This window comes from Molossus molossus, unplaced genomic scaffold (assembly GCF_014108415.1).
Source record: "Molossus molossus isolate mMolMol1 unplaced genomic scaffold, mMolMol1.p scaffold_m16_p_12, whole genome shotgun sequence".
Lineage (NCBI taxonomy): Eukaryota > Metazoa > Chordata > Mammalia > Chiroptera > Molossidae > Molossus > Molossus molossus.
Genome location: NW_023425347.1, coordinates 39939833 through 40084011, shown reverse-complemented (window position 1 = coordinate 40084011; position 144179 = coordinate 39939833). Strand labels below are relative to the sequence as shown.

At 38.5% G+C, this 144179-nt stretch overlaps 1 protein-coding gene across 1 annotated transcript; it reads right to left on the bottom strand.

The window, feature by feature from the left end:
- Window positions 1-40897: 40897 nt before the first annotated feature.
- LOC118626734 (macrophage-capping protein-like) lies at window positions 40898-118204 on the bottom strand. The gene is made up of 3 exons (XM_036256778.1): window positions 118032-118204; window positions 107921-108023; window positions 40898-41402 (listed from the first exon to the last, which is right to left on the bottom strand). Exons 1-3 carry the CDS (start codon window positions 118202-118204, stop codon window positions 40971-40973), a joined length of 708 nt encoding a protein of 235 aa, XP_036112671.1. The 3' UTR covers window positions 40898-40970.
- Window positions 118205-144179: the final 25975 nt, after the last annotated feature.

Genomic DNA, 144179 nt, shown 5'->3' with positions numbered 1-144179 from the left:
AAATGGTTGAGGGAAAAAAATTGCATTTTGTTCTTTTCCAACACTGTTTGCAATTATGAATTTGGTTAATGTCTATTTCTTTACTAAAATATATACCCTTCATGAGTGCATTTCTTTTTGCTTATCACAATACTACCCTTTCTTTTTGTTATGTACCAGCTCTCAAACAAGTTTTAATAAATAAATAAATAAATAAATAAATAAATAAATAAATAAATAAATAAATAAATGTATAAAATAAGTCAGGAAATATACCTGGCAGACTACGGGAGCTAAATAAATGTTGGTGCCCTCTGTCATCTCCCTTCTATTGTGGATTGAAGAAGAAAAGTGTTTGGTAGATATCAACAACATAAAAAAATTTACCCCCCTTTTAACCGATCTGTATGCTTCATTATAGTTCTGGGAAAATAAGAATAAATGTTAAAAGATCAAAACAAGATGTACTAGGCCTTCAAAACATTTTGCTTGGTATTAATTAGATTTGATTTTGAGACCAAGCTCTTCATAGTGTAACAGAGACAGTTTGAGTTCTATTGTAATTAATGACATAGTGACAATTACTTATCTCAAAGATTAACATGAGGAAAGAGACAACATTTTGCCACTGTGGCAGAGGTTCACAAAGTGTGGCTGGAACTCCAAGGTCTTGTGAGCTCAGTCAAGAAATTGTATCACTAATACTTTATTTTTTTAAAATATTTTTTCCTGTATTGATTTTAGAGAGGAAAGGAGAGAGAGAGAGAGAGAGGGATAGAAACATCAATGATCAATGAGAGAGAACATTGGTTGGCTGCCTCCAGAACCCCCCCCCCCCACTGGGGATGGGGCCCAAAACCTGGGTGTGTGCCCTGATCGGGAATCAAACTCGCGACCTCCTGGTGCATGGGTCCATGCTCAACCTCTGAGCCACACTGGCTGGGTGGTATCACTAATATTTTAGAAGGCTTATAGTTTTCCCCAAATTCAAACTATATAAGCCCTTACCAAAAAAAAAAAACACAAAGGCAAAACACAATAGAAAAACTAACAACACACACACACTAGTATAATTTAAATATTTTTTTCTCTCAAAAGCTTTTTTCTTACATTTTTGTTGCTTTTTATTACTTATATATAAATTCTAGTATGGTAAATACTGGATCCTAAAATAATATACCTAGTTTAATAAATATTGATGTCTCACTCTATAATGTAACAACATCAATGCTTTTCTTGGTCTTCTCCCACCTGACCTAGTTGAGAATGTGCTGCTCTATCCAAAATGAACCATGTTTGTAATAGCAGTGACTAACATCCTTTATTTTTATTATACAGCTAGCTGGAATATTCAGGGAGAAACTTCAGGAAGATTATCACCAGGTTAAAGAGACGACCGATATACACAGACAAACAACAAATAGTACAAGCAGTGATATTAAATGTGAGTGAAAAGCAGAGAATTTTAAAGGATTTGACCCACTATCTTAAATCATCAGGAATCTTTTTAGCCTCTGTCTTTCCCAGGCTTGTGTCCTATTTATACCAGATATCCTAGTTTTTGATATATAGGGATTTTCCTTCTATTGCTGTATATTGCAAGTTCCGTGAAAGCAGTGGAGATTGTGTGTTTTGTTTTGTTTTAATTTATTCGCTCTTCTTACAGTTAACGCCATACCTCAAAACAGTAATCCACTGATAAATCTTGAATAGTATGGAGCTAAAACTCAGGATTTAAAAGTGAAGATTATTGGTTAGAGTTCTTCTTTTGCTCTTTTCCTGGGTAAGTTTGGGTAAATTATTTAACCCCTTTGAGCCTCACTTGTATCAGTAAAATGAGGAAAGTAGAACCAACCTCCTAAAGTTATCATGCAAAGTAGACGCAATGATGTTTATAAAGTGCTCAGTGTTTAACACAGTCTGGTATGAGGTAGGTTTTGTTTTGTTTTTTATTATTAAGTGAAACTGTAAGTGAGTGAGTGAACACATAAATGATAAAGCATCTAAAAGTTAATAATGAGGAGAATGACTTACACAGGTCAACGAGGCAGATAAAAAAACAACAACAACAACAGCATGACTTCTGGTCAATTTATTTACTATCGTTTTATAAAATAATGTTATCTGAGAAAAATATGGGAGGGAAATGTTGCCGACCTTTGGGGAGAAGGAGGAAAGCACATCAGGAAATATTTAGCAAGGCAGTAGAATATACAAAATGGTAGCGTGTCGCTCAGGAGGGTTTTCAATCACCCCTGGACAGGAATAATAACAGAATTGCAAAAACAAAGTACATGTTGCTAGAGGTAATATGGAGCTGCTTTTTCCATACATTTATGGAGCAGACAGTAAGTTCAGAGGCTATTTTGGAGTGAGTTCTAAGAATCAAATCAACCATGATGAATTAGACTAAATTGGGCAAGTAGCTATCAATTGTTGAAATCACCTGGAGCCAGAGAAGGCAGGCTTTAAGAAAGAATTTAGATTTTTAAAGCCAGACCTTGAAGAGATATAGAAGACCAAAATATGACTGAAATAAGTATCTGTCAACAAAACTCAACACTGGAAATGTGTGAAGTTTTTAAGGATGACTGGAAAGGTTTATATCAATGTACTCTCTTAACAACCCTCTCTCCTTCTTGCATTTTGGTTTAAATTAAATGGAAGTTACGCAATAGGGAATCAATAGTTTGTTGTTCCAAACATTGCTTTCACCTTGGGGGCACAGTAGTCATGTAATTCTAGTGAGAGATTCTTTTGAAGAGAAGCTGAGAATGGATTTCTAAGTGGAAGTAAAAAAATTTGAAAAACAGGGACCCTTATTGAAGCTGACATGGTATGGCTTTAGTTTATATCTTAGACCTGAGAGACTTTCTGCCTGAGAGCCGTAAATGAACACGAGTTTTGTAAGACTGAAACATTTGAAAGGAGAGGTGTACTCTGTTTTAGGTAGCAGTTCCAGGTATCACTCCAGTTCAGTGACTCCTTCCTCTCCAACACCCCAGCATGTGCCTCACCACCAGGTTGCCCATGGGCACTCATGGAAGACCAGGATATGGAGAGAAAAATTAGTGTTTTTAGTTTTGGAAATAGTAACCGAGTCCAGGGGTATGTACCATTTTCAAATTGTTAAGGAAATTTCATTAAGATGTTCTATTTCAAAATAGCTCTCATTCATTTGTTTATCTTTACATGTGTGGTTGGCAGTCAAACAGACTTGAGCAGAGCAGAGCCATGAGGCCAGGCATAGAAGGTCACCAAGGTGGAAAGCCCTGGTTGCCTAACAATGGGCAAAGCTGGGAGAACAAGGACCTTGCCCTCAGGGTAACCTTTTCTCCCCTAGGATATTGTTGGCCATGCTGTTTAGACACCCTGACATTTCATATGGCTGGTCGTGAGGTTTGGAACCTCCTGACCTTTCCTCCCCTGGCATGTCACTAGTCATGTGGTAGACCCCTTTGGAGGAGGAACAAGGGCCAAAGAGTGGCCTCATGAAACTCCCATGTGAGCTCTTGCACAACTACTCCCTTATGCATTAACCCCTAGAGATAACATCTAGGCCTCAGTTACCTTTCAGCTCCAGGCCCAGAAAAGCAGCAAAATCAGATAAACAATACCATGGCTGACATCAGGTCCAGCTGCATTGACTAATGACCTCGTGCCCTGGAACCAACCCATCAGTGGAAACCATGACCTTGAAAGGACACATCTGAAAAGCTGATATATATTCTATTGAGATCTTCTCCTGGGGCCTCCCCTAAAGTCTCCATCCTTACAAGCCCTTAGGGTGACGACCCAGTATGCTCTCCCTTCCCCTCCAGGCTGTTCACCTTTGTTCTTGTCTCCTGAGCCTATTTCTTCTGTGACTCACTTTTCTCTTATAATTTGAATCTTGACTCTGAATTCTTTCTCAGCCAAAACTTAAGTACTGAGTTTGCTGAACTGAGATCCAATTGCCAGTAACATTCTGGTGCCATCCGTGCTGCCAACACATGTATTCAATCAATCAACAATTCTTTCTTGAGTGATTTCTATAGTCTGGATACTTTTATTGCTCCCATCAGATTATACCCTGAACTCCACTGCTTTGAATCCTGTTTAATTTTCAATAATCCTCCCTTAAAATAAAATATCTATGAAAAGGCATCTTATTAGTAGATGCTTATTTTTCATAATAGCTAGTTCTGAGTGAATGGGTGAAGAAGCACATTTTTTCTTAAAGTGTCTATACTCAATCATAACTGCAGTGGGTGGATTTCTGGATTCAGACATGATGATTAGCTGGTTGAATAGCAAGAAGATTGCTAAATGTTATTATTTGCTCAAGGGTGCTGAGATTCACGATTACTTGTGGGCTGGCTCAAGTCTTATATTTACAAAAAGTGAAACAAACAAATGAGAAGCCCAATTCTCATGATTAGCTAGACAAAGAATGTACACAAAGAGACAGAGAGAAGATGAAACAGTAGGGGACAGAAAAATAGGAGCAAGAATGCCAAATACAACATTGCTCACTTTAACATTTGACCAAGAGTTTGCTCCTGTCAAGATCCTTAATAATGAAAACTTGTAGGAAGACAAGATTAACCAAAATACTTCCTATATGTCATTTAATTTAGATCCCATAACATTTCTGGGGTTGGTGCCAATATCAGGTCCATGGAAACTTTAGTTGTGAAGACTTGAGTCCCAAGTCCTTAAAATTTGATCCAGCACCAACTTTTCATGTATTACTTGGGTTACAAAGGCTTTACAGGCAACATTTACTGCACACAAAGACACACATTTTATTTATAGCTCAAGTCTGTGCCCCATATCTAGGCTTGACATACTGTCTAATGAGGCTAAGATTCATAAAGTTTTTGAGGAGCTTACTCCCCTCTTAATAGCCTGGTTTTGATGCCTTGAGAATTTTGCTCCATGTATTCTTTTTTTTTTTTAAATCCTCACCTGAGAATATTTTTTCATTGATTTTTAGATATAATGGAAGGAAGAGAGGGAGAGAGAAACATCAACTCGAGAGAGACACATTGACTGGCTGCCTCCTTCATGACCCAGACTTGGGTAGGGAAATGTTGTATTTGGCAACCAAGGTACGTGTCCTTGATCAGGAATCAAACTCATGACCCTTTGGTCCTAGGGCCGACACGCTAACTGCTGAGCCAAACCAGCCAGAGCTGCTCCATGTATTCTTTTTTTTTGAGAATTTTTGTTGTTGAAAGTATTACAAATGTCCTCTTTTTTCCCTAGTGACCCCCTTCTATCAACTCTCACCCCCCTCCTATCTTCCCCAGCCTAGCATTCATGTCAGTTGGTTGTGTATATATGCATATAAGTTTTTTGGCTTATGTATTCTTTATTTGGTTTCAGTCTAGTTTCTCTAGTTTTTGAAGTACGGGTGGGGAGTGATCTAAAACCATTACTGCTGACCTAGCCACCATAGTAAATGTAAATGTAGAAAGAAAAAGATGTTGTCTAGATCTATTATGATGGGTCTAATTATCTAAAAAACATTCCTCATCAGTATCATAATACATGTGTTGAAAATTCCATTTGATCCTTGCTTTCTTATCAAGGTTCTTTCTTAACAGGCTGGTGACAGTAATGACATTAGACTGCCAAGGAAGTCTGACCTCCCCAGTAGAATGTGTAATCTCTCAGAGATGTGAAATAGCTCAGCCAAGTCATGAAACTGACCAGTTATTAGTCCCTGGGACTCTGGTCTGACGAGTCCAAGGCCTGTACTCTTTGTACTATAATACTTGATAGGAAGGGCATTGAGAGTATTTTTTGTGAATTTTAAAGGTGAGTTTCTAATGTCTTTCAAGGGAAGCATGAGATTATCCCATAAAAGATGTTTATTTATAACATTGCTCATCATTCTAGAATGTAGAGAATCTTAATAGTTTGTAATCTGTATAACTTCCGTGTTTATTGTACTCATCTGGTGTACCATCCACTGACGTAACAACTTTACATGGGTCACTTCATTTTATTCCTGGAGGGTAAGTACCATCACCTCCACCTGTTTTATAGATAGAATTGAAGTTTGGAGAGAAAGCAGACGTAGTGTGTCCAAGGTCATGCAGATCAGGACTGACTCCCATTTGGGAGCTCTCCTATATTTAGTAGGTTTTTTTTTTTTTTTTTTTGATAGCTTGCCGTACCTTACTAGTTGCCCAGCAGCATATGACAGTGATAAGGCTGTCAAAATCCCACTAAATTAAGACCAAAGATCTAAATCAATAAAACTTCATCAAATTTTCTCTGAATTAATCTACAAACGTAGTAGTAAAAGCAAGAGGAGAAAATCTAATAATCAGATTTACAAATATATACACAAAGCTCATTTCAAGGTAAATGTAAGAGTGACCTTCAATCCGTATTTTACTACTTGCCAGTGGAATAACAGTATGCTATGCTATGAGAGAAACAATGGTGAACAAAGTTCACAATTTCACAAAGTTTTCTGAGAAATAGTCACTAAAATTCAATACACATATTTGAAAGACATGAAAATTATGTGATAAGTGATAATAATTAAAAATAATGAGATATATCTATAACTATCAACATAGATATATTTAAAAAAACATGTTTACAACAAAATAGTGTATTTCTGTAAATTTACAATGTATATAGTGCAGTAGTATATTATTGTTAATAAAGTTTTGTGTGTATGCGTGTGTAAGAATTGGGAGTGGATTTGAAATATGTAAACCAAACTCATGATAGTTGTTAGCTCAGGGCCAGAGGCCAATGGTCTAGGTATAGAGATCAACATGGACTCCACACAGAAGGAAAGACTAGAAGAAAATTAAATTAAATGTTAACCAATGATCAGTTGTAGATCAATTTGTTATAGTCTTCCTCACCCTTCTGTGAGTATGTAAGAATAAATTTTTCTAACAGTCTTGGTTTGTTTAGAAATTTCTCCCTCTCTTATACCCCAGATTAGGCTTAGAGATTGAAAGAACGAGAGAAGAGTGGCAGCAGGGACTTGTGGGAAATTGACTGAATCCATAGGAAAACTATTCAGTGGTTTAAGAGGCCCAAGATTGCTTGTTCTTGGCCACACTCACTACAAAGGCTGAACACGGGGTCTCTCTGCTGGGTGTTGCAGGCATGAACAGCACCTGTGAATAAGAGTGAAGGTTTGGGCTGTGCTCCAGCTGATATTAACACTAGACTATTTTCCCTACTGTCAGATTGAGTCTAGCAATATGTGAAGAAATGTTTCTTTTGTACATAAATACAATTCTGCCAATACACAGGCAAAAGGGCATGTACTTTAAGATACACTTGTTTTCTTTTTTTCTTTTTAAATTCATTGTAAACATCCTCTCCTCCATAGACAAATTGTGAAAATCGATATAACTCTACACTAGACCCTGACACTTCTTTGACAAAATAATAAGTTTGAGTGGTAGCTGCCTGGGGTTACAGATTTAGTTTTTGACCTTAGAGCAGATCCAAGCTCTCTGGCCCACCTCTGGTGCCAACACTATCATGTTATAATTCAAGTTTTTCACAGAACTTGAATCATCCGAGAATGCTTGCTAACATTTTGAGAAGTGGTTCGTAAAAGAGGTTGGTATTCAAGTGTTTTGTAAAATTACTGATTTAAGAACATTCTAACAGCTATAGAGATATTGAGAATTAAGAAAACAGTTTTATAGAGTTAATACAATAACTTGAAATCATTTTCAAAGAGAACAAAGATAGGTTCATTGGTACTTTCCCCTGGTCTAAACTAGTAAAATACTTTCTAATAAGGTTCAACCCCCATCTTCTTTATATAGAATGTATTGTATAACTATCCAGGAAATTTTGGATTGGGATCAAAGGCAGACTTCCAGGAACAAGCCAAATTTAAACTAAAAGCAAAGATTTCTGCACTTTAAAATACCTTAGAAATACTCGAGAATGTTTATTAGCCAGTGGTTCCAGAATGTCATTTAGTGCAGAGTTAAAGGTAAACTGCCCTATTTGTCTTTATACACTCTCAACACTTCTGAAACAGAAGTGTAGGTTCTTCCACCCCAAGCAATTCTTCAAATCTCCGTGGACACAAACAATGTATCCTACAATTTAACCCTATTCTGGCACTATCTATAGAGAGTTACTGTAGATCCTACAGATTAAGGGCTCAATCCCACAAAGCTGCCCCTAATTTCAAATGCCAATCATAAATCTCAGGCTGTCACCTGCAATTCTGACCAACAGGTTATAAATTGGGGTGCCCACAACCACCAACTTGGATTTGATAATTTTCTAGAATGGCTAGACAATTTATGACAACAGTTTACTTACCAAATTATCAGTTTATTATAAACGAATATGACTCAGGGACAGCCAGATGGAAGAGATGCACAGTGCAAAGTATGAGGGAGGGAGTGTGGAGCTTCCAAGCTCTCTAGATGCACCAATGCTCTGCCCCCCAGCACTGCCCTGGATTTAGCAACTGAAAGCTCTCTGAACTCCATGGTCTAGACTTTTTATGGAAGTTTCATTACATAGACATGATTGATTAAATAATTGGTCTTTGTGATTGAACTTTTTCTCCTGACCCTCTGCCCTTCCTGGAGGTCTGGCCCTAGAGCTGAAAGTTCCAACCCTTGAATCATGGGGTTAATCCTCTGCAAACCAGTCCGAATTCTCCAAGAGTTACCTCATTAGCATAAACTCAGGTATGGTTGAAAGGCACTTATTATGAACAAGAAAAGATGCTCCTATTGCCTCTATACTTAGAAAGTCCAAGGATTTTAGGAGTTTTGTGCCAGGGACCAGGGAAGAAAGCCAAATATGTATTTCTTATTAGGTCACAATATCACTGGAGTTTAAAGAACAGTAAGCTCTTTCAACACATACTATTATGTAAAGGGAACATTGAAAGATGGGAGTTAGCCAAAAAAAAAAAAAAAAAAAAATGTATCTCTGGACTTTTTATCTATAATAACTTAAAACCTCATAACATTGAGTCAGTGCAGCTTCTTCACTTCACAGCTGTTCATTTCTTCCCAGGGACAGTCATGTGTCTTGCCAGAAAGTGTTTTGTATGAATGTTGCTGCTGAGAGATCAGAAGTTCATACCATTTTTTCCTGTTATGGTTCAAAATTTTAAGATAACCAGACAAAGGGTAAGAATTATATTCTTCAGCCTTATATTTTCCTAGGTTAAATATTTTTTATCGTAATTTCACTAATTTCTAATTTAAACATTGAAATATTAAAGATATCTAAATCACCTTATAGGATCTGTTTCTTGAGCCTCTAGAAGAAAATGTTTTTCTATCTGCTGAGAGTTGGTAGAGAAAGTGGCTCAACTAAGGACTGTGGAGCCAGGATGGTGAGACTTTAATCCTGCTTCTGTTCCTTAGTGGCTATGTGGCTTTGGGTAAGTTACCTGACCTCTCAGTCTTAATTCTTTATGTGCAAAATTAGAATCATAAAAATAATAGTATCTCCTCTCCATAGTTATGATAATTAGTTACTGTTTGCAAAGTACTTAAAATACCCAGAAAGTATTAATAGAAGTATTTAATGTATAACCTTATCTTGGATATTGCTTAGATATCTGCATACATCTATATATCTGTATATTTAATGTCTACCTCATTATGTTCCTTTCAAATTGGTCTTCCTCCTGCCTTACCTATGCCACTAAATGACAACTAGACCCTTTAATCTATTTTTTTCTTTTAAAAATTATTTTTATAAATTTTAAAGAAAAAGGAAGGGAGGTAGAGATAGAAACATCGATGAGAGAGAAACATCATCGATCAGCTGCCTCCAGCACACCCCCTACTGAGTATAGAACCCACAAACCCGGGCATGTGGCCTGAGCTGGAACCCAAGCAGTGACCTCTTGGTGCATGGGATAAATCCCAACCAACTGAGCCACACTGGCTGGGCTAATCTAGTTGATTAAGTAATACCTTCAATGCCTTGATGTCCCCCAAATTTCCACCTACAGGCCTTTTAAAGTGTAATTTTGTATTCATCCATCAAGAGGTTGAGTCTATTTCCCTTTCCTGAATCTTGGCAGGTTCTGCAACTTGCTTTGATGAAAAGAATGTGACAGAAATGACACTGTGTAACCTCTCAGTTTAGACCTTAAAAGGGCTCATATCTTCCAATTTTACTTTCTTTGAAACATGTCACCATCTAGAGAGGCTTGGACTGCATTACTGAGTGATCAGTGACTGTGCACAGAGAGAGAGAGGTCACAGGATGGAAAACCAAAGTGCTCAGCAGACAGCCAGCACCAAGTCCTCAGACATGTGAGTGCGGGCACCATGGACTTTCTGCCCTTTGTCATCCCATCTCAGCTGACACCAGGTGAAGCAAAAATGGGCAGTTTCTTCTTCACCGTGGGTGAATTCCTCGCACAGAAACATTTGAGCAATAGAAATATTTTTACTGTTGTTTTAAACGAGTAAAGTTTTTGGGACAGTTTGTTTTACAGATAATTAAAATTATCACCAAGGGGTACCCATTATAATGTTTGATAGTCTATCAAATTTATTCATCTCTTTTATCTCTGCTACGTTCCAAGTTCATGTCATTATCTCCGTCAAATATGATGGCAGAATATCTTAACTGGCATTCTCATTTCTTATTCCAGCCTGCCCTGGTTTGTGCTTTATTGCATAATAAAGTGGTTTTTAAAAGCATACAAATACAATTATGTTATTACTCTTAAAATCCTTATGTGGGCTTCATACTCCCAAGTGTAGCTTATAAAATCCTTCAAAAATTAGCCCCTCTTTTTTTTCTTCTTTGTGTCTTTTTCGAACTCTCTGCTTTAACTAGAAGAAAGTTCCCGAAAACCTTGGAGCCCGTCCTTCCCTAAATGACAACTTACCCATCATTTAGCTCCTGGCGTGGAAGTGTGTGTCAGTCTTCCTGTTTCTTCCTGTTCTGACGGCTTCTCTAGGAAAGGGTTCCTCTTCCTGAAGACCGCACTGGGGGCCCCTCTGCTTTACCCCTGGTCACTCACCCGAGTGACACCCTCTCCTATAATGAAACTTTCTGGTTATTTGCCAACTCTTACTGAATCCAAATAGTTGAGAGCAGTTGCTATTTTATTCATGGTTGTATCTCCAGTGACAACCTTAGTATTTGACAACCAGTAAAGTTCAATAAACATTTATTAAATGAGTGGATGCTATTGTACCACCTTTCAGAAATGTAATAATTGTTCTGCAAGACCCAAGAAAAACGGTCATCAAACAATTTTTAGAATCTGAGGGTCTGTGCATGTGTTTGTAAGGGGCGGGGGAAGGATAGGGATAGCCCCAGTTCAGGTCTGTCAGTCTGCGGCCCTCCTCAGCCTTTGACAGAGGAGATGTGCCAGTCTGGGGATGTCCAGATTCCGCACTGTTCTATCGGTGCAGTACACCTGACATCTCCTGTGGTCATGGTAGAATATGTAGATATTGCAAGTTCAGATCAGAGTGTCAGCAAGACCGTGTTCCTTTTTGGTGGACTCCAGTGAAGAGTTCATTTTCTTGCCTTTTTCAGCTTCCCACGTGCTTAGATTTTATTTTATTTTTAAATAAGAGAATGTTTATTTAGAAAGTTATGTAGAAAGTCACAAAGGGAGAAGATGTGAGCCATAGAATAAATGGGGTCAGGAGAAAGACAGAGGCCAAGAAATGTGTCTGGGGGGAGGGGTTGGGAAAAGACAGAGTGTGCTCCATAGAGGGAGCCATTCAATTGTATGTTAATTTAAGAATGTACTTGTGTATTACTGATATAATAAAATTATATTGTGGGGAAATGTTGGAAAAAACATCAAAGCAAATCATCTATAAGCCAACATAAGCACTATACTGGCTGTGTCATGCATTTGTACACCAGAGCATTTAAAGTTTTTACAGAAACATGAAAGTCTTCTTTAACATTTTCTATAACACTTTTATTAACAGCAAAGTGAAATACATTCAGAAGTATAAAGATATAGATGTCTTCAAAAAACACTTGAAATAAGTTTCTAAGGAGTCAACTTGAATTGCTCCAAAGAGATTCATAGTTTGCCTTCAGTGAAAATGTAGTATTTTCTCCAGATCATGTATTAAACCCATAGTTCAATAATTCACCCTGACATAAGCTACTTGTACTTACGGATTTACTATACATTATGCAGGGCAAAAGGGCAGAAGAGTAGGAAACTACACACGTCTTGAATTATGTGTGAATACAGGCTGATAAATTTTTTAAAACTCCATCGGCAACATGAATTATATTTAGATCAATAGAGTTTGAAAACCTGAAGGATAATGCTTAAAATCCACTTGTTTAAAGCAAAAAATAGAGTGGATCTAGGGAAAATTGAAATAGAAAAATATAAATCTATCAAATGACACATAGAAGGAGTTGTGTGTTCTAACTGACATTTATACATCTGTCTTTAGTAGAATAAGGTTATCAGGGAAGTGTATATATAAATATTAGTAGAAAATTAGACCTAACTAAAGAAAAAACGATTGCTTTCTATAAAATGAAATTGAAAGCTAAACATTGCAATATCCCTTTTAACGAGTGTGTGAGGACAGAAGACATATGCCACGTGCAAATGACAAAGTTAATTATCTTAAAGGTTCACTCCAGACATATATACAATATTACCCAGAAAAAAAAAAAATGAGTACAACAGTAAGGAATTTGCAATTATTTCTACAAATTTGTTTAATGTCAGAGATCCTTGAAATGAGGAAGAGGTTAACATAACAAAACAATGTCTTAACTACCTAGAGACAGGAAAAAAAATTAAACTAAAACACTTGCACTAGCCAATTCTTTATAAAACTCGAAGAAAGTTCTGGAATATTGAATATATGAAATAGAAAATGGTTAACAGAAAAGTGGGAGAGGGTAGGCATCAGGAGTAGGTGCTGATGAAGAAGGGGAAAGACCATCACTTTTAAGCATTTCTATGGAAGATTTTTACCACATACGCCAGAGAAATTGAGTAGTATTTTATTTTATTTTTAGCATTTTGAGAGAGTTGGCTTTGGGGAAAACTGACAAGCCTATTTTTATATTTATTTCTAGTCTCTGTATTTGTTGTGCTCTTAGGGTGACACATATACATTTATACAGGCAATTCAAAGTTGATGATTTTTAATTGAAATATATTGCTTGTCACAGTTAAAATTTAAAACTGTGCAAGGATGAATTCTTCTGAGACCTAAAATGGAATATTATGATTACATTTTAAAATATTTAAAAATTCCAGATTGTGTTGGTGTTAATTGAGAGGTTTGAGGTAGCCCCTTACTTCTATTCAATAGATCTGTCTTTGCTGGACTAGAGGGCACAGTAGTATGTTAGCTTTCCACATATGAACAACACTCCTCTTTGACAAGCAGAGTAACTCAGAGCTCCCTACATGTGTGAGGATGGGAGTCAATGGGCAGGACCTAATGAAACGTGGGGAAAATTATTATTGGGTTCCATGGGCTAAAAGAGCCGAACAGCGGCTCTCTACTCTTGCTCAGAAATCGTTTCTTTCCTGTGTCTCCTGCTCATGCTTGTCTGCTCTCCAATCATCCAAATGGCCCTGTTCGTGTCATGTCCCTCGGCTGGGCTCCTTAAAGACACATTCTGGCTGCAAGGAGAGAAATGAGCCCTGGCCGGTTTGGCGCAGTGGTTGGAGCGTTGCCCTGTGGACCAAAGAGTCATGAGTTCGATTCCAGTCAAGGGCATGTACCTCAGTTGTGGTTCGGTGCCCAGCCCCAGTTGGGGTTGTGGATGACGCAACCAGTAGATCTGTCTCTCTCACATCCATGTCTCTCTCTCTGTCTCTCTCTCTCACCCTATCTGAAGATAAATGGAAAAATATCCTCAGGTGAGGATTTAAGAAAAACAAAGAAGAAGAAGAAGAGCGATGAATACATGAGTCCAATGCTTTCCCACATGCACTCGGGCTAAGGATGGGCTAGTTTGTAAATTGTGGAGAGACACTTCCAGGCTCCTTAGAGAAATGATATAATCATATTGCTCTTATGGGCCACACAACTTGAAAAGTGGGTTTGGTTGGCCTAGGACCAGAGTGGGGCCAGAGATATTTTTTCTCCAGGTGTGCGGAGACATTATCCTGATGGCCACACTCCTGCACCTTCTTTGAGAGCACGTGTAAGATAACAAACACACTCTATACTTAAAGAAACAGAACACCCAAGTCTTGTGAAAGCAGGGGTTGGGGCAACTTCGGGGACTTCAAGGATTTAAACCACTCAGGGTTCTTATCGTTCTTCCACTCTCCATGCTTCTCTTCTTGTTTTGTGCTGGATTCATCCTCTCAAAATAGCTTCCTACTGGATGCTGAACTATGGCCATTTAACGCTCCAGACCTCAACTTCCCAGCTTGGCTTCTTCTTTGAAAAAATTTTTTCTGCTAGTTGTATTCAGAAAAAATGGACATACATCAATGTATAATTTCAGGTGTACCGTATAATGGTTTGATTTACATATGCTGTGAAGCATCTATCATGTCATATAGATACAATACGAAGAAAAAGAAAAACCACTGTAATGAGAGCTCCTAGGATCTACTCTCTTAATAATTTCCTATATGTCATAACGCAGTGTTAACTATAGTCATCATGCTGTATATTACATTTCTCACACTTACTTATACCTGGAAGTTTGTACCTTTCAACCATCTTGCTTCAGTTCCCCCAACTTTGAAAAACACAAAGCTGTTTGTTTGTTTGTTTTTCTATGAGTATGGTGTTTCTTTTTTTTTTCTTTTTTCTTATTAGATTTCACAAGTGAGATTATATGATATTTGCCTTTCTCTGTCTGACTTATTTTACGTAGAATAATGCCTTTAAGGTCCATTCATGTTGTCATGAATGGTAAAATTTTCTCATTTTTTACGGCTGAATAATATTCCATTGTATATATAGTATACATATATATATTATATACCATAACTTCTTTATCCATTCATCTGTCGATGGACACTTATGATGCTTTCATATTGGCTTCTTGTGAGGAAAAACTCCTCTTCTATTAATTCTAATGTGGAAAAGTTTAGAAAAAGTTTGTGATTGACCTGACCCAAGACCAAGCACTGTGGCTTGGGAGGAGAGTATATAAGAATTCTCATTTCCACACATGATGTCACAGGGTGGAATCTAAGGAGCAGTTCAGATCCCATTCGATGGACGGATAGACAGAATAATAAACGCCCACTTCAGTATCATCGTGTCCCGACAGCAGAAGAGCAAGGAGACTGGCACCCTCTCATCTTCATTTTCTAATGAAACGAATTCTTGCCGAATGCTTCACAATTCTTAAAGCATTGTTTTTTTGAGTAAGTGTCCCTTGAATTCTCAAATAACCCTGTTATGTTATTATCCTTATTTTCCAAATGTGTAAACTTTGCAAGTACAGTTATGCAAGATGTAGCGTCATTTCCCCACAACAAACGGAAGTATTTATATCTCAGTCTTTTAAGCTCTAACTGCAAGCTTCTTTGACAACTAATGTGAGCTAAGGAGTGCATATTGCTAGCAACCCCCTAGATGCTAATGGGTGATCAGATATTTTTATTGCTGTATGCAGAATAACCACTTCTTGCATACAGAATAACCACTAAAATACTAACAACAGTTTTTGCCAACCATCAAGGCCGAAGAAGAAACAGAAAAAGAAAGAGAAGAAGGAAAAGTAGTAGGAGGAGAATTCAAAGATAAAACAACCAGCTTAGACTTTCTAATGATGATCACAATACTCTGTCTGGAGAGGTTGCACCACTATTTCACACACGTTGCTGTATTAAATGCCACAACAGCATAGAGAAGAAGAAAATAATGCCTATTCCCATTTTGCAGATGAGGTTTAGGAAAGTTAAGAAATATTTTCATATAAACAGCAAATGGTGAGGTTGTATCTAAAATGTCAGATCATCAACTTCTGCTCTTCCTCTGACTTTTAAAACGTTTACATTAGAAACTTGAGTAGGTGAAAATCTCAAACAAGGTTAATGGCAGCACCTTAGGGAAGTAACCTAAGGATCACTTAAAATGTGATATAATTTTTTAAAAATATTTTTATTGATTTTAGAGAGAAAGTTAGGGGAGACGGAGAGAGAGATAGAAACATCAATAAGAGAGAACATCAGCTGGCCGCCTCCTGCATGCCCTCAGCCAGGGATCGGGCCCACAACCTGGGCATGTGCCCTGACCAGGAATTGAACCGGGACCTCTTGGTGCATGGGTCGATGCTCAACCACTGAGCCACACCAGCCAGGCTGATGTAATTTTTTGTATGTGATGTTCTTGGGGTAAAAGTTTTAACTTTCACCAGGTCATTCAAAACTGCAATATACACCACACCAAAAAGCTTAAGGACCAGTTTCCTGTGGTTGTACATTCAGTTGTGACCAAGCCAGATATGTATGGTCTGACTGAGGGCTCACTGTGCCAGCATGGTCCTTGAGAGCCCAGGTCACTGGGAGCTGCAGTCCCTGTCTTCAATGATCTTGGCCAAGGAGAACGCAACACAAGATCATTCCCTGTTTCTTTTCTAACTTGAGCCATACTTGTTGCTGCTGTTCACATCTGTATCTTCGCATTCTGCTCCTAGACCAGTCTTATTTACAAATTCTCTGAACTGCAGCTAAAACGCCACCGCCTCAGTGCCCAGTGAGCACGCGTGTGAGCTGACTCTTCAGCATGTTCCCAGAACACAAATGGCTTTGAAGAGGTGAGTGGCCTCCCAATAGCTCCTTCTAGAATGTTCACTTTAGATTTAGTGCCCATGAGGATCCACAAATATCGTGCATGAGGATTTCAAGTGGGCATCGAGAGCAAGGGTGGGCAGAGCAGGTCCGTGAGAAGAAGAACGGACACCATGCCGTGCGCACGCTGATTGCTGCAGAGCAGAAGCCGCGGGCATTGCTGGAGAGAGTCGCAAGAAAGCTTCCAGCTGCGCCTTACCTCTCAGGATGTCAGGGGGGGGGCACTCTGGGTATTAAGGATGACAGAAGTTGTAGAAATGTACAAAGAAACCAGGGTGGTGGTGGGGTCTGGCAATGGCTGGGTGCTGCTATCATAGCAGCTTGAAGTCTGATTCAAGTGCAAATGACAAGTGAAGAATTTCTTCAAAAGAACAGCACAGTAATAGCAATATATCGTAGTTGTTTGGGCTATTCATTTTCAAAATACAGCCGGTTACACAGTGAAAAATAGGGCAACCTGATGGAATAGGCAGAGGGCCTTTTCAGACAGAAAATATCAATAGATAAGATCATAGCTGTAAGTAAAAAAGGGCAAAGGGATTCTGAGCAGCGACTATTTTAAAAATACTGGTCCAGCCCCTTCTTCTATAGTTCCATATTGCACCACCACATTCAATAGAAAATTCAGTACAATATTAGATTTCAAAGTCTGGCCATATTGAAGTCACCTAAAAGGCAAGGAAGCAGAGTCTTTCATCACCCTCATTGTGAATGTGACAGACTTTCAAAGGAAGACTGCCTCCTTTTTCTGATAGTTCATTCTCATTTTACAAAGATGTGGCAGGATCAGCCCGTGCCTCTGCCCTCAGACCCACTGTGCCCACCAATGGAATGCACTTACTTTCTGGCTTTTGCATGCAGGCTTGAGTCTGGACTTCCTGGGGACAGGGATGCCTTGGTAGAAAATGTATTAAGATGCTTCTCAGCTGAGGCAGATGGCTTGTTTATACCAGGGGTTTCTGCTTGTTGCCTCATGCCTCTTTCTCTACTTAATAGTTTGGTCTCTTAATCCCAAGATAAATAAGAAAGTCAGAATAATAAAGTAGAAAGAGGTGGAATTTAGGGCTAGGAAGACAAAATGCTAAATCTGGCTTTTTTTACTATTAGCCAGATGAGTCTGGCCAAGTTACGTAGCCTCTTAGAGCTCCAGTTTTTTCTTTTTTACAATAATATTAATTTATACTTCATTTTCTCCTGAGGTGTAGATGAGATTTGTATGTAAAACACTTAGCCTGCAGCCTGCTATGCAATGGTTTGGGCTCACACTGACAAGACTTCATTTTCTGCTTCCCTTTCAGTCCAACATGCTGCCTCATTCGTGTTGACCTGCTTGCTCTTGTCTTCTGTGTGCTCTCCCGGTCTCTCTGGCCTGGTCCCTGCTGTCGTCCAAACCTAGAGCTCTGGCTTCTAGTGATAGGCTGGACAGCACTTTCGGTGCTGACGTGATTACTGCTTTAGTGTGTGTGATGGCCACGCAATAGAAGCTGCTCAGGTGTGCTGTGGAGAGCATGACCGACGGATGGGCCAGCTGCTGTCCCCCACGTCCATCCCCTACCGTGTCCACACCGAATGCACGCCTAGGCCTCACTTCCCATGAGCTGTTCACCAGCAATGACTGAGCATGACAGCTATACTCAGATGGTCGATTTTACGTGTCAACATAAGCAGATTGGTCAAACATTCATAGATGTTTCTGTGAAGGTATTTTTCAGGGGACAGTAACATTTAAATCAGTGTACATTGTGGAAAGCAGGTTATGTTTCAAAGTGTGAGTCAAATCCTTACCAGATATAAGACGGACTTCCCTGGAGGAGGAGAGAATCTGCCAGGAGACAGCCTTTGAACTCAAACTGCAGTGCTGCCCAGCCTGCGGGCCCAGCCTGCAGACTCCGGTCTTGCCAAGCCTCCTCAGCCACATGAGCTGATTCCTTAACAGCTCTCTTTCTCTATCTCCAAATACACAGATCTACAGCTATACGCATATCTATATCTATACCTATATGTATACATCATGTATACATTCTATTTGTTCTGTAGATACGTGAGTATATGTACACACATTATATTGTGTGTGTGTATATATACACATCCCATTTGTTCTGTACGTGTGTGTGTATTTGAGTTAGATAACTTCCGAGACAGGAACTGAGGTCAGCTCCTTGAGTCCTTGTGTCTTCTAGGGAGTGGGCCAGGGGCAGAGCAGGGGAGGAGTTGGGACCATTTGACAAAGAAGTGTTGACTGGTCACTGCTAAAACTGGTTTTTAAGGTGCCAATAAGGAGATATGTATCAAAACGCACAGCAAAGTGCCTGGCACACAATTGGTAATAATGATTAATGGCTTCCAACCCTCCTTCCCGCCTTCATTTCCTTCCTCTGAGCTCACCTCATCACTTTTCACTACTGCTTGACGGCGGCAGTGTGCGTTAAACAGATATGTGATGGGAACGGTGGGGGCACCTGGACCAGAGAAAGAAAACCATCCTCCTGTTGTTGACCCCCCCCACCCCCCGTGCTGCCCCAAACCACACATGCTCTAAATCAGCAAGTACTTTCTGAGTACTAGAAGCAAAACATATCACTAGAAACTAAAGAGTAAGGGGGAAATGATACAAAAAACAAGTAAAATAAAAATCCCTGCTTTCTAGAAATTCTAACCCAGTGAGAAAGACAGACACATAAATTAATTCAAATACCTGAGAGACTGTGAAAACTTCTTTAGAATACACATCCACACCCCTTCTTTGATGGGATCTCATGGAGAAAGTTCAGTCTCGACGCTCCCCTGTGAATGAGTGTAACCCCTCGCTCTGTAGTTGGTCTCTAGCTCAATGACATTCCATGCAGGAAGCTCTTAATATTAACTCTGAATTACAGGAAAATGTTTCCTCATTCTCATTTAAATTTTGTGTTACCTAATTTGACTGAATCCCTAGTGTTATGGGAAAGGGTGAATAGAAGGACTCAACTAGACTTTCTGTTTTAACATTTCCTTTTTTATCTTCTTCCAGCACATTTTATCTTGCTTTCTCTTTCTTCCAAATGAAAAAAAAAAAAAAAATCCTGACCTTTCTGTCTCTTCTCACATGCTTGGAGTCATTTCACTTGCACTTCTGCAAACCTTTGCTACAGGCTTGAAGCTGAGAATAGATACCTTTATGGAGACATTCGTAATGACGGTTAGACCTTTCTCCTAAAAGGTTATAGTTAATTCAAAGTCTATTGGTGTGCATCAGTAGCTTAAATTAGTTCTTAATATATGAAGTATGATTCTCTTGTCTTGGATCAATTTTATCTGACATCAGATTATTCAATTACTTATTGTTTTGTTGGGCTCTTCTGGAGTTCTTCAGAATGTTCCTCATTCCTGACTAGCTTAAATAATTCTGTTCCCAACACTGTTTGCAACCTCATTATTCGGAAGGCTTCCCAGATTGATTGGTGTTAACTTATACAAGAAATCTGGTTCCAATACCATTCTCTGGGGCACCTTTCTATTAACCTCTTTTCTGGCTAACAACGTCATTTATTCCTACCTTTTATTTTCATTGCTACTCTTTTTTTTTTTTTTTAACTTTAAGTCTTTACAAGGCAAAATTTTACCTCTCACCTCTTGGGTCCTACATAAGGCTGAAATGGATCCTAAATGTCTTCTGGATAGGGACTTGATCAAAAGCCTTTTGAATGTCTAAATATTTAATGTCTACTACTTCTCTATCCTTCACTATTTTATTAACTCTTTCAAAAATTCCAAATAGATTAGAGAGGCATGATTTATCCAGGCTGAAGCTATACATACTACCCACCTGGGTGTTTTATAACCCTCAGTAATAATTGTATCAGCCTTTTTTTTTTTATTTTTCATCCTGAAGGTAAAACTCATTGGGAAGTCATTCCCCACATAACTGCAAGGTCATTATTTAAAGATGGGCACTTCTGCCTGTTTGTCCAGACAAATAGGCATCTAATGGAAATTTAGACCAAATAACATAAAACCTATTTTCTCTCTGACATATCCAACTACAGCCCTAAAACACCTTGGGGCATGTCAGAGCAAAAAGAAAGCCTTAGTTCGACTATTAAATGAACATTGTGTACTTTGTCTCCCTAGAAGGAACACTGAGCTAGAATTAGTTTAGATATAAGAAAAAAATCCCCTGATAGACCTCTTTAACCCCCAAAATGGATATGGAAGGAGGCAGTGAATTCTGTTTCTTCCAGAAATCTCAGAAAATAGAATACGTCCTCATTGTTCATACATGGCTTTCTTACAGTCTTTCTGAAGAAGAAAGGGCTGTAATAATTTCTGGAAGCTACCTTTCAGTCTTGCTTTATGATTTTGTTTTTGACCTCAATATATCTTAGGGGATAAAAGAGAGAGAGAAAAGAAAAAAAAAAACCATGCAGAATATCTCACAGAGCAAATTAAATGATAGCAGCTGTCAGAGAGTACAAGCAAGTTAAAAAATGTATTTAAATGAAAACTGAAGCACCCTCAAGGTGACCCAACTAAATTTGCTGAAAGAATGAGAGGTGTTGACAAAACTCATCAACAAAGGCAACCACCTGAATGTACACAAAGTGCTCCAGGGGCCGCAATGCTAAAGGACCCTCCACCCAGACAAGAAGGGCTCAAAGGAGTGACAATCAGAGGTGAGGAGAAACCCCTGAAAGAGGAGGGGACATGGAGTAGGAAGAAGACGGGACAAGTGGCAGAAGATTGCTCTTTTCTTTCCTCCTTTGACTTCTGGTGACTCAAGTTTATCACAGGATTCCAGGGTCATAATATTCGAAAGGCAGTGTTCAAGGCGCACTTGTATCGGTCACTGATTCCAATGGGGCAACGACCCGAGAACACACAGCAGGAGCAGACAGGAAAGGGCGATCTTTCTACAATGTAAATCTGATCGTGTCATTTTCTTGATAAAAACAGTTTGATGGCTTCTTGTTGATCTGTGAAAGAAGGACAAAGTATTAGTAGCATGATTACATATTTGATCCAGACTGAGTTATAAAACGTGTTGACCTACCTTGTTCAAAGAGCAAGAGGAGAAAAAAAGGCCTTACAAGGTACTAAAATATAAAATTTTGTCTTTCTTCCACATTCTTGTCTCTACCTGCCATGGCGTGTCTACTTATTGTTTAATGTTATTTTTCCTCTGACATGGAGATATTTTCTTCCCTCAGGTGTCTCGTCTCCTCATAGGCCTGCTACCCTGAACCACAATGGACAGGCAACCCCTCAGTGATGGCAACCTCCACACAGGTCCACGGATCACGACTGGACAGGAGGCTGGTGACTTGCACTGTGCCATATCCTATCCCAAGATACTGTGGAGCACTTGGCTGACCCTCCCTGCACCTCAGACCGAGGGTGGCACTGTTAATGGGCAGTGGCAGGGAGGGGAGGCCAGGTGGGATTTGTGTCACCAGTGGGCATGGAAACAGGCAGCCACAAATCATCCATGAAGGTGAGGAGGTAGGAGCATATAGAAGCTGAGTCTCCAGGCCTCTCTCTCCAACACACATTCCATTGTCCCATCGGCTTCACTTCCAAATTGCTAATTAAAAATAATATTAATAGCCCTGGCTGGTTTGGCCCAGTGGTTAAATGCTGACTGCCACCCCACCCCACCCCTAAATGAAGGGTATTGGGTTTGGGTACCAGTCAAGGGCATGTACCTGGGTTGCAGGTTCAATCCCCAGCCCAGGTCAAGGTTGTGTAGGAGGCAACCAATTGATGTGTCTCTCACATTGATGTTTCTCTCTCTCTCTCTCTCTCTCTTTCCCTTCCTCTCTTCTACTCTATCTAAAAATATATCCTTGAGTAAGAATTAACAAAAAAACTTAATAATTTTAAGTTAAAAATCACTCAATAAATATCAAGCATTTATATCTTTTTGGGGGGTAAGGGGGTGTCTGGTTCAAATCAGTTTGTTCTACCATATTGCTGGACACGCTGCCTCTTTCTTTACCATGACACCACTGTTCATCTCTCAACTCACTGTGCTACATCCATGCTGACCTTCAATTTCGTTAGTTCACCCCACTCCCCCTGACAACTGAGCCTCACCATTACCTTTGCAGGAGATACATCATTACCTTCTAATCGTCCTATTAATCTGAGTTCAATGTCACTTCCTCAGGGAAGTTGCTGACCCATACCAGGTCCCAGAGTCACACATTCCTTCTTCACCATGCACTTTTTCTGCCATAGAACTTGTCATCATTTCCAGTGAAATATTTCAGTGATTCATATCTGCCATCCCCACTAAAATATGTATGATGGTGTAGGGTACTAAATAGGATCTCTCCTTTGGCTGGAAGCTGGGGGAGGGGAAATGGTGACTAAGACTCAAGACTTCGAACCAAAGCATTCAGCCTATGTTGTTCTGCCAGAGCAGGCTGGGCACAGCAAAGCTGAGCGTGTCAGCTACAACACATCATATTTTTAGAAGTCTACTAGAGTTTTGCGTGTAATCTGTATGGATGTGCTAAGCTAGCCAATATTTTCAACCACCAAATAATTCCTCGGGTAGGTGATAATACATACCTTTTTCTTAGCCTTGTAGTCTTAGCCTTGTGTTTTACACACAGTATCTTGTTTAATTTTCATAGACAATGTTAAAGGGTAGGGAGCGCTTACATTCTGTTTCTTATTACTAAGAGCATTAACTAATGTGACCTGTAAAATGTGAACTTCTAAATAGTGAAATTACTGTTTCAAGTAGATACACCGTATCATTATTCATATCACCAATGTGACGAGTTTGCTTAAAGGAAAAGGAGGATGTAGCATCCTCTGCTAAAAACTAGAAACGATTAAAGACACCTCTGTGTGTTACAAAAGGAGGCATGGCATATTTTCTTCCTGAAGAAAGTTCTATATTTATTTAAGTGTTTGTTGAGAAATTAGGTTTTGATGGAAGTTAGATTGAAATGGTCCGTGTGGTTGTATACTGTGGTCCAAATAGTTTGGGATTTTACAAACTAGTAGAAATTTCAAGCAACACGCTAAAATGAACATTAGCAGCACCATCTCATAAAAGGTACGTCCTTTTTAACACCAAAAAGGAAAGAAAAACACTATCTCAGAGCCATTATTTGCCTGAATTTAGCTTACAAAAATTTTCCTTCGTGTTCTTTGTTTTTCTCATTGCTCTACAGCCTGGTGAAAACTTCATTAAGAACTAATATTTAGAACAGCTAGCATCGAAAAGAAAGCTGAACCCCCTGGGCTCAGACAAAGGATCTTAAAGGTTAAATGTTAAGAGTCATTCCTATTGAAGATCAATCAGAAAGATGAATCTTTTTTTTTTTTTTTTGGTTTTATAATGGGATTTGCTTTGCACAGAGCTTTTCAGGAATGCACCAGGCAGACAGGAGCACAGCTTCATCTCTGTCATGTGCGTCCCTACGGGCAACGGAGGTGCCTAGATATGCAGATCCCAATTACCTGAGTCTATAACAGCAACGCCGGGCCCTTAATTCCTTCTCAGAAAAGCCTGCAATGCGTGTGCCCCGCTACGGCGTCTCCTGACACACCTCTGTGAAGTCTCGACGTGCAAGCTGACTGCCACCAGCGCGCCCTCGTGCTTTCTTCGCAGCGGCTATTTTCAGCCTCCTCCTCGGCGTTTGTTTTAGCTCAGACGTGTCAACATGTTCCCGTCCGCGCTGCATAGCATAATAGATCTCTCCGAAAGTGTCAAACAGTGCTCGGAAAAACACCCCCCTGCAAAGTCAAACTGACACACTTTCAAATACATGCTGTCTCCACTGGTTAACATGTTTCCAGAAATATTCTAAACTAATTATCTTCACACCCCAGCGTCCTCGTTTGGTAGCGAAGTGCTTCGTCCTCCGGCCTGCTCGTGAGCGAAAGGGCCGCTTGGCGCGCGTCCTGCGTCTGGCAAGAGGGAGCCCTTGCTCCTCTCTGAGCATCGCACGGAGGCTTGCGCTTAGGGTGGGAGGCAGCCACTCTGGGCTCCAGCCTTCCCCAACGTCTCCGAGAGTGACATTTATTTTTACAGGCCATGAGAGTAGCTTTGGCCTCTAACACTGAATGGATTCAGTGCACCTGAATAACACCAGTCGAAGAGGAAGAGAACGAATGCACAATGTTTTCAGGCTCATTCATTCTCCGCACGGTGAATACTGACGCCGGGACCGGAGCGGGCAGCGGCCACGGAGAGGGAGGTCCAGGGGACAAGAAGGACCTTCGCAAATTGTCTTCTTGGCCTCGAGATTCGCCACGATGTAGAGAGGCCGAGAGTGGAAAACTGGTTGTGTGGGACAAAACCTCACTAAGTGGAGCAGCACTTGGTGAAAAAAACAACCAACCAAAAAACAAGTAATTGGAACATTTTTTTTTTCATCCTGAACTTTTATTATGATATTTTTATCTTATTCTCCCTTGTATTTTTTAATAATGCATTTTGTCAGTAACTCGAAAATAGCCTAAGCTAGGAAAGAATGTAACTCATTGAAAGAAAGCATTTCTGTTTCCAGTGTCTACCTTTATATACTCTACTGTTGTTACTAGGGAAGAGATGTATGTCAGGAATGGAACAGTCCCATAATCTCTTAGATGATAACCACATAGTTCCAAATTTTATAATCCCACTATATCCACATATATATGTATTTGTATGCATATACAGATTAACTTTAAAATGTATGTATCAGTGTATACATACATACATATATATATACACACTCATACACACATATAATCTTTTAATGTCTTTAGAAGGTTACAATTTTTACATAAAATATGCAATAAACTTTGCCTTCAAACCCAAGTAAAATTTTGCTGACAGCCATCTGGTCACTTGTTTATTCTCTGCCTAAGAGTATATAGCTCTATTTGGATTGTTTTCTTACATTTGGTGTTTATAAAACTAGTTTTCTGTAGTGCTTTGGAGAACAAATTAAAAATGAAATACTATTTGTCTTTTTCTAATCTCAATACATAGCAGTTGGTTTATATAGATACTTTATACATAAAGATATATTATTATTTATATATATAAACATGAGACAAACGTTAATTTTGGGAAAACAAACTGGTTATTCATGAAAATGTTGGGATTCTTTAGTTCAAGATTCTGATTTTGTTTCTATATTTAAAATAAATATGAAAACCTATTTCATATTAGGTCCATCTATCTCAGGGTGAATTAAGCATGAAGGTCAGCTGAAGTTATATTGGTAAATGATTTTCTCTGAGAGCTCACAGGAGAAGTGATTTAAAAGATATTATTTTAGGTTAGCTCTTATAACTGAATGTCAGGAAGTTGACAATGTTTGATAGGGAACAGAAGGTGCCTAACTTTGGACTGTTTAATTAAGGTGTTCCTGCTCTGATTTATGTTTACATAAAATATGCATTGGGTCCTCCTCTCAAAAAATGTCTAGTCTAGTTGGGAGAGACATCAATGGACATTTTACTATACAGAGGAGTTAAGATAAACTGAAATTAAGGGCCACTTAATTCTTTGGTGGGCTTAGGGAAGGGTGTCTAGGGTCCTATCTCAGTTTGTAAAGAGAACAGGGGTTAACTAAGAGAAAACAAGACTGTCGGTATTCATTAGAGTTCTTTTTTCTTTTTCATTTTTTAAATTTTTTTTCCTTAGAGAAAGAGAGAGAGATGGAAACATCAATGAGAGAGAACATCGATTGGCTGCCTCCTGCATGCTCCCCACTGGGGATCAGGCCCACAACCTGGGCATGTGCCCTGACCGGTAATCGAACCGGCAACCTCTTGGTGCATGGGTCGACGCTCAACCACTGAGCCACACCAGCCGGCTCATTAGAGTTCTTTAAGGGCAACTACGTGCATTTTAGGTATTAATATTCTCATGGTCCAATGAGGAAATGGAAGCTTGGAAAAGACATACAGTTACTCTGAGGTGGAGGCAGAATTTGAGCCCAGGTCTGAGTCACCCTAATACTCACACTGTTATCTCTTCTCTTTATTAAGTCTTACTATGTTAAACTCTCTATTTAGAAGGCCATGATCAGTTCACGGAACTGTGTGCCCACCTGCAGCTCTCGAGGATTCTGTGCCACGCATTCCTGCACTCAGCAGCGATCACGGATACGGGTGTATGCCATGCAATCTGTAAAAAAATAATATACAAAGAAATGTACAAGGTTCGTGCTGTACTTTGATGACTCCAATTTGTTTTCTTTCCCAAATGCTGCTAATGTCACTGTCATCTCTGCTGCCAGAGGCAGTTTGATATAACCTGTCTGCTGCCGTGCTCAGTTAGCAGAGAAAACCTATCAGTACCACGGGATAGAAACCCCCCTCCCTTCCCACGACGAGCTTCATTTCAAAAAGCTGTTTGTTTTGTCCTAATTGTAATTGAATGAGTCTTTGTCATCCATCAGTGTCTGCATTTCACAATCTGAGGGTGATATCTCATATTCATCTTGGGCCTAGTAATGGTACCAGATGACACACACAAGAGCGCTGCTTAGAGCTAAGTTGGCTGCCTGTAGGAGGGGCCAGCGTCTGCAGGAAGCATGTGCCTGGCTTGGGTCTCACAAGTGCTTCCACAGAGTCAGGGCTCTTATCTCTGGTGCTCGAGCCAACTCAGTGAAGGAAATAAACAACTGACCCCGGAAGCACAGGGCACTGGGAGAGTCATCGGCAAAGGCTGGCTGAAGGGATCAAGCCCTGAAATGCACACCGTGGCAAAGGAGGAGGTGCTGGTTCCTCAGGGTTCCTTGATCTATGACTTGGATGCTTTGGGGACTCAAACCCAACTCACAAATATATTCAAGATTAATTCTGTGTAACCTTATAAAAGTAAGGAGAAATGAAGAGAAGGAAGGAAACGGCATGTATGGATGGCCCCATATATGGCAGGCTCTGTACTGGGCATTTTGCATACATTGTCGAGTCCTCAAAACTCTGTTAGAAAACTACTATTTGGCCCATTTTTATCATTCAGAAGTTCAGGAATGGGCCAAGGTCACATGTCATGGCACAGCTATGATTCCCACTTGAGGTGTCTCATTCAACCCACTTCTTGTTGTAGACGGTAGGTAGGCAACACGCAGTGGAAGGCAAATAGCCAAACATGTCCTCAAGACATCCTTCCATCACCTCATCCTGTTTCCTAGCTATCTCCAGAAAGTAAACTTTTCTTGCCACTGATCATTTCAATCTCCACCAATCTGACCTAGCCTGTGGCTCCTGTTTCTAAGTCTGCCTATTTCTGAAAATACACTCACTAGTCACTGAACTTGGGCATTATACTAAGATTAAATGTTTTCTAGGTGCTCAATAGAGGAGACAACTCCAACTGCTTTTCTTAGGTTGTTAACAAGTATGGCGGGGGGGACCCGCCAACAAGATGCCCAGTTCCTGTTCCTGACTGAATTCTGTCTCGAGCCAGCTGCCCTACCGCAGGAGTGGACTGCATAATGGGGAAGCTGACAGGGGTCTTTCTCTTTCCCACTCGAGGCTGAGCTCAAAGTACCAAACCTGACCACATCCTAGTGCTTCTTTTTATTGTTTAGGACTAAAGAAAGTCACCATCCAAGCAGTTTGTAGCCCAAACCCTGAGGTCTAACCACTCCAATAGAAAATCAGCAAAAACAGAAGAAAATTCAAAGAGTAACTTACATCACAAGATCGGGAAAAACTTTCCTGTGTTCCGGAAATAGATACGCGGGGAGAGTCACAGGCATAAATGGGATACATTGGTTTTACTGTAGTTACTATTAGTAATGGAGGAAGTCAGTTTCAACCGATCACAAACTTTGTCTCTCTCTCTCTCCCTCTCCCTCCACCTCTCTCTCTTTTTCTGCCTCAGGGCTTCTAAAAGAAAGAATGCAATTACAAAGCACACTTTAAAAAATGCTAGTTTCAGTGGAGGCTCTCTGGGCCGGCCCTTCCTGCCTACACACCTGCCAGGATAATACACATTTATTTTTACTGCTGCAATCTCAGCCTCTTCTGCTCTTGTCTGTCTGAAATTTACCGTCATTTTTTTTTTTTTTTTTTTTTTTTTACCAACTATTTATTTAAAAAAATAAATAAATAGCCTCCCTCCTTCTGAAGGTTGACAAGTTATATCTTTATTTTAAATTTGCCCGATGACCTCCCTACCCTCAGAGCAACCCTCCACTGCCTGCGGCTATCTGAGATTTACCCTCAGAGCTGTGAGTCTGGGTCGAAGGACCCCCAAATCCTGAAAATGCTAGAACATAATTAGGCCTTGTGAGTGATTTGTATTGTTTTCAGAGAACTGAGGTGGAGGCCCCGGCTGGTGTGGCTCAGTGGTTGAGCGTCGACCCATGCACCAAGAGGTTGCCAGTTCAATTCCCGGTCAGGGCACATGCCCAAGTTGTGAGCCCGATTCCCAGTGGGGGCATGCAGGAGATGATCAATTGATCTGCTTTCACTGTCACTGTGGTGATGAGATAAGTGACACGCAGGTGAAATGTCAGTGCTCAGGGAGTCTCCACGGCCTCTAGAAGTTTAGTCCATACATTTCTTTTTTTCTGCACCCTATGACTTTTCTCTACAGTACATGGTAATAAAAGAAATAATGACACATTTGCCTAGCTGGTGTGACTCACTGGTTGAGCATCAACCCACGTACCAAGAGGTCGCTGGTTCGATTCGTGGTCAGGGCATATGCCCAGGTTATGGGTCCGATCCCCAGTGGGGAGCATGCAGGAGGTGGCCAATCAATGTTTTCTCTCATCGATGTTTCTATTTCTCTCTCTCTCTCCCTTCCTCACACTAAAATCAAGAAAGAAAATAACTAAATAAATAAACAGTGACACCCAAGGAGTCTGTCTGGTTATGGGTCCCTTCTTAAAATGCCCAAAGAGCTTGATAAAAGTATCCTGGAAAATTACTATGTGTTTGAATCTTTGCCAAGTGGTAAGGAATTAGAAATGAAAAGTCATAGCCCAAAGTTATGTGAGAAAGATAAACTTGAAACGATAGCATCGTAATATTCTGAACCAACACCAAATTAGCACATTTCTTTCTTTTTATTTTTAATCCTCACTTGAGGATATTTTTCTATTTATCTTTAGACAGAGTGGAAGGGGAACGGAGTGAGAGAAAGGGAGAGAGAGAGAAACATTGACGTGAGAGGGACACATCAACTGGTTGCCTCCTGCATGACCCCAACCAGGGCTGGGGACGAACCGCAACCGAGGTATGCCGAAATCGAACTTGTAACTCATTGGTCCATGGGCCGACGCTCTACCACTGAGCCAAATGGGCCAGGACCTAAATGAGCACATTTCAAGGTACAATGGTTATGTTATACAAAGGACTGAGGGGTCAGGGAAAACTTCACGAAATATATCTTTTTTCTTTAAATTTTCACTGAGAATATATATATTTTTTATTTATCTTCAGATAGAGTTGGGGAGGGAGAGAGAGAAACATCCATGTGAAAGAAACTCATCGACTGGTTGCCTCCTGCACAACCCCCACCAGGGCTGGGGACGAACTGCAACCAAGGTACATGCTCTTCACTGGAATCGAACCTATGACTCTTTGGTCCACGGGCCAATGCTCTAACCTCTGAGCCAAATTGGCCAGGACTCACAGAATGTATGTTGTGTGATAAAACGTAATATATGTGAATTGGGGCTACACTATATTGAAGAATCAGCAGAGAAAATTCTGAAGTGCATTCTCTAGAGAGAAAAGAAAAATAAGGAGGTTGTTGGAAACCATCAAAATACAAAGCAACTTGCCTTCTACCCTGAGGAATAGACAGATGTTTAGAAACATAGTTTCAGGGTGAGAAGGAAGTTTAGGGAGAGCGATTCCATTGCTGGAATACACTGTGGCTTCCTAGAAGCCAGGGGAGAGAGAAAGTGTCCACCTGAGCAAAAGGGAGAGGTTTTCTGCTTGGCTCCAGATGTGATCTTGAACAGGCTTTGCAAAAATGCTGAGTGTCAGGTTTAGAATGCAGGGTCTTTGAGCAATGTTGAAGTGTTGATCTCAATGTCTGGTTCCAGTATGGAGACAAGAGTGGTAGGATGGGGATTATCGATGTGGACAAAGTAGCAATTGAGGTTCTGTTTAGTATTTAGAAACAGTGTGGGGCCATGGGAAAGGAAAAGGGAAAGGAAAGTGGAAAAGGCAGGAAAGAGAACACCTACTGTGTGCAATACACTGTGAAGTGTTTTGTGTGCTGTGATTCCAGGAGAGCAGTTAGACAGTAGGCAGATGTTTTCAGAGATCTTGAAATTAAGGTAGTCTGAGAGAGAACAATAAGCACTACTTCATCTGTGCTTGCATCTGTAATATCCATGCCATCAGTACTATCACTCTTTCCCATAAATCGTTTATTTTATTTTTATATTGTTACTGACTTTTTTAGAGAGACAGGAAGGGAGAGAGAGAAACATTGATGTGAGAGAGAAACATTGATTGGTTGTCTCCTGCACGCCCCCTACTGGGGATCAAACCCACATCCCAGGCATGTGCCCTGACCAGGAATCGAGCTGGGACCTCTCTGTCCATGGGACGACATTCAATCCACTGAGCCACACCAGCAGGGCTCCCATGATTCTTAATTTGGCCTCAAGATCCTTCTCAACCCAGCAATACAGTTGGCTATCAACAATTCATTGTTATTGATATGAGAGACAAAAATCTCATTGCTCTCTCTGACTTAGTCAAGGATCCATGAAAATTGGAATGTGAGATGAACCCCCTTCACTGTCTTTGATTCAAGATGTGCCTCTCAGGAGGAACTATTTATTTTTATTTTTTATTCCATTTTCTTTTGCAGTCATTTTTGTGACAAAAGATTATCTTCCAAGCTATTTTCTAATGATGACAATGTTTTCACCTGAAGGTTTCTGGGTAGCCGCTCATTTTAGGCAGAACTGTCCAAGGAGTTTATGCAACTTGTTTCTTGAAGTGGTTAGTGAGCTACAAAAAGAAACTCCTACTTATTTTACATTTTCTTCAGTGCCTGGCCTCATTCAGAGTACACAGCAGACATATAATAAATACTTGTTGACTTAGTTGAATTTCAAACCTTTCATATAAGCCAGTATCATTTACTTAAAGAATGTTATAGCCTTTAGAAGTGCTAATTAGAGCCAATAATTTGACTGACCTATGCTGGTTCTGAAGTACTTAGTGGTAATAATACTGTTTTTGCAAGATGGATATTTTACTGTTGAGCCTGTCTGGTTTGAGAGGCTCACTGTTTTATGGTCTGTATGTGGCGATCATTTGGATGTAATGATCAAATGGGGGTTGCCCAAATTGATCGTTATAACAGGATTCCACTGTAATTACATTTCCATAAATGATACTCAAATTCACTAGGGAAATCAACAACCCCTTGGTGTGCCTACTTCCAGCACTGATTACAAGTTCAGGTTCTATAGCACTTTCTAAACAAAAGGTAATTAAAATTTTACAATCCATGGTTAAACCAAAATGAAAAGGCTGCTTTGTGTTCTAGATTCAGAAGCGCTGCTCTTTGTTGGCATCAGAAGACTATACAATTCAGTACAGGCAGATGTTTGGACCTTGTACAAATTAACGCATGCATATTATTGAGACAATAGAGAATAAGCTTGTTTGGGTCAGAGTCATGGGTTCAAATCCTAGCTGCATGATTTCTATACCTATGTCTTCTTGGGTAAGTTATTAAATCTCTCTAATCTTCAGTTTCCCCATCTTTAAAATAGAGATACTATGGTTTCTGCCTCAATAGGTTGTTGAGGCAATTAATGAGCGATTGCTTGCGAAGCGCTGACCACAGTGCTGGCTGGGCATGCTAGTACGTACTCAACATGCCTTAGACATGTTGACATATTATCATTGACATTCAGAGTTTCTTTTTAATTCTTCTTCCCTGGTGACACCACGTGAACCTATATATTTGTTTCATGTGCCTTTGTAAGAGTCGAAAGTTTCCAACCCCATCTATTCCAATACCTAACATCCTTAGTTCATTAATTCTGTTCTGGAAATCTCTAGTTTAGCCTCCATGTCTCAGACATATTTGATCATGTTCATTTTCAAGCAGTGGGTTTTCTACCTCGTCAGGTTAGTGAGAATATTCTATCAACTTTAGATTCTTATTGTGCTATAGCACCTAAGTGTGCAGAAGGTCACAGGATGATTCCGAATGCACCTTCCTACAGAGCCCCCCACAAAGGGTGCAAGAGGAGCATTTTCAAATAAACCTAAACACCATATGCCATCAAAATAACATTTAGGATAATGTGCCAGCTTTTGGTCCCCTTTCAAATGCTAGGCATACTTCTAAAGCACTGCATTTTAGTTCAGAAGTTACTCTACTCAGCAGAGATTCAGCCAACAGAAATCATCCTCTCTAAATAAAAAACAAATGAGGGTAAATGTGCCTTCTTTTACCACCCGTGTAGTTAGTGCTGCATCATCAAAATGTATCACTGAGCTGTGTTACAAAATCAAGTGTCAATAAAGCCACATGTCAGGATACAAAGGATGGATTGCCAGTGCTCAAAAAAAAAAAGGCCACCTTTGTGTTTCTAAGCAGTCTATTAAAAAAGAAACATGTCCCAGTAGTAATCAAGAGTCAGAAAATTAAAAGCCTCAGTCTGGACAGAACTCTCAGTTTCTATTCTTTTTTTAAATTATTACTTCTGAGTTAGTTTAACAATAAGAGAAAAATGAGAGATTGATTGCCTTAAAACAATGACCTCTCAAACTGTGGGAACTTACATCAAGTTATATTACCTGAATACAGTCCTTTGATTAGTTTTGTGAAATGAGAATAACAGGAAATCTTAATATTTCTATTGCTTTCTTTTTTTTTTTGGTTAATCCTCACCCGAGGATATTCTATTGATCTTTTTTTTTCAATGTAAAGTGGAAAAGAGGGTAGAAGGGAGGGAGAGAGAGAGAAACATCGATGTGAGAGAGACATATCGATGTGAGAGAGACACATCGGTCATTTGTCTTCCACACAACCCTGACCTAGGCTGGGGATTGAACATGCAGCCCAGGTACATGCCCTTGAGCGGGAATCAAACCTGAGACCCTTTGGTCAGCAGGCCAACACTCTAACCTCTGAGCCAAACCGACCAGGGCACAGTTTTCTTTTTATAACATACTCTTTCTTTCTGAGTTTTATATTTTCAGTGTTCTTCCTAACCCTCCAGATTTTTGACTTCCTGATAATCTATATTTTTGTTGCTCATCCAGTAATTCTTTATTTTATATTTTATTTACTTTTATAAAACCAATAATATTTTTGAAAATTAGTATAATTATATTTCTGACTGCTACATTTTATAATAAGGATTAGATAAAATCTATAATGATCAACCCATAGACTAACTTTTCCATTCTAGAACATAGGTCAGTCATTCAACAACTACTCATTAATGCCTTCTTTGTCCTGTGTTTGGTGCAACGTATTGGAATTCTAGTAGATAAAGTAGGAAGTAGTCATAGAAAAAAATGACAGAGAAATGTGTCATTAGTTGAATTGTGCTAGTTTCTTCGATCAAAGTTTTTATGTATAAAATTGTCTTAGGTCTAGCTTTTGCTACCTCCTGCCACTGTACAAACATCAACAATAGTCTTGTCCTTTGGGTTCAGTATAAATCCTAATTGGTGAGGTCTCTATAAATTCTCCAACATGTTTGTACTGGTATTATTTGCTTAAGGTGAACATTTAATGTAACCCACCAGCCACTGGAGCATAGGTGATACCAAAGTGTTTGAGCATGACATATTTATATCACATGTATCTCATATATTATGCTTTATAATACATTACAAAGTGCATTGTAACAAATTTTAACAATTTAAACCTTGCTTGATTGCCATTAATTTACATAAATTGAACTATTTTTTCACTGTCAAAAATGCCTGGAAAAGTCATTAATTTTTCCAGCTAATTCTTCATGTTATCCGTTCTCAACTACCCTCGCCCCATCCCAAACTTAAATTTTTCCTACTCCTGAGTTGAATTTTATGCTGTTTCCTTGATCTTTGCTTGGGTTTATCATCATATAGGGACCTGTACTCTTTTGTTGATTCAATCCAGGCTTTCAAAATAAAACACAGATGGAAAATGGGGCTCGAGCCTGTTCTGGATCCTTTGTCTGTCTCTCAATTTCCTGCTGAGATGATCATAGTGAGATTGTGAAGTAAATGCTGGTACATCTGGATACCCAGGCTTCATTTAGAAGGTACTTGAAGGGTATGTAATTGTTTAAACCGTGTGATTAAACAAGGTGGTGGAGAAGATTATGAATAAGGCAACTTGGAAATTTGCTTTTCCTTTCTTTTCAAGTTTAGGAAGAGGTCAATGAGGGGGACAGAGGGTAGAAACCTAGAAGTAGCCTCTCAGCACGAGGAGGAAAGGGGACTGCTCTAGTCGGGGCACAACATTTAGTTTTAGGAAACACGAACATTGTAGCTCCTGGCAGGACAGGCAGCACCAGCGCCTCTTGCAGTGTTGGCCAAGGACAGCGCATCTTCACTTGCACCTAAAAGTCGGGGAGTGTTCTCCATTCATAACTCAAAAGAGAGATCCCCGATTTACAGTTTATTTGGCTCATTGCAAAAACAATTCCCTTTATCTGCACTGATTTCTACTCTGCCACTGCTTGAGAGACATCAACCATGGGCCAGTTCAAATATGACCAGCCAAGGAAGCATCACAATCCATTTAAATGGATACAAATAGATCACAAGAGGGAAACCAAGCCAAAGAACCAGCTTGGTGGTTCTGGGCACGTAGAACTATTGGAATAACCAAAATATAAAATTAAAAATAAATTGGCTACAACTGTAATGAAGTCTTTTGAAGAGATATAATTTTAAAGCACAAGAATGTATTTCTGAAATGAAATTAAGACATACTATTTTATCTTAATATTTGAAAGAGAAATTAACAAAACAATATAATTCAGAAGCAATTTAGTCTTTGTTTATTCATTTGTTCAATAAATAAATCATTTAGAATCTATTGTGTATCAGGCACAATGTATTTAACAAGATGCAAAACAGATAGCCCCTCCCTTAAGAAATTTGCATTCAACTGGGGGAGACCAGAAGCAAACAAGGTACCACAAAATAAGAGAATGATAAATTGTATGAAATGCTAAGAAGACAATTAGGTGCTGAGATAGGAAATAAAGGGAGAGGTATGGACTATTTTATATAGAGTTATAGGAAAATTCTTTCTATAGAAGTGCTAGCACAGTCCCAAAAATCTAGAGAGATTTGTCAAATGAATATTATCCCAGTCACAGGAAACTATGCCTAAAGGCCCTGAGACAAGAAGGAGCTCGGATGCCCCCTGAACTATCTGTAGGCAGTGCAGTTAGAATATAGTAAATGGGAGTAGAGTGATCAAGATAAAGTAGGAGAGCCCGGCCGATGTGGCTGAGCATCGCCCCATGCACCAAGAGGTCACTGGTTGGATTCCCAATCAGGGCACATGCCGGGGTCACCAGCTCAGTGTCCAGTAGGGGGCAGGCAGGAGATGGCTGATCAATGTTTCTCTCTCATCGATGTTTCTATCTCTCTCTCCCTCTCCCTTCTCTCTCTCTAAAATCAATAAAAGCATATATATGTATATATAATTTTTTAAAAGATAAAGATAGGAAAGGCAGGGACCTATAACTTTTATATCAATTCAACTTTCAAGCTAAGAAATCTTGGGTTGGGTCACAGTATGAGAACACTTTAATTATGAAAAGGTGGTCTGCCAGCTATGTGGAAAACAGGTGGGGGGGCTACTGGTATGAGAATGAAAGTGGGCAGAGGAATGAGGAAGCTAGTGGCCAATGCAGTGTGTATGTGACACTGTTGGATTGAACAAGGTTGTGGCCCCGAGACAGTAACAGGAGAGCAGGTGCATGGTGCATTTTGGAGGTAAAAGCAATTAATTATCCAGGCTGATGTGGGTGATGATGGAAGTACAGGGATTAAGTATGATTTTTAGGAGTCTGGCTTAAGAAATTGATATGTGGGGGTGACATTTAATGTGATTGAAAAGACTGGTAAAAGAAAACATTTGATGGGTAGGGTCAGGATCAAGAGTTCAGTTCTGACCATGTTGACATGCAGATGAGACATCAAATCGGAGATGCTGAATAAGCAGATACGAGTCTAGAATGCAAAGGACATAGGTGGGTAGAGAGAGAAAATTGGGAGTTACCAGCCTTTTGCTAGTATTTGAAGGCAAAAATATATATGGGATGGCTGAGAGAGAGAGAATGTGGACATACTATGAGAATTTGATGCGAAAGCATAAAACTGGGCAGAAATTAGGAAATTTTGTACAGTCGAGTGAAATTGATTTCATTTTTTAACATGAAAAATATTAATTTCTACTTATTGAGTGCTATGCTTCAGGCTATGTCAGTTACTTCAAATTAATAAATTATTTAATCTTAACAATATAAAGAGCTAAGTACCACTATTTTCCTCCTTATTATATGAGAAAAAAATTTATAGCAAATTTAATTATATTTTTTAGGGTCATATGGATAGAAACTGGCAGAGCTGAGCTTTGAATATCCGTAGTCTGACTCCAGAACCACCAGGTTATATTTTCTACTACATAGCATGTTTGTATATAAGTGAATAAATAGGGACAATTAATGATAATATAAAAGAAATAACAATATTGGAGGTATTTGCATTTATAGCAGAAGCAGATCATTTGACCATTGCAATAGGGAAGCAAAGGACATGGTTACTGCAGAGTTACTTGCAAACTGATTTTGTGGTAGGGAGAGGGAGATGTCGCTGATAGCTTTTGTACTTCAGAGAAGTATGGTGAGTTGCCCTTACTAAGAAGCAAGAGGGAAGCAACATGACAGTTTTTTTCTTAAAGGCCAACATGGTAGGAAATAGTTATCTTGGAAGATCAAATTGAAGAAATAAGCACCAATGCAGAACAAATATACAAAGAAATGGAAAATATGAGCAAAATAACATGAGCTATGGAAGAGAGATCTGGGACACTGTATGTGAATAATGTAATTACTAGGAGCCAAAAGGGAACAGATGAGAAATAATGAACAAAGAAATAATAGAATACCAGTTCACTGAACTGAAGCCAAAACTCAAAATTTCTGAAAGGACTATTAGATTTCAGGCATAATTAACAAGACACACAAACATATTGTGGTAAAAATGTATAAAATTCAAAACTACTAAAAATGTCTCCTAACTTCCAAAAGTTAGAAGACCTTATCTTGTGGCTTCCATTAAAATATTAAGAGAAAAGAGCCCATAATTATTAATTATAGGTTCAAAATATTTAGAGAAAAGACCCTATCATCGTGAATCTAATAAAGCGATCTTTAAACGATAAAGCTAAATATAGAGATATTCGCAGAAACAAAAATAAGAGTGCTTACAACCCACAGAAGTTTAGAGTAGAAGATTTCTAAAGGAAAGAAGACAATGAAACCAGAAAGGCTGACAGATGTGATCCTGTGTGTCCCCCACCCTGTTTCCGCAGTGAGGTGACGGCAGTCAGCTGGAGGTCCTACCACAGGTTCTGACCAATGAGCTGCAAGAGGCAGGAACCTGTGGTACTGGTGGCCCATGGAACAACAGAGTAGCGTCATCGTATGATATGGTCCTTCATCTGCATGGGGCCCTGACAGATTTTAAGAAGAAATGGCTCCACTCACCTGCATTTGACATTTGGGGTGTGCTAGAAATCAATTTTTGATGGTTAATTCACTAAGGTTTAGGGTTAATTTTTTGCCTCAGCATAACATGCCTATTCTAACGTAAAAAAAAAAAAAAGTCAAATTAAGAAAATAATGAGCAAAGATATTAATAAACATGTGGGAAAATCTGAACAAACATTATTTATAATTCTATAGTTCAAAAAAGATAATGTTTAATATAGAGTTTAATTTAGTTTTTTTCTTTATTGATTTTTAGAGAGACAGGAAGGGAGAGGGAGAAAGAGGTGGAAACATTGATTCGAGAGAATATCAATTGGCCGCTTCCTGCATGCCCCCGACTAGGGATGGGGCCCACAATCTGAGCATGTGTCCTGACTGGGAATCGAACTGGTGACCTGTTGGTGCATGGGTCAATGTTCAGCCACTGAGCCACAGCAGCTGGGCTATAGAGAGTTTAAAAATATCAAAATACATTGCCTTTTTTCCCCTGACATTGAGCTAGACTACATTTCTCTGCTCTGCCATTTGTGGCCACATGACTGAGAGTGTCTCCATAACTTTTCCCCCCTGTGGTGACTTAGAATGAAGATAATCTGCACAATGACCTTAAGGCTCGCATTTTTTAAATGGTGAAAGTACAAGCTGAAAACAACCTGAATTCTGAATCTCTGCTTGGAGTAATTACCAATCCCTTTTCTAAACTTCCACCCGAGTGCCAAAGAAACGTTTATGCTAATTCACTGAGATTTTTGTGATTTTTCAAACAAGACAATTTAAGAATATATAATCTTCTTGAAAAGTTCAGGCCACTTACAAAATTGACCATATTACAATCCATAAAGGAAGTCTCAAAGAAGTTCAGAAAAAGAAATGTTAAAATATTTCCTCTGACCAAAGCACAATTAAATTGGAAATCAATAAAAATATCAATTTTAAGCAAGGTACATGTGAAATAAAAATATTAGAGTTTTAAATAACTCTTGGATCAGAGAATAGATATTACAAAAAATTTTGAACACTCAAGTCTATGAGATAATGAAATTATAATGTGTCTATAGTTGTGCAATGTAGTTAACAAAGTTGACAGAGGAAATTTATAGTTTTAAATGTTCATATTTAAAAAGAAGAGGGCTGAAAATTAAAAAGCTAAGAATCTAATTCAAAGTAAAAAAAAAAAAAGGAACAGCAAGATAAACCCAAACATAGAAGAATAGAAATTAATTGAAATAGAAAACCAAATTTAAAGAAAACCTTATCATTTCCCTTTATATAAGAAAAGAATTAGAGGCATAGAGAAGTCTAATAACAAAATCCAAAGGGAAAATTTTAAAAGCTAATAGACAAAACTTCAGTGAAATTAATTAAGAAAAAATGACAGAAGACATAGTAAGTGAAAATAGGAATGAAAAATGGGTCAGAACTACAACTTCAACAGTAATTCTAAAACCACCGTTAGTGAAAATCAGCAGAAACAACACATGGTTTTTGCTTTGGTATTCGGTCACCTTCAACTCCGCATTCTGGAGGCTGAAGAGCCTATGTCTGTTTTGACATTATATCTGACATCCCTGGAATTCCGCATTATTTATGCTTTATGTGAGTACATAAATTTCTATTATAGGTAATCACTGTAACTATGTTAATACAATCAAAGTATATCATTTTAATTTATTGCTAATATCCACATATTGAAAAAAATGAAAGGCTATTTTAAATATAGGCAAACGTTGTAGGTATAACTTGAAAGAAACATCTGAGTTTTATATGGTAAATTATATCAGTCAACCGAAGTATAAATGTTGAAAGAATCATTAAGGGATTAAAATACTGCAATGGTGATGCTTGTGAGCACTTACTTTTACATACAACATGCTTACCAATAACTAGACATATGGGGGAAAGTGACAAAATATTAAGATATAGTATGTTGGCTACATAATTTTAAAAAGAAAAGTTTCCCCTTTCTTCAGCTCTCAACTCTTTATGAATGTATATAATAATACAAAACAGAATAAAAGAGTTTAGATAATATAGTAATTTAAATCTGGTTAGATTTATTTAATGTATTGGCTGTGACAGACATACTCTAGAGTAACCCCTTCCCCAAAGAATCACACCACATACAATCCCCATTCTTCAAGTGCAGTGGAAACTGTCTTGTTTTCACCCAAAATAATAAAACAAAGATGATAAAATGTCACTCTCTTGATAAGGCTGCATTACATGCCAAAGGCGAGGGTATGTCATGCCACTGACTCCATTCTGTTTTGTAAGACTGGCACACAAGGGGCGAGGCGCTCTGGGTGGTCAGGCAGAGGCCAGCCTCTGTGCTGGAAAGGGCACCACACGACAGGTGGGTGAGGTGACGCCTTGACGAACTGCCTCTGTTAACAGCTAGTGAATTTACTCACCTTCCATGATCTGAAGTTGGTCCAACACGGCATAGGTTTTTAGCTGTGTGACTAGTATTTTTTTTTTTTTTTAAGCACTTGTCTCCTTTATTGAACATCTGCAGGGGCACCTGGGCACTGACCAGGCAGCAGGCGGACGCCGTGAGATGCCCCTCACTTCCAGTTCTTGAAGAATTGCTTGAAGATGGGACTCTCACGGCCCTGGGGCAGAATCTCCACCTGCGTGTTTGGGGCATACCGCAAGCGCGAGATGAAGTCCTCGGCCGCCTGCCGCTCCTTCTCATTAGCTTTTCGCCCCTTCCAGATGTAGATCTTGCCACAGAGCCCGTTGTCCAGCACAAAGCAGTCATCAGGTATCAGCAAGTTGAGGGCAAAGGGGCTAGAGTCGGCCACCTTGGTCAGGTTCATCTGTCCAGTGGCATCAGAGACCTTATACAGAGCCGCAGCCTGGGCATTAGTCTGGTCAGCTGTGAGGTCTTCCTCAGGGTTGCCCTCCTTTAGGGCAGGCTTGGGGCCCAGGACCTGGATCATCTCAGCGGGCTCCTCCTCGTCTAGTATTTTTTGAAGTCTTCTGAGAATTGGTATCTGCAAGGATTTACTAAGACCAATGATAGTTACCTTGCAGTGTTGTTGTGAAGACTGGACTTAATGTCTGTAAAATGTCAGGCACATAGTAGGTTTTAAATTATGGTTATTATCAAATGTAAGACATGTCAGTGGTCACTGACCTGTCTCAGTCTCTGCTTTTCATCTGATAACAGCACCTGTGAGATCCTTGGGAGGATTAAATAAGATAAGGGAAAGGAAGGTCCTTGCCTATGCATGGTAAGTGCTTATTAGAATTGGCTATTCAAATACTAATGCTGCCTTTTCTCTTATACATATACATATACATGCACACGCACATATACATGGGCAGAGAGAGAGACAATGCCAATATTAAAATAAGCTCATTTGATGAACTTTTCTAAACATGAAAGTTGACCAAAAAAAGTTAGGATCTGTGATCAGTTCTGAAACCACTTTTTATTCTGGACAAAAATATTTTTCAGGACGTTTCGGAAATAGTCTGTTTCTCTTATAAACTGTCATTACCATTTGTCTTTCAGAAAATGAAACATTGTTTCGGAGAAGGAGGTGCCTGCTGATAGGCATCTTCCGCGCTCCTCCCTCCCGTCGCTTCCTGCAGTCCCGCCTCTTGCTCGCTCTCCCAGGGCTCAGACCCATCGGCTCTGCAATTACACGTTCTTCCAGTGACCTCGATGGGAGTGTAAATACTCTCAAAGACTATCTTGTTTCCTCAAATAAAACAATATTTCTTATTTCTACAGATGATTTGAAAAGCTGCAGAATTCAGTACCAATCATTCCTCACAAAGAATGCACAGCCCGACTGCCCAGAGCTCAGTGACTCTCATCGGTGACCCGGAACCGCACACGCTGCCAGGTTCCGAGGTTTGGGGTGCACATCAGCTTTGTGGTTCTATTTTAGCCATGAAGGGCACTGGGCAAATTCAAAGTACTTTCGCTGAATTATCTCCTTTGACCTGACCGGCTCAGGCATCACAGAAATTATTGTCTTTGTGCTATAGAGAAAACAACAACAACAACAACAACAACAAAATATATATATATACACACACACATATATAATATATGTATGTATATGTATATATATACACACACATATATAATGTGTGTGTGTGTGTGTGTATATATATATTTCTTTTTTCTGAAGTAGGTGCCTTTACTTTTTTTTTTTTTAAATCCTCTCCCAAGGACACTTTTTTTGCATTTATCTTCACATAGAGGGAGAAGGTGAGAGGAAGGAAGAGAGAGACTGAGAAACATCCACGTGAGAGAGACTCATTGACTGGCTGCCACCCACAAGATCTCAACCGGGACCGGGGACAAACTTCAATCGAGGTACATGCCCTTAGCGGGAACCAAAACTGGGTCTCTCTGGACCACGGGGTGACGCTCTAACCGCTGAGCCAAACCGGTCAAGCAGTAGGTTCCTTTCTTAAACCCACTTTATGAGTAAATGGCAGGACCAGACCTGGCATCTTGGCATGTCTTCTCCTTATTGGTAATCTTCAAAACTTATCATGGATGTGCCTTCTGACATTTGTGACTGTGGGCTCTTGCAATTTGACGGAATTTGGGTTTGAGTCTGAGCTCTTCCTTTTTCTAGCTATGTGACTACAGGCACGTTAAACTCCTTAAAATTTAATTTTCTCATTTGTAAAATGGGGTCAATAATTGGGCAGTTTTAGTTATGAAAAACTAAATGAGATAATAGTTGCAAAATACTCAGTACTTATTAAAGCCTCATAAAAGAAATTGTATTCTGCTGTCTTTTATGAATAATTTGCCATCTATATAGGAAATGTACAGTCTATGATACCAATTTCTGGAGACTAGAGATGGTTCTAAGAATTTTTTAAAAATCTTTACTATTTGTATAAATGGAATAAATTTATTTTCCTGGGGCTCATAAAAAATGAAACACTTACCAAGTTGTGCTTCAAATAATATAGGTTTTCCACATTCTCAAAAAGGTATATTTTCACAGGCAAATTAAGCAAAATATGCCTTTTCTCATTCTAAAAACCCAAGTGGGACAGTTTTAGTGAAGGCTCGGGAATATATATATATTTTTTCTTAAATGATGGAGATAGTTTCTCCAAGACCATATTTATTTTATCTTTAAATCTAGGCAAACTTCCTTATATAAAATTCCAACTAAGAAAAAACATAGAGCTGTAAGTCACTATGGAATTTGGTATGTAGTTGTTTTGCATTGATTTTGGACTGTCTTGTGTAAATAACCTGATATCAAGTATACAGACAAAGCTTCAGAGAAGTCACCAGAAAAAGTATATTTCATCAGAGAGGGTCTGGGCAGGCAGATATTTGGGTGACTGTCTCAAATATTTTCCATTAGTGGTTGTTTTTTTAAGTTTTCTTTATGCCTATATTTTTAATATTAATATGATACATACCAACAGTGTCTGGAGAAGAATGAAGTATGAGCATACCTCATTTTATTGTGCTTTGCTTTATTGCCCTTTGCAGATATTACTTTTTTTTTTTTTTTTGGTTACAAATTGAAGGTTTATGGCAATCCTGTCTTTTGGAGCCATTTTTCCTACAGCATTTGCTCAGTATTCCTGTGTCACGTTTTCATAATTCTTGCACTATTTCATATTTTTAAATGATCTGTGTTATGGTGATCTGTGAGCTGTGATCTTTGATGTCTCTTAATGTGGTCTCAGAAGTAGCCATGGGCATGAGATAGTTATAATTTCCAAAAATTAAACAACGGGTCTTTGCTAGTTAGAATGTTAGTTTTCCAGTAAATGAGCTCTGAAGGAATAAAATCAAAATAGAGCCACAAAACAGGTATTGATCCTATATCAAACTTTTTTTTTTTTTTTTGCTGGAGAGTGAAAGAAACTATGTACGCCTGTTATTACCAAGTGATGACTTCAGATAGCGTCAGTAATGATTCCACTTTCTTGGAACATCATGTGAACAATATGCATCATCACTGAGCTGAGATCACAATGAAAAGAATCACTGAATCACCACTCATCAAATAGCTCTCCTAGCTAAATAATTTTTTAAAAAATGTAAATGAATGAAAACCACATGGAAAGAGATTTGGTTCAGAGTGACAGAAGGCTTGTGGGAGAGTGCCAAGAAAAGCAAGATCATCTTCATGCATTATATTCCAAGAATCGTTGGTTTCAGGCATCATAGCTTCTAGATGTCCTTGCCCAACGATACACACAGAGAGTCCTGTCGTTTCCATTACACTATATAGTGAGAGTCTGTCTATAAACTTGTGCAGTTTGGTTTCAAATATTTTATAGGGCAAAGATCCTGGAACACCTTTCTGGAGGAGATCTTTGTGACTAGATACTGGCATGAGTGGTCCGAAAAGTGAGAAAACTGTTCTTCACCCTGAACTGAAACAGGTCGAGGGGTAGGACCATCGGGGCTGCCTTGGATCTCTAGGGGTCTTGGCTTTTCTGCCTCATCTCTGTGTGGTAGAAAACTGTTTAGAAGTTCTTCTTCCACTTTGCTTCTCTTAATAATCTGTTTCCCACCGGAATCAGTTAAGGTTCTTTGGGTTACATATAATAACAAAAACTCAAATTGAGCCAGGGCAAGCAAAGAGGGAAGAAATGAGGGAACCAGGAGGTGGAAAGTCTTAAGGAATGCAGCACACCCAGTCCTTCCAACTTCTGTCTTTGGTCCTCCTAGCACGTGTTCTTCATTTAGCACTCTCTTCTGTTCAGCTGTCTTCATCTCTTTGCATAGCGGAAAGATGAATAGTCCCTTCTAAACTTGAAACAACTGGCTGCCCCTCAGCCCTACTTACAAATTTCCGAGGAGAAGTCGTTTGATTGGTCTAGCTTCAGTCAGTAGGACCTCCCCACCAGCCACTTTCCTGTCCATGGTCAGGGCTGCGGGCACCTAGGAGACACGCAGATCTCAAGTGCAGCGTGGAGGTGTGCTCGCAGCTCTGAAGGCATAGGGCTGAGTTGAGCAGTTCCCCTGGAAGTTGTCTTCTGCATTTTATTTTAGATTGCCATGGAAGAGAAATTATTATAGACAGGAATAGTTTGTATAACTTCATTTAGAAATTCAAGCTTTACAACCCCCCTATCCCCCACTCCCGTAACACTGCTTTGGTTTTGCTTTTAATATGGCCACACCAAACAAAGAGTGTTACGAGAGAACGTTTGGGGAAAGGTCTGCAGCTGAGGAGGTAGGTGTGAACAGCTCTAGTTGTTTAATTACTCTACTTCATGGTGTCCTCTTGCTCTTCTGAGCACACCTAAAGGTCATGGCTCTGTTTTGGCTCATCCTAACCATGCTAGAGTATGTGGTTGGAAAAAAACCAAGGAAGATGGAAAGAATACCTCTAGCTCACTATGTGATCTATGAGACACAAGCTTCAAATAAAGATTGTTCTAATGATAAGACCAACAAAATTGTGAAACATTTTGAGATGATTTATTATGCTTTCCTTCTTAAAAGGCACATATTGCCATGTCAGATTTCTATATGATGCTCTGTTCTTAAAATGAATAATTAACGTCATCATTGAGAACAATAAACACATGTAGCTAAAATGAGTAGGATGCAGAACTATGCCTATATAATTGGCAATGCGTTTCAACAGTGGATTTCTATAAAGTGTTGCATTGGATATGGGCATTAGAATGCCCGAATTCCAATCCCAGCTATACTCTTATCCAACAGTGTGACTGGGACACATTTTTTACCTCTTTACCTCGGATTTTTTAAAATGTTTAGACATGAGTAACAAAATGTGCTTTATAGGATTGTTGTGAAGATTAATATAGGAATCTCTTGCTCCCTCGTATATAGCAGACATTTGACAAATATATTACATATGATTAATTTTTCTTTTTTACATTTTGTGCAGCAAACATAGGTCAGTGGACTAAGCATTATGTTGCCAATTCTGAGAATCAATAAATACAAGGTAAATTATCCATGGTTCCATAGGAGTACTACTACTACTTAAGCTTCTTTAGCTACGTTTAATGACAGAAATCAAATTGATTTCTTGGTGGGGACAAAAAAGCAAAAACCAAGGGAATTGGGGATGACTTAGAACTGAGCGGTGAAGAGCCAAGGCGGCTAGAAAGCAGGCTGATTGGCCCAGTGTTTATTCTCTCATTCTCATTTAGTCATAAAATTATGACTTTTAGCAGGGCTCATCACCACTTAGGAGGACAAAGACAACATTTTCTAGTCTTCCTTGTAACCAAATTTAAGTCTAAATAATTTTATCAGGATTATCCAAACACACAAATACACTGAGTGTCTGTGATAGGTTGGAGATAGTGCACACTTTGAGGTCATAATAGTGTCAGATAGTCCTGAGAAATTGTCCTGCCAGCTAGGAATATAATGCACACACATTAAAGAAGACAAATTACAGTGCAGCCCTCATGCAAAGATGGCAGAGATACAGGTACCATGCTGCAAGTATACGCCTGAGTTTATTGTGTACAATTTATAAGCAGGGGAGGGACAGAGCACAGGCAATGCTCCAGACTTGCCTTGTTAGAGGTCTGCTGAGATCCAGTGTGTCTAGGATAGAAGTCACACAAGCATTCCAGAACTAGGGGACCCATACCTTACATGCAATGCACTTTACAGAGCCAGAGGCTGGAGAACGATAAAGGTCCTTGGATAAACAGAGTCAGAAAAGAAGGACCCCAGAGCTGAGCAGCATCTCTCCACCTGTACGCATATATGGCATGACTGCCTCACCCCCAGGCTGGTTGCTTATCTTAACTGACCACCTGCTTCCCATCCCTGCTTCTCCACACAGGAAGAGCCTGTTGGGGTGCTTCTTTGCAGTTTTAAAGGGAGCACTATGAGAAATGGCATGAACAACAGTGAGGGAAGGACAGAAGGTGGACCCGATTAAAATGGGGAAGGTGGACCAAGTGTTTTACAGGTTTATTTAATAAAACATACAGAAGTCATTATTTATCATCCATTAGTTCATTTAATCTTCACAATAGCTTCATGAGAAAGTGGATACAGATGTATTGATAGCTGGGTGAGGTTGTACACAATGAGGGTACCAGAGTCAAGATCTGAACCCAGACAGCCAGGGGCAAGAGTTCCCTTATCTGTGTTGCCTCTTTGGGATGCTGTCCCCCAATCAGGAAAGCAGCCCACACTCCCTGACACCTGTGCTAAGTGCAGAGCTGTGCTGAAGGCTCCGTGTACATTATTTCCCCAATTCCCTCAGTTCTCAACAGCCCCAGGAAGTAGATGCGATGGTTAGCCCCACTTTATAGATGAGCAAAGCACACATCAGAGACATTAAGTGAATCATCCCAATGTCCAACAGCTTTGAAATAGAAGAGCGGAGATGCCAGGCTTGGCCTCCCAGACTCCAGACTGCGTGCTGATAACCACCACATTGTACCACAGAAAGTGCAAGACGGATGAAGGAAGAGCGGAAAGGGGACATTCGTGTAATTCCACCTGGTGGAGAAAAGAACTGGAATCCAAACAAGGGAGAGCCGGGGGCAATGAGAACACATACATTCCTGCAACATTAATGCAATAATTTAGTTTTCTTTTTCAAAAGGGTATGTTTCATTCATTGGTATAAATATAATCATAAACTGCCTTCCATGGGGACATTTCTGAAAGGAGGGGGCTGAAACAGCAGGAGAACTAACATTCACAAAGACCCCTTCTGAAGCTTAGCTTGGGGGGCCCAGAATTTAAATTTATACCCCCCAGCTGGCCTGGAAAAATATAAAAGCCAAATGGCTAAGTTAGCCTTGGAATCCTTATATTGCCCTCCAAGAAGGATACGTTCTGATTGAGTGTTGAGCACAGCAGGAAATATCATTACAGACCTGGAATCCAGATTTCTACCAGAAAATGCGAAGCATCTGGCAGTTTTGAAAGGTAATCTTTCCAGATTTACTTTCACATAAACTATACTCCACTACAACACCAGAAATCATGGGGGAAGATTGTTTTTAATATAGTGGTTCAGAGAACAGCACAGAGAAACGTAAATGAAGACAGCATTTCATCTCCAGGTCTTGATTAGCAAAAACAGCACCCCCAAGCCTGTATGTATTTGTTAAGAAAGGTGGGGTCACATGGATAGTCTCAAGACATTTCCCAATGCCTCCTATGTAGCCCATTAATTTCCAGGGAATTGTGCGAGGCACCTCTTTTCTGAAGCAATTGGCCATTGATTACCCATTAGTTTGGTGGTTGTTATTTTTCTCTATAGGAAGCCAACTGAATTTTCCAATTATCTTTCATAACTTTGCCGTGAGCACAGCACTGAGTTCTTTTTTTATTAGTTTAAAGACAGGTTTCTGGTTTGGGTTTTTGGATTTTTAAAAAATTACATCTCCAGTGTTAAATCCATGTGGATTGAAGAGAAACACATTGTTTTCTTTTTCCTTTTCTCTCTTTACTTTTCTATTTTCAGAAATAAATGTGGCTTGAGCTCTCCTAAACAATCAAGAAAACATTTTCATAGCTGTCCCCACACTCCTAACATCTCTTAGATAATTTCCCTCAGCACAAGACCTAGAAGCAAGACAAGGTCATAAAATAGATTAATCTTGGAGGTAGAGGTAGACAGGAACTAGAGCAAACAGGACAACTTGAGAAATCTTTGGTGCTCAACATTCTCAATATCATGAAATGGAAACGAGAGTTAGAAAAAAAGGGACCTCTTGGAAATAGTCATTTATAGCAGAATGTACAATGGGAGATATTTGAACTGCCTGCAAAATATAAAAACCAAGCTAAAAGTGTACATTACCAAGATTGTTAAACAATATTGCATTATTGTTTTTCCAAAAGCAGTGCGTGAGTTTGGATGTTAATCACAATGCAAGTCAATGTGAAAAGAAAAGTTTATTTTCTATTGTTGTTGGTCTAGAATTGGTACAAACAACTGCACTGCCATTGTGTACAGCAGATAAGTAACTTCAGTAGAAATCTTGCCCTACATGGCAACCAAACAGCTGTTTATCATTGGCCTAATTATCAAGTTAATGAGATGCTAATTTCTATATTCATAAAGCATGCATGAACAAGTACTAGTGTATGCAAAACAGGGTTTAGTGACAAACTTAATAAATAAAATAGCAAGGTATTGGTAAATAAACACATGTGGTTTTAAAATCTAAGACCTCGCTGGCTGGGAAAATGTCCAGTTCTAGGATGCGTGCCCAGCCGTCTACTGTCTCTCATGCATATACGTGCTGACAGCAGCCTTCTTGGTAGTCTCGATTCAGCTCCTGCCGTGTCTATAGAATTCCTATTATAGTTGCTCCACGGGGGCAGAATCAGACTCACTGTGTAGATTTATAGATGGCTGTTTCAATCTATATGGCATTGAGGTGCCAGGCTTCCAGTTTCCCCAGCTGAAGATGAGATGCCCCTTTTTAAGGAAATTATCAGGGAAAACCTTCAATAAACACTGCAGTGAACATACATTTTCCCATCCCCCAGTCAACCATGCCACCATGGGTGAAGTTTCTGTAACACCCAGATTTAGGGTTTCCATACTGACTTGGAGAGAGAAACTGCTATTTAAAATAACAATAATAATAACAATGATCAGAGTAGTAATAATAACACTTAAGTAGTTCAGCCAAACAATAAAACACATGGCAATTTTCAAAATTTGTCTTTAGGACCTGAAGGAACAGACAGGAAAATGATTTGGGTTTTATTTGGAGGGAGAAGTTGAAGCTTTTGAAGTGGCTGGGAAAGGCTGGCTGGTGTCATCTCCTTCCTGCTGCAGAAGATAGGGTCATGTGCTCTTTGGGGGCAACTGGTTTACCATTGTGAGATGAGGCACTGTGAGGACCTACTTGCACCTCTCTGGTTTGCACAGCATCACACGGAAGAAAAGTGGTGCACCCAGAAAGTCAGCTTTGCCCTCAGAGCAGAGAGACGCATCCCAAAATTCAACCTTCCCCCACTCCTTTCCCAGAACGCAGCAACAGGCATGGTGGGTCCAAGTTCACGGTAAAAATGAGGAAAGACTAGAGAAGATTTGCCAAGAAAGTGGATGATGTGTCTTTTTTAATGAATCCTGATTGAGAGGTGTGGAGTGACATCAAGTTTCAAGTAGTGTCATTGTTCATTTCCTACACTGAAAACCTACAACACGGGTGAAGTGCACAAAAGTGCAAATGTACACAGTGTGCAAACAGGTTACAATATGCTCTCAATCAAATTTTGAATCTCTGTTAGTGAAAATAACCAAGTTATAACAGGTGGTTGCCTCATTCTGATAGCATTACTATTAATGGTAACTCAACTTTGCATTTTATGTTGATCACATATTGATTTATAGGAATTTACAGTAAACTGAGAGTATCGAGTGCATGTCATCAATGTCATTATTTTGTAGATATCGTTACTGAAGCCCACGTGATGAGATTGTTTGTGACAGAACCAGGACCAGAACTCTAAAACGCTGCTCCTTCTCCTTTTCCTTCCACTCCAATAATCAAGCTGAAAAATGATTAGGGTGTTTAACATGGGATGCTTTGCAAATTTGCTTGTAACAAGAAAATAGAAAAGTGTCTGATGTCTGGCATGATTATAAAATGAGACGTTTTGATTTTTCTATACACACTAGCAATTAGTCTCATGTGTCCCCAAGGGATAAGAATACAATTTACCACACAGAACCAGAATTTTCTGCTGTTAATGAAATACCTCATGTCCTAGCATAACTTCCACGTGATCATTCAGAAAAGGTTTTAGAATCTCCAGCCACTCCAACGCGTTCACTTCAACAATCATCTATAGAAAACTCACTACATAATAGGAATACCTGAAAACTCATGGCCCTGTTACAAAGGGTAAGTCCTTTGTAACAGAAGTCTGGGGTCATTTCCAGGCAATTCAGGTGCTACTGGAGCAAACAATACAGTAAGAATTACATGTCAGAGCCCATTATGTTGATCAAATTCAACTAATTCTAATACAATTTTATTCCATTAGCTTGGGTCAAAAGTGCTTCAATGAATTGTCTCAAAAAAGTTTTATTTCTAATTGTTTCTTTAAACTTAGGACTGTGAGTAGCAGTGATTTGCAGAATTAACGCAGGGTTAATGCTGAGGTGAGATGGGAGAGCACAGAGCAGTCAGTGGGCTAGTCCGAGTTCTCAACCAAGTCTGCATCCCATTCACTTGTGGCTTGTTACAAGCACAGCTTCTGATGCCCAATGTCTCACTTTCTGGATCAGTCTCCAAAAGAGGGACGCGAGCAGCTTCATTCTTAATAGACTTCATAGGTAAACTTGACATTTACTAAAGTCTGAAAAGCCCTAGGTAGGTCTTTGAACTCCATGAACACAAGAATCCATTTATCTCATGAAGTTCTGAGTGTCTGAATAAGTATTCGCGATTGAATTAATTAATGAAACAGTAGAAACTCAGGAAAGTACTATAAAACCAGACATCAGGTGCAAATAGGATGCAATCAAAGCAAACGGAGGTGTCTTAGATCAGAGTGCTGTGACAGCCAACATCAGAACAGCAGCTAGAAAAAAAGACATTTCCCCAAATAAAGTCTAACAAAGTCAAAAAACATCCACCTGATCTTTGCAGAACTGAGTATGTGTAAAAACCACTGTGCTTGACCAAGCACAATCTTACACAAGCCGCTTGAGTTATTCAGATTGGGATGCACTTTATTTTCATTTGCACATCTAGGAAATCACGATGGCTCTCCCAATTTGATCCCTGTTACCACTTTTACTGTCCTGGATCAAACTTTCATTTCTCTTTCTTCTAGAAAGTTTCTGTGTTTGTTCTTTCCAGTCACCCGAGGGCACTATCAAGCTGAGACCATTTCAAACTAAATCCTCTCCAGAGGGTTTTTGGACCACACTAGCATTATGAATTCAGACTGCACACCTGCAAAAGTGATAGATTGTAGTTCAAATTTCCATGGGAGATACTTTTCCCCCTTTTTCCATCTAGTGTCAACATTGAAACGTACAAGTTTCCTTAACTGTCCTCTCCTAAATGTTGGGTTTAATTCTTATTTATCCCTGCAGTGAAGATTTAGGATGGTTTTGTAAAAATCGGCTGTTAGAATCCCAGTGTGCGTGCCTCTTTCTTTCTTTCTTTCTTTCTTTCTTTCTTTCTTTCTTTCTTTCTTTCTTTCTTTCTTTCTTTCTTTCTTTCTTTCTTTCTTTCTTTCCTTCCTTCCTTCCTTCCTTCCTTCCTTCCTTCCTTCCTTCTTTCTTTCTTTCTTTCTTTCTTTCTTTCTTTCTTTCTTTCTTTCTTTCTTTCTTTCTATCTATCATCTATCCATCCTCTAGTGGAATATTGAATAACATTGCATCTTACTTTCAAGAGCCTTTTATCTGTGACAAAACATAGATTCTTTCTAGTGAGGCTGTCTAAAATTTACAGCTTACCTCTATAGGGACAATAATGAGAATGCCCATGTTTGCCTGAAGAAAGCTGTGGTGGCTAAAAAAAAAAAAAGTTCAGATCCTGACAACTACTTTTGATTCTATAGTGTTGTGAAAATTGAGATAATGGCACTAAAGTTTCATAGTCCACTTTAGATGATCTTACTACTGTCTGCCACATTTATAGATTCACTGTGAGATTGTCTTTCTTCTCTCTTAGTGCAGAGCCCAGCGTACATTAGATGCATCAAGTGTCTGCTGATCTCCACGGTCTAGGGTCTGTCCTTCGAAATCTACTCGAGTTAGCTCAGCCCTAAATACAGAAACTTCCTCACATTGGTTTTTGAGATCTGTCCCGCCATCATTCCTCGGCAACATTTGGAAATTATACATGGTTTCTGGGTAAATATTTAATAACATTTGCAGATTTAAAAAAAAAAAATGTTGCTTTCTTGTTTTTGATACAGCTGCTAGGATCAGATGGATGTCTCTGTTTTGCTTTGCTTTTCTCCCCCTAAAGAAATTGTTGTTATATATTCTCACTTTAACTAAAACCAGTTTGTTTTTATTAAAAGCATAAAATTCATTTCAAGTGATGATGCCTCGATCGGGGATTCTCTGGCTTAGCTCACAGTCTCCCTGCCTCAATAAGCCAAGCCGACTTTCTGTGGCGTGATCAAGACTGCACGCTGCATTTTTTTACTCAATCTGTTATTACTCTATTGCCACCCAAACTTGACTTTTTTTTGACTCTAGTTTTTTCCCCCCTCAAAACACGAATTTCACATTTATCTTTCCTTTTATTTTTTGTCTTGACGTTTATGAGGTGAGGGCCACATAAAATCTCCGTGGCCCTGCAGCTGTTTCCTAACACGACAACTTTGAAGTGCCCCGGGCTCCACCCACTTCACCAGCTGCCGGCCCACTGAGTCTGGAGGAAGACTGGGAAGCAGAAGAGCCTGTTCCAGTTCTCAACAAAGCAAATTGGAAAGGAATGATCAACACTATTATTAGCTCCATATATCTCCAGTTTCATAAGAAATGGTGTCTTAGTCTGCTCAGCTACTATAACAAAATACCACAGACGGAGCAGTTTATAAACAACAGGAGTTTGTATCTCACAGTTCCGGAGGCTGGATGTCTCAGGTCAGGGCACCAGCGAGGTTAGGGGAGTGAGGGTTCACTTCTAGGCTGCAGGCTTCCGGTGGTATCCTCCTCCAGCAGAAGGGGCCAGGGCGGTCTGTGGAATCTCTTTTATAAGATAATCCCATTTATGAGAAATCGGCCCTCATGACCTAATTACCACCCAAAGATCCTACTAATACCATTACTTTTACAAAAAGTTATCTTTATTGTTGAAGGTATTACAGATGTTTCCTTTTTTTTCTCTCATTGACCCTTCCACCCTGCTTCCCCCACCCCCAAGCCTTCCTCACACTATTGTCTGTGTCCATGGGTTATGCGTATATGCATATATGCATGTGTGTTCATTGGTTAATCTCCTTGCAGTTAGGATTTCAACAGAAATTTTGGGCAGACGAAAATATTCAGATCATAGCAATGGCAACCTTATGGTTAGAGACACTCAATCTTCTCTTCAGGTTCCAACATATAAAAAATCACTTGCATTTTCTTGAATTCCTCCAGTAACCTGAGACATATCATAACCCCTTCCTTCCTTCCTTCCTTCCTTCCTTCCTTCCTTCCTTCCTTCCTTCCTTCCTTCCTTCCTTCCTTCCTTCATCTTTTCTTCCCCTTCCTCCCTCTCTATTGCCTCCCTCCCTCTTTCCTTTCATTTTTTATTTTTTCTCCACATTTTATGACTTGAACTAATTGAGTATCATTTTTGGGGTAATGGTGATCATAAATCACTGACTGTCATCTTTAATTATATATCACACTTTCTATAAAAGGCAAGTATGTCAAAACATATTTTCCCATGGTCATCGCTTCCCAAACTCCACACTCTTCAGGTCCTGTAATGGAGTGAAACAAGAAACACATGTCTATATAATTGCATTTGGTCTTTCTAGAACAATAATTGTGCTGATAAGGGTGTTGATAAATTTTACAGCAACAACCAACAATTTATTGAACTCATGGCTAGGTATCAGACACACTCAAAACATTTTAGATGAATTTTCTCATTTACTTATATGAAGCAGGTATTGCATTTCTAAATTTTGTATAGAAAAAAAACTGAGCATGGGAGAAGTTAAAAAAGCACTGTCAAAGTTGCACAATACTAAGTTTGGGTTATGATCTTGATATGCGTCTTTATATTGAGAAAACTGTCAAATAAATTTTAAATTTTGTAAGTAAATACATAGAAGAACTTTTCTGTAACAAAGAGAATGTTTAAGGAAAGAAAATGTAAGATGTATATTCATTAGGACACTAATAAAAGCAGATCCATCTGTCAGCTCTATCATTGTCTCTAGAATCAGAAATAGTTTTTGACTCTGTAAGCTGGATATAGTTCTTTGGGAGGGTTTGCTTATAGCAAGATTAGTAGTTTATTCGGAAGGCACACTTGTTTATTCAAAGCCTTTTTTATTTTTGGTTAATCCTCACCCAAAGATATTTTTCCCCTGATTGGAAGGGAGGAGGGCAGGGAGAGAGAGAGAAACATTGATGTGAACGAGACATATAGATTTGTTGCCTCCCATATGACCTGTGATCGAACCTGCAACCGAAGTAAGAGCCCTTGACCTGGAATTGAACCTGTGACCCTTCAGTTCTAGGGCTGACATTCTAACTGCTGAGCCAAACTGGCCAGGGCTCAGAGCCCTACTTTTTAAAATGTTTCTTATTTCTAAGAGTTCTTCAGAAGACATAATTACCAAGATGGACTGTTCTGTCCAGTGGATGCTTGTTGGTCCTTGACTTGGTAGTTACTAAGTTCTTAAACTACTGCTTTGCTCAACACCATATTATCCCTTTTCTCCATGGGTGGTCCATGGAATCCACTTTCATTTCCCAAACAATTTCTACCTAGGCAGTTTTTCAATAACATTCCCTGAGACAAATACTGAGTAGATAGTGCTACCATGTTGGCATCTATTCATCACAGATTGAGTAAGAAACTGTGATTCTCTTGAATTTATTTTCCAAATTTATCTTTCTTATATCCATCAACAAGTCTTTGGAGCCTTAGACTCAAAAAACCCTGCATTTCTAAAGCAAAATATCCATGTGTTTTTCTTTATATATTCCCTTTTGCATTGTCCCATCCTGAAGATTTAGTCAGAACAGACAACCCCAGCACCCTCAGGGGGGCTTTCTCTGCTCTACAAGTACTTTGGGAATGAAACCAGAGGTGTCTCCTTTCAGGCTTTCCCACTACTCTTGGAGATCCCAGTTTCTTCTCTGGCTAAGTGCTCATGAGGCCCCACAGAATTAGCCCCACGTACATTCATGAGTTGACTTTACCATTGTCTCTTAGCTCTGCCAACAAATGGTTCCCAGGGTTATCCACAAAACAAGAACTAAGGCTGTAAAATAACACTGAGGTCATATACCCTCCCGTGTATTTTAAACATGCAAACTGTTAAATTATGAAACTCTGTGGCCATTTGGTAGCTAAAACAACTTTCTACTAATACTCTTCCAAAGTACCATGTCAAGGTCATTGTCCATTCCTCTCTTACTTCAACAGCTGTTAGATAGTGCCATGGGCCAGAGAGTCCTCAGTTCCTCAACCACATAAATCTATTTCACCAACAGTGAGCAGGCTATATGTTCCTGCTTCTCAGTCTTCATACATACCTATTATACTTTATTTGATGATGGATTTAAACTATGTAAATTTCCAATTAAATTACAAACTAGAGAATTAAGAAAACCCCAAATGCAGAAAACTGTTTTCTTTTTTGAGATTTTAAAAAAAATCCTTAATACTATGTCAACAACAAATAAAATAGAATAAGAACCATGCACTATTTCACTCTAATAAACAAAGTTTTTGTTGTTGTTGTTGTTTTTAATTTAAATCTACTAAAACCGAACAATAGGTAAAACATTTCTTCTTGTCCAGCTCGTGTGGCTCAGTGGTTGGGTGTCAACTCATGTACCAAGAGATCGCCGGTTCGATTCCCAGTCAGGGCACATGCCCAAGTTATGGGCCAAATCCCCATGCTGAAGGCGGCCAATTGATGTTCTCTCTCATTGATGTTTTCATCTCTTTCTCCCTCTCACTTTAAAATCAATAAAGAAAAAAATTTTTTTTCTTCTTATGACTTTTACATAATTTCTACATGTAATAAATATATACCTGCATATAATAGGTGATCAAGAAGTATTTGTTCCATGGATAAAGGGGTTACTCAAAGCAGAACAAACAAACAAACAAATAAAAAATAAGTCCAAGTGGGAAAGGACCTCCACCACTCGCGGGTGATTTGTTATGGAAAGAGAAATGGGAAGAAAGTGGGTGGAGATGCTGTGGTGGGGATATTGCCTGAGGCGTGTAGACGGGGTGGTGACTGGAGAGAATGACTAAGGGGAGGGGGTGTGGCTGGTGGACCAGAGGCTGGAATGAATATAAGCAGCTGTACTGAGAGAAAGGCTTAAAAGGGAATATTAGAAAGTTTTCCTATGGGCACAATTCTGTGAAATTTTTATACCACCCCTTAAGAAAACTCATAATAAAAATCAACTATTCTTCAAGGATTTTGAAAGTCAATCCCTATACTTGGAAGCAAACCTCTCCAAGACTGGCCTCCAAGTAGCTCCGTTTCTAGGTTCCTGAAAGACCTATTCTACCCCCCACCCCCTACCTCTCACATTTATCACAATGTTTACACACTATCAACTCTGAAGACAATGTATTAGGGGTCCTATGTTAGGGTTCGGAAATGGAGCCTGTTTTCCAGGATGAGGTCAGGTTGAGAGAAGACTGGTCCTGATCGAGTCTCATGGTAGTAGGACCAGTCCTGGAAGAGTGACCCAGTTGAAGGCTCTTCCAGGGAAGGATGAACCCAGGGCAAGCACAGGGTGCATGGGTGAAATCAAACTCAAATTGTGTTATATGTGAACCAAATGGAGCAGTGATGGAAGTCCAGAGAGAAATGGTTGCTGGTTTTAGCAGGTGGGGAGGCTGCTCGGTGGGATGACACATGGAAGGCTAGTTGGCTCCGCTGCTGACCCAGGATTTGCTGGCTGGGTTTCAGAACCAGGGCTGCAAATGCAAAGGAAGTTCTGGTTTGTTTCTTGGTTGCAATGAACTGCCATGAACAAACCCCAGAGCACTGTGCTCAGAAAATGGGTAGGAGCAAGGGAGTTGGGTTGCTACTGTCACCATCATTCTACAAAGGATGCTGCCCGTCGCCCAGAGGAGTTCCAAAGCACTGTTTCTTCTTTGCACAGTTCCCCTTACCTGTTCTTTTTATTTTTAAAATAGAAAATCTCTTTTTTTTCTCCTTGAGGGACCTACCTCCCATGAAGATTTATACAGTGGCAGATTCCATAAGCATAGAAGATTTCAGTTGTTTAAAAAAAATGCACCACACTGATTAAGAGAAAGATATTACTACCAAGTCATTTAGCAAAACTCTAAAAAGACAGAACTCAACTGTTAAAACAGGGCATGTGGACTAGACTGGGACTGGGGAGTCAGATAGACCCAGTTGTCAGATCTGGGCACTGAGTCAAGGCTGATCTAGTCATAGCATCATTCGGAACTTGGGTCTTAATCTGAGATGCATTTATCTCCTGACACATGAAACATTTCATTTTGGGACTGAGGATATTGTCGATCCTGCTGGCTCCCAGATTGAGCCCTGTCATAAGCTGTAATAGTGAAGATTTTTTAAAACATACGTTTTTTATTAATTTTTTTAGAGAGAGAAACATTGATGTGAGAAACATCAATCAGCTGCCTCTTTCACGCCCCCTACTGGAGATCGAGCCCACAACCCAGGCCTGTGCCCTGAGCAGGAATCGAACCGGGACCTCTCAGTCCATGGGATATGCTCAATCCACTGAGTCACACTGGTCGGACATGGTGAAGATTTTAATATGGGATTTTGTAGATCACCATTGACATTTTAACAAATGTTATAATAAGTTACCTCAGATCTTCATTGACAAAGTGAAGTGGCAGTTTGGAAATATTATACAGATTATTTACTTTGTTTTGTGCTCATTTATGTAAGCATATACATTCCCAGGTGACCTGTAGGTATAATACTGTTGACCAATTGCTAAATTGCTGTGTGATTGGTAGACTTTCAAGAAGCGTTGTGAAAGAAAACAAATCCTGAAATGTAATGTTGATATCGACTAGACACCTCTCTTCTCATTTTATTGCAAACATACACTGGCTGGAACCTTTAATAGGTTGAAATCCCCTCCGGGTCTCCCGAAATTCCTTGGCTAGATGTCAGGCCTGCGCTGACCACTAGCCAGATCTGGGCCTCTAATGTTTGGCAACATTCAGGCTGTTTGCAACTCTGTGCTCCCAGGTGCATTTCCTTCCTCTGTGTCTAGAGATGCCAAGGGATGCTAACGGTATCGTTATGACAACACAAGATTTCTTGTCACAGGGATAAAATTCAGTGAACTTTTATAGCAGCAGCTGCTCTCCTGGAACAGGGAGAAAATAATTCTCCAGGTAATCACAAAAGAATAAAGGAAAAGGGATAAAAGAAGAAATAGAAACAAATATATTATATTCAGGAAAAGTATCAATGGGGCAGGAGGGAGGGCTAAGACCAGCATTTATTGTGTTTTGACTATGGTTTCAAGGTTCCCATTAAACCGTGGAGAAAGGAGAAAGGCAGGCAGGCAATGTAGATGTCACAGCCAAGAAATGCTGTCATCTCCAGCACTGCCAGCTCCGTGGTCCCCAGGGCCCAGACTGCAGAAGTGATTTTCTAGTCTGAAAATCTGAAGACGTAAAGGTAAAAGCATATTGGGTATTTCCCAATATTAGATAGCTGATGATTGTGTAATGGAAAAACAGGAGGAAAAAAAAAAAAAAACACAGAACACTTTCTCATATCTGTTAGATTGTGTAAGTCGATTAGATAGGGAAAAGTCTTTAAAATAAAGACGGTGGCTGGAACCCGAGAGTGATGACTGTGGACATCTTTATGGAGCCAGGAATTATAACGGCAAAAAGAATGTGTGTAATAAAGTTCCCTCATTATTTCATAAGATTTGGCTGTGATAAACATACGGTATATATATTTTTTCTGATTGGTGTTTCAGGTTTCTTAGGGTAAGTTTCTAGAACTGGGATCACTGGGTCAAATAGCAGTTCAATTTTTAACTTTTTGAGATAACACCATATTGTTTTCCATAGTGGCTGCACCAGTCTGCATTCCCACCAGCAGTGTACTAGAGTCCCCTTTTCTCCACACCCTCGCCAGCACTTTTTGTTTGATGATTTGTTGATGGCAGCCATTCTGACAGGTGTGAGGTGATACCTCACAGTTGTTTTAACTTGCATCTCTCTGATGATTAGTGATTTTGAGCATTTCTTCATATGTACCCCTATGTTCATAGAAGCACTATTTACAATAGCTAAGATGTAGAAACAACCCAAGTGTCCATCAGTAGATGAGTGGATTAAAAAGCTGTGGTACATCTACACAATGGAATACCATGCAGCTGTATGAAAGAAAATGAAATAGTATGAAGCTGTCTCATATCTTATCCTTTGAGATGGCATGGAAGGACCTGGAGAGTATTATGCTAAGCGAAACAAGCCAAGCAGAGAAAGACAAATATCACATGATTTCACTTATTTGTGGAATATAATGAACTAAACAAACTGCTGAACAAAATTAACCCAGAGACAAAGAGGTGTGCTACAGTCTGACAAGCTTCAGAGGAGGGGGGGTTGGGGGGAAGAGATAAACCACAGAACTTACATGCATGTATGCATGACCAATGAACATAGACAATAAAGCTGGGGATGGGGCAGGGGGGAAGGGGAAGAGGGTGTCAATGGGGGAAAAATGAGAAACATCTGTAACAAAAACAAATTAATAAATAAAAAATAATTTAGTTAATTTTAAAAAATTGGCTGCAAGATGAATTCTTGTTGCAAAAACTATCAGGGATGTTCAATTCCTCTGAACCCTTTTGGAGAACCCATGAAAATGTCCTCCGTGACAGGTACATGCTTCCAGCAAGTCATTCACACTAGAGTCTCTGACTCCAACATCAGTGGTTTCGTGGACGGCTTTGGTTGGATTCCGGCAGTTGACTTAGATCCTCCACTGGCAGAAAAAAAAACACATATCCATGACCACTGACATAAATGTGCACACAGTTTGCAAGTTTTTTCTTCCTTAAATAAAGTATCTTCCATCTGAAACATGTCAACTGTGTGACGGTCATTGTGATGTTCTCGTGGCTCATGCTAAGCTGCCCGTCCCCAGTTAAAACCAGTGCAGATTAGTCTTAAAAATGTTTCAATCTGTTGGTCCACAGGGTCCCCCCAAAAAATGGTTGATGTATCTTTTTGAAGTGTTAAAACCCTCTTGATGCAGAGGAAATACTGAACAGCACCTCTTTGGAATAACTGGTTAAAACAACTCCTTTCTATTCTGGGGTGCTCTATCCTGAGTGCCCCATTTCTCAGGGCTGTCAGGTCTGCACTTAATTTCTAATATTTGACTTGTTCATGGAGTCCAAGTGTCTGCTGCAGTGTCTTTTCATTCCTGTTAGCTTCCCAGATTTTATTTCTCTCCATTGCCTTGATTTAGTCCTTACTTTACTTCCAGAAGGTTACTGGGCAAAAAGCTAGACAGTACTTTCGTCCATTTCTGGAAACATATTCTACATTGAAAGACAGCCTAATTTATCAAGCCTCTTTTAACCCATTTCCATATATCATTGTGATAAAAATTCCATTGCTATAATTCTTGAGTTTGTATTCAGACCTCTCCAAAATAACATAGATTCCCTTTAAAATCAAATTAACCTCCATTTGAAAAGGTACATAAGTTATATTTACTTTCATTTATCACATTTTCCCCCCATTCTCCATAGCCTACATGTCCTTGTTCCTAGAATCAAATGTATGTGTTATAGTGAGGTCATCTATTTATATCCAATGTTGGATTGTTTTATTTCAATGAAATAACTTATGTATGATGGTGTAAAGCCCCTAGAGACTTACTTGCTAGGTATTACTCTTCTCAAAGTTTCTCTACCGACTTTTCTGCAAATTCCTCAGGAATTCCTCACAAAAGCTCAGGAACAGATTTTTCATGACTTCCACTCAGAATCTCTTCCCTGGTCTACACCCTCCCATTGGTGATGCAGATGGGATTAGAAGGAGGTCACTCCGAGGGAATCAATGATTATCCTTGCTATTTCTCTCTGGCCACTGGGTCCCAGGGTTGGGTAGGCATTGTTCTCCAGTGTTAATAGTGCCTCCAGTGGTGCTAATTTGAATGAGGGACGAAGGAGGAAGGAGCATCTAGCCTGGCAAGTTAGATGCTTGTGATGCCGCCTCTGAGTTAATGATTACAGGGAGGGATGAAAAAGTGCTTTGAGGAGTGTATGAAAAGTTCGGTGTTGGACATTCGTTTGTGCTACATCCATATAAAACAACCAGTCAACAGTTGATAATATATAAATCAATCTTAGGAGAATAGTGTGATCCAGAAATATAACTGTGAAAGTTATCAGTATATAAGTGGCAATTAAAGTCACGAGAATGGATAATTTAACCCCTGATGTCTGTAGTAAGAGGTCTCAGACAAAAATCATCAGCATTTAAGGGACAGCCATGGGTTAATAGTCTGAAGGAATACTATGGAATACCCAAGAGGAATAGAAGAAAAATCAACAGAAAAAAAGAACTTGGTCATTTATTGGACATGGGGTAATACGTGAGCACTTAAAAATGATTCTGAAGTTTTGAATATAGGTTACTGGTATCCATTGGTGAATTGTAAATGTATGTAGGTTTATTTGCACCGTTAAATTCCAGTTTAACAAGAACCAATATGGAAGGAAAGTTTGCAATAATAAAATTACTTCTAAGCCCAGGCCAATAGCCTCGAGCATCAGAGCTTCGTTGATCACATTACCAAAAAAAAAAAATCTTTACTATGAATTATTTACTATAATGACTTTTCCCGGTCTTTGTCTATAGAGTAATTTACTTACAATGTAAAAATCATAAGAATACAAACTGTTCCATGAAGGTTGATTTAAGTTAAAAGAATTCTTTCTCCGGAGTCCTAGTGGTTCATCCAATGTGAAATGTGTTGTGCTCGGATGAAAGCTGAAGGTGGACTCTGGGGTGTGCATTTAAATGGAGCTAATGAATTTCCTCTGTGCAGCCCAGCCTGGGGAGAAATGGAGAAGACTGCTTAATAAAGCATGTGGTGGAATTGCCCTCTCTGGCTCTCCAGATTACAGCAGCGGAGCATGGCATTATTCCCCTTTTCTCTAAATCTGTTCCTGTTTTTCTATTACTGCCATTTTTTACACTCTCACCAGCTCACTTCTTCCTCTTCCCACTCTCCCTTCCTTCCCTTTCCTTCAGGCCTGCCCGCATCCCTCCGCTACCTCTCTCCCTCCCTGACTTCCTTCTCGCTCTCCTTGAATTGAGGCTGGTATCGCAGTGATCGTCTGAAGACATGCCCTCCGCGTGCTCGCAGATTCTTCCACAGCACGTGTTCGCAGAAGCCCCCGCGGTGCCCACTGTCCTGTGAAGAGCTGCAAAGTGGAGCCTCTGTTGATTTGATAAAGAAGAACCTGACTTAATACAAAGGAAATAGGTGCATTTCTGTCTTGATTGTTTTTGCATATTTGTTCATTGTTTCGATTTCTTTTTCCCCCAGAAAAAAACTGTTCTTTCTGCTTTTCATTTGACTCTGGGGAGATAGGCGGCAGTTGACCCACTCGTGCTTTTCTGTTCTGGCTACGCACCGAGTGCTCGTGGAAGGAGCCTTCCACGGGATCCTGGAGAGGTGAGCTGCGTCTATCAGCTGCAGTAGGAACCAGGAGGGTGCCGCTTAGGAATCTGCCTTTGTACTTAGTTTCTCAGGTAGTCACTATGCACACTAGAACCTGAACACTTGACTCTAAAATTATTGTGAACTTTGGGGTGAAAGAATGTTTGACTGAAAGAAAAACTATCCCCTAAGCTGCTTCTTCCTATTCCATTGGCAATCAGAGTCAACTTATAAATAAGACAGTGCAACCTCCTGAGGCTGGGAATCTGGCATTTTATTTCTGTGTATCATCGACAGGCAGTAGTACCCATGGGAAGAGTGTGGTCCTGGAAGTGAAAAACACCTGAGTTTCAACTCTATCTGCCCCGTCTCACCTTGGATAAATTCCTTAACCTCTCAAACTTCCTTTTATTCATCCAATAGAAATATAATACTCACAAGATAGTTATGAACATCAGTGTCCTGGTTAGTTAATATAAAAAGGAATGGTTCTATAAAGCCTATGGTGGAGGACATGATGTGAAGTAGGAATGTTCAAAGTGTTATGACTCCCACCTTTGGCCTGTATGAGACTTTGTGTCCCCATTTATAAAATGAAAATTGTATACGGGTGTCACATATTCATGAGAAGATAACAGTACGAAATACGTGAAAGCACCCGTGGCGGCTTTGCTTGGTTACTATCAGCCTGTTAGCCAGATTGCCTGATATCGTTACGTCAGACTAGATCCATCACATAGCAATTGAGTGCTTGCTACATACAGGTCCCTCTGCTAGGTATGCTCTGGGTTTGAAAGGAAAGTCACAGGCTCCTTGAACTCCAGGTGCCCGCGGTCCAGGGAGGAACACAGTCCGCACACACAGAACCCGGAAAGCGAGTAACCTGTGCTCTGCAGTGTTGGTTGAGCAGCTACACACGAAAGGCTATAGGAGCTGTTCGGAGAAGGAAGAAATGAATTCTGATTGGGACGTCAAAAAATATCTCTGTTTAACTCTGCTTGATTTCAAGAGGAAAAATAAAATTAAGGAAAGCCCTATCTTGCTTACTTCATCTGCTGGAGAGTGCTCTAATTACTCAGAAAAGGGAAGGAGCAGAGTACGGTAGGGCCTGATTAAATGGAACGGTTTGAATTTGGATAACGGGATTTTCTTGCTAATTCTGTGTGTAAGCCCCCAAAGTCCATGTGTTGTTGTCGCTATTCCTATTTTTAATAATGCTTATTCAAACGGTCCTTATTGAATTAATATGGATTCAGTAATGGTAGGCACTGTAGTAGCAAATATGTATGATTCATAATATGTAATCTCTTCCTTCAATTAGTCTATTTTTTGTAGATTAAAGGAAACATTAACAAAAAATAACAAAATAACATAAGTAAGTATGTAACTAGCTAGAAATAAATGAATGCTATAAGGATTAGAAGATGACAGAAATACTTTGGATTGGAACAAATTAACAGAATTAAGTCTCAATGCATTGATTTGTATCCCACAGATGATATAAAGAAGAAAGTATTTCATAAATATCAAGAAGTTTCTAGTATACAGATAGGTTTAAATTTGAAGAGATGAGAAACAAGGAGAAAAACCGGCGGTTTTTATAGTATCTAAGAATGCCACGATATTTCTTAGATGATTGAATTCCAGAGTTCTCATTTTGAAGGCCATCATTATTGAATAAAATGTTCTGAGTGAGTACAATATACAAAGCAGACACAAATAAAACACAGCCTAGTGGTTAGGAGGGTGAGATTAGGAGTCTAAGACCAAGAGGTAATTTGCAATTACTCTCTTTGGGGACTTGGACAACTTATTTAAAGTTTCTAAACTGAGTCTTCCTTAGCTGTCATGTGATAATAATAGCAGTGTCTAATTTTTTTTATTTTACTGTGAACAAGAGATTAGGTCACCGGAGAATTTGGCACAGTGCCTGGAACACGGTAAGCATTCAGTAACTCTTAACAACCATTACCATTACCAGAAGGTCTTAGAGCTTGGACAGAAGTTGTAGGATTTATACAGACCATTGGAAATGCCTACGCAATTTTATTTAACATGAATTGTTTTGTTTTCCACTTTATTCTAGTTCTGAGTGAATTAGATCCTGGTTTATTAGGATTTTATGACGGTGCAGTGAATACCGTTGATGCTGTGCCTGCCCTGTAACCTTGGCCTACCCTGGTAGGACCTCACGAAGTTTCCATGTGAGCGTATTGTTCCCTGCATTACTCTGCCCGAGGTCATTCCCAGGCCACAGGTGGAAACTTGGCTTGCATGAGTGGACTAGAAGTACAAGCCCAGGAGCAACCTCAGCTAATGAGAATTTGTGAGCCAGAACCCCATTTTCTTCTCTTTTGATGGAGCAACTCCGAGCTGTGTTCCAGAAATTCTATCAGATGACCTCCAATGGGAATGAACTTCCATCTCCCAAAAGAACCTACTCGAAGGAAGCTTTTATAAATCCATCTTCTCTGACTTCCTCACTCCTACATTGCTTCCTCTGCCAGGTACCCATTTATTCCCTTGGTTTCAAACCTACCCTTTATTTCCTGTTCTGTGAACATGAGATGGGCCCTGCAGACTTTCCCCTTGCCAGCTGGCATGATGTCGCGCTGCTGCAGTGGAGGTGGCTGGAGAGACACACGAGAGAGGAAGGGAATCTCCTTCTCCTGGGTTCAGGTGCTTCTCTAGGCAAAGCCACAGCCACACACTAGGCTTCCGCAGCACCTGGCGGTCAGCTGCCACCAACAGCTTCTCCTGGCACACTGCTCAGGGGGTTTTGCAGCAAAGTGCCTCTCACATAGCACTTCCCGTGAGATGACTTTGCATGGCAGGCCTGGAGCAGCTTCCTGGTGAAGGGACAGTGCCACCACACGTCTCTGTGAATGGCTCCCCTTGGCACACCCTCATAGCCTTAGTGAGCTCATTGAGCCAGAGCCGCATCCCCTTCAACAAGGTCTGGGTCTTCGCCCTGGGGAAGGTGAGGGTATGTGTGTGTGTGTGAGTGTGTGTGTGTGTGTGTGTGTTGGGTGGAGTCCCTCCACCAGAGGTGGCACTCTATCTCAGGCTTTGGGATAGTGGTTGTTCTTTCTATTTGCTATTTCTGTATGTTTAGAGTTCTCTTTACTCCTTACTAGCAAATCCTGTCACTCCAATCTCATTTTATAGTTAATTCTTCTTTATAGGAAGCCTCCTACGTTCACATTTCTGTGTCTTACCTTCTGACTGGACCCAGACTTAATACACCTCCCAAATAGACTACTTGAACCTGAATCTTTGTCTCCAGGCCTAGAGGAATCCGACCTAGAAATCTGAGTGGCGGTAGACACATTAGAAAGCTGGCTTTTCCAGATGACAATCTGAAATGGAATTGCTTGCTGAGCAGTAGAAACAGGAATGCCGCTTTTGATGGAAAATAAAATGTCATAACCCAGGCATGATGCAACATCACAGTTATATAGATCCTCATCTGTGATCGATTGGCATGAGAAATAGGGAAGAGGAAACTCTGGCTTCTAATAGCTCTAGCACCCTGGTTCCCAAAGTGTGGTCCCTGGACCATCAGCATTAGCATCATGTGGAAATTTGGTAGAAATGCCTTTTCTTAGGCCCCTTCCCAGACTTACTGAATCAGAAACTCAGGGACTGAGGTCCTAAAATCTGTTTTATAAGGCTCTCTGAGTGATTCTAATGCAGTATAAAATTTAAGAGCCAATGCTCTAAAACGTGAAAGATATGAGTATAAATAGAAGAATTGTGAAGCAGACTGACTTTTACAGCAGACATAAAGCCTTGAAGAAAGAGAATGACAGCCTGGGGTCAGCTAACTCTCAACTTAGGGCTGTAAAAGCAGGAAGCTTTCACGACAGCTCCTGAGGTCCTCGTCTGCCGGTAAACTGAAGAGTGTGCTGTCCGTTGGGCCCACCATTTGATCATAAGAGAGGTGTAATTACAAATGAATTCAAATGCACAGCCCCAGAAAGCCTTCTATGCCAAAGTCAAGGCAATGACAGGGAAGAAATAAGAGATTATGGCATAGGAAGAGACCTTTAATGGGTAAATGTGCTTGGGAACTTTCATCCCTACATCCTCACGAGTGTCAGAGGTGAGCATTGTTCCCTTTACATGGAGACCATGGTACAAATGTCTCACGTGAAGTCAGTACCTGACAGAAAGTGTTGGCCCCTCTCCGGTCCTATACTTGTCTCCCTCTAGTAATTCTGTTTCTTTTTTCTTTTTTTTAAAATCTTCACCCAAGGACATCCTTAGAAAGAGGAAGGGAAAGAGAGAGAAACACTGATGTGAGAGAAACATCGACCCCCACTGGGGATCAAACCTGCAATGGAGGCATGCAACCTTTTGTTACCCGGGATGATGCTCAACCAACTGAGCCACTCTGGAGTAATTCTACATCAATAACTAGGATCAAGTCTAATCCTGGCCTAACTGGGGAAGGTCTGTCCTTGGTACACATATGTACCAAAAATCTGAAGAATATTTATAACATGGAATGGCAGGAAATCAGAGATCATTTATAAGAATGATCCCAGAGTGTTACACTGAGAAAGGTTCAGAATATAAAGCAGCACAGAGGAGAGGGATTAAAAATAGGTAATTTCCTGTGACTCAGAAGTCATTATCTTAACAAGGACCTGTAATGGCTCCTTCAATGTAAAGGTTGAAATGCCTGCATCATAATGGCAGAGTATTCAAGTGGAATGAGAGATTTAAAGATAGGGACATGTAGGAATGAGCATTAAATGTATACATCTTTGTGTCTTTCAGCATAGCCCACTAGAAAGTGCCCACTGCAAAAGAGATGCTGAGCAGCCATTGGACAGAATGATTCAACCAGTAGCTGTCTCCCAGCTCTGTTCTTAGACATGGAGGTGCTTACACAATGGATCAGAGCTATGCCTGGATCCAACTGCTTGCATTCCCTTTCAGTAAGCCTGATGAGCTGCAGTGACTAACACTGACTTCCTAATAGGGTACCATCCCTAATGAGACCAACTAGCTACTTGGTAAGAAGGTAACCACTTTAAAACCCATGAAAAAAGCCACCTAGACCAATAAAAGTACAGGCCAGGGGTGAGGGGTTCCAGAATGTTTAGTAGAAAAACGAGATGATGAGCACCTATTATTGACTTAGAATCAACTGCAGCAATCACAACTGTAGAAATTTCCCCACTTACCCTCCTATTGTGGGAAATAAAGCTCAGACTATAGAAGATCTTAAATGTCAGATTTAGGAATCTACACTTCTTTCTAGAGAATTAATTTTAAAACAACACACCAGATGATAAGATAATATAATCATAAGCATAAGTGGCAATAACAGTCTTTTCCCACCCAAAGTAAGCCCACATACATACATACACATGTACATGTACTAATAGTATGACAAAATGTCAGATTCTAAAATTGGAAGAGTCAATTTACTAGGTTATCTTTTTCTGTGGATTAAACACTAGTAGTATCTCTATTTTTGCTAACGGGAAACGAGGTTAGGCCTGTGTCAGGGTCAGGCATTCAACCCTAGTTCTACCTAACGCTGAAATCTATTTTCCTAACCATTGTGTCATATCCTCAAACTTTTTTTTTTTTTCCAAAAGAGGTGATGAAAAATACAGCACTTATATAATTTTACTCTAATTGTCTATGTTGTATTTTGAAGTGGCAAGTCTCAGACTGTGAGCACCAGTACTTTGATTTTTAAAAGAGTCACAGAGGGAAACCCTCTGCGAAACCATATTTCTCTTATCATCTGCAGTTTCAAGTAATTGCTGGTAATCTAAATTGAGGTTCTTGACTGCTGCCACTTATATTAATGATTAAGTGAAATATAATAAACATAAATTTAGCTGCCTATAGTGTTTGACGAATAATGAAATATATTATATTGCTTCTAAAGTAAATATCTAAAATACAATATTGCAAACCAAAATGTTAATTTATTTTTTTAAGACGAGGCTTAGGTTTAGAAATAGAAATATGTTTTAATGAATCATGGTCGAGTTACATTTGTAATAAGAGAACTGCCAACTTTATAGTTAGGCTGCCTATACAGTGTATATCAAAGCTGAGAAGTATCTTATTTTAAAGGTACAATTTATTTTATTGCTTTTTAAGACTGCGGAACTCCTGTTGGTTTAGCACAAGATTTACACCAACATGTTCTCGCCATCTCTATTTCCCATGAAGGGAATATTAATCTTTGATTAGTTCCATAATTATGGGAGTAGGAGTTGTTATCCGGGGTGTATCACTAATTATTCATTATTTATCCTACCTACAAACAAGTTTCTACTTTTTGAAATTATTTCATTTACCTTATGTTGGGACTATAGAGAGCAAAGACACATGATTCCATAGTATATTGGTAACAGTCACCATATTCACACAAATGATTTATTTTCTCCACTTCTCACATTCAGGACTCTCAAGTAGACTCCATGTTCACCACATGTTGCTAAGGTCTATTCTCTTTCCTATTTCCCCTCAAACAAAAATTAAAAATCTGAATTTGATTTCAGTCTATTTTCTCAGTTAGAAGCTGGTTGGTGCTTTTGAGAATTATAGTCCATATACTTTTAACCATATAGAAGTTGTCTTCTTTGATACATGTTTGTAGCTTTACACCATAAATATTTATTTCTTATGCACATTCTAATTAAGGTAGTGGCTTTTCTGGGTCTTTGTGATTTTGAACTTTAACCCAAGGATCAGACTGCTCCTATCAATTAGACCAAACTTACAAATGATGTATTTTTAAAATTACTAGAGTGATGCACTACAGAGTAATCATAGAAAGAAAGACAATTTTAGAAGGTGATATTTGAGCTTGAGATGTTAAGGAAGAAAGAAATATATATGAAAAAAAAAAAAAATGGAGAACGGATACTTTTGTTTTCATCACCCATGTGTAAAGGGCATTGAAGTTGTTGTTCTTTTCCTTACAGCAACAAAAATAAAGATGGACCAACTGAAAATCAATAATTTTTCTTGACCCATGAAGTACTAAGATTTCAAGGCACACTGACACCCCAAATCTGGAGAGACCTGAAACCAGAGAGTAACCAGAGAAACCAGAGAGTCCAAGATATGCTAACTGGACTAGAAACCATTTGAGCCATAAATTGGTATGAACACTTAAAAAGTAATTATGATGATTTGCTGGAGTCTGAGTTTGGACTAGCTTGAGAGTAAAAAACTGTCTGAGGCTACAGTGTTGGGGTGGCACACTTTTGTGGATTTTATCACCAGGAACCCTACAAGATTCTTACAGTGATGATTCAAGAAAGACACCACCTTGCTTTGGCAGGGGAAGAAGATTATTTATTGTTAAATATAGCTGGAGATTTCTCCATAACAAGGGCACACTGTTAAGGCACAGAGACTTCCCCAGAGTCTTATCCCAATGGAGGGAAGGTCATTTCACCCACCTAATTTTTCTGTTTTACTGAAGGAGGAAAAAATACCTTCAACTGGAAAAATACTTGTGAAGATAACAGCCCAGAGACAGAGAACCTCTAAAAGACTTACATTTAGTTATAAGATCTTAGAATACTTTCTCCTACACTCACCCAACCATCACGCTAAGAGTGATCCAGTGCAATACAATGGATTATAGCTTAGAAAGCTGTAAGATGCAGCTTCTCTCTGAGAAGGCATACTAAGAAAAACCAAAGTCAAGAGGGAGATAAAAATAAAAACCTCTAGGAATCTGAAGCCTCTGGAATCAACACCTACAGCACATTTTAATGTTTGCTCCTAGCAGATTAACATAAATCCTCATACTAAGTGCCTATTTACCTCACATCGTATTATTTAAAACAAAGATTGGGCTTTCAACAAAAATTTACAGTGGATTCCAAAAGGCTAGGGAAAAAACTCTCTGAATATAAAAAGGAAGCATCATAAATAACCTCAGATATGGCATATATTTTGGAATTAATAGAGATAGTATTTAAAATAGCTATGATTAATAACTATGGTCTCAAATAGAAAAAGTTGAGAAATTGTGAGCAAAGAAGACTAATATAAGCAGCAAGACAGAAAAGATATCTAAGAAAAAATAAAAAGAAATATTAGAAATCAAAATATTATATCACAAATGAACAGTGACTTTATCAGGCTCATTAGTAGATGGGAAGTGGTCAAGGGAAAAATCAGTATGCTTAAAGATATGCAATAGATACTTCCTAGAAAAACAAAGAAAAAGGAACATTAATTGAAGAACAAAACAAAATAGAAAACTTTCAAGATCTGAGGGGCAATTTCAAAGGATATAGCATATGTGTAATTACAGTACTAACTGGAGAAGAAAGAGGAAGCATAAAAAATGTCTGAAGTAACAATGGCTAAACATTTCTAAAATTAATGGCATATATCAAGCCATAGATACAGGAAGCTCAAAGAACAACAAGTAGAATAAATATAAGATATCTACACCTCAGTATATGTCTATCATATTAAAGGGGGAAAAAAAGACAAAGAGAAATTCCTGAATTGAGCCCAAGGGGGTGGGAATACCTTTTCCAGGAGAGTAAAGAATTACAATGGACTTTTTAATGAGAAACAATGGACACAAGAAGATAGTGGAGTGAAATACTTAAAGTGTTAAAAGGAAAAAAAAGTAACACACACGACAACAACCTAGAATTCTATATCCAACCAAATTATTTTTTTAAAAATGAAGGAAAATTAAAACCTTTTTCCAACAAACAAAAATTGGGGAATCATGACAGCAAGCTCACCATGCAAGAAATATTAAAAGGAATTTGTCATAAATGCTAACCTACACAAAGAAGAAGAAAAAATTCAAAGAAGGAACACATAGAAGCAAAATAAAATATTTTATTTTTCTTACTCTTAGTTTATCTATAAGATAACTGTCTGTAGTAATAGTACTAACAATGCAGTGGGTGCTTACAGCTTATGGCTAACTAAAATGAATGACATAATATCTTAAAGGATGAGAAGGAAGGATTGAGAATATTCTGTTATAAGATACCTGTACTGCACATGATTTAGTATAGTGTAATTTGCAGGTATATTTAAATTACTTAAATTTTTATTACAAGTTGTACGACAACCACTCAATATTTTTAAATAAGTATAATTGCTATCCTAAGAGAGGAGACAAATACTCTTACTAAATGTAAAATGAAAACCTAAGAAAGCAGAAGGATGGGGGGGGGGGGGACAAATGCAACACATAGAAAATAGCTACAAATATGGAAGATATTCATGCATGCCTGTGATTATCCAACGATGTTTCTTAGCAATTTTAATTTGAGAATGCATCTAAATTAGAGGTCAGCAACCTTTTTCTGTAAAGAGCTACAGAGCAAATAGTTTAGGTTTTGCAGGTCATGCAGTCTCCAGAGAAAAAAGCAGCTATAGATAGTGCAGGAAGAAGCAAGAGTGGCAGTGGCAATACAACTTTATTTATGGACACTAAAGTTTGAATTTCACGTAGTTTTCCCATTGCATAAACTTTTTTTCTTCTTTTAATTTTTTAAATCATTTTAAAATATAAAAACCGTCCTTAGTTTGGTAGCCATACCCAAACCAGTGGAGGGCCAGATTTGGTATGTGGGGATAATGTGTAGAGCACAGCTCCAAGCTTTCTTAATGGAACTGGGTGCGTGTGTGTCCAGGGTAATGAACTTGTTCTATAATCAGTCTTCATTGATTTTAGACTTATTTATATGGTGGAGAAAGACAGTTATTTTGCATCAATAAGAAGGAATACAAACAAGTATGTATTGAAGACCAGGAAGAGTTAGAGGGAAGTCCATTTATTGTCTTTCTTTAGTGACATGGTGTTTTATGTTTTATTTTTTTCTCTCTCCTGGTATTGCCTATAGGAATACCTATCATAGAATAAGAGTTTCCACATAAGACCCAGGCAACATGTCAGGAAATTAGACCTGACCTAATCAAAGTCTATGAATATACAAGACAATATTTAAGTTCCTAAAAACAGTAGCTATTTTTGTTCCTTACTTTCAACATTGAATCCCAATGTTAACTTATTTAGTGACTTTATTAAAAATCAGGCTCAGAAATGCAACCTGTTTTTCAGTTCCTTGAAATTAACACTGATTCTCTTGTTATGACACTTATGATATGTGATAAAATTATCAAGTTTTTACATAGAATGAAAATCTGACACACAAATGGTCCACACATGATTGGTGATACACAGAAAAAGTAGTATTAGATATTCTTTCACTCCTGTGCTTCTAGACCCCTTAAAACATAACATAATAGTGATAAAATAACATCACTTAACATGAAAAATAATGTTTATTTTAGCTTGTGTTTGTCAACTATATACCTAAATGAAAAAGGATATTAAAACATTGCATGTTCATAAGAAAATGAGAAACTTGGAGACTATAACTAGAAAGAAGAGTTTTACAATATGCACTTCAGTGAGATAAAAGCTAACATGACTTTCTATGACAGATTGTATTATTGTTAAAAATGCTTGCTGTCCCTCCTTTTGGGAGTCTTCTACATGTCATTTTAAAGGTGTCAGGCTAGGGTACACAACCTGCTTTTGCCAATGAAACATTAGGATCTGAGAAGAAGTAAGAACTAATGCATGATTAATCAATTCCTTTTACTCTCCTATTATGATGATAGGTGATATTAGCCAGGATCCTGGAGTAAAAATGACATGGAATAGGTCTACCGTTGCTTCTCAACTGACATGTAATGTGGGCAAGAAGTGAAACTACTCCTGCTGTTGTAAGCCAATACAATGTTGGGGTAGTTGTTGCAGCCAAATCTACCCTATACTTACTGATACACTTTCTTCAAGTTTAGAGAAGTCTTATCACCGTCTCTTTTAAAGCAGCAGCTAGGTGACTTGATGTTATGTATATTGTATTAGGGTCTATTGAAGGGTTCACTTAATTAACAATTAATAACATGCTCATTCTACAAGGGTACAGCCACATAGTTTGTTCAGTCAAAGCATAAAAATCTTGACTAGAATGAACAAATAAGGCCTATCCTGCCCATGTAACAACCTACAAACGTCCTAAAGACAATTATATTATAAAGCAATCCCCACTAGAGAATGAAAAGTACATATAGCTAAATGATAAAAGCATCTAAAGCATAATCATATCAACTAGAAAGTAATATATTAAGTTTCTAATATTAAGTTCCAATTTTTCTCACTAAACACTCTGAGTTCGTTTTTATTTGTTTGTTTGGTATTACAGGCTAGATTTCTCTTAGTCTTTCATTATTCAAGTTCTGTTGGAATGTTTCATAATGTCACACTATGGCTTTCTCTAAGTTCAATGCCGGCATGCCAATATTTTTTTTTTTTCTCTTTGCAGAAAATTCTGCATCTCTCCATTTAGAATTGCTCAAAGTGAACTTTAAATTTAATGATTATCATCTATATGGAAGGTTGTCTCCTTTCCAAATGGTTTGAAACCGCCAGATGCTAGTTCTTCTCGTTGAGAAATAGCTTATTTTTTCACAGACTGAACCTCTCTGCTTAATACTAAAAATGATGATGATGATAATAGATGCCATTTATTTAGACTCCACAAAGCTCTCTGTATGGTTTTATAAGAATTATCGCTTTGAAGCCTCACAAAAACCATACCAGATAGTTGTTATTTTCACTTCACATTTAAGTAAACTGACAGGAAAATTTGCTTACACAGTGGTCATAAAACAGGTTTTAAAGCTCATTGCTCTTCTACTAAAGCTACCTCATCTCCTCAGACTATTCCATGGGTCTGTCAGGCATCTCTCTGTGCCTGCTGCCTTGTACTCTGGAGCAATAGGGAGACTCTAGTGAGAATGCTTCTTCAAGAGAAAAATATTATTTGGTATCTGAACTGAAAAATATTACTTTCCCTGGGCGGAAACATGCCCATCATGATGTTTCTTGGATGAGACCATTAACCACCCTTCTGACTGTATCGACCTTAAGTTTACTGTCATGCCCAGTATAACACAAGATGAACTGTACTCATCGGCAGGCCTGGGGAAGTGATGAATGGGCAGAAATAAAGCTAGTCTGAGCGGGTCCAGGGAGAAGGTGACAAATCAGCTCTGTCTTAGTCAACTGTTTTTAATAACATCATCGCCAATGAGGGAGGTAGAGAATCTCTGGGCAAAGTGACATGAACTATGCTTCTAACACCATTAAACTGCGTTAAAGAACATCCCATACTCTTGACTGGATTAGTGTAGATCAGTATCCAATCTACTGTGGAAGGAGCCAGGAAAATGTATGCCAGGGTAATGAGATTCTGACCGAGAGAACGGGGCAGGGCCCCAAGGCCAGCAAGGTAGATTGAACTTCACTCAAGAAACTAAACAAGGTTGATCGTGAAGGGTGAATGCCCAGCAGACATGTGAAACCATGACCCCACTTCATGCACCTAATGACAGGTTTAGAGGCATGGACTCATTTCAGGGTGTGCATGACTCCGACAACTTTGGTTAGGGACGAGTCAGAATTTACGGTGGAATGTAACCATAGGCTGAAGATTTCAATTAGGAATTAAAAAACAGCCCTTTGTTATCTGTGTGATCATGAGCAAGTTACTTAATACTCTGACTTGATTTCCTCAATTGTAAGTTATTAGGACTCACCTCATGAGTTGCTTGTGATAATTACAACATACAAAGCATTTTTTTATCAGCTATAGCACGGCAAGAATAAAGGAGATGGGGAATGACACTTTAATTGTTCATTGGACCAAATAACCTCGACTAAACCTTGAACACCAAGAAGTTACAGGAGCTAAATCACTAGAAGGCACTTCTTGAAACTATAGCAAACTCAAGGGAACTAACATAATTCTTTTTCTAGCCCCATAATCCCACAATTACCATCCCAGTTTGAGTCCAACATTACCATCTGTCAACTGGATATATTTACATACATAACGTGACTTGAATGATTTTATTATTTTTACCCTCAGCTTGTATCTCCTTTCACTTATCAAATATAATTTATAGGGACACATCACCATATGCATCCGAAAATCTCTATTTCCTTCATATCCATGCCTAATGCGTGTCCAAATTCATTCTACATTTGTAATGTTTATCACATCTATTTTCTTTTATTTAACACTTGACTTCCTAATCACCATCTCAGTTGTCTGTTATACTGTTACTTATTTGATCTCTTTGTCTCTAAATCACTTTCTTATAATCCAACATGTCTGTCATTTTAATATTATTAAAATACATATAATCAAGAATTTCTCTAAACAAAACATCAATAATTTTTAACTTCCTATAGAATAAAAAATATATATGTTAGTCTGGCATTTATGGTCTTGTTCTCAGTTATACCTTATTCTGCATTTTATATCCAGGCAAACTATTCTATTTCTGAGCAGTTTCTCTTGTTCTTTGTTTTGTTTTCTTTAAATCACTGACTCTACCAATGCTAGTCCCTCTGTACCTCAATGCCAAAAATCCATCAGATCTTATTCATTCTTCAAAATCCATTTGAAATTATTGTATTTCTATATCTCTTAATGGACCTCATTGTTTTAGTGTGAATTATAGTTAAGCATGTTTGTGGTCTATTCATCTGGACTATATAAACGTCTTGAGAACACTTCCTGGGTCTTTGTACTTTATAAAGTATATCCTTTATTGAACTAAATGAGTGCTTAGTTAATGCTGAACTAATAAATAAATAAATGAATAAACAAATATGGAAATTCAAGACATGGGAAGGAACACCAGAATAAAGCCTTCTGAAAAAAATAGGTAATTTTGTGGGCAAATGTTTCAAAGATAATTTTTCAGGTCACAGTTTCTTATTGTTTTATTCTCTTTATTGAGTATATTCTTTTTTTTTTCCATTTCTGTTTTTTATTTTATTTTTTAATTAATTAATTTATGTTTGTTACAGATGTTTCTCTTTTTCTCCCCACTGATTCCCCTCTCTTCCTCCCTTCCCACCATGTCCCCAGCTTTGTTGTCCATGTCCATTGTTCATGCATATAAGTTCTGTGGTTTATCTCTCCCTCACCACCCCCTCTTCTGGGGATTGTCAGTCTGTACCCCACTTCCACGTCTCTGGGACTACCCCATTCTTCAGACTGTAATGTTCATTATATTCCACAAATAAGTGAGATTATATGATACTTGTCTTTCTCTGTTTGGCTTGTTTCGCTTAGGATAATATTTTCCAGGTCCCTCCATGTCGTCTCAAAGGATAAGAGATCTTTCTTTCTTACAGCTGCATAGTACTCCATTATGTATATGTACCACTGCTTTTTAATCCATTCATCTACTGATGGACACTTGGGCTGTTTCCAGATCTTAGCTATTGTAAATAGTGCTGCTATGAACATGGGGGTACATATATTCTTTCTGATTGGCGTTTCAGGCTTCTGAGGGTATATTCCTAGAAGTAGGATCACTGGGTCAAATAGAAGTTCAATTTTTAATTTTTTGAGGCAACACCATAGTGTTTTCCAGAGTAGCTGCACCAGTCTGCATTCCCACCAGCAGTGTACTGGAGTTCCCTTTTCTCCACACCCTTGCCAACACTTGTTGTTTGATGATTTGTTGATGGCAGCCATTCTGACAGGTGTGAGGTGGTACCTCATTGTTGTTTTAATTTGCATCTCTCTGATGATTAGTGATGTTGAGCATTTCTTCATATGTCTCTTAGCCATTTGTATGTCCTGTTTGGAGAGGTGTGTAGTTCCTCTGCCCATTTTTTAATTGGGTTCTTTGTCTTCCTTTCGTTGAGTTGTAGTAGCACTCTCTATATATTGGAAATTAACCCTTTATCTAATATATCATTGGCAATTACACTCTCCCATACAATGGGTTCCCTTTCCATTTTGACGGCTATTTCTTTTGCTGTGCAGAAGATTTTGAGTTTGATGTAGTCCCATGTGTTCATTTTCTCCTTTGTTTTTGTTGCCTTAGGTGATGTATCAGTGAAAATTCTGCTGCGTATGATGTCTGAAATTTTGTTGCCTACAGTTTCTTCTAGGATTTTTATGTATTCATGAGTCACATTTAAGTCTTTTATCCATTTTGCATTTATTCTTGTATATGGTGCAAGTTGATAGTCTAGTTTCATTTTTCTGCATGTAGCTGTCCAATTTTCCCAACACCATTTATTAACGAGGCTGTCTTTACTCCACTGTATGCTCTTGTCACCTTTGTCAAATATTAATTGAGCATATTGCCTTGGGTCCATTTCCGGGTTCTCTGTTCTGTACCACTGGTCTATATGCCTGTTCTTGTGCCAGTACCAGGCTGTTTTGAGTACATTGGCTTTGTAGTATAACCTGAAATCTGGTAATGTGATCCCTCCAACTTTGTTCTTCTTTTTCAAGATTGCTGTGGCTATTCGAGGTCTTTTTTGTTTCCATATGAAATTTTGAAGTATTTGTTCTAGTTCTGTGAAGTATGTCATTGGTATTTTGATGGGGATTGCATTGAATCTATAGATTGCTTTGGGTGGTATGGACATTTTAATGATGTTAATTCTTCCAATCCATGAACAGGGTATGTGCTTCTACTTTTTTATATCTTTCTCTGTTTCTTTTTTCAATGACCTGAATTTTACTGTGAATAGGTCCTTTATTTCTCTGGTTAAGTTTATTCCTAGGTATCTTAATTTTTTGCTGCAATAATAAATGGGAATGTTTTCTTAGTTTCTCTTTCTGTGAGTTCATCATTGGTGTATAAGAATGCCATCAATTTCTTGATGTTAATTTTGTATCCTGCTACTTTGCCAAATTCATTTATTAAGTCTACTAAATTTTTGACGGAGTCTTTCTGGTTTTCTACGTATAGTATCATGTCATCTGCAAATAATGACAGTTTCACTTCCTCCTTTCCAATTTGGATCCCTTTTATTTTTTCTTCCTGTCTGATTGCTGTGGCTAACAATTCCAGTACTATGTTGAATAAGAGTGGAGAAAGTGGGCATCCTTGTCTTGTTCCTGTTCTTAAGGGAAATGCTTTTAGTTTTTTCCCATTGAGTATGATGTTGCCTGTAGGTCTTTCATATATGGCCTTTATCATGTTGAGATATGATCTGTCTATTCCCACATAGCTGAACGTTTTTATCAGAAATGGATGCTGGATTTTGTTGAAGGCTTTTTCAGCATCTATTGATATGATCATGTGGTTTTTATTTTTCATTTTGTTTATGTGGTGTATCACATTTATTGATGTGCAAATATTGTACCAGCCTTGCATCCCTGGGATGAATCCCACTTGAGCATGTGAATAATTTTTTTGATGTATTGCTGGATCCAATTTGCTAGTATTTTATTTTGGATTTTGGCGTCTATGTTCATCAGAGATATTGGCCTGTAGTTTTCTTTCTCTGTAATGTCTTTTTCTGGTTTTGGAATTAGAATTATGCTGGCTTTATAAAACGAGTTTGGAAGTCTTCCTTCTTCTTGAGTTTTTTGAAACAGTTTGAGAGAATGGGTGTTAGTTCTTTTTTGAATGTTAGGTAAAACTCCCTCTTGAAGCCATCGGGCCTGGGCTTTTTTTGCTGGAAGAGTCTTGATTACATCTTCAATTTCCTCAGTTGTTATTGGTTTGTTCAAGTTTTCTATCTCTTCCCAGTCCAGTTTTGGGAGACTATGTGTTTCTAGAAATTTGTCCATTTTGCTTAGATTGTCGAATTTGTTGCCATATAATTGTTCATAGTAGTTGTTAATGATCTTCTGTGTTTCTGTGGTGTCGCTTGTTAATTCGCCTTTTTCATTTCTGATTTTGTGTATTTGGGTTCTCTCTCTTTGTTTCTTTGTGAGTCTAGTTAAGGGTCCATCAGTCTTGTTTATCTTTTAGAAAACCAGCTCTATGTTTCATTGATCCTTTGAATATTTATTTGGACTCTATGTCATTTATTTCTGCTCTGATATTTATTATTTCCTTCCTTCTCCTTGCTCTGGGGTTTTCTTTTTGTTTGCTCTCTAGTCTTTAAGTTGTGAGGTTAGATAGTCTATTAGAGATTTTTCTTGTTTCTTGAGGTAGGCCTGTAGTGCTATGAACTCCCCTCTAAGAACTGCTTTCGTTGCATCACATAGATTTTGTGTTGTTGCCTATTTATTTTCATTGGTTTCCAGGAAGTTTTTAATTTCTTCCTTGATCTCCTCGGTAACCCATTCATTGTTTAATAACATGCTATTTAGCCTCTATGTGTTAAAATGTCTTTGCATGTTCTTGTTGCAATTGATTTCTAGTTTCATGCCATTGTGATCTGAGAAGATGCTTGATATGATTTCAATCTTCTTGAACTTGTAGAGATTTAGTTTGTGTCCTATCATGTGGTCTATCATTGACAATGTCCCATGTGCACTTGAGAAGAATGTGAATTCTGTAGTTTTGGGGTATAATTCTCTGTAGATATCTATTAAATCCATTTGGTCTAGTGCTTCATTTAGAGTCTCTGTTTCCTTGCTAATTTTTTGTCTAGAGGATATATCCAGTAATGTCAGTGGGGTGTTGAAGTCCCCTGCTATGATTGTAGCACTATCGATTTCTCCTTTGAAATCCTCCAAAAGATTTTTAATATATTTCAGTGCTCCTATATTGGGTGCATATATGTTTATCAAGGATATATCTTCCTGTTGGATAGATCCTTTCAATATTATGTAGTGGCCTTCTTTGTCTCCAGTTATGGCCTTAATTTTGAAATTATTTTATCAGATATGAGTATTGCTACCCCAGCTTTTTTTCCCTTTGTGTTTGCTTGGAAGATTTTTTTTCCATCCCTTCACTTTCAACCTATGTGAGTCTTTTGTTGTGAAGTGGGTCTCTTGTAAACAACATATAGATGAGTCATGCTTTCTTATCCAATCAGCTCCTCTGTGTCTTTTTATTGGAACATTCAATCCATATACATTTAAGGAGATTTTTGATATGTATTTATTTATTGCCATTGTTGTTTAGTTTGGTTCTATTTTTCTTCCTATTTCTCTTGCTAATTACAGCAGTCTTTTTAATATTTCTTGCAGTGCTGGTTTGGTGCTAATGTATTCTCTTAGCCTTTTTTTGTGTGGTAAGCTCTTTATTTGACCTTCTATTTTGAATGCTAGCCTTGCTGGGTAGAGTAGTTTTGGATTCAGATCCTTGTTTTTCATGGCCTTGCTTACCTCCTGCCATTCCCTTCTGGTCTTTAGTGTTTCTGTTGAGAAGTCTGCTGAAAGCCTTATGGGTGGGGTTTCCTTTATAGGTAACCTGCTGCTTTCTCTTGCTGCCTTTAGGATTCTCTCTGTCTTTAATTTTTGGTATTTTGATTACTATGGGTCTTGGTGTGGGCTTTTTGTGGTTCTTCTTACTTGGGGCTCTCTGTGCTTCTTGAACTTAAATGCCTTCTTCCTTCACCAAATTAGGGAAGTTTTCTGTCACTATTTCTTCAAATATATTCTCTAACCCTTGCTCATTTTCTTCTTCTTTGGGGACTCCTATGCTGCGAATGTTATTATGTTTTCATTTGTCCCACAGTTCTCTTAAGCTGTCTTCCTGTTGTTTAATTGTTTTTTCCTCTTGGTTTTCTGATTGGTTTATTTTTTTCTACCTTATCTTATAATTCACTGATCCGGTCCTCAGCTTCCTCTACTCTGCTATTTAGACTTTCCAATTTGTTCTTTATTTCTGATATGTCATTCTTCATTTTTTCTTGCTGGTTTTTAATTTCCACCTGGTTGATTTTCAACATTTCTATGTCTTTACTCATAGTGCTCATGTCCTTACACATGCTGTTGAGCTTTCTCAAGATCATGGCTCTGAATTCTAGTTCTGTTAACTTGCTTAACTACACCTCATTTATCTCATCTTTGGTAGAGGTCTCTTGTTTTTTCATTTGGCTTTTTTTTCCATGTTTCACCATTTTGGCTATCACAGTGGGCTTTGGAACCTGTCTTATTTTCTATGCAGGTGTTGGTGTTCTGCTGTTTGTGGCTCCCTCTCCTGGGTGTGGATGAGCCAGGGAGGACACACGTTAAACACCACTGTCAAGTCTTACTTTCCTGGTTAGAGTTGCTAGCCCAGGGTTGGTACAGTTATCCTCTTGCTTTTTGGCTGGAGGCTAGCAGTAGTGGGTTAGCTGAAGAGCCTTGGCTTCTCAGTTAAATGAAAAACTCCCTCAGGTGCTCAGAGTAAGGGGATTTCCCAAGAGTGGGGTAGACGCTGGTTGTTAATGGGCCCCAATTTGCATTTCAATGGCCCACCTGGGTGGGGTTGAATCTCTGAGGGAGGGGCTCCTGCCTCTCCCCAGAGCCCTGGGAAGGAGTAAGATGACCACTGTTCTGTATGGCCGCAACTCAGCAATAGCTCTGAGCGCCCTCCAAATCCTGAGTGTCCCCACACAGTTCCAGTCCAGTCTGCCCTCCCTCTGCTGGAGCCCAAGGTAAGTGGCTATGGCTATTTTAGCCTCTGTCCAGGCTCTGCGCTGTGAAGCTTCTTGGGAATTTAACCCAAGGGCACTGCTCACAGCTAAGGCCTCTGCTCACAGCTAAGGCCGCTGCAAACCCTGGACTCCCAGCCCCCCCTCTCCCGTCTCAGCAAGCCTACTGGGATTGAGTCAGTGTCCCTGGTTATGTGGTCCTCCAAGCTGCTTTTCCTTTGCTTTTTCCTGATGATTTGTCTGTGTTTTAGTTGTAATTCCAGTTTGGTCCTGGGAGATTGTTTGTGTAGCTTCCATTCACTCCGCCACCATTTTTTCTGATTGAGTATATTCTTTGTCACAAAGCTATTCTGCACATTAAGACATAGTTTTAGATAATTATGTAAAAAATGTATTGTTTTGTTTTCTTATCAGGTACAAATTATTTTCCTTATTGATACCCACACACCAAGGATGAAAACTCTGATAAAAGTGAAGCTCAGATCTTCAACAATTTCAGCGGAAATTCAAACTTTTTAGGGGAAAAAAAAATGCAGTTCCTTGCAGTTAAGTTTTTGCTAAGTGTGTATATATATATGTGTTTGTGTGTGTGTGTGTGTGTGTGTGTGTGTGTGTGTGTGTATATATATATATATATATATATGTATTTTTGATCTGGATAGTTTGAAATGTTTTTGTTTAGAACCATAGAAGATGTTGTGGGTTTAGGAAGGAAGTGTGTTTAATTAGCATATGCATACTAACATCTGCTGAAGAGCACTGAGAATGCTCAGAATATCACACCCTTACAAGAATGTGAAGGAAAGGAAAGGAAATGAAGGAAAAACAGAAATATGGGGGTGGGGGGGATGCAAGCCTTAAATCATCTAAGGCTTTTTTACAGCAAGTCCTATGTTTTTTCTGGATAGTTCTCTACAGAGCTAACCTCACTTGAATTCAAAAGATTGCAAAGAATAATAATTACCATATCATATTTTGTTACTATACAATTGATCTTTGTGGTATAGTTATTCTGAACCCAACAATTAGTGGAATATCAGAAGCTTTTTACTTTAGCACTTCTGTTGGCAGAGGGATGGAGGGATGAGGGGCCCAGATCCCTCTAGCACACCTGGGCAGGAGACTCTTGTGACATCTTTAGAAAATGAATTTCTAAGACTTGCATGGGAGAATGAATGATTTTTATTGTCATAGAATTACACTTCTGGGGGTGTAAAGTCCCCTATCCCTTAGTCCAATCCTGGAAGAGGGGCAGCCATGGGTTTAGCAAGGCCACATGGCGAGCACAGGGCATGAGAGCCCTCAAGCCCAGAGTCGGGTGGAGTGGGGGGGCGGGGGGGAGGAAGTGTAGCTTTCCTTTGTCTAGGAGATTAAATATTCAGGTTTTGCCTGTTTGCAGTGGCCACACCTATTCCCACAAGGGGAATAGACCTGGAGTATTAAATTACCTAATCTTTCCTTTACTCTTTTCCTGTTAAATAATAACCAGGTTATTGTGCCAGTAACATTTCCACAATTAAACATATAACCTACCTAAGTAAAGTAATCAACCCCAACCATACCATCATCATTTATCCCAAAGAAGAGAAGTTTCCTGTAACTTCACATAATGTAAGATTTTTAGACATGGTACAACAGGAAAAAGAAACTGTCAGTTCTGTTACTCTTTGAGATGTTGAGAAAAATGGTATTGTTATTTAATTGTGAAATTTAAATGAGTACTCTTGCGCAGCCTTATTTATTTATAAAAACATTATTTATTGAACATTTTCAATCTGCAGAGCATAAGACAACACACAAAACAGACAAGCTTCTAATCCACATAGTGCTTACATTTAAGTAGGGAAAAGAGGGAGAGAGGAAGAAAGGAAGGAGACATGTATGGATTGTGATAAATACTCTGAAGGAAATCAGCAGGGAATGTAACAGACAGTAACCATGATGGCTGAAAAGCCGTGGTTGTACTGCAGAGTGGTCAGAGGAGGCAAAAGGGTTGTTTAGGACTTGAAGCACAGGACGGAACCAACCATTCCAAGAAAAAAAGTAGAGCGAGAAACACTACAAAGAGAAAGACAAACGAGAGACCATGTAAATAAATGTGTTGGTGCACGAGACATGAGAGGAGGCTGGTGTGCCTGTGGTCTGGGGAACAAGGGGGACGATAATGTAAGACGGGGTGGAGAGGGAGGCAGGGGGCTGTATAAGCAAGGCCTCACAGGTCCAGGAAGTGAATTTATTCTTCCTGAGTTCAATGTGCACCCATGAAACTCCTTTAATCAAGCTAGTGAAAATTGTTATCACTATGGTTGTTGTGGAGAGAATGGACTGAAAGTGGAATAGAGTGGACATATGAACATAGAGAGGTTTTGGAAGTCATTTAGCAGTAAGTTCATGAGGGTTTAGAACTGAAGGTAGAGATGGAGTAAATAGATTTAAGGCCCACTATGGACCCATAAGTGATAGCAATTGTTCATGGATGATATATTGGAAAGATGTGTTTAAAAAAAAAAAGGCAGAAATCAAGCATTTTTCCCAGGTTTTTAGCTGGAAGAGTTTGAAATATCATAACTCCGATTTATGAGATGGAAAAGACTCAGAGATTAATGCTTTATTGTCCTTCTAAATATGTGAATTTTAATATCTGTGAGCCAAGGAGACTCCAAGTTAGTAGGAAAATGAAGCTTTGGGCTCTTTAAGAGTCAAGTTCAAATGACAGCTGATGATATAAATTTGGAATATTTTCAGGGGGCCTCCATAACTTAGTGACAGAGATGAGGGGTAGCTGCCTGCCAAACGCACCGAGAATGGGCAGTAAAGGAAAACATGAGGAGACCATGGAATCATGGATTCTAAAATAAGTCATTGGAAGAAACATGTGTCAAAAGTTGCCAAAAAGTAGCATATGATAAAACAGAGGTATTTCTATCATATTGTGCTTCATTTTTATTAGTCAGCACAATTGGAAATGAGTTTTAAATTAACACATTTTTTTTCTAGGATATCTAACTGGCTGTCTTTAATCCAATGCAAAATTATGAACTACTTCAATCCTTATTTATTTATTTGATCAATAAATAATTACTCTTACAGGCTGGTTAGGAGCTCTTGGAAATACTTTTTTGTCTTCTAATTTTTTATTGCAGCCTAAACTTTATATATATAATTTGAAACCAATCTTTTTATGAATAGTTTAATTTGACTTATACTGTAAACTCCAGGCCAATAACTTTCTAGATCCTAATTCTATTTAAATTTCCTCTCACAGTGTTAGAAATCATCCCAGCCCCCTCTTATTTCCCAAGAGAATATCATTTCATAAACTTCTCTTTCTCCTACTGTTAATACAGGCATAAAATCACAGTCAGAGTGGAATAGACTTAGAAAAATAGAATCATTAAATTAAAGCCTAATAAAAGTCAGGCTGTGTTTTCTCTTTGAAACCCGTAATACAAAGGAGCTCCTCGGAAACCAGAAAAAGGGGAAAAAATAAAAACAAGCAAACAAACAAAACAAACTAGTCATTTCATTAAACACGCTGTTCTAATTTCTCTTTTAAAAACTGGAACTGTTTTATTATTTATTTATGGAGCTTAGGAAATTGGCCTAAAGCCATTGCAGAAATACAATGGCTATAGGCAGGATCAACTACCATGGCAGGGGACCAAACATCGTGTTATGAGTTTTGGCACAAGGTGTTACTGTGAGAGTACAGCCCTGTTTCTGTGAATTTCAGGCCAATCCATAGCACATTCTGCATAAGGCATGGTCTTTATTAGGGCTTGGACCTCTCCATCATACATGGTCCACGTCCTGGCACAGCCTTCCCAGGGCTTCACTAAATGTATATTCTACACGTTACTCTCAGGCATGGTGTTTATTTGTGACATAATTATCCATAAAGACCCCAATTACCTAAATTGGAAAAGTAATAAGTTCTGTGTTTTATCCATTATGAAAAGAAAAGAAATCCTTACGGCTCCCCGCTTGTGAAAATGTTATTCACATGATAAAATGTGGTCTTCCGTTCACAATACTTACTGTGCAGCTCTTAACGCCAAGTTCAGCTTTACTCTCACGATGATACTGTCGTGTAAGTGGGTAAGAAGAATTATATGAAAGCATTCGCACCTGGATGTCACGACATTAACTGAGGGGGACACAGAAAATGCTAATAAAGGTGGGGAAATCATATAAAGAAATATTCAGATGTGACAGTAGGAAAGAACATGGCCCTTGAATACTTTTGTTATTATTGTTTTGTTATTATTATTCTCAATATTTGCATTGGAGCTGCTTTTGGAAATCAACCTTATTTTAATTTTGAAAAACCAAATGCCGTTTATTTATTCAAGGTGATACAACGTACGTTTGGAGTTTTCCCCCATGAGGTGTGATAACTGGACAAACAGCATTACATGGTGTTGATTTCAACTAAAAGAACAGGGCGGGTATATGTGTGTGTTTTGTTCTTTTTCCCCCCAAGAGAAGTTTTCACTTCTGCTTGTTAGTGTCGCGGCCTGTTGTGCTCACTTTCTGAAACAGAGGGAAGACGGAGATAACGAGAATAGCAACACATGATGCCGCTCCTCCCAACACCATCAGCGAGTTCACTTCGGCTTCGTCGTCTATGGGCTGTACTTTAGGGGAAAGATGGAAATCCCACCATGTTCTATTGTAAGTTTCTTGTTTAAGGGTTTAAGGAGAGAGCTAAGGGGATTTTTAAAGCCCTTATTTTAGGCTTTTTAAAAAAAGTCTGTTAAAATGGATTATTTTTGTCCTGTTTGTGTTACAGACATTGTAGGCACCATTGCATATGCCGGATAGTAGTTTAGATGGCCTTCTTACAATTGATGGGCTCAAGCGGTGCTTCTTACATTTTAAGATGGGCATGACTCACTGTTGGTCGCTCAGATGTTGGATGCGGGGAACATGTAAAACGCAGGCTGTGAACCAACCTCCTCGAGGGCACACGTGGGGCTTGAGTCGGCTCCCAGCCCTTCCTGGGGCAGAGGCACTTACTCCTGCAGCTCAGCCCAGAGCACAGACCCTCGTCACAGGGACCCAGAGCGGAGAGCTGGTTCGCCCGCCAGCATCCAGTGCTGTCTGAGCCACTAACCCTTCTGGGCCCAGGGCCGGGCGCGGGGTGCCATGTCAAAGGCCTCGTTTAGTCTGAAAAGGCAGGAAGTCTGGGGTGATGCGGTGCTGACCAGGGCAGTGGTGTGGCTGCCACATCCCATGTCAGTAGCATGGGGTTGTGACTACAGGCTTTGTAGCTTTGCAGCGTACCTAGCAACAGAAAGTCCTTCAAAGCTTAGACCAGTGTGAAGGAAAGTGCATAAGAAATTATTCAAAAGAAAAAGTTATCAAGTCAACACACACACTCACATACACACTGTCACACACACTCTTGCACACTCAAAAGAACAAAAAGTGATTCAGTTGGCCTGGGGGTGAGGCCTGAGATTCTGCATTTCTAACAAGTCCTAAAGTGATAAGATGCTGCTGGTTCATGAACCATACTGAGTAACAAAGGGTTAAAGACAGTAATGAGGGACTGCAGCATTATCCATGGTGGCCAAGACATAGAAACAACCAGTGTCCTGCGACGGAGGGTTGGATGAAGAAGATGTGGTACATATGCACAATGGAATACTACTCAGCCATATAAAGACGAAATACTGCCATTTGTGACAACATGGATGGACTTTGAGAATATTAGGCTAAGTGAAATAAGTCAGGCAGAAAAAGCTAAGAACTGTATGATTTCATGCATATATGGGATTTAATACTGAAACTCGTGAACACAAATAGCAGTGTGGTGGTTACCAGAGGGCAGGAGGGGTGGGGGTGAAGAGGGTCTAATATATGGTGAAGGAAGATGATTTGACTCAGGGTGGTGGGCACACAGTCTAATACAGATCTTGTGACATAGAAATCCCCACCTGAAACCCATATGATCCTATTAACCAATGTCATCCCAATACATTTAATAATAATATAAAAAGACACCAACAAGGTGACCTCCTATTCATGTCTTCCAGCAAGGTACAAGCATGGTATAACCATAGAAAAAAATATTTGAAAACCCATTTTTCTTTTTTTAAGTTTCAAAGTACTGAAACTCTTCTTATTGCTTTATTTGGGTTGGTTAAAAACTTTATTGAGATGTTTCAGTTAGAGAATATACTTTGAACTTATGAATATGATCATTTCTTTTTATTGTATGAATTTTATGTTTCCAATAGTAAACACAAGTTTGTAGTTGTTTCTAGAATAAAATCTTTTTTTTTTTTTAGTAGGAAAACTTCTTGTTATTTCTGTGCCTAAACTGCTCTAATTTATGGTGTCTTTCTTAACTAATAGTGTTCCTCATGTCAGACATATGTTTTGTGGCTTCTCAAATGATTAATCTGATCACATAACAAGAGGGTAGAGACTTGGGGCTGACCACTCATACATTGTAACTTATATCTGACTTATTTAGTGAGTTAGAAGCAAACGGGATACACCAGTGGTTTTCCACAAAAGATGGAGTGGTGGTAGCCATGGTAGAGATCAGAAGCATATGGGAAACACTTTAAAATTATACACTTCTCCCTCCCCACTCATATCCCGTTCCAAATGTTGGAATCTCCTGGTGAGAACATGGCTATTTTAATTTGTAAAAATGATGCAGGTGGTTCTGATCGGTCACCTTCACCCCTCAAATTAAGAACTGCTGAAAGAAATTAATGACATATTTTGAGTCTCACCTTTCATTTTGAATTTTAAAGTCAAAACCATAAAATTCTTAAATTATTTTGTGTACTTTTATTTTTTGTATAATTAAATAACAGTGTTAGGAATTTTCTCACAGATGAAGGAGCAGATTCCATGGTATAGGCCAGTGGTTCTCACCTCTGACTGTAATGCTGGCATAACTTGGGCCAATTAAACAAATAAAACAAAACAAACAAAAAAACAGCAAGGCATGATTTCCACACCAATTAAATAAAAATCTGTGGGCATAGCCCAGCCAGTGTGGCTTAGTGGATTGAGTGTTGTCCCATGAACTGAGAGGTCCCAGGTCGATTCTCAGTCTGGGCACATGCCTGGGTTGTGGGCTCAGTCCCCAGGAGGCAGCCGATCGATGTTTCTCTTTCACATCGATGTTTCTATCTCTCTTTCCCTTCCTCTCTCCCTAAACAAATCAATAAAAACATATTTAAAAAAAAATTGTAGGCATAAAGTCTGGCTTCATCATTTATAAAGATTTCCAGATAATTATATGCAACCAGAGTTGAGAACCATTATTAGAAGCCGAGACCTGGAAACCCTTTGGCTATAGAGTAATCTAGAATAACTTATTTTCTATATTACTTAAACCTGAGTATCAGAGTGTCAGGGTAATAAATTACCGAAACTTCTATTTTTATCATGGAATTCTTCAATACTCATTTCTTCCTGATTGTATAAGATTTATGGACTCTTAACCAATACGTCAACAGATTTTGCTTTTTCTAAATAATAAGTACTTATAATAGCATAGGATATGTATTTACTCATCTCAATAGATTTCTCAAAGTACATAGAGTTGACTGAACTCAATTTAATGAATTTAGTGCTAATGGATTTTCAATACCTAGTATACTACTAGGTCCTTTTCCTTAACAACATGGAAAGCTTTGTTGTTTGTTTTCAATCCAATTATATGTTTTAAAAAGCTAACACATAAAAAATAAATCATGGGAGTGAGGTTAGGGGAGATGAGTGAAAAGGTGGCAGTATTAAGAAGTACAAATTGTCCTGGCTGGTGTGGCTCAGTTGGTTGGGCATTTTCCCATGGACCAAAAGTTTGCCAGTTCAATTCCTAGTAGGGGCACCTACCTGGGTTGCTGGCTTGATCCTCGGTAGGGGGTGTGCAGGAGACAGCCAACTGATGTTTAGCTTTCACATTGATGTTTCTTTTTCTCCCCCTCCCTTTCCCTTTCTCTACAAATTAATAAAAAGTCTTTTTTTAAAGTACAAATTTCCAGTTATAAAAATAGCCACAAGAATTTAAACTACAGCACAGGGAATCAATAGTATTGTAATAACTATGTATGGTACACTAGATTTATTGGAGTGATCACTTCATAAGGTAAATAAATGTCTAATAATTATGTTGTATACTGAAACTAATACAATATTGTATATCAATTGCAACTGACAAATAAATAAATAATTTTTAAAAAATCTCTTGAGGACATAGAAGCAACAATTTCTAGATCACCTCACATTCCCATCCTCCTGACTTCTTGAGTGAAAGATTAAATGGGTCTTTTTAAAATCAGGTATAATTTACATGAAGTCTAATTTGCCCTCTTTGGTGTATAGCACTGAGAGACAATTTTCCATGGGTTCTCACCTTTCTGTATTTTCTGAGAGCAGAGGCACTGACCGCCCTTTCTTTTCGGTGACCTCTCAGGGATGTTGTGTAGCAAGCAGCCTGGAAGACTGAGTGTTTCCCACTGGAACAAGGCGAAGGCAAAATACGAATCACTAAGTAAAGCTTCTTGAGACTATCTGGCCAGACTCATAATAGTCCCTCAGAAGTCAAAGGAAACATGTTATTTCAGTCTTTCACCACCAACACGTGGCCCAACCCCTTATGAGACTGCTTAAGAATTAGAGTCAGTATGTACCTCCCCTGGGCATTCTACTTGGTCCTTTATATTGGATAAGCCACTAATCAACCTGGTTTGAGTGAGACTCAAACCAACAGGCTGTGTTGGAAGCTGCCCAGGAAGCTGTGGCCACTCGGTAAGTTTGGGGTCCCACTTCCCTAATGACTCCTTTGAGTTGCAAATCTCTGTAAGTAATGACTTTGCCTATTATAACCTCTGCCAAAGGAAGGCAACCTCTACTCAGGGGAGCCCATTATGGTCTGGACTTGATGCCTCTGGGACACAGTTACCACCTTTCCTGAGAGGCAACTGTTAGCTAGCTACTGGGCTATTGTCAAAAGTAAACTGACCCATGGAGGCCTTGTGATGTCACTCCTGTCGGGGATTTCCATTGGAATATACATCAGCTAGAACTCAACTAACAAGGCAGAAGGCCCCAGCTAGCCTTACACTATAAATGGTATACTGAAGAACACAGAGGCATCTTGGCTTTATAGGAATACGTAATAGCACTTCCTCTAAGAGAAACTTGACCCTATATTCCTCCATGTAGAGAAAGCCACTGACTCCAACAGACTTTCCATTCACAGAGGCTTCCGAAAAGCCTGGGCAGGGATCACTGATGGTTCAGCCCTGCCCAAACCTGGTGGTGTCCATTGGGCTGCAGCTGCCATCCAGCTTCTGCATCAGCTGTGCATAATCAATAATGGATGTGGTCTCTCCACTCAGTGGACAAAATTCAAAGCCATTCTTACAGCTTTCTCTGGCCACTATTTTCTTCCATGAACTTCACTATATTTTCACTGACTTGTCCCTAATGGTCTTGCTGTTATAGAAAACTACTAACTGACAAATGATACATACCCCTTTTTAGAGCTGTTAACTACAAAAATAAATCATGACTACAAACCAAAGTGTATAGGTCACTCATGTTCATGGCAAGATCCCGTTCTCTGCAGAGACTGAGTGGAATGCAATTTCTGATCCAGCCTGCACAACTTGAGTTGCCACCATGACTGCCCAGATCCATCATGCTACCAGACATGGCAACATATCCATCATCCTAGACCGGCAATGAAGTAAAGGACTGTATGTCTCCAATGTACAAAACCAATGCATGTCAGAATTGTGACTCCTGACAAAGTTGACCTGTATTCTCACAGTGAGGGAGACCACACTGCATGGGGCATGGCCTCCCTTCATTCCTGGAAAATTGACTAAATTGAAACCTTTCGCTGCTTTTATGGGCTATCAGTGCTGCCTCACTGCAGTCATCACTTTCCCAGGTCACGGTGTTGCTCTTCCAGCTCAATCAGCCAACTCTGGCCACACTGCCATGTCCCTGGTCTTAGTCTGTGCCCTGTCTGCAGCTTTCTGAATCAGACGCAATCTGATCATGTATTCCACGAAGCTGACACACTTGTGTGCTCTGTATCATCCACAGGTATCTGATAAGTTTGAACACTAAAAGGTCCTCTTCTAAAATTAATTTAGAAATATTTCTGAGTCTACTTTCTTCACCTCTTCCTTAGGAAGATAGTTCATCACTAATGTGGCTTGTTCTCAGAAAGGGATTAGTTCCCTAGAACACTCCCTGAGTAATGACCAGGAGGAAAGTGTAGGGGCTACATAGACCTATTTTGAAAATTCAGTATTTTACCTGCACCATTCCCAGGCAAGATTCTTCTTCCTTTCCTCTGATGGCAAAGTTACACAAACCTATTGGTTACAGTCTCATAATGGCATCCTGGCCAAAAGAGGCCCTAGGTGATCAAACTTAATTTTGGTGCAGCTAACAAGATTCTCTTGTTAAACTGATGTGATTCTGCATCATAAGGATAATGAGTATATTGTTGATGATATTTCTCTCCAAGTCCCCCTGCAGCAGTTCACACATACCAAAAGTGGGAAACGTAATGTATCTTGGTCAGTTTTATAAAAATGTCCTGTCCTGCTTTCACTTTACCCTTCTGGAGAAAAGAATTGGGTGAACATAGAAGACAATGGCAAGAAAGATAAAGTTGTAACTGCTGGAATAAAACATATCAACTTGGGGCTGGAAGAGGGAAAGCAACCTGGCACCTGTGGAGAGAACAACTCAGACTCCAGCAGTTATGAAGGAGAGAGCAATAAGGATTTTTGTCTTTCAGAATCACCTCCGACGATTAACTCACAAGAAGGCCCTGATGAGACCTTCCCAAGCTGCTACAAGCACCTTCCATGTGGCTGACCGCAGGCTCTGCCATACCCCTGTCAGATGGCTTGGATGTAATTTAACCACCAGACTCCATAACCTTAATGAGTATTGGAAACCATTAGAGTTGCCCCAGTTCCTACACTTCCCTCACAAAACTCCTGTCATCTTTCCCACCTGCCTTATTTTTGCCATCACTCCATCATTCTGCAGGGTGGATACATGCCAACTGGCTGGTGATGTAGACAAATGTGAGAGATTGGACTCAGTGCCCTCAGATAGTCCCTCCAAACATAAGGACCAGCTGCAATTATTTAAGTTGAACTGGGAATCCTCGGGGTTACCAGCCAGCCAGTCAGGAAGCTAACTGGGAGGAATTGGAGTTGACTAACTGGAGTGTGCTATTCATTCTGCACCTCTGAAAATCTGCAGTAGGGAAGTATTACAGAGATAAATTAGGTTCATAATATTGACCACATGGCATTTCAGTCTTTAAATGCCCTTTGAATCATTAGGGACTGTACTATGTAAAGCCTAGAGCTTAAATTTTCCTCTGTTCTAATTTTTTGAAAATTGAAAATGTGCATATGATACTCTCATGTCTAAACATGACAAAGACTAAAGATATGCTACACACTATATGTTAAATTTTATTTTAAGTACATATTCTCAGAACCCTTAAATTTATGTTTAAATGTGGGCTATTCGCATTTCTGAAAATAAACAAAAATAAGACATAAAATCCTCCCAAATACTGAGGTTCTTTTACCTACAGTAGTATTGTGTGAGTAGGGTTCAAGGGAGTACAATATTCAATGAGTAAAATTATAAGAAATTCATTTTTTTTTTATTTCTCTAAATAAAATACTTCCTTCAAGACATTGAGGATACTTTAATAACTTTACCTTCACTTTCTCGGTGAAGTGGCTCATCAGCAGGTGCTTCCAAGTGCAATTCAAGGAAATAATAAAAAAAAAAATGAGTGAAAGAATTTATTAAGCCTAGTATTTTAAAGTCTTCACAAAAACCTCAAGTTGGACCAGCTGGCTCAGATGAGTAAAGCTATGGCATAAATTTTATCAAACATGTATCAGTTTTTTGAAATTAAAATAAAAAAAATGCCAGGATTTAAAGCATTTTGGGCATGAGTGTCACTTCCACTTGAACTGATAGAACGGATGGCAGCAAGAAATTAAGCACAGAGATTATCTTTAAAGAGCATGACAAAATGAGATCTCCTGTGAGCACTGAGCGTTTGTACTGTCTCTCAGGACATTGTTGCTATACTCCTCAGCAAGCGATCCATTGATACACTGATTGCTGTATGAGAAAGTACATCAAGAAGGCTAGCATGTTTTGGAAATCGCCTGCAGATAAAAATCAGTCCTCTCATCTCAAACCAAAATGAAGAAATAAAATAAAAGGAGGAAGGGGTGACGTCCAAACTTCTTAATAAAACTTTGAAATCTGTGGAATCGTAAGCAAGTTTATTCTCATCCTTTACTGGTTATGCTTGATATTATGGCATCGAGTGATAGCTGGCACTTTAATTTAAAAATACTCATTAACAAACATTTAATTAAGCTCCTATGTTCTGGGTTTATTATAGGCAGTTGACATATGTCATCTCAACTGTTCTCATGAAATCTTATGAAAAAGTACTGTTATTATGCCCATTTTACAGATGAGAAAATTGGAGAAAGTGAAGCTATAATTTGCCCCAGGTAACCAGCTGGTGAGTGGGGTTGGCTGGCAGTCCAACTACAGGTCCCTCTTGACGATTGTAGCCATCAAGCTTGTTCAGATATAGCATTTAACCTAATCATCATGATATGGATGTGAATACATATAGTTATCCTCAGTTTATAGATAAGAAAGAGGGGCTTGACATTTTTATATAACCTTGCTGGTTTGGATTCAAATGAGCTTGGATTTTAATCTCAGTGCTATATCTCAGTATGAGTCATCAAATTAATCAGCTATCCAGCTTCAAGATCCTCACTCTAAAATATTGATACGTTTATGTACTTAGCAGGGCAGTTTTGAGCCTTGGAAATACTGTATATTTAAAGAATTAATTCCAGGTTCTTATACATAAATACTTCTAATAATTGGTAATTATAGTAAGCTTGCCAAGGTCCTCTGTAATAGGTCTTCTTAGATGTGATTTGGATATCTGACCACTCTTAAGTATTTCTACTATACCACTTTAGTCCTGAAACATACCTCAGGTACTGGATTTATCAAAAAGTAACTCCACTGAGATCAATAAATGTAGATATTGGGAAGAAAAAGTAGAAGTCTGTTTAATATACTCAAATTAAGACTGTGGCAAGCATCTTAGACAAACTGTTTCAAAGGGTATTGCCTTGCAAACTCAATACATATGGCTTTAGGCAATAATTAAAAAAAAACTCGTGGTGGCAATCAGCAGAGAAAGAGTGCAGTGGTTAATTTCTGCAAATATTTGGTATACTCTTGAGACTAGAAACTCAGAGTTACAAACAAGCTATTTTTAAATATTATCTTTTAATTTTAATAAATCTAGGTCAAGTTTTTAAGTGTGTACAATGTGAAAGGCACTGTTGGTCATATACTTGAATTTATAATCATTTTTTTCTAAGCTCCTATAAATAAATACGAGTTTATTGTGTAATTATTGTAAGAAATGCAGAACAACAAGGCATATTAATTCTATATCCTCAATTCACCTATACCACCCTCACAACTGTTTAATCCTACTCCATCCTGAAGGTTGACCAGATACACAATAAACATATATTATAGTAGATTTCTTCTCTTGGGATGTCAGAACAGTGAAATGAAACAATCCCTAAGACTGCTCCTTCTGACCTCTCAATTCCCCACCACTTTCAAAGGCCTACTCGAGTCAGAGATGCCCAACTTTAATTTTACACCCATGTATTTTTAGTGTGTAGTTTTAGTGATGAAAAGAGAAGAGCTAATAGCTGAGCCTACTTTGGATCCTGTTCTAGAATGATTCTTATGTGGGAAAAACATGTCTACGCATACAGGTGTCTAGTTCATAGGAATTCTATATTGAAATTTGAGGTCATAGTCTTGAAGTAATTGTATTCTCAAGCATTGTCTTTGCTGTATGTGTTTCCCTTTGGTGAATGCATTTCCCTTTGTGGTATAAAGATGACGACTTTAAGAGCATTGGAGTGTTCCAAGTCCTTCTGGGCCAAATACCATATTAATATCAATGTTTTATTGCTTTGCTAAAAGCTGTACAAAAAAAATTAGAATATCACAAAGCTATCTTGGATTTCTTCCAAAAACGGGTCAGCTACCTCAGACATAGGAATACGTCATTGTCACATAATCACATGTGGTAGAGAGTAAGGGCAAAACTATTACATGACATTCAATATTATTATGTTGGGAACAAGAGAAATAGAAACTTCTCACAGGGATGTTGGCTCTTTTGTCATTAACTCTCACTTCATTACCTCCAACGTTCATATTTAGTGATTAAAAGTCCTTATTTTCTGTGTCTGACATGAGGGTACCTTGGAACCAGAAGACAATGTAATCTAATATATGAAATCTAAACAAAACTAAGCACAATTTTCCTGAAATTATGTTACAAGTATTCCCTTTTTAAAAAAGAATAACAAATTAAGTAAAATGTGTATAAAGTTACAAATCTTAAATGCTAACTTTTATACTGATTTTTTTTAGGTATAATTATGCCCTCAAATCATTTTTATTTGTGGTCAATTACCTCTATCTGTGTGTGTTATTATACTTTAATCTACATTAAATCGTATCTTGCAGTCAAATTTTCTGTTTCACCATTAGGTTATTTTTTGTTTATACTCAAAACAATTATTTGCTACATTTGAATTTACAGACTTATTCTAGTGGCTTCCTATTACAACGCTCAAGTAATTATTACTGGATTGTACCTTTCATCTTTTCAATGAGAGAGAAGAGAGTGTATGCCAAAAAGATAGTTAAATAGCAGTCCTCAAATATGGAAACAACCCTAGATTTCATGCTTATCCTATTTCTTACAAGTCAGTCAAAATGAAGTGTAGTGAATGGGATAAAGGGGAACATGTGAGGCCTAACTGACTGACATTTACCCAAGAATCTTTTGAAAAATTTGACTTCACATTTCTCTCTTACTACTTAAAGTTTAATTGTTTTCAATGATAGTGGTCTTGGTCAAAGTGGTGAAAAAAATCACATTATAGGCATGGCAAAATAAACTGGTATCTTTCTACAACTTGAAGGCCAACCATTTACAAACTGGCAAAAAACAAAAACAAAAACAAGAGTGTACCCTCTTCTGAAGTAGGTGTGTTGGCCTCTCCTTGTTAGAGGGACTCTAAGGAAAATCACACCAAACCATTAGTCAAGTGAAGTTTAGAACACCTGCTTTGGCAGGCATTAGAACTATTTATGATCCATACATATTCTTTCTGACAAAAGTAGAATTACACTTATGTACCCTCCTTGTAATTAGGCATGACCATGGACTTGCTTTGGCCACTGAAGTATGAGCAGAGGTGAAGTATGTCTTTCCCAGGCGGAAGCTTCATGAGCCAATGCGCAGTGTGCCATTCTCTTTCATCTACCACAATGACTGTGGCACTGCATGTTGAACTGGAGCATCTGTGAGCTGAGGCCCCTGGCATTGATTTGATGAGCAGACCCCTCCTGCTGACCTGGTTTGTTCATGTCACCTGAGTCATGTGTCAGAACACGAAGCTTTCGGAGCTGTTTGTTACACAGCAAAACCTGGCCCATTTTAGTGGATGCACAAGCCATCCTCTATTTAAGAATTTAGCTTTTACTTCACACAATTTTCAGTCACCTTTGAAGCTCAACATAGACCATAAAGTTGCAAAAAAATGAAAAAGTGGTCTTGGAGAAACTATGTAGTTGATGACTTGACCAATGTGGGGCTAAGTCAGAGATAATTTTCTACTTAATTTCATTTAAAAACAACAACAAATTAACAAATTCCTAAATACAGTTTAGCAACCCAGCAATTTCTATAACTTACTAGTAAAATAATTCTTTAAAAAATTATTTTTAATATTATTTTGTATTCTACACATACACAATTTACTTAACAAGATCTCTATAAGGATTTTAAGTAGAAATTTAAATTTATTTCACTTAGGCAGAAAAAAAAACACACATACACATCAGTTATAACTTTGTAATTTTTTCAGTGGTTATCAAGTCTGGGGAGCAAAGGTTAGAGATAAAAATATTATTATCATATAACCAGAACAATTCCTTGATTCAGAAAAGAAAGAAAACATGTTTTCTAGTGTTTGACACAATTTAGTACATCCACTGAGATCGTGAAACACAGTTCACCTCTTCAATTTCAGTTTCTTCTATGGAAGAGGTAAAGGTACTCACTGTAATAAGGCCATAAGAGTTCATTGCCATTATTATTGTTGCTTGAGAGACAAGTGTAAGGCAACCTGGGAGTTCAATGCTTTAAAATATGGAAGTTCAAGCTTTAAAATATGCGAGTTCAATGCTTAATAATTTAGATAGCTTTCCTCCTGTCTTTCTGTCAAATACTATCCACTGAATTTTTATGTTATATGGTTTTTAAAACTTAAAGTTGTATATATTTTTTATATAATTCAAGTCCAATTTCTATTATCATAGCATGAAATGGTGTGTAGATGAAACTTTAAAAAAAATTGGGTAGCCCTGGCCGGTTTTGCTCAGTGGTTAGAGCGTCGGCCTGCGGTACAGAGAGACCCGGGTTCGGTTCCCGCTAAGGGCACGTACCTCGGTTGCAGTTTGTCCCTGGCCCTGGTTGGTCGTGCGGGTGGCAACCACTCGATGTGTCCCTCCACATCGATGTTTCTCTCTCTCTCTCTTCCTCTCCCTCCCTCTCTGTCTGAACAAAAAAATGCAAAAATGTCCTCGGGTGAGGATAAAAAAAAAAAAAAAAATTGGGTACCTGAAGCCCAATAACACAAGCCAGATTCATATGGTCATAAGTCAAATAAAGATTTATTATTTCATCAGGTAGCTCCCTTATAGTTCTCCTCCTTCTTTTCTGACCATCCTACATTCCAGATGCATATCCCTTTGTGAAGAAATAGGGGACTGGTTTAGTGCGCCTGCTTCCTTAATAAGCCTGGGCGCACCTGTGTATAGAGGCCATCTTTCTGCTAAGCTGCTTCATTTCATTTTGAATCCATATCCCAACTGGATATGCAGCATTGTTAAGTGTTGAGCAAAAAATTGTTTACTCAGGCTACTCTCCATCTTAACAAATCTTTGAGTCAAAAATCCTGTGACTGACAACAATCATTGCTTGGGCATGGGTGGAGAATATAGAAGAGAAGGAAACCACGTTTTTGAGAGCCTACTACATATTGGGTGATTTTCTAACATTGTCACTTTCAAACCTTCCAATTCAATGACTAAGGTATTATAACCCCATTTTTTCAAATGAGAAAACTGTGGTTACAAAGGTAGAAGAAATTAACGAGCTTTGTATCACTACTGTTTTTCAGAATGGAGGCTGAATGTTAGGTCTGTCATGCCCAAACCCTTGATCTTACTACAGCACCAAGCTGCCTTCCCTTAAGGCAGTGGTTCTCAACCTGTGGGTCGCGACCCCTTTTGGGGTCAAACGACCCTTTCACAGGGGTTGCCTAAGGCCTTCAGAAAACACATGTTTCTGATGGTCTTAGAAACCGAAACACTGCTCTTCTGTCTCCAGGAGAGTCCGCCCACATGCAGATCCGCCCACAAACGACATGAGGAACTGTGTTAAAGTGTCTCAGCATTAGGAAGGTTGAGAACCACTACTAAGGGAATGACAATGTAAATAAATGAAATATCTTAACCTTTGGGAACCTCAGTTTCCTCTTTCCGAACATAATGAAAATAATTCCTCATAAGCCTGGCCGGTGTGGCCCAGTTGTTTGAGCATTGCCCCATGCACCAGGAGGTGGCTGGTTTGATTCCCAGTCAGGGCACATGCCTGGGTTGGGGGCTTGATCCCCAGCAGGGGGCGTGCAGGAGGTAGTCCATACATCTTTCTCTCTCCCTCTTCCTTCCTTTCTGAAATCAATAAAAACATATTTTAAAAGAACGACTCATGAGATTTAGAAAAAGAAGTGGTAGAACTTTCCAAACAGGATAAATAATACAATGAAAAAATGCCCATAGAGTATTCAGAAAGATTAGAGTTAAGCAATATGACTGGAGAGGAGTGTTTGTGTGTAGATGCCTTAGGACACCAGCTTCCAGGTGAAGCGAGACCATAATTTTTAGTTTCAAATTTCAGAATTTTGTATCTTAATATGTAGGGAATGATGAATGCCTGTTGGTTGTTGGGTATAAAATGATAAACAGATGTAAAACCTAAACTTAATCTGGATAGTGCAGTTAAACAGGATTCATTCTTCAAGAATCTACTGTTAGCAATTGAGGGCTCATTGTTCAGAATTTGGATTGAGAATCTGGAGACATACATTGGAGTTCTGGTTCTGTCAGTGAGTAAGAAGGAACTAGCATTACCTCATAGTATCTTATTTTTATCATTTATAAAAATGATGCTATTAAAATAGGTAGTTTTTTTTTCCTACTTTGTGACTCTGAGAATGCAAGAAATAAAGCATTTAAGACCATGGGCCCTTGGAGGCTGACATAACTGAACTAGAGTCTTCTTTCTTCCATGTTTTAGCTCTCTTAGAGAATAAAATTAATTTCTTCAAGTCTCAATTTCAATAATTATAGAATTAAGATAATGATAGTATATTCTTCACGGTGTTATTGAGATTAACAATAAGAGAGCATTCTAAATGTATGCAATGCAAGTTAATGTAATTATAGTGAGTCATGCCCTCTTAAGCATTCCACAAAGAAAAGATCTAAGTGTGGCATGACTTCTTCCTAAGTATGACAAGTAAGCTATTTTCAGCCTTCTCCTGTCAAAAATAAGTGGCTGAGCCCAGCTGAGCATCATCTCAGGCACTGAAATGTTGCTGGTTAGATTCCTGGTCAGGGCACATACCTTGGTTGCGGGTTTGATCCCCAGTTGGGGAGCCTACAGAAGGCAACCAATCCATGTTTCTCTTTCACATCAATGTGTGTCTCTCTCTCTCCCTCTCCTTCTATCTCTCTCTCTCTCAGTATGTTCTCAGGTGAGGATTAGATAAATAAATACATAAATAATAAAATAAGAGTTTGGGGTTATGGTGGATTACAAAGGTGTATGGCAAACCGTATTTTATATTCTTGCGTTTCCTCCTCCTCTTGATTCCTCAGCATATGAACTCATACTTTTTTGGATCTGCCTGTATTTTTGCTGTTAGGAACATAAGCTGGCTTGGGGCTTGCAGTGAAGACTGCTAAAGGCAGAAAGGAAGTGATGAGATCCCTTTCAACAGCATCACATCTAGGGAAGAGGAACCTGCTGCGTGTCAGCCAGCCCACCCTGAGAGAGGAAATGATTACTAATGGAGTATTAATATTAAAAAGAATAAAAACTCGGGGCTTTTTTGGGAAACATTAAAATGCTTCAAAAATACACGAAACCAACTCAAAGCTTAACCAAGAACTACCAAAGGGAGAAAAGCATGCTGTCTCTCCCGCATCTGGACCAGAACTAGTGCGTGTAATGTATGTCTGTCCTTGACAACTTTCTGGGCTATTTTTAATTCAATCTAATTAGTCATGTCCTCTCCAGCAAGTACAGAAATCAGTCAGAATATGGCTAACAATAGTAAAACTACCTTTTGGAAAACTTCTTTTCATATTATTTTGGAAGACAACCATAAAGTTCTATAAACGATCGCCCCCATAAATGTCAGCCCAGATAATTCAGCAGATGTCAACAAGCAGAGGTTGGATGGGCTGTCATAGATATTGGGGTTGAATACAGCATGTGACATCAAAATCATGGCTTTGTAAACATTTCCTTCTTTGCATGCAGATTTAATTAACTTGCACCCCAGAGAAGAGCAAAACTGGGGCCAATGTCATTTCAAAGGAAAGAAAAATGTGTTCCTATTTTTATAGCCTTGTAAAAGCAAGGAAACGTCTGAACAGAAGAAAAAAAAAAAGTCTTGAAGAAGAATGCAATATGCCCCAACCCAAACTTATTCAAGATGTCATTCCTGGACAGAATTCTATGCTCTCAGCATTAGACAAGCTGGTTAAGCAAAGTCAGGTTATACATAGATTGTCATCTGAACATGATATTGATGGATCGTTTTTACAAACAGGCTGGACTGCAATGAAAAGCCTTGTGAATGTGCTAAGACCATTTTAACAGGTCACTGGAGACCAAAGTACCTGAAGGAGAGGATCCAAGCCAAGTCCTATGAACAGTTCATAATATATGAATAATGAAGCACTTCAGAAAAAAAATTGTGTGTGTGTGTGTGTGTGTGTGTGTGTGTGTGTGTATAAAATAAAGATATTCCCAAAGACATTTCTGTGTCACTAATATTTTGAGAACCCTTCTAGCTGCAACCTGATTAGGTGTTTCAGGATCTGCAATATGTTTTCTTCATGACACTCTGATCCCCAGTTCTCTCTCTCTCTCTCTCTCTCTCTCTCTCTCAAATCACACAGAACACATTTCCATTGTACAAGAGCAGGTAAAACTCTTGTTTAAAATAAGCATGAGACAATATAATGAATCAACTCAAAGTAGAAACATTCCATGCACACATGTAACTGGAACTGCTGGAGACTTTCAAAGGCAGTAGTGAAAGTAAGAACATTAGCTGCAAAAAAAAAATCAACTTCCTTCCAAATGGGGCTGCATGTGATCCGTGCCAACCAATCCCACACAGAACCTGATTTCACCAATAAACATATGACTCAGACTGAAAGGCGCTGAACCATGTCCTACTCACTTCCCTGCCCTCCGAGCTTTAATCTTCACTTACAAACCTTTGATTTTAAATTTGAGGCTCTAAAGATATATTATCATAAATTATAACCTAGTTTACTAATGAATCATCAATTGCAGCAAGTTTTAGAAAGAGGGATTTTTTTATCGTGCACACCCAGTGGAGGACGTAGAATTTTCAGAGAAGTGAACTAAAATTGGATTTATTTCATTGCAGGTGACTACTCAAGTAAAATGACTCTGTTTAGAACACATTCAAATAAAATAAATAAAATAGTATTCAAATATATACTCCAGCTATTATTACTGACATTGCCTTTTATAAGATCATAGAAAGGAAAAGGAAGAAAAAGTTTGGTGTTTATACGGTCCTTGTTTTTTTTTTTCTTTCTGCATTTAAGTCTTTTTGTTGGTTTAAAAACTAAGACAGAACTTTTACAGACCCCATTAAGATACTTAAAAACATGTACCTCTGAGGGTACAGGGGAGATAAATGGTGATGGAAAAAAAAACAAAGGAAAAAAAAAAAAAAAACACAACAAACCTATGCCTCTGGTTACATGTTCACTAAAAATTAAACATTGTTTACCAGCCTTGACAGTATTCCTCTACATGATGAAGACTTAATTTTACCTATTTATAGACAGTTTTACAGTTGCCAAGTCACATTCTTATCCATCTAAGTTATCCTTACAGAATTCTTAGGAGACAGACAGGGCAGGTGAACCCTCAGAGCAAGGACAGCATTCAGTTTATATTTGCATCACTGATGCCAAACACAAGAATGTGCTTAATGGTATTTCTTGAATAAATGGTTGAATTATCTCCTTTTAAACAATAAGAAGACCAAGGCTCAGTGAGTTTCAGTGACATTTTCAAAATCTGTTGTTGAAAAACTATCATTAAAACTGGTTTTGAGGGTTTGTAATTATTACTCATGAGTTCTGTCTTCCAAATAATTTATTATAACTCCCTTCACACTACACATCCTACCCGACACTATTTATCACCAAACTTAAAAAGAAATCTAAGAGAATAAGGGTTTTTTAAAAAATTATTGGCTTCTTCATTTTTAAATCTCAACACTGAATTATATTTTAAGGATAAAACCACATTAAAATGATGAAATAGGCATCACGCTTCCGTTTCAGGTCATTCATTCTGCAAAGGAGAAGACGGTGGCTCGAGAGTAGTGATTAGACTGTGAGAATCTTACTTAAACTTTCTATTGTGTGATCATGACAATGTTGACTGTCTGTGAGATGCTTGTTTTACTCAGCACTTTCACGTACATCACTTCCGAGGTTCCCATCGGCACTGCACGTATTCCCTTACAGACAGGGGAGGGCAGGGGAGAGGTTAAGCGAGTGCCGGAGCCCCTGTGTCCGATCACAGGTAGACTGCCTCTAAGGAGCATCACCCAACACTGAACACACATCCTCTGCGACTCCTATTTTGAATGATGACTCTTTTTAGCATTGTTGCATTTGTTGAGCTCTAATTCTTCTTTCACTGGGAATTTTGGGGTGTTAAGACACTTGCTCAAGAGCATAGGGCAATGCAGAACATGACTATATGAAATTGAACAATGATGGTTTGTATATTTGATGAGGTTCTGGACTAAATGTGAGAGTGGGCACACAGCCAGGAGAGGATGAGTATATAAGAACCACCAGCCCTGGCCAGTTTGGCTCAGCGGTTAGAGCGTCGGCCTGCGGTCCGGAGAGACCCGGGTTCGGTTCCCGCTAAGGGCACGTACTTCGGTTGCAGTTTGTCCCCGGCCCTGGTTGGGTTGTGCGGGTGGCAGCCACTCGATGTGTCCCTTCACGTCGATGTTTCTCTCTCTCTCTCCCTTCCTCTCTCTCCCTCCCACTCTATCTGTACAAAAAATGGAAAAATATCCTCGGGTGAGGATAAAAAAAAAAAAAAAAAAAAAAAAAGAACCACCAAAAGGCCTCAAATGAAAATATCTCCCTCTTTTTCCATATAAATATTTGCACAATTAGAAATTAATTTGGAAGAGCAGACTCCTCTTTTTAAAAACAAATATCCTGAGGAGATCGAATCTATGTCATAGTGACAATTATTTTAATAATCACATGACTATCAAGCTGAAAAGAAGTAATTCAGGAAATGGGGGTTTTGCTGGGTAGGGAGGAAGAGAGCATGAAGGATGTAAAGCCCTGATGGGAAGGGAAGAACTTTGTACAGCTAGGAAATATTGGGAGGGCACTGAATATTTAGAAGGGAGAAGGCAGAGCAGCAGGTGAACAGGTAGTTGCATACCAGAGGCAAATTATGCCCCTGCACCTAGATAGCAAACAATGTGTTACTGAAAATTACCTTGTGTACATGGCTGTTAATTCAGGTAACTAGATTGCAACTGACTTTTTTTAAGGCTACAAATATATCTCTCTAAGTCAAATCAATCTCTATAGTTCACCCTAGCTTAATCTTCTACAAGTCACTGTCTCATAAAAATCAGTGTTATCTTTATGAGTCACTATTATGTAACACACACACACACACACACACACACACACACACACACACGATGAGAACAAAAAACCAAATTCCTGCCCTAGCTGATATTACTCAGTGGTTAGAGCATCAGCCTACAGACTGAAGGGTCTCAGGTTTGATTTCTGGTCAAGGGCAACTACCCGGGTTGTAGGTTCAATACCCAACCCCATTGAGGCACATGTGGGAGGCAACCAATTGATATTACTCTCTCTCTCTCTCTCTCCCTCCCTCCCTCCCTCCCTCCCTTTCACTCTCTCTAAAAATCAATGGAAAAAATATCCTTAGGTGAGGATGAACAAAAAAAAAGAGCTGTTTCTGACACCTGCCTATTCTAACGAATATTTAAAAACATGCAACACCCCTTCTCTTAAGATCCATTCCATTTTGTCTTTCTCACCTTTCTTTCTCATCTATTTATTCAATTAATATTTTTATGCCCAAATTCCAAGGTGATACTGCATTGTGCTGAATTTTAGAGACCTTCAAGTGAATCAGCAGATCTCTGTATTCAAGTAGCTCAGATTCCAGTGCGATACTGCAACAGGAATATACATGGCGTGGTATGGGGACAAGAAGAGCTTAGCCACTTAATTTAGCCTGGAGTATTAGGAAACATAGCTGGATATGTGAGTTGAGTCTTCTTTTAAGGTATGATTCACATTTCTGCAAGTTATCAACTCAGTTGCTTCTGAGGATCTATTAAAGTTCTTGCTAAATTCAAATTCTTCCTCCAGGAAAAAGCCTATAGAGGCTGATCTATCTAAGTGTCAATTAACCATCGAATTTTAGCCATCAGGCCACTGCAATGTTTTAGGAAAATCTGTAGCCATTTTCTGAAAGGTTATGCCTCTGAGGAAGGTGTATGTGCAATTAGGACCAGCCACCACATCATTTTCACAAAATATTCAGGTCTTTTAAAGTTGAATTATCCACATTTTTAATATTGTTAGCTCTCATCTTTCAAATTCATTACATATACTTTGATTTCTCTTTCTGACCTTTGGAATTTTTTAACTAGTGATAGTAGAAAAATACAAGTTCTCCATGATGGCTTAGTAGATGAAAGACCAATAGCATGATTTTAAAATTTTTCCATGTTTCTTTCAGCTACAGCTCTTGATAAAAAAATGAAACAGGATTCATATGTCAGTAAATTAAAGAATAAAAAAATGGTAAAGCTCTCATGGGTTTGTGGTAACAATGGGGACGGAGCCCATGAAATAATGAGGGAGACCAGAGAGTGCTAAATGTTTGCCAGTCTGAACAATTTTCTGCAACAGGCACTAAATTGAAAAGTAAAACAAAAACTTCCTAGGTGACGAATGTGGTCATCGTGAACAATTACAAGAGGGTAACAAGCTGGAGAAGCACGTTCTTATTCAACTAGCACACTTCAGTCATTAGGGCTTTCAAGAGATAAGAGAAACTATTGACAGGCTAGAGGAGAGCAGCTGAAATTACACAGTCACTCCACACTCTTTATACATTTGTCACCAGTGGATGTAAATATTTATGGCTCAGATAACAAATGACTTACCTTATTTGGTGATTTGAGGCGCTGGTGCAATTCCAGGGTCACCGGAATGGTGTTAGGTTTCTGCTGAGATCTGGGCTGGATTAAGGCAATGGAGTCGTAGCAGCTGCAAATGAAAATGTGTCATAACCCATTCCACCCCCATAATCCTCCTGTCCTCACACAGGCCCCCAAACCAACCCCCCACCAACAGAAAAAAATTAAGAAAATCTGTGCCTTGGATTGTAAGGAAAAAAAAGAAATCTTTCCAAATAACTGGAATGTAGGAAAATGTGGAGTGCAGAGAGGGAGCTAAACTAAGCACATTCTGAGTGCGTAAAATTAAAACACACCAGTCTCATCTGTTGAACAGCATGGTGTTCTGGCAGTTCATAAGCAAATGTTTAATAATATTTATAGTTCAGCTAAATAAGGAATTAATAAAGAAAAGTGGGTTGTCCTGGAAGAGATCAACCTGGTCTGTTCTCCCAGATGTTGATCCTAGGATTAGGCAGCATAGAGTCACCTACGGTGCAGAACCATGGGAAGGAACACAGTGGTGGTAGGGAAAGGGGGCTTTAAAGACATACCCTTTACTTGCTTGTCTACATGTAGACAAATTTTGGTGCCACTGATAAGGAAAATAGCAGTTGTTCTTTCAAAGGCTGTTTCTGCTGAGCTGTTCTCCAACTGGGATCCTCAGCTGCAATGACCACATGAGCACAAGAATGCTCAGTAAAGGAGACTCAGAGATCCTTCGTAATATTTGTACTTGATGGTGTTTTACTTGGGAAATATTGTCAAGCCAGCGCTGGTCTTGTTTTAAAGCATTGCATCAAGGTAAATAAAGAAAAAAAAAAACACATAATATTTCATTAAATTAAAAAAAAATGAATGGTATTTTAGGGGTATAACTTACACCAAATAGGTTATAATTACAGAACATTAGAGACATTTTCATCTTAGATTCTGGGTCTGAGATTGCTTTCCTTAAAACTGTTCAAACCATAAGTGGATTTTGAACCCTGAAGTATACTACACTGCCGCCCTGAATCTCTCTTGATCAGAAGTTTTTCCAATGGACAACTCCTAGATTTGAAAAAACAAGTCAATAACCATGAATGGATATATTGTATGAGCAAGGCAACTTGCTACTACTAGTTGGAGAAAAATGCCTGGAAAACCTTCTTTTATAAAGAAAATGTGTGCAGAAATTAACAGTAAAGCAAAGTTTTCCATGGAAATGATAATACATTTTACTTAATAAATTCTTATATATAACCAGAGATCCACCCTTATTTACACCTTTTCCTACCCAAGGCAGCATTCTTATGACAGAAAGGGAAGTTGTGGCGGCCTTGGTGATGCCCTCTCCAGACCCTCCTTCAGGGCAGTACTTGTTCATGACTCTTTTCAGGGAGGACTTGCTGTCCCAGCTGCCAAGGTTGCTGTTGGCAGGCAGACTTCAGTTGGCAGGACCTTCAGGGATGGCTTCAGCAGCAGAGAACTTCTTTGCCTAAGGTCATGCCCTTCTGGGAGTAGCCCACATCAAATGATGCGTGAAGGATTCATATAAATGCCAGGTCTTTTCAACCCATCCAAAGCAGAGCAACATTAACAGGTGGTTTTGGCTCCAAAGTTTCTCCAGGAGGTTGGTTATTGGTAGAGGTTGTCATCAGGCCAGGATCACAACTCAACTACTTCTTCAGCCAGATGCTGCTGCCTTCCCTTCCTCTCCCTTCTATAGGTGCCAATTTACCTCAGAGTCCATCTTGTTATCCTTTCCAGAGAACCCAACCCGTGACATATGGTACAATCTTAGTTGGGACTTTGGCTCCAGCTTCAGAGACAAAAGAGAATCCTGCTGATTTGAATTCCAAATGAAGGCATCATTTGCTTGTAGAATTGCTCCATTAATAAGTTAGGTAATGGATGACTCTCTCTCTAAATCAAGGCTAGATCATATAAGATCAAGTATGCTATGGGAGAATTCCTAACTTTAATCTCTTCTTTTTTCAAACTCAGTAACTGTCGAGCTCCCAGAATTTTATTTACTTATTTATTTAAATGGGGTCTCTCTCTATAACTCAACTAAGTCAAATAAGATTTGGTAAGCATGGTAGTTTTCAAAATAATTGACAAAACACATATTGGTTTTCCTTGCAATTTTGATGTGCTAGTTTATTCCTCCTTGCCTTTAATCATGTTGTCTACATTTCTTTATCTCAAACTCTAGAATGAATCATAGCTCAAAGAATGAATTACTTAAGAGACTCGAAATCACTGACTAAACATGATCAACTTTATGTCTGGGTTTACTCAGGTCTTAAATGCCCTAATTTCATGGTTATTCAGCTTTTGGTATGTTTTCTTGATAATAAATCCCATCTATATAGCCCAAAAAACAGGATTAAGTGTCCTCCTAAATTCTAATCTCTGCTAATGAAATACTAGTTCCTCTTTTGCAGTCCCCATTGGTAGTCCCCAGTCTACCTACAGTTTCCTGTAGATTGCTTTTTTTGACCAACATCTTGAATTTGATTGGAAACTTTGAACCTGGAACACTTCCTTAACTAGAGAAAAAGAGCCCACATATTCTCTTCCAGGTTTATTACCTTGTTTGAGAATATCCTTCCCTAATTCATGCTCAGTGTGTGCCCTTTAATTCTGCTTAAGCATGTACATCCTGTGACACCTGGCCATCCCACTGCTGTGGCTGTCTTCCACACAAAAGAGACGGGGTCATTCCACTGTGGCTCAAAAAGTGTGCATGTGGACAAGTTGCACCACATGAGCTGTTAAGAGAGACCTGCTGGTCATGGGGGACCAATGCCCACTATTAAAGCTGATCTTGCTCTGTTTCTTCACCCTGTGAGTAAAATGTTGTCTCATCCAGTGCTTGACTGAGTTGTGTTCTTCTCGGCGATGCAATACTAAGATGTGGTGGGCAGATGTGCTCAGAGCCCTTCCCTGGGATTGGTAACTGGTGCATGCCACTCTGTTAAACAGTCCCCCATGAGACCTTTCATATTGAGTCACTCTTTTAATTACAAAAGAAAATTCTCTCATACTTATAAATTAGATACAAATTCAAAAGATTCTAAAACTCTTTGTCACCTGTCATACAAAATAAATCATTTATGAGATTTTGAAACACTACAAAAGAATTTTTAAATAGAAAGATTGATTTAATTTTAGATATATATAAAATAGAATCTATCTATCATCTATATCTATCTATCTATCTATCTATCTATCTATCTATCCACCAGTTGTGTACCGGGGGCAATATTTCGATCAATTTTAAGTAATTTTATAACAAAATTAAATATATCAGCAATCAAACTTTCCCATGGCAATCATTAATTCACACCAGGTGGGAAAACTTCCTCTGTATTTCTCCTCACAAGGAAAATGTAGCAAACATTTTAGATTTCTATATTTACTTCTGGAGAGCGGATCAGGTGATGATATCAGTCAAAGAAAATTATTACCCAAAGAGCAAGAACCTTGCACTCTTGTCCCCAAACGAAATGATTATGTTGTAGAATAAAATCTCCATTTCTACTCATAAATAATTCCTAAGGAAGAAAAAAACAACAAAAACCAATAATTTGACAAGATTAAAAGGGTTGTGAGGGACGCCACTTTTAAACTCATCTACCATTTTTTATGGCACAGGCTTCTACTCTCCCCTTCCCGGTACTCAACCCCTGCCCCCATGACTGATTTGCTCAAGCACAGAGGAGAAACAGATACAAATTCAACTGGCCTACTCTAGTTGAAAATAATCTAGGGGGAAAAAGAGGTCAAGTCTGTAGCAACGTTCTCTTCATTAAGAAGATGTAATAAGCAGAATATAAACACTCTGTGATTGCCGAAAGCATGAAATAATATTCACATTGATAGGAACTTAGCATAAAAAAAGAGTTTCATTAAATAGAAATGAGAAAGTTTAGTGACCCTTACCACATCTAAGGATATTCCCAGAATTTAGCAAAAAGAAGCAAAAAATACATACATTAAGAGAATGTTTGCAAGATCGCTTTCTAAAATGATTACGGCAATTACAGACACAGTCAGCCAGAAGGGCCATAGATCTTGCTACCAAGCCAAGATTCATCCCATTGGTCACCTCTGTGCCCCATCTTTGATATTTCCTCTTTTATTTCTCAAAAATGATGGTATGTTCCTCTCTTGCTTACATCCATCAAACCTGATTTTCAGAACTTCGGCATCCTGTTGGTGTACTTGACTAAATGGAGTCTTAACCCCTTTTATCTTTTTGGAATTATATCATCTGGCCAGACAGCCCTTGTTCTGCTTGGAGACTTAGTGGCTGGCTCATTTCTCATATATTTTTTTCACTAACCTTTTAATATCATCAATATTGACAGAAGAATGTGCTTATAACAGAAGGACGGTATTTTAAAATGTAAAATATATTTATTTTTCTCTCAAGTTCAAACTTCACGATTCCAGGAAAGAACATGAGCTATCAGGGAGCTTTGAGCTGCATGGCTTGAACGAAAAGTTAAATATCCTGGCTTCCTTCTCACAGCGGCAATGACTCGTGAGGACTGTTCCTAAAGCACACTCCAAGGTGGGGAACATGTATCTTTTTTTGATACACAAAATGTCCGTAGGCATATAACTTTTGTTATTAAATAAATCTCCGGCAACTTAAAGATGGCACTGGCGTCTTGAGAATTAATATCTCAAATATGTTTCTGACACAAACCCTCAATGCGGTGGTGATAAAAAAAAATTTTTTTTTAATCCACTCTATAGGTGTAAGTTTGTGAACAGTTAAAAGAACAGCCTTAGATTCTGTTTCATTTTTTATTTGGAATTCTTGCAAGTCTGTCGCTGAACATCTTGAATTTGTTTTGCATGTCATCAGCCGTGTGAGATGAAGATTTTTTTTTATCCTTTATTAACTATACAATCAAAGTCTCGGGCCCTGCATGATTCTCTAAAATTTGTGGCTTTCAGATCAGCAGTGCCCCAGTTCAAGAAGGAAATTGCTTTCAGGCAGTGTTATTCAAAGAGCCTTGTTTCCATTTTATCTTTTATTTAATGCTGCTGTGTCATCGCGGGCCGCGTCTCCTGGTTCACGAGGACTCCAGTTCTTTGAAAGGCACCAGCCAGTGACATTTTTCTTGCTTGTTTTCCCATTGGATAAGCACAAGTTAAAAATTATTTTCATTAAAAAAAAAAAAAATAGGTACCTATTTAATGGTTGGGGCAGTTTACACAAGGACCACAAGGATTTCACTGTAAAGCAAATTAAAAAAAGAAGTCTTTCTAAAACGAAGGGTTCCCTGAGCTACCTGGGGTGCCTGGGGCGACAGACTGAGAAAGTGATCACCCACATTATCACTTTCTCAGTCCCTTATGACTGAGGGGATGATAGCCATCTGATAGTCCTCCTATTTGACCAAGGGCCCTAGATGAATGCTTGGCAGGAAAGTAAAATTACACTATGTTTTTTGTTGTTGTTGGTTGGTTGGGTTTTTGGACTTTCTTTTCTCACATGGCTCAGGGCTTCTTATTGCCCTGGCTCAATCAACCTCAGACAGCCACCGGTTCTAATACACCTGAAACTAATATAATATTGTATGTCAACTGTAATTGAAATAGGAAAAAAAAAGATTAAATAAGAAAAAGGTGTGAAGTGATCACCCTGTAAGAATGAATAACCTTCTATAAAATGTTGAAGCACCTCTCTGCTTTTTTTGCCTGCCTCTATCCATGTACAACCCTTAGTGATGATCATGTTTTTAAGTTCTTACTATGAGACCAAATGGTGCACTTTATAAATTTCAATTAGTCCTTGTCACAACCCCATGAAGCAGGCACTACCATTGGTGCCTTTCAGGTAAAGAGAGTGAGGTGTGAGAAGTAAAGAGAGTTGCAGAAATTTACACATACAGTTATCGGTGAATCCAGGTTTAGCATCCAGAGAGTCAAGACTACAAAAACTCACAATTGTCTTACTGCATTTTATACAGATCCTCACCTATTTAGCGAACTATCTGAGAATATGTGTTGTTGTAAAATATGTTATCACACTAGAAAATATCAATAACATAATGAAATGAGAAATAAAATTAAATCCTTGCACTATTCCCCCACTCAAGGATTATTCTCTTGATATCTCACATCTTCCAGAATTTTCATTTTCTTTCTCTCACTCGCTCTTATCCATTTAATATCCTACTTTAAAACTTAACATTATATCATAAGCCTTTTATGTCATTAAATATAATATTCTTTAAAAAAAAAACTGATCTTAATGGTAACAGAATAGTCCATTAAATAGCCACATTTGACATGTATTTTATGTTGAGAAATAAGATCTTTTCCTTTTAGGAAGCACAGGCCACTTAAGGTTTTTCCTTTCTCACAGGCTTCAGGTATGAGCACGTAACTCAGGCTGGGGCAACTGAAGTGCCAAATATTTTAGTCACTAGTTTTTATTTTTTGTTGTTGTTCATCCTCACCCAAAGATATTTTTACACTGATTTTTTTTTTTAGATAAAGTGGAAGGAAGGGAAGGAAGGAGAAAGATAGCGAGAGAGAGAGAGAGAGAGAGAGAGAGATATCAATTGGTTGTCTTCCACATGAGCCCTGACTGGGTCTGGGGAATGAACCTGCAACCCAGGTACATGCCCTTGACCGGAAATCAAACCCAAGACCCTTCAGTCTGCGGTCCGATGTTCTAACTGCCGAGCCAAACCCGCCAGGGTAAAAGATTTTTTTAAAAATCTGAGATGGGCATATGACTCCAAATGATTCAATGTGCAATCTCAAAAACAACTTGCTAAAATTATTGGAAGAGACACTGCCCGTTGGTGTTCCTAACTGACCCCTGCACGGAGGGCTCCTGGGAGAGGCGGGAAGGAGGCTGTGTGGGGAGGACGGGCTGGCACGCTGAGACCTGGGTTCCCCGTTCTGTTGGTGACACCCGACCTTGCCTGCTGGTTGATTTAACCTTCAGCTTTTATCTTGTACAAGACATTAAAATTCTTTTTTGCAGAAACAGTGAGTGTAAAACCCATGAAGTAGGAGCATGTTTGAATGGTTGAGGAGCAGCTGAGAGGCCGGTGTGGTGGGTAGGACACGAGAGAGTACCGAGAGCCAGCTTGGGCCCCGTCACAAGGGCCTTCAGAGGTCTTTCTAAGGATTTCGGGTTTTGCTCCAAGTGAGAGAGATGTCAGTCATTGGAGGTTTCTGTGAAGACAAATGGCACGGCCTGATTCATGCAGAAAAGATGGCTCTGATCATTGTGTTGGACATAGTCTGGGGGGGGGGGGGGCAGTGCTGGGAGGTGAGTAAAAAGCTATTGCAACCATCAGGACAGAGTCGATAACACCTTTGCCAGGGATGTGGCCTGGATATAGTGTTGTCCCCGCTGTCTTCCACCCCGGAGGTTTCCTGGGTGCAGACATGAGTAGGCAGGTTTGAGACTGGGCGATGCCCTGTGTACTAAGTTTCAGGGTAGAGCCCTCAGCACCTGTGAAGGTCTGCAGTGTTCCCATGAATATCTCTGTGCCTGAGGTAGTGTGGCATTAAAGGGCAAATAAAAACCTCTGACAGGTTACGAGGGGTACTTTCAATTAAAAAAGAAGAAATCTTTCTCCTGCTTTGTGAACAAAAGGCCTTACAAATTCTTCCTGTGCCAGGCCCCAGCAACCATGCAGCGAGCCCTGTAGAGAAAGTTCATTTCAACAGCACAAGGAATGAGTGGATAGTTAAGATACAAAAAGGGCATGAATAAACCACTCTCACGCAAAGAAGGATTTTGAAGGCAGACTAGAATCCATGTATACTTTTTAATATGTCTTTGTTTGGGGAGGATAGATTATCTGAGCATTGTTGAATGTCAATAGGCAGGAGTCAGTGGAGAGAGAGATAATAAGAGAAGAAAGTAATACATGACAGAGCAAAGCACCAGGGAGGCGAGAGAAGACAGAAAGGTCTCACCACATCGGGCTCCTTCCGGCAGAATCGTGCGCACATTTAACATTCAATGACCAGAGCATGGCTGGCTGAGCATCTTTCATCAGAAAGTGCTAAGCGTTTCCTGTGGGGGGCTTGACAGACTGGAACCGGGAAACAGGAGGAGAAGAATTTCATCAGAAATTAGATGTTAGGATTTGAAAAAGAATGTAAAGGTTGACATATCTTGAAGACTAAGAGTAGATGAATAAAAAATTTATGTGCGGCATGAATATTGTATTCAGTCATTTAAAAAGGCAAGAAGGCAAGATCGCCCAGCCAGTGTGGCTCAGTGGTTGAGCGTCGACCATGCACCAGGAGGTCACCAGTTCGATTCCCAGTCAGGGCACAAGCCCAGGTTGTGGGCCCGATCCCCAGTGGGGGGCATGCAGGAGGCGACCGATCCATGTTGTCACTCATCGATATTTCTCTCTCTCTCGCCCTCTCTAAAATTAATAAAGAAAAAATATTTTCAAAAGGCAAGATCATCTTAAGAGAAAATCAGCCAAGTAAGTGAACAGGAGCTGAAAGAGAGAGAAAATATGGTTGAAGAGCGGAATCAGAGTAGTTTCAGTCAGCGGAAAGGCTCCGGCTGAGGTCAGAAGGTCGGCATTTGTAGCAGTCCTGTGCTTTGCACATAGTGGACGTTTGACAAAGACTATTGAACCCACCCAGATCATGCAGGCCCCATTCAGGATCAGCATCAAACTGCTTCCTGTTACTGCCCCGGACAAGCATGGGTGGGCTATCGACTGCACGGCTGAAAATTGCAGGCTTCTGCCCATTTCTCTGAATTCAAATTTTACCATCTCTCCTCCAGTTACTGCATACACTCACTATTCCTCAAAAACATGGGATGGTTTTACCCCTCTTGCTCCTTCCTGCACATAGGCTGTCTCTTCTGCCCATAACTGGTCCCCCGCTTCAAGAGCTCCTACTTGGCTCAGGGTCCAAATCTAGCCACTGTGAAATTTTTCTTTTCTTTTTTTTCCTTAATCCTCACCCGAGGACATTTTTCCATTGATTTTCAGATAGAGTGGGAGAGAGGGAAGGAGGAAGAGAGAGAATGAGAAACATTGATGTGAGAGAGACACATTGATTGGTTGCCTCCTGCACAAACCCAACCAGGGCCAGGGATGGAACTGTAACCAAGGTATGTGCCCTTGACCGGAATAGAACCTGCAACGTTCTAACCACTGAGCCAAACCAGCCAGGGCAAATCTTTCTTGACATCCTCTTGCATAAATATCTTGCCACAGTATTTTGTACATATCTTCATAATTAGAACTCTGACATCATATTTTCATTACACTTCATACTTCTTCTTCCCACTGCAGAGTTCCTTAAGAGCAGGAAAGCATCATCGTAGCCCTCATGTAGAACACAAGTCACAGAGTGGGTGCTCAGTACCTGCTGCAGACTGACTGATGAACCGGCTCAATCAGAGATGTCCAGCCTATTTCATTTCAGGGCTCACATTATTACTAAACTATGTAACTAATTATTAAAACTCTGTGGCACAACAATAAAATGTATTATATTTTTTTGTTGAGGTGACAAAAAAATAGTATAATTTTCATTCTCATCAGGCAGCTATTGTTATGTTGGCTGTTGTCATTTTTTAAATCTGACAATCTAAGAAAAAAGAGGTCGGTGCCCCTAATTAAATAGTCAGGTATCGCATGCTCTAAAAATTCTTGTGGCACACCAGGGTGCCATGGCACACTGGTTGAAAATCGCTGGGCTAAATAAATGCAAGGTCATTTCATCAGTGGTATGCAGGGGGATGAAGCTCAAAAGGCAAAGAGAAGGAGGAAGCCCAATGACAGGAACAGCAGTTGATGTTTGTCCTATATTGTCACTTAGTATCGATTTCTCTTTTCTCTTTTGAGCAGAAGTATTTTTAAAAGTATCAATCCCTTCCCATGGCCTCTCTCGCTGCTGCCAACTCTACCCCAGACTTACCGGGTGTGCAAAGGAAAGCCTGCATCCAGCCAGCCGCTGGCAGCTTCCTCCAGGGAAAGCCTGGAGCAGAGAGGGCAGGATCTGGCTGCAAAGTTCCAGCAGCCTCTCTGAAGGCAGCCTTTTCTCGGAACTTTCTGATCACATAAACCAATTCTTAGCTGCTTACGGTGCTGGTGTTGGGTGTTCTGTTATCTGTAGCCCAAGCATTCCTCCTGTGGCTGTCAGCTGGTTGTTTTGGCTGGGGTTGGAGTCACAGAGGGTCGTGCCTATGGAGATGTCAGATAACATGTTTGACTCAGTGGAAGGAAGTCCTGGTGAGCAGTAGAACATCATGACCATGATTGCAACAGTCTTTCGAGCTTCTGCAGCTGGACTCCATATTTGACAGGCTGTGGGTGAGACTGATGCCTTCCGCCTGTGTGAACAGGATTCCTGAGTCCTGACCCAATCCAATGCTACATTCGGGATTTTACTTTTTTGTTATATGTTCTGTTCTCACATCTTCTAAGACTGGGCGGACCTTGCGCAGGTATCTGTGTGTGTGCGTGCACGTGTAATATTGACCCACTGCAGTGAAGGAGAGGTGCAATTACACATTTTCCATGCGTAAAAACACATTCCCTGCAAAACTAAAAGCACCACATGGATTTGAGTAAAGTTGACGTAAACAAGAGTGATGCACAGCTTACAAATCTTCGACTGACTCTCTCCATTTGGACAAAGCATAGAGCGCACGCTCCCCTGACCAGTTCTTTGTTGCTGAGTGGATCACCTTTCCCAGACTCCGCATCTTGAAACCATTACCAGGTCATATATTGTAGACTGCCACCCGGCCTGTCTGCGCTCTGTTAACCTTTCCTCCCTGTTCGTGCTGAAACAGAGCCAAGGTTGGTTCGCAGCTCTTCCCTTTCAGTGACTTTCACTTGACTACTGACTCCCCCAACCAACTCCTCTCTCTGTCGTTTCCCCCAAAGCTCCCTGGCACCTCCCTCGGCAACAGAACCAAAGGCTCAGGCTTACGGGTATCACTTGTGACATTTCAGAAGGAAGAGAAGAAAAGAGCTGCAAATGTTTGTACTCTCTTTTCCCTGTCCCCCAGGAGAGGACACCGCCGCAACCTTTGAAACAGTAAATAAACTTGAACTCAGGAGTGTTGAAAGGCTCCCAGTCACAGAAGCATGTTCTCCGCACAACCTCCAACTGCCTGCTCAGGGGAAGGTTTAACTACCACCTCAGGCAAGTCCTGAGCAACTCCCTGCTGGGAGAGCAGTAAGCCCTTCTTCTTCTCCTCTCTCAGTAGAGAATATCTTCCTAGAAGTATAACCCTTGACCTAGTATAACATGATTCCCTTTTGAGAGGGTCCTTGGAAGTCTCCTGCTACAAGGAATGCTTAATAGCCTTGTTCAGCGTGATCGACAGCTATTTTGCCATCATACTTAATACTGTTTGTCTAAAACAGGTATCAATTTTTTGTTCTGATAAAGAAAATTGGCATATTACAATATTTTTAAATATCAGAGGAAGATGAAGAAGTGTATTAAAAGGAACTCTGATATCCATCCTCCCCAAAATGTTATTGTAGTCGTTTTCACCCTTCCAAACACTGTCACATATCCATTATGCTGTCACAGATCAGTGTACAATTGACAGAGAACAAGATTGAGACAGTCCATCAATCGAATGTCACACTATGTAATAAAAGTCTACAGAAATCCTGTAAATGCTAGTTATGCCGCCAGATACAGCTCCAAAGTGCCGATTGGTGTAAAATGTCCCAAATGGCTGGAAATAGGTAATATGTCCTAAGGAAAATATGACTCTTAGTGGTATTGGAAAGAGCAGAAATTACAGATCATTACCAGTGGAAATAAGGCCAGAGGGCAGTAGCATGAGGAGACGGGTCTAGGGAGGTAAATGAAAAGGAGATAACCCTATATCCAACCGTCTTTCTGATTCACTATTTATAATGGTTTATGTGCTTAAGGCCTTTTTGAGTACATGAAAAAAATGCAATCTTCACTGAAATTGCAAGAGTTTAACATCTGATCTGTCTAGTTCAAACTTTGCTTAGAGGAGTTCTGTAGTTGATGAAAATAGAGGCACAATTATGTTATTTTATTTACTAATTTGTTAAAAGCTAAAATTAAAGTAATTACATAAAGTTATCAGTCCGGTATTTAACTGTGACTCTGACCTTTTTTTATGAAGGGCTTCTTAATCCTTTTATAATGAACTCACTGAAGTGTTTTTGTTTGTTTATCTTTACATTCAGGTCATTGTTTATTTTTGAGCATTTTGAAAATCTCTTAAGAAATTACCATTATCGTGAAAACAATTTAACATTTGTGTGGAGACACACAGAGGTCCTGTTAACAGATGTGTGTCATCGTTTCGAATGCCCAGTCGAGGGTTTAGGGAGCTATTGATGATGTCAGGTCTATAGAAAGCATCAGTTTCCAGGGTCTGGAACCAAACTACAAGCCTTTACGTTCAAACAACAGAGTACAATCAGCACTTTTGGTCACATACACAGACTTAGACATCACCACTAAAACAATTTAAATAAATCCTTAATAATTTGTTTAGCCGAATGATTTTATAAAAGTCAGGCTACATTTTAAAATTAAGTAATGTATCCGTCAGAGTTCGACAGAGAAACAGAGACAACAGTGTATTTCCATGTACAGAATCCTTTTTTACATCAATTACAAAACATTTTCTGATCCACTAGTCTTTTCTTGACATTCGCTCACATCAAGACGAAGAGGTGGGCAGAGATATAAAAAAAGGGGGTAAAAGGAGGCTTAGAGAAGTTAAATAACTAAGCCAAACCTGCACATGTGGTTTATTGTATGTTAGGTAACTTGATTCTGGCTCTAGTTTTCCTATTTGGGTCAATACGCTGTTTATATGGGTGCTTAAATTTTCAATAATACATTTATTTATACTTGCCTTAAATAAGTTTGTTCCAACGCACATATGGCGTTGTACAAAATCTGTGAGTTCCTACTGAACAAGAATTAATGTGTAGAGACCTTTATAACACTAACAAAAGTGAAATCAGATGTAAAGATCATTACACACACCTGTCCTGAGGAGAAACATGTACCAGTACAGAGAGAAGTATGGCTATCTCTGTGTGTACGTGGGCATTCCCAAGAGTCTGTGGGCAAAGAGGTATGTGCATGCCCTGTATGTGCTGTAGGGAAATGTGGGGTGTTAATGGCCAATGCTCTAGAAACCAAGATAAGTTAGCCTTGATCCCTGTTCCTCACAGAGAAATACACACATGAGAACTTCCCCCTTGGAGTACTGGGCTCTGTGGCCTCTCTAGTCTCCAACATGACCTCCTTTGACCCAGAGGCATACGAAGTGTGATAGATGAGGGTAAATGGTGCTGAGACTGTATGGAGGATTTATCTCGTCTCACCACCAGGGAGAGAGAAAGAACAAGGCTTCCGGGGGAGGAAACATCTGTGTTGGATGTGGTAGGAGGGGTAGGAAGGGGAGTGGAAAGATGGCCTTCTAGTCACAGGTCCGATGCACTGCTGAGTCAGTGCTAAGGTTAATTTAAGAGTACCAGGTAAACGGACAAGCTTGAAATCCAGGAGGGTTCCAGAGACCAGAAAATATATTAAATGATTTCTTTTCAATATACTGAGAAGGAGATCATTCCAATCTTAAGATAACGTTATTACCAAAGTGTCAGTAAGAACAAGCCTCGTGATCTGCAGTCTATCCCAGGGAGGCTGTCTCTAGACTCTGACCCTGTTCTTGATCCTATTCCCGCCCTTCTGTCCTTTATCAGTGGGCTCTCACCACATGCCTGAGGGGCTGCCGAGCATGAGACGAGCACATCCCCCGGCAGGTGCTAATGACTGATAAGGCTAAATGGCTCCTCCTAGGAGTGCTTGTACTTGAACAGAATGGGCTGCCTTACCCTGGGGTCTCAAACTAACTTGCCTCAGGAGTAAGCCACAGACAAGGGTGACCTTATGGGGCAAATGTCTGCTCTCTAAATCGTCTTCAAATGTCAGTCTCTCTATTTCATTTTCCTACTTTAGTTAAGACATGTGCCCAGAGAACTATACTTGTTTGTTTGCTTGTTTGTTTTACATCAGATAAACAAGAAGTACAACGTGAGGACCTGACACCTGATACCTAGTGTGTAGGACTCCGGTAAGGCTGGTGTGAGTACACACCCAGTCCCACTGCCACTCACACCAGCTTATCCCTACAGGTTGGAATGAAGGTGCTCGAGCAAAAGTTTCCGATTGTTTTCTAAGAGAAGCCAAACAGCTAGATTTTAATGTAAATTACTCAGTTTTTATATGTTAGCTGAAATGTTTAAAACACTAAGTATGCCAAATAAAATGCATCTCTGCAAGCCAAATGTGACACTTAACCTAACCATTTATAATATATTCTTTAATTTAAAGAAATAAAATTATGACAACTTTAGATGTCAATAATAGAACTTGAAAGTAATTTGAATGCACATATCAGAATAACTAATGCTCATAACTGATACTGTTGTAATTAACTAGTTATTAATAACAGGAAAGGAACAAAGGGAAGGTCAGATATTATAGGCATGTGATTTTGGGCCGCTTTTCCAGGAAGCTACAACTTTACACTCCCCAGGGGTCCTACAGAAGAAAGATAGACTCACGCCCAGTAAAGTTGGGGTGACATAGGGAAGGTGCTTGCTGTCAGTCACACCTGAGAACAAAGGCCATTGTCCAGAATGGGCGTGGCCACTGCAAGGGCACAGAATTTGGGCATATTAAATAGCCCGGACAAAGAGATTCACCCTCTTGTTGCTCCTGTGACCCTTGGGACTCTCGTAGTTTGGGGCAAGCTATCTTTTATTCTCCCACAGTGCCCACGGCCAAGTAGACCCCACACTCAATGGACTAATGAATAGCAGCTAGCCTGATGCTGAACTGGACACAGCTCCAACATGGAGAGGGAACTCTGGACACTGGCTTTGTTTCTAGCTTCACGAACCCCCCAGCTATGCTTTTCCTGTGACTGGACTAAGGGAAATGGGGTTTTAGAAACAGAGATTAAGTTCCATGCAGATAAATACCATTCATTCTTCAGTGTGAGTCTCGGAAAATTATTTTTCTCGAGATAATATAAGAACTCCATCCCCAGCACCTAGTGGGGAAAAGGATCCCCTACTTTGTTTGATAACATAAACTTTGTGCAAATTAGAAGAAGGTGCTCCTTCCTCAAGCACTTTATTCCCATGTGTCAGAAAGTAGAATGTATTGATTTTGTTGGGATATGAGATGTTGATATCATCTGTCAGAAAATAGTAAGTGTATAAATCGCTGGTGTCTACCACATGAATGGTGACTGCTAAGGCCATGCAGTGTGGTCCAACCTGTACCCTGTTATGTAACGACCCTGAAAAATAATTCTTGGGCTTCTTGAATCTTTCAGGGCAATGTTCTAATTCCTCCAGCAAAGAGTTTAAAATTTTAGTTCTTCTTGATGCTCTCTCCTTGATGGTAACACTGAGCATCGTATTCTATGGCCCTGCTGAGCTGACCAGTAATCTTTCAGAATCTAAAGAACAAAATAAACTGACAAACAAAATAAGACTAGAGGCATGGATAAATAGAACAGACTGACAAATTTCAGAGGGAAGGAAGGTGGGGAGGACAGGAAGAGATCAACTGAAGAATATATATGCATATATGCATAACCCATTGACACAGACAATGATGTGGTGAAGGCGTAGGAGGGTGGGGGCAGGGTGGAGGGAGGTAGAGGGGGAGGAAATGGGGGACATCTGTAATAGAGTCAACAACAAAAAATGAGAAAGCAAAAAAAAAAAAAAATTAAAGAAATAAAGATGGCATTTTGAACAATCATAAAATCATCAGGATATATATTAATTTGCTAGGAGTGCTGTGTCATTGGACCAGAGAATGAGCGGTTCAAACAATAGAAGTTCATTGTCTTGCAGTTCTAGAGATCAGTGTCTCAGCAGGGTTGGTTCTCTCCCAGGGCTGTGAGGGAGCATCTGTTTCCTGCCCTGCTCCTATTGTTAATGGTTTGCGGAAAATCTTTGGCTTGTAAATACATCATCCTGATCTCTGCCTTCATCTTCACATGGTATTCTCCATGTGTGCATGTCTGTACCCAAATTTTTCCCTTTTAAAAGACATCAGTCATACTGGATTAGGGCCCAACCTAATGACTTCATCTTCTCTTGATCATCTTTGAAGACCCTATTTCCAAGTAAGGTCACATTCTGACATAGCGGGGTTAGGACTTCAACATATGAATTTTGATGGAATACAATCGAATCCTTAATAGAGTCTATTCAAAGTCATCAGATTTTAATTTTAAATGTTATCACCTAATGTCAACAGAATGCAGATGACCTTATTTTAACTCTTGTTTTATAATATTTATTTTTATATGTCAAATATCCAGAACATGTATATAGTCAGCTATTTTTAAAAAATAAAAATATAATACATTTTCAACTAAATCTTTCCATCCTTACCTCAGAACATCTGCATGTAGTGCTTTTGCAGGGTGTGTGAGTGTGTGCGTGTGCACGTGTGAGAGAGAGAACACAATTGCTTCCGGCATGCATAGCCTGGGTGCTTTCCCTTAGACTGCTGAGTGATTTCCCACTTGCCAACAGCTCTTCACATCAGATGAATCTAAACTACTCACATTATGAAATCTCTTTCATTCGTATAGCTATAGAGTAAATGCCTGCCAGTACTCCTTTTCTTGTAATTTACTTTTAACCATAAAGGAAAACCTTTTTTAATTCTCTCAAATGCCAAATCGCTCAGTACGGAAGGTATTATTTCAGTGTGCCGTATAATCTCACTGAAAGCAAAAAAGAAAATGTAGCATGTCAGCACAAAATATCCCATTTTGAACCTCGATTTAAGTGCCTCTACGGCTTGGATCATCCAATCTATATAGCAAATATTTGGAACTTCTATGCAGCACAAGGTGCTTAGATATCAGTATTGGTGGTGGGATTAATGATATTAGGAGTTCAGGCTATAGCTTGGCACTATTGTGGGGAACAATGCATGTACAGATTACAGCATCCCACCATGCCCCAGTTTTATCTTCTATATTTGCATTCGTTCATTCATTCATTCATCCATTCATTCATTTCTCTTTACCCAGACTCTGTGTCAGGTGCTAAGAATATAGTAGTGATTAAGACATAGAATACATCAATTAGACATTGAAAATTATAATACAGAGTAATGAAGATTATAATAAAGGAAATATAGCATGCATTAAATTCAAGTTAAACTGCTATGATGAGACTTGAAAATACAATGATAAAAATCACATACAAATGGCCCAAGCTGAGTAGTTTGGGGTTGGTGGAGTGATGTGTGGCTTCTACGCTGGGTCCTTGGTGACTGTTTTAGTTCTTATGACCTTTTCATCAAAGAGAAGGAGGGAAAAACCTGCAAGAGATTTTCATTTTGAAGGGACTGATCTTTGAATAAGGGTAGGAAATAAATGGGGAAAGCCTGAATGGAGAGCTAGAGAGAGTGGTCAAGCAGATTTGCAGTAATCCAAGTAGAGTGTGGCTGGACTATGGCAATAGTTGCAGAAATGGAGTGAAGTGAACCGAGGCAATATGAGCTATGAGAGATAGGGCTTAGTAATGATCGGCTATTGGTTCTAAGGAATAGGAAGGAGTCATGGATGTTTCTTCAGCCTCTTGACTGAGCAACCACATAGTGGGAACCATTTAATAAGCTGGAGAAATTTAGAATAGGAATACCTTTAAAGGGCAAGGGAGAGTGAAAGATTTCAGTTAGAAATTATTGACTTTCAGGTACTTTGGGACATTGAAGCACCTACTTCAGAAAGTTTTTGGGTAGAATTGCAAGAAGTGCCGAAGATAAATCTAGGTAGTTCTTGGAGACATGAGAGTGAATGAGATTTCCCTTGAATATCAGGCAGAAGAGGGCATAGCAATATCTATAAAAACATCACCATTTAAGAAGATTGCAAAGGAGATTGGGAAGAAGAGATAGCCCAGTGAAACAGGAGAAAAATCAGGTAAGGTCATAGATTCATAGATGTCAAGTAAAGGACAATAGTCTACTGTATCAAATGTTTTTAAAGGAGATAGTCCTCAAGTAAACTAAGGATGAACTGCTACCAAGCAGCTTTAAGGAGGATAAGGATTGAAATGTGCCCAAGAAATTTATGAAATATAAACAGAGGGGACATATTATCATTGGTTGAACACTGAGAAAGTACTGAGGAAGTCAATGTGGTCTCCAGATTCAATTATTTAAAGAAGTGTGCGTGCAAAGACAAGGAGATACATAGGGAAGAAGTAAGAGAGTGGGGTTCTAACAAAGACGTGTTTGTTTTAATGTGTAGGCTTAATTTGAGAAAGTTTCCATGAGATAAGGATATGTTGAGATTGCACAGAATTAGGACAAGTCTCTGAGCTCTTATGCATAATATATTTTTGTCTTAACTACTTTTGTCCTTACCACCACTCTCTGCCTTCCCAATTTCATGTATCAATGGAAGAAAAATTATCCTTAAAGGTGACACAGTAGTTCAGGTCATCCCTAGATTCCTTTTATGTTTATAAAATGGTGATATTAGCAATGAATAATTGCTAATGATTTTGTCAAGCACTGAGCAAAACACTTCTTTAAGTATTACCTCCTTTAATCTTTAAATCTTCATAACAATTCATGAAGTAGAGTGTGTGTGTGTGTGTGTGTGTGTGTGTGTGTGTTGGTTTTCTTCTCTTTTCTTTTTTTAAAAATCATTTATAGTTCAGAAATTGCTGAAGCTCACACAGCTAAGTAAATGGTGGACCAAAATTTGAGTATAGACAGTTTGAATAAAAACCTGAATTACCCTAGTCTTGCATGGTAGAATCATGAATTGTTAATATCTAAGTATTGCCTTTGCATCATGTTGGATTTTTGTTCAAGAGTAGTTTTTATTCTTAGAGTGGAAAACATTTTCTCCTCCAGTAGAACATTTCTGTTTCGCTTTGGTCATCTTTTAGTAGGGTGGAACTAAAATAAAAATAACCTGTTCTATAAGCATGGCAAATGTTTTTACAGTTAAAAAATATATATATTAAAAATAATTTGGTGTAACTTGCTTTTTCCTGACTGATTCTGGTCATTTCAATATATATATATATATATATATATATATATATATATATATATATATATTTATCCTCACTTGAGGACATTTTTGCATTCATCTTCAGATAGAGCAGGAGGGAGAGAGGGAGGAAGAGAGAGAGAGAAACATCAATGTGAGAGGGACACATTGAGTGGTTGCCACCCACACGACCCCAACCCGGGCGGGGGACAAACTACAATGAGGTACATGCCCCTAGTGGAAACTGAATCCAGGACTCATTGGTCCACAGGAGATGTTCTAACCACTGAACAAAACTGTCCAGGGCTGGTCATTTCAAAATAAAGCTGGAAGGCTTTGAACAGTCATGTTGTTGACCTTTTCAAAGTTCTAAACAGTCATGATAGGAAGATGTCTTCCTCATTGTATTATTAGCTAAGAATTGATGCTTATACAGGACTACTGAAAAATGTGAGCGTAGCCCTGGCTGGTTTGGCTCAGCGATTGGAGCATCAGCTTGTGGACCAGAGAGTCCCGGGTTCCGTTCCTGCTAGGGGCATGTACCAAAAAAAAAAAAAAAAAAAAAGTGAGGGTCTATATATGATTTATTGCAACAATTATGACTGAAAATCTTGTGAAGACCATATGATAGTCTTTGTGGAAAACTGAGAGTGAATTCTCTCACATATTGCCTGGGCAATCGGGAAAGAGAGTTGTTCTTCATCACAGAGGAATTGGGGTAAATAGGCGGGCTAAATGATCAGACAGACAGAAAGAGAGAATCCAAATTGCTTTATAATAAACTCAATTTTAAATGTATGTAATAAAGTTACAATAATGTTGTAGCTTAGTAATGCAGCTTTAAAATGCAGCAACCCAATTATACTTTCATTTGAAATTTCATGTTCTTATAATAAGGTTTGTTCTTTATTTTAGGGCTTTATTGTAAGTAGTGATGAATTGGCTTTTTAGTACCTGCGTCCATCTCTGGCTATACTAAAAAACTTATTGTGTGTGTGTGTGTGTGTGTGTGTGTGTAATATGCATGTGTACTCTGCAAGAACTTACTAACTACTTCCCAAGGAGAGTTATCATTTTAAGAAAAAAGATTTAAAAATAACATGTGTCAGTATGTTATCTCATCCATCATTTTTCCCTCATGCCATGTATCATTACACATTCTGTAAATTATATAATTTATTTTTCTTAAATGCATTCAATAACCACCAGACTACAGTTTAATTTTCTTTTATTCCCCCCCCCCCTTTTTGAAAATTAATTCCCTTGGTTCTTTAGGAAATAAATGCACTGATGGTCTTGAAACAGATCCAAAATTAGATTATCAGTAGTATTCCAAATTAGAGTGCTATCTAGAAATTGATGCCATTTGGGAGCTACAATTTTACCATATGGTCCCTGCATATATTCATTACAAAGGCATTTACATCCTCCTTTATTTTCTCTCCATGTTATATTTTAAGAGAAAATATTATAAAAGCAATGACAATCACATCTCTTTCTTATTTTTATCAACTTGCCATATTAATCTTAGAATAATTTCTTCCCCCACATAACAAGAAGATTTTTCTTACCAAGGATCCAAATCTTGAAGGCATACTGCTATCATTATGTCTAAATAAAAGAGTCAATTCTTGTTCTTTTCCTATTACCCATTCCTATTAAGAATTTTGATTTTTCTGCTTGTTCCCAAGGATGTCCTTTTGGTATTGCTGAATGTCATCTTCGGTAATTCAAAAACTCTCATTTTAATTACTTATGTCCATTATTCATTTTCTTCACTTTGCAGAGAGGAATAAAAAATGTTTTCTAACTATTCCAAAGGACACCGTATTTAATTTTTTAAAAAAGTCTGTCCAAAAATAAAAATAAAAACACTCCCTAAGTGTTTGAAGGTGTGTAAGCTTTGACAACTACCTGTCTGTCATATATTTACTTTAATATAATGAAAGTAATTTTAAAAGCATTATATATGCACACACACAACACACACACACACACTTCTTAATTCTTACCTGAGGATATGTGTTATTGGTTTTTTAGAGTGAGAGGAAGGGAGACAGAGAGAGAAACATCAACCAGTTTTCTCCTGTACACTCCCTAACTGGGATCGAACCCGCAATTTAGGTAAGTGCCCTAACTGGGAATCAAACCTGCCACTTTTTGGTGTACAGGATGATGCTCCAATCAACTGAGTCACCCAGCCAGGGCAGTATTACATTTATTTTAATAAGACTAATTGAAATCTATGTAATTAAATTATATCAACAATGGTATAGTTCAGGAAAGTAATCTAGTAATGTTTCAGGATTATTAGTGCATTCGTTTTGAAAACTAATTTTTTGAAAGGAATATAAACTCTCATAGTTCAAGAATGAAATATATAAATATATAAAATATATATAATCCCTCCTGCAACTATCTATCATTAATTTAGTTTTCAGGCCCCATCCTAACTCCACCTTGGGTTATTAGTTATTAGTTTCTTCTGTATTGTTCAAGAATTTCTTTTATATACACAGTAAAATATAAATGTATGTATACTATTCTTCCTTTTTTTCTTTTTGCTAAGTAATATCTTCTGTTTCCTTTTATTCACTCCATAACTGTTATTTTCCCCAAGCAAAATAATTTTCTTTGTTCTCTTGCTTTTATCCTTGCTTAGTTTTTGAATGATATATCTATATTGTGAACTTTTCCAGAACCAGCCTATGTGTGTTTGTATGTATGTATGTATGTATGTATGTATCTAACTCGGTGATTTTTCAACTGCTGTGCCATAAAAATTTTTAAAGCATGCAATACCTGACTTTTTAGTCTGAGGTGTTAATTTATGTCCCCTTAGATTGTCAAATGAAAAATAAATAAATAACAACACAACAATAGCCATCCAGTGTGAATGAATCAAAATTATACCTATTTTTTGGTCAGATCAGCAAAAAGTATACTTTTTGGTCTGCCACAGAATTTTAGTAATTAGTTTATATGTGCCATGAGATGAAAGAAGTTGAAAATCGATGATCTAACTCATTTAATTCTTTCTGTTATATCTTTTTATTAGTTTTCTATTTCCATGTAACAAAGTACAATAAATTTAGTAGCTTAAAGCAAAACTGGTATCGCACAGCTGTAGGTCAGAAATCCAGACATATTCATACTGGGCTCTCTGCTTAGGGTGTCGCAGGCTGAAGTCAGGGGTCTGCTGGGATGGTCTGGGCTCCTCTCTGAAGACTCTGAGATTATATCATCTTCCAGCCTTGTTCACGTTAGCAGAATTCAGTTCCCTGGGGGTTTTAGGACTGAGATCCCTGTTTGATTATTTTCTATTGGCCAGAGATCACTCTTAGCTCCTAGAGGACTCTCTAAAGTTCATTCCAAGTGGCTCCCTCCATCTTCAAAGGTAGTAACAACACATAAAATCGTCCTTATACTTTGACTCTTTCTGAATTATCCATCTGCTATCACATGAAGAAAATCATCTGCTTTTAAAGGTCTCGTCTCGTGTTGTGATTAGAACAGGTACACTAAGATAATCTCAATTTTATTAGCTCAGAGTTAACAGATTAACCTCCTAAACACATCTGCAAAAAAAAGTATGTATGTATTTTGCTATATACAATAACATAATCACAACATGATATTTCATCATACTTATAGCCTCAAGGTTTAGGGCCTAACATTTTATGAGGTCATTTTAGAATTCTACCTGACATAATATTTATTACTTCTCTAACCTTTTCTTCTTCTTTTAAAAAAATTATTATTTTAAAAAAAGTTTTAGTTGAAAGCTAAATTCACTTATTTTTATTTTTGTTGTTGTTTTTCATTAATGTTCATTTTTATGACTATGAGTTTTCTTCTGAAAGCACTTTTAGTAATATCATACACATTTGAAAATGTAATAATTCAAGTTTTTGTATAATTATTTAATTTTATTTTAAATTTATTTTTAACTCAATCATTGTTACAGAGATACTTAAAAACTTTTTTTCTTTATTGTTTTTCGAGAAAGAGGAAGGGAAAGGGAAAGAGAGAGAAAAACATTGATGAGAAAGCACATCGATTGGCCGCCTCCAGTGTGCCCCCCACTGAGGATTGGGCCCACAACCTGGGCATGTGCCCTGACTGGAAATCAAACCAGCAACCTCTTGGTGCATGGGTCAACACTCAACCACCAAGCCACATTGCATGGGCCAGAGACACTTTTTAAATTCACAGTTTTAAAAAGTTTTTTGTTTTTATATTTTGCTGATAATTTCTAAGTGTGTTATTTTGTTCTGCATTGTGCTGAGAGAATGTTTTTACAGAAATTTTTTATTATATACTGAGCTACAAAAAGAATCTTCAATAAATTTGTATTTTCTTTATCTTAAATATTTTTTTTCTTTTTATTGATTTTAGAGAGACAGCAAGCGTGAGAGAGAAACATAAATGAGAGAGAACATTGATTGGCCACCTCCCACATGCCCCTCACTGGTGACTGGGCCCACAACGTGGGCATTTTCCTTGACCAAAACCGAACCGGTGACCACCTGATGCATGGGTCAAAGCTCAACCAATGAGCCACATCGGCCGGGCAATAAACATGTACTTTCAAGGAGACATAGGATGCAAAGACTTATTTCCCAGAGACAGACACAGATGCCACCCAAGTCAGTAAGAAGAACTGAGCTACACTTTTTAATTCATTTCTGAAAGCTAATGTAAAAATAGTCTAATGTAAAAGTAGCCGAAGTCCCTTCCCTGACTGCACTTAGAGGAATTTTCAACCACAGGCAAGCTCATTTTTTAAAAACAGACCCTAGGAGGGCCAGCCATGAGAAATATTCGGGCAGAGTGTGATACATGAGAAAGCCTCCACTGGGTTTCAGGCTGAAGGGGAGACAAGAGCAGCTACAGTAGAAAAAGCATGAGCCCTACTGATATCCTACTTCTTTATATTATCTCTAGAAGAAAAGGTAACCGGCTGTCGTAAGAATATCAAACACAGGAAAGAATCCACTGCAGCTAGGGGTGGGGAATGAGAAATAAATCTATCCATGAAGAAATAGAGGAAATACAACAGGGTCCCAGACCATTAGAAGTCTCTTATAAGAAAGAGTCGAGATTAGCGAGTAGGCCTAGTCCCTGAGATCAGGGACGTGCATGCCTAAGGCCCAGGCTCAACCAGGACAACAAAGAACAATCCCTAGTTTCACAGTAAAGGAGGAATGAGGTGCTTCTATTTTTCAGGTGCAAATACTATGTATCATTGTTTCTAATGCTCAACACAGTGTGTCCAGCTCACACTACAAAATTATGAGAAACAAAAAAAATAAGCAAGGAAAAAAAATGCTCTCAAGGGCAAAGCTATCAATAAAAATAGACTCTGATATGGCAATAATAATGGAACTATCAAACAGAATTTATAATAACTATGACTAATGTGTTTAAACCTGGAGTGGACAAGGTGAACAAAATGCATTACTAAATAAGTAACTTCAGCAGACAGATGAGAGTTGAGAGAATTTAATGGAAGTGTTACACAAGAAAAACACAGTAACAAAGAAGAAAATTGTCTTCAAAAACCTTGAATAGCTGAGGGACGTAAACATTAAGAAAGGTTAAAAAATTAGCCCAAAGAAACACAAGTAGATAAAGGAATTTTAAAAAGGGACAAAGATCTCTGTATCTATGAGTCTATTTCTATTGTGTTAGTTTATTTGGTTCATTAGATTCCACAGATATGTGATGTCTTATGGAAATGTCTCTCCAACTGGCTTATTTCACTTAGCATAATACTCTCCAGGTGAGAGTATACACTAGTAGCTGTCAGAAGGAAGCTGGGTGACAAAGGTTAAGGGATTAAGCAATGAAAACACAGACGCACACAAAGAGAGTATCTAAGAAACTGTGAGATAATATGAAATGATGTAAAATCAGTGTAAATGGAATTTCCATAGAAGAAAAAAAGAGGGAATGGTGAAAAAGAAATATTTGAAGAGATAAGGTTCAAGAATTTTTCAATTTAATGAAATACATAAACCTGAGCTGAGACACTCAGAGAACAAGTGAGATAAATAACAAAAAGAAGCAATATATCAATCAAAACAGAAAAACCTAAGCATGTCATATTGAAAATGCTGAAAACCAAAACATATAGACAACTTATTGAAGGTAACTAAGCCAAAAACAAACAAACAAACAAAAAAAACACCATACAAAGGTGCAGAGGAAAGAATTACTGCAGATTTATCTACAGAAAACATGCAACCCAAGAGAAAGATGGAGTTATATCAGTTACATCTGAAAAGAAATACAACTGTCAACCCAAAATATCAAATTTTGATTATAAATATCAAAGAAAAATATTTTAATAGAAATATAAACTTAAAAAATTTTCAGAAACACAAAATTAGAGATAATTTACTGTCAGTAGATAAGCAAACAAAAAAATTTAAGGGTCATTTCAGGCAAAAGAAATATAACATTAGTCATAAACTTTAATCTATATTATAAAAAGCTACAGTGATAGAATTGGTATAAATACAGCTAAATAATAAAGTTTATTTTGTTTCTTATTTCCAATCACTCTAAAAGATAACTGACTGCCTAAAGCAAAAGAATAGCAAAAAATTGACTTCATAGCCAACATAAAAAATATATTGCATGACATTGGCAAAAAAAAGATGAAAGGAATGGATTCAAAATATATTTATATATTTACACATAAATATAGTATAGTAGCTTTTAAAGATACATACATTCATTAAATGTATATTATAATATCACTATTATAAGCAATAAGCCAATGTTGTACATAAAATAAACCTCCAATATAATCAATTGATATAAACGAAAACAGAAAAAGAAAAAAATAAATAATAAATAAAAAAGAATGGAAAAGGGTAAATATTAATTCAATCACATTAATGATCATATTAAATATAAACAACCTAATCAAACAGTGAAACATGAAGATTATCAGATTAAATAGGCAATGCAAGACTGAACTATAAGCTGTCTATACAAAATTCACTTTAAAAATAAAACATAAGTAGATTAAATAAAAATAGTTATATCATGCCAACACTTATGAAGCTACAGTAGCTATATTATTATATACTATTATTATTACATAATAAGAAGCATCACAATTAATCAGGAATACATAAAAATGCTAACATATATCCACCTAACATCATATCTACAAAATGCATGAAATAAAAACTGATAAAACTAGAGGTAGAAATATACAAATTCACACTTACAGTTGAAGGCTTCAACCCTCCTTTCTCATGAATTGATAAAATAAGAAGACATAAAATTAGTAAAAATATAAAAGACCAAGAAATAATAAGCAGTTGACTTACTAAAACTTATGAAATCCAACACAGAATATATGTTTTATTTCTTTCGTCCACACATGGAACATTCACCAAACTAGACCGTATTGTGAGCCACAACGAGTTCTTAACGTTTTTTAATTAAAATTACACACATATTAAGATGTCAAATTTCCCCAAATAAATCTACAAATTCAACAGAATTTCAAAAAAAAATATATATATATCCCAGCAGGAATTTTATTTTTAGATATTGACAAAATAAATTTAGTTTATGTGAAAAGACAAACAAACAAATAATAATAAAAAAACAGCCAAAATCTTATGAACTGGAAGAACAAAATTGAAGAATTCACACTACTTAATATAAAAATTTATTATAAAGCTACAGTGACCAAGACAGTAGTCCCGAAAAGAACGCACCTACAGAAAAATAGATGAGAATAGTGAGCATAGAAATAGACTCAAACAAATAGACTTTATTGATTTTCAACAAAGGTGTAGAGATAAGTCAACAAAGATGCTGGAAAAATTGAATATCTATATGCATAAAATAAAATTCAATCCATGCATCTCTCCCTGTATAATAAATTAACTCAAAATGGATTGTGCACCTAAATCTAAAAGTTAAAACTATAAAACTTCTGTTAGACATGATGGGACAATGTCTACATGACCTTGAGTTATATAAATACAGACATAGACATTGTTACATTCTGTTGACTTAATTAATAAAGTTATTGTAATAATCATAACTTGTATTTCTTTTTCCATATGAACAACTATATATATATATATATATACTTTTTTCTACCCCTGTATATTTTTGATCATACAAAAAACCCATAATTTATTAAAAAATAATAAATTGACTTCTTCAAACTTAGTAACTTCTGTTCTTTAAAAGGCACTATTGTACGTTTGAAAAGACAAGCCACAGAATGGGAGAATATATTTGCAAATCATGTAATAGATAAAAGACTTGTAACTAGACTTTGTTAAGTATTCTAAAATCTCACTTCAAGAAACAAACAACCCAATTTAAAAAGATATACAGAAGATTTGAACACTTTAAAGATGTTATATACATGGTAGGTGAACAAAAATGTTGCTTAATATATAAGAAAATGCAACTACAATAAAAATGGAATATTACTGCATCCATAATAGAGGTACTTAAAACAAAACAAACAAGTCTATCAACACCAAGTGTTGATGAGGGTGTGGTGCTGCTGGAACCCTCATTCATTTTTGATGGTGATGCTAAATGATTGAGACACTTTGGGGAAAAATTAGCATTTCTTATAGAGATATAAATATACTTAACATATGATCCAGCAATTCCACTTTTTTTTTTAAATTGAGTTTAGAGAGAGAGGAAGGGAGAGGGAGAGAGAGATAGAAACATCAAACATCGATGAGAGAGAACATTGATTGGCCACCTCCTGCGTGCCCCCCACTGGAGATTGGGCTTACAACCTGGGCATGTGCCCTGACCAGGAATCAAACCAGTGACCACTTTGTGCATGGGTCAATGCTCAACCACTGAGCCACACCAGCTGGGAAACAATTTTACTTTTAATTATTTACTTAAGTGAAATAAAAATGTATGTTCATATACATGAGTGTTTTGTAACAACTTCATTTGTAATTGCCAAATAATTGTAAAATGCGCTAATGGTCCTCAATCAGGGTGATGGATAAACAAACTGGCATTAAAGTCATGCAATGGAATACTATTCAGCAATAAAAGAGACTGGTTGATATACAAAATGACATGGATGGATTTCAAGTGAACTACGCTAAATGAAAGCAGCCAGATTCAATAGGCTACACACTACACGATTTCATTTAATACCATTCTGGAAAAGGTCGAGCTATAGAAACAGAAAAATTAATGGCTTCCATAGGTTGGTGTTAGGAGGAATGGTTGACTGAAAAGGGGGGTTGGGTGTGAGTGTGTGTGTGTGCACACATGCATGGTGAAATTGTCTCATATTTTGATATGTGGTCTTTACACAATTGCATGTATTTGTTAAAAGGTAGAACAGTACAATAAAAGGATACCTGTTTCTCTATGTGAAGGATATCCTAATAAAAATAAAAAATGATATTCTAATTATTAAACAAGAGGCAATATGTTTACCTTCTTTTTTCTTTGTCCTCCTAATTTGAATGTTATTCTATTGCTAAATTATTACCAATTATATATTACTTATATTAATTCTTCCAGTAATCTCCAAATGTGTTTTAGCATTAATCTTTCAGTTAAATATATTCAATAGTCACTGTTCATTTGCCACTATAAATATTCAAGGCAGAAACCCAGCATTCTGTTCAAAAGACATGTCTCTTTTTCTCCCAACTCCCATCCGCCTTTTTTTTCTTTTCTTACTTTCATCATTCCAAGTCCCTGAGGTTGCAGAACACATTGTTCTTTCTCTAGTCCAGCTTTGACTCAGGGGCTAAGGAGTTCTTTATCTAGAGTTCCTTCTTATGAAAGGAAAGGAGGCAGGGTAGCCTTCCAGGGCCCATAACCCCGAGGTTCTCTTCTCCGCTGTTCAGAAATAGCTACCTACCAATATGGCTCCCGCCTACAACACAGTTCCTGACTTCTTTTTTTCTATGCAAACCAATTCCAGAAAGGCTTTAATTCAAACTGTGTTCATACTAGTTTCCTCACTCTTTGTTTTTAAACCAGTTATGTAGCTGGAACTTGAGACTGAGTCCTTAACCTCTGGAAGCAAAGGTTTACCAGTATATTCTGAAATCAGTCACCACTGAGTTGTTTCTTTTGTTGTTGTTGTTGTTGTTTTTTGTCATTTTCTATGCTTCAGTTTTCATAATCCCATATGCATTTAGTTCTTTAGCTGCTTTTGGGGACTCTGTATTATGAAGTCAGTAGATTGTATATTTCCTAGGTTCTCTGAATATAAATTTTACATATTTTTTCATTATTGTTTCTGTATAATTTCCAGGAGGAAAGGAGGCAGAGTGCTGATTTAAAGTTATACTAGAAGTTACAGTATGGTAAAATTCAGATATATTTTCAGATGTAGAGGGTCAAACCTCTAAAATACTCAGGTTCAATTATACCCTTACTACCAGATTCCCATTTCCCCAAAATGTCACTTACTGTGTTCTTTAAACTTGCGCACAACAAAACTATTAGTATTACACAATGGCTTTTAGTTGAACAGCAAAACTAAAGCAATCTTAATGTGAAAATATCTTGTATAGATTTTGTTATAATATCTTGCAGGAAAACATCCTTTTCCCTCGGTATCTCTCTCTCATTTCATTCTTCTTCCAATCAAAAATTAGGTTTGAAGCTCCGGGTGGTGGGGCTCAGTGGACTGAGCATCGTCCCATGAACTGAGAGGTCCCGGTTTGATTCCCAGTCATGGCACGTGCCTGGGTTGTGGGCTCGATCCTCAGTAGGGGGCATGCAGGAGGCAGCTGCTCAATGTTTCTCTCTCACATTGATGTTTCTCTCTCCCTTTCTCTTGCTCTAAAAAATCAATAAAAACATATTTTTAAAAATTAAGTATAAAAAAAAAATATATATATATATATATCTTTTACTTCCAATTCCTTAGATTATCAATATGCTCTTTTCCTAGTCTCTGGATTGTTTCTTTACTGCTGCTTTTCACTTTTCTAGGTTAGAATGCTTAATGCAGCTCTACCAGAAAAGTGCTTACCTTTCTCTTAATCCTCTAGTTTTCTTACAGGATTTGGTACAACATTGAAATGTGATTGGCAATATCTATTCTCAGGGACATGCCTCTCCTTTTGAAATCAACAATAGGGTAGGCAGTTCTCTGAAGTATATAGGCACCACTCCAGGCTATTATTTTGAATAATCTGCTCTGGCGCAGGAACACTCATGCTCGATGTTGAATGTCTTAAAATATACAGTGCTACATGAGTGCCTACAGCACCTCAGGGTAAAACCTGAGCCCTGTACGAGAATGAATGATGGAGCCTTTGTGCTTTTCTCAATGTTCAGGCAGGTGTGTTGGCATTTACACATGCCTATGTGAAGTAGCATTCAGAGGAGATAAAACTCTTTGATGATTATACTTTTCTACTGTACAAGGAATTCATCACCTTGCTAAGACGGTAGCTTCTAATTGTTAAGCTGTTTCTTCCTCTCTCATGTTACCTTGCTTTATGGGAGTGATGATTTTTATAAAGCTTCATTTGTTTTACATTTAATTTTGCAAATATGCACCCACATTAGAGGGAATTGCAGTGTGCTCTTCTGTTTAAAGTAAAAATACACATTGATGTCTAAGGAAGAAAACCGACGAGATTACTTTGGAAGAGAATCCAATAGCAATGCATTCTTGGACTGAGTGATTTTTTTATTACTAGATTATATTAGTAAGTTGAAGTAATTTGTAATAATTTATGATGAAAATATGATTAAGCATGCATGTGGGATGTTGGGGGTTGTTGGTGTATGAAGTGGAGGTAGAGGTAAATATACATGCAGGAAAGAGGTAAAATAATCAAATGAAACATGGAAAGAAACAAGGAAGTCCTTTCATACTAAAGACCATAATTCCAGCAAATTGAACATTAGTAATGCAGCCATAAATTAAACAACACAGTGCCCGTTTATCACATAAAAGACTGAAACTGATGTTGAAGATATTTTTCAAGATATAAAAATATTGTCCAGTCCTTGAGGCAATGCCAAATGAACGGAGGAGCATTACAGAAATAACCAAACACAATACAAAGTGGAAGCAATGTTATTAAAGAACAAAAGTGAACAGATATTCTATCTGTGCTCAGTGGGTATTTCAGAATATTCCCATAAGGTGAGATTTGACCAGGGTATTTAAAAATCATCTATCTCTTGATGTCTACTTTTAGCCTTTGTTCCCCAGACATGTGCCCTTGTAGCCCTTCTCAACTTATTTTTGTGTCTAAAGGCACTTTCTTGACCTTAGAGTTTCTTTCACACACGGTTGTTTATCTGCTTTGCAGATTATCATTTCTCTACCACTTTACCTTTACCCCAAGTTTTTGTGATGATGAATGAGTTTATACATATAATGAACTTGGAACAGTATTTGGCACATAGGAAGAACTCAATCAATGTTCACTATTACTACTAGTAATATTATAACCAGTGGTAAATTCATTTCAATGCCAGAGTCACATTTATTCTTAACAGTTAACATTTCCAAATGACTAAGAAAAGGTGGGTGTGTAAGAGGTGGGCTAGAGAATGCTAGAGGCAAGAATATTGATAGTCAGGAAGTAAATTAAAATAAAACATTTGTAAAGCAGGTACAGATGTTGTTCATCCTGTAACATAGATTCCCCATCACAGGCTTTAAAGGCACCACACCACTGTGCTCTGACTGATATTTATTTTACAAATTCAAGTTTCCTTGAACTATATAGTCCAGGAGGCCAGACTATGAATAACCCAATTAAGAAAAAATAAAACCCAATGAAAAAAATAAAAGCAGTTTAGCAATAAAGAATATTAATTTCAATTACCTGGGAACTTATCCCTATGTCTTTCTTTATCCCCACAAAATAGAAAGTATATTACTATCATTTATTATTTAACTTATGATTAATGTAAAGTCTAGAACAGTATCTAGTTCAAATCCACAAAAGTTTCAGTTGAAAAGACTGAATTAAAAAGACCTTAATCTGATATTTAAATTTTTCAAGCCTTGAAATATACATATGCCATAAAAATAAATTTATGTAAACATTGATACAAAATATTAAACATTGATACAAAATATTTAAAAAATAATAAAATATTTCAAGTGATTATTTATAATTTCTTAGATCATAAGAATGAAAACCGGTTATCACACAACTTATTTAAGTGGTCACATTTTACTATGCTTAAGTAAATATAAAATGTAAAAAAATATGTCAGACAGGAAAATAGTTCTTATCTAATTTTGTTTTATTTTTCTTTTTTCTTTTGAATGACTGTTTCACTTATTTACAGAACTTTGGTAAAGAGGCAAAACTGTGTTTGGAATGCAAAGTTATACTACCTTAGAGATGAAGGTGTAAATCATCACATTGCCTTGCTAGTACTTTGACCAGCAGTGTTCAACATTCAATTTCACAAACATTTAAAATTATGACAATATTTGTTTACTTCATTAGCAAAAATTTAAGTCCTTATTTGTAAGTACTGGATCTGATGCTAGGTGCTGGGGATTCAGGCTTGAACACTATCTACTTTTAATTAACTTTATATTCAATGGCACCAAAAATTATGCCACAATAAAATAAGGATGGAGGTAGCTACAGAGAGAGATTGAGGTGGGGAGGGGGAGAGAGAGAGAGAGAGAGAGAGAGAGAGAGAGAGAGAGAGAGAGAGAGAATGAGAGATTTAGGAATGCAGAGGAAGGAGAGGAAGGGCTGTTAATTCTGCCTGGTAGAACCGTGAGGGTTCTAAGACTTGAAATGTACACAAGTTCTTTGATAAGATTTTGCCACATGCAGTATATAAGTATAATTCATTCAGGCTCAGAAAAATAACAAGAAAAAAAAAAACATGGAGGCAATAAGAAGAGTATTTTGTCTGTTTCAATAAATAATTCCTAGGAAAATAAATAGCCCAGTGTGGCTAAAATATGCAGTCCTTGGATAGAAGGAAGAAAGAAGTTAAAGAGCAGATTTTGGGGTAATTCACTCCCCTTGAGTGTGGGTGGCCCTGGGACTTGCTTATAACCAATAAGACATATCAAAGATGAGATGAACATACAAACTAAGCCAGAAATATAAAAATTGAAAGATATGATAAATTCAGTGGTGATAGCCTTTACTTTGTTTGCATGTGAGATACGTGATCATAAGCATCTTCAAGTACTCAAAAGCTGTTTATGAATAAAAGAATAAGGTATAGGAACTGAAGAGTTACAAATTTCTAGTTATTTTAAAACTAATGGTTTCTTTAGAGCTCTGAATTTAGAGTTATATGTCTTATTTCACTAATTAAATTCAGTGTTTGACAACATCGGACAGTTGCTAAAGAGCCAGGGCTCCTGTCCCATGATTAGCATTGGTACTATCCCCCCCTCCTTTTTAATTGAATTTATTACGGTAATATTGGTGTTGTCTTATTATATTTTTACCTGGTATTATAATGGGAAAAAACACAAAGCCACTCAGAGACAACAGTGATATTTCAAATGATAGCTTTTACCTCCTCAAGGAGGTGCTAGTACCTACCTGATTAGAATTCATTTATAAGCAATAGGGATTTTAGCCCTGGCCGGTTTGGCTCAGCGGTTGGAGCGTCCACCTGCGGTCCGGAGAGACCTGGGTTCGGTTCCTGCTAAGGGCACGTACCTCGGTTGCAGTTTGTCCTTGGCCCTGGTTGGGGTCATGTGGGTGGCAGCCACTCGATATGTCTCTTTCACATCGATGTTTCCCTCTCTCTCTCTTCCTTTCTCTCCTTTCCACTCTATCTGTACAAAAAATGGAAAAATGTCCTCGGGTGAGGATAAAAAAAAAAAAAAAAAAAGCAATAGGGACTTTTAAATAATCTAACTAACATTTTTTTTCTATTTATTATATCTACATTTAAAAGTTTGCATTCATTGAACAAATACTTATCAAAACCTAATTTATGACAGGGACTGTGATTAGATATGGGGTCTATATCAATAAATAAAAATTATTCCATTTTCAAGGATTTTTTTTTAACATCTACACATTAAGAAAGATTTTTATTTATAACACAATCTAGTATAGGAGTGGGAACACAATATAAACAATAACTATATCTCAAACATAATGCCAGAAAGGATTAGAATTATGAAGAAAAGCAAAGCAGGGAGAAAGATGGAGAAAGCCTGGGAGGGCCCTTTTCGTCACAATGACTAGGAATGTCCTCCCACTGGAGCTGATGTGGGAAGAAAGATTTAATGAAGTGAGAGAGTGAGCAATCAAATACATCTGAGAAGAAATTTGGGGGAAGTTGAGAAAACCGCTAGGCAGGAAGGGACAAGTGTAAATGTCTTGAGTAAGAATCTACTTGACTTATGTAAGGAGAAGCTGGAAAGTTAGTGGAGGAAGCAAAGCAAAGAATTAAAGGAAGTGAGACTGAAAAAGTTAGACATGCCAGATTATACAGACAATATAGTCCATAGTTTAAAAATGTGGATTTCAGTGGGTTTGATTCTGATCAAGAGCATGTACCTTGGTTGCGGTTCATCCTGGCCATGGTCAAGGTTGTGCAGTAGGCAACCAGTTTATGTGCCTCTCTCTCACATCAACGTTTCTCTCTCTCTCTCTCTCTCCCTCCCTCCCTTCCACTCTATCTGAAGATAAATATAAAAATATCCTCGGGTGAGGATTAAAAAATAATAATTATAAATAAAAATAAAAATATGGATTTTATTCTAAGTGTGATGGGAAGTCAATAAAAGTTTTAAACATAAAAATGATCACTGTGCCCTGGCCGGTTTAGCTCAGCAGTTAGAGTATTGGCCTGCTGACCAGAGAGACCCGGGTTTGGTTGAGTATCAGATATATTTGCTAAAATAAAACTAAGGGTGATTCCAATTTTTTTATTGTGGGCATCAAGGAAATAGTGAGATAAGGACCAAAGAAAGAACAGATTTGATGGTGTTGGAGAAAAAGAATGAGAACAAAGTATTTTATTTTGGAGGTCTTTAGTTAGAAATATTGATTGTGCAATTGGACATATGCATCTTAAATTCAGATTGACACCAGAGATATGATGTTTGTAATATTTAATGTTGACATAATATTTAAAGACTTGGGACTAGATGAGATCATTAGCAAGTGAGTATACAAACGAAGGGATCTGTAGACTGATTGATAACACTCCAACTTTCAGAAGTTGGGAAAAAGATAGAATGATCAGTGTGATGGGTTGAATTGTGCCCCTCCAAAATATATGTTGAAACCCTACCCCCCTTACCTGTGAATTTAGTCTTATTTGGAAATAGGGTCTTTGAAGACGCAATCAATTTCAGACGAGGGTATTCGAGTTGGCATTATATGTGACCAGTGTTTTTACAGGAAGAGAAGTAGAGACATATAGAGAAGCAACTGCCATATGAAGACACAGGCGCATGAGGGGAGAGCGCTGTGTGATGGTGGAGGCAGAGACTAAGTGCCGCAGCCAAGGAACACTTGGCCAAGAAAAGCCAAGGATTGCTGGCAAACCACCAGAAGTGAGGAGGGAGTCTCCCCTCTGGGCTTCAGAGGGAAGTGCAATTGTGTTAACACCTGGATTTCGGAATTCTAGCTTCCAGAAGTGGGAGACAATAAATTTCTGTTGTTCTAAGTCACGCGGTCTATAGTACTTTCATTAGTCAGCCCTAGGAAAGAAGAAATAATTAAGAAAGTGTGGTGTTCTGGAAGCTCACTAAGAAAATGATTCAAGAAAGAGGAAACAGTGTGTGAAATTATGATGAAAGAGAGATGAAGATTGAGAGCTGACCTTTGAGAGTCCCCACAGGAACATTCAGCTGCACACTGCTTAGTGCATGTGAGGACCCTACTTGAGTCTGGAGAAAGAACTACCTAAAAGGACAAAAAGAAAAAAGTCTTCAGACTTACAGAGGGTCAGGAACAGTGCTGTTTCCACCAGGCAGAATGGAAAAATGTATCATTCCTGGGGTATCAAATAGACTGCTCAGCCGATTTATGCCTAACCAATGGGGTAAAATTAGCCCCAAACTAAATACTGCTCTGTTATATCACAAGGCACTAAAGTAAGACCCATGTAACTTAAATGCATCCCAGAAGGAACCTCACAAATATTTATGAAATAAATATATACCCAGGATTTAACAAG

Bases quoted from the DNA above. Each gene is read 5' to 3' on its own strand.
- LOC118626734 (XM_036256778.1), bottom strand. From the start codon at position 118,204: ATGGTCATGATGTTCTACTGCTCACCAGGACTTCCTTCCACTGAGTCA. The intron at 108,024-118,031 runs GTAAGCAGCTAA...TTTCATTTGCAG, and splicing joins GAACACCCAACACCAGCACC to CTGCTACGACTCCATTGCCT. The intron at 41,403-107,920 runs GTAAGTCATTTG...AAATCCTTGCAG, and splicing joins GCCTCAAATCACCAAATAAG to ATACCAATTCTCAGAAGACT.